General features: G+C 42.0%; 3 protein-coding genes and 1 pseudogene across 20 annotated transcripts in view; 1 reads left to right on the forward strand and 3 right to left on the reverse strand.

The window, feature by feature from the left end:
* Positions 1-43662, reverse strand: part of UMAD1 (UBAP1-MVB12-associated (UMA) domain containing 1) — a 292340-nt gene extending 248678 nt beyond the window's left edge. For 7 of the 14 annotated variants that reach the window (XR_011383191.1, XR_011383195.1, XR_011383193.1 and 4 more), the window contains exons 1-2: positions 43238-43662; positions 27499-27610 (exon numbers count right to left, since the gene is read on the reverse strand). Coding sequence is in view for 6 of the 14 variants with exons in the window: in XM_070059804.1 (XP_069915905.1) it covers positions 27499-27610; positions 35757-35786 (142 nt within the window). In the remaining 8 variants the exon portion in view is untranslated. Of the gene's footprint in view, positions 1-27498; positions 27625-32745; positions 32880-35756; positions 35959-43237 lie in introns of all 14 variants that reach the window. The other 7 variants (XM_070059804.1, XM_017344468.3, XM_070059805.1 and 4 more) reach the window with 6 other exon arrangements.
* RPA3 (replication protein A3) lies at positions 42336-46934 on the forward strand. 3 transcript variants are annotated; one of them, XR_011383197.1, is made up of 5 exons: positions 42336-42909; positions 43073-43233; positions 43387-43714; positions 46238-46346; positions 46572-46645. XR_011383197.1 is itself a non-coding variant. In XM_017344472.3 (4 exons), exons 1-4 carry the CDS (start codon positions 43616-43618, stop codon positions 46652-46654), a joined length of 366 nt encoding a protein of 121 aa, XP_017199961.2. In that variant the 5' UTR covers positions 43574-43615; the 3' UTR covers positions 46655-46934. The 3 variants fall into 3 exon arrangements, 1 of the variants encoding a protein (XP_017199961.2); XR_011383196.1 differs by lacking the exon at positions 43073-43233 and having other exon boundaries at positions 42339-42909; XM_017344472.3 differs by lacking the exons at positions 42336-42909; positions 43073-43233 and adding an exon at positions 44664-44738 and having other exon boundaries at positions 43574-43714; positions 46572-46934.
* Positions 46935-67607: 20673 nt separating this feature from the next.
* Positions 67608-103050, reverse strand: MIOS (meiosis regulator for oocyte development). Of its 3 annotated transcripts, none has more exons than XM_051853317.2 (12): positions 102853-103050; positions 101947-102047; positions 94345-95675; positions 93922-94020; positions 85942-86196; positions 83552-83721; positions 79999-80064; positions 78129-78287; positions 74411-74563; positions 72764-72968; positions 68826-68955; positions 67608-68031 (listed from the first exon to the last, which is right to left on the reverse strand). In XM_051853317.2, exons 3-12 carry the CDS (start codon positions 95633-95635, stop codon positions 67935-67937), a joined length of 2625 nt encoding a protein of 874 aa, XP_051709277.2. In that variant the 5' UTR covers positions 95636-95675; positions 101947-102047; positions 102853-103050; the 3' UTR covers positions 67608-67934. The 3 variants fall into 3 exon arrangements, with proteins under 3 accessions (XP_051709277.2, XP_008259920.2, XP_051709278.2); XM_008261698.4 differs by lacking the exon at positions 102853-103050 and adding an exon at positions 102456-102666; XM_051853318.2 differs by lacking the exon at positions 101947-102047 and having other exon boundaries at positions 102853-103022.
* A 12884-nt stretch (positions 103051-115934) lies between these two features.
* LOC100358789 (dihydrolipoyl dehydrogenase, mitochondrial pseudogene) lies at positions 115935-118194 on the reverse strand (annotated as a pseudogene).
* Between the last annotated feature and the right edge of the window lie 3702 nt (positions 118195-121896).

A 121896-nucleotide genomic window follows, 5' to 3' on the forward strand; every position in this document is an offset into this window, starting at 1 on the left:
CCAAAAACGATTTCTGCGGCTTACAAGCCATCCTGTTTATGGAATTTTGTTACAAGAGGCAAACTAAGACACCCTCCAAGGAAGCAGTTACTCATTTGAATGAGCATCTCTAAATACTGGAATGGTTTATAAGTGGGTAAAATATCCCCACATTTACTTCATAAGAAGAAAATACTTCATTACTTTTCACTTCTACTTTACTTCAAGGCTTTATTTTTAAATGTAGTTTTCTGGATATAATCTGATGGCAAATAAATAAAAAACTTATTTCCACTTCAACAAACAGATTTATAACCAAGAGTTCAGTTTAGAGTTCTCACCATGCACATTTATCCGCTCATTCTAACTCCACAAATATTTACTGAACACCTAATAATAGTAAGACATTACATGAGCAGTCAGATTACAAATTCTGACAAGTTGTAGTTCCCCTGCCGTTGTAGAACTAAAACACAAATCTGCCCTAACTCAGTATAGTTTTGGGGCTAAATATGAAAAATCTTGGGGAAGGAAGTAGTCTTTTCTGGTTCTAAACTTAGAACTCAATCCATATCCAAGACGACCTTACAGAATGGAACATCACACGCACAGACCACCCTAGGGATTCACTTCTTTAGCACAGTTTCTACAGTGAAACTTTCCAGTGCTGCTGTTTAGTTCAGTCTGGTGCCACTGTCTTTAAACAGTTTAATGACTTTCCTAATTTAAAGTAAGCAGAAATTAAACAGATCTGTACCTCTAATTCATAAATTGTGATAAAAGTGTAAGGAATCAAGAATATTATAATTTTAACTGCAGGTCCAAGCTTATGAATGAATTAGGCATAAATTTAACTTCCAAATCATCAGTTGAAAAAAAAGAATCTAGGCCAGCGCCGCAGCTCACTAGGCTAATCCTCTGCCTTGCGGCGCCGGCACACCGGGTTCTAGTCCCGGTCGGGGCAGCGGATTCTGTCCCGGTTGCCCCTCTTCCAGGCCAGCTCTCTGCTGTGGCCAGGGAGTACAGTGGAGGATGGCCCAAGTGCTTGGGCCCTGCACCCCATGGGAGACCAGGAGAAGTACCTGACTCCTGCCATCGGATCAGCGCGGTGCACCGGCCACAGCGCGCCAGCTGTGGCGGCCATTGGAGGGTGAACCAACAGCAAAGGAAGACCCTTCTCTCTGTCTCTCTCTCTCACTGTCCACTCTGCCTGTAAAAAAAAAAAAAAAAAAAAAAAAAAAAAAAAAAAAAAAAAAAAAACAAGAAGAAGAAGAAGAAGAATCTAGGAGACCTAAAAATTAACTGTATTACCTTAAGGATTAGTCCAATAGGAAGGAAAAACATAAAGCCACAACAAGAAAGACCTGTCATTCTGTCATTAGTAGAATCGGTGCCCCTTAGGAATCAGGGCACACATATCCACAGGACATTATCATCATCACAATATCTAGTTTCTGGCTCTAAGTCACTTTGAGATGAATTCATTTTAAGACAAGGTCACTACTTATCTTACCATTAAATAACCATCACTAAGGAAGAAACTAGGCAGTAGAAAGCTACAGAAGGAAGGTTGAAAGATTGCTCCCAACACAACTTACAAAACTGAAGTGCTGGTATCCCAAGTACAGGGAGGCCATGCGAAAGCTTAGAAAGAAAAGGACAAGCAGGTTCTCTAACTGTACTCTACCCACAGCAAAAGAAAAAGATCTAAGTCTGCAATCATTAAACCTCAAATACCTTTTGTTAAATCAGGTGCATCTGGTTTGAGAAGTGATTTCTAAGGAAAAAATCAAGTTCTAAAAAGAATACTTAATTAAAGCAACTTTTCACTACCAAACTTAATCAAATGGCTCACCAATGATATGATGGAAAAATGATGGAGAAATGCACTACCATATTATACAGAAGAAAAATAGAAATAGTTCTCTACAGTAATTTATAAAATGAGATTTATTAAAAAAACTGATGAAGTATATAATAACTAATAAATAAAACTGTAACAGAAACTGAGGTATCTGTTTATTATTAGTGCCTGTCAGCACAGAGTTTAACTCATGGGCACTTAATAAGTATCTAAGTAAACACTCATTAAATATTTACTGAATAAGTAACTCACTAGAAATCCATGAATGAGTTACAGAGAGTCTATGGAAATCCTCAAAATTGTAACAGAAATATTGGATCGACAAACACTTGTGTATTTTCATCAGATTCTCATATAGTCCATATCCAAAAAGGATACCACCTGAGTAACAGATGACTTGTTTATCTTTTAGTAGTCCACTGTCAATATTATTGTTCATTACTGAGACACAGCACAGAAATTATCTATTCCTAATTAAAAACAGAATTTTATACTTTAACAATCAAATGAACAGAAGGTCTCATAAGAAATCCCACCGAGGTTACTCCCCATAGTCTTCAAGGAGATGGGTAGAAGGAAGAGCAAAATTTTCTTCCAAAAATACTTTGGTCACATTAAGCACGTGAGTCATTAAGCAACTGAAGAACTGACTTCTATTTCCCAAACTGGAAGATGGGTATCCCTAGTAGAACACACAGCACGTGGGAAAACACATACTGACAAAGGATTTGTGTTTGTTCCTACATAATTTAAAACATTTTATGTGAAAATAACTATAGCTATATTATGCACCAAGTATAAAATCACATGAATTTAAGATAACAACAGCTAGATATGAAAATTTTCCCTGAAGCTAGGTGCCCACCATAATGGCCTATGTGATTCATGGATGTATGGTCTCTCATCACTGAGGAATTTAGATGGAAGTTTTGAGGACAACCATAGAGAGACAACAATAACTTCTCAGATTAGATTTTATCTTAGCCATTTTTTAAGGTTTATGATAGGTACTCATAAGATACCTGTTGTAAGCAAAACAACTTTAAGGACATCCTTTAAGATGAAATACACGGGTCGGCACTGTGGCTCACTTGGCTAATCCTCCGCCTGCGGCGCCGGCACACTGGGTTCTAGTCCCGGTTGGGGCGCCAGATTCTGTCCCCGTTGCTCCTCTTCCAATCCAGCTCTCTGCTGTGGCCCAGGAGGGCAGTGGAGGATGGCCCAAGTGCTCGGGCCCTGCACCCCATGGGAGACCAGGAGAAGCACCTGGCTCCTGGCTTCGGATCAGCATGGTGCACCGGCCGCAGTGGCCATTTGGGGGGGTGAACCGACGGAAAAGGAAGACCTTTCTCTCTATCTCTCTCTCTCACTGTCCACTCTGCCTGTCCAAAAAATAAATAAGAAGGAAGAATCAGATTAAATACTGCATTTTATCTAGCAAAATAGATCATTCTGATAGTAAAGCAAAGAATATTATTAGTTTTTTGGGGAATAATTGCAGAAGTACTGGACAATGTGGGCCAGCGCCATGGCTCACTTGGTTAATCCTCCGCCTGTGGCACTGGCATCCCATATAGGCGCCAGTTCTAGTCCCGGTTGCTCCTCTTCCAGTCCAGCTCTCTGCTGTGCCCCAGGAGGGCAGTAAAGGATGGATCAAGTGCTTGGGCCCCTGTACCCACATGGGAAACCAGGAGGAAGCACCTGGCTACTGGCTTCAGATCGGCACAGCGCTGGCCATAGCGGCCATTTGGGGAGTGAACCAATGGAAGGAAAACCTTTCTCTCTCTCTCTCTGTGTCTAACTATGCCTGCCAAAAAAAAAAAAAAAAAAAAAAAAAGTAGTACTGGACATTGAGGGATCTGGACAAAAAATGAAATAATTATCATTGCTGTAGATGTTACTATTTCCCTTCAAAACATCAAAGGGTCAGGTACACAGTTCATTGAGAAGTGGTATGTGCTCATGATGATTAAAAAGCATTTAATCATAATTAAAAATAATTTAATTAAAATTATTTAATAATTTTTAAAATTTTAATTATTAATTGAATGATTGACTGAGGCAAATAGAGAGCTCCCATCTACTCCCAAAATGCCCAAAATGGCTGCATCAAGAGCTGCAGCACGCAGTTCAAGTGTCCCACATGGATGACTGGAATCCAATTACTTGAACTATCACTGTTATCTCCTAAAAAACAAATGAGCAGGAAGCTGGAATTGAGAAGCCAATGTAGGTATCATATCTAGGTATTCTAATATGGGATGCAGGCTTTTTTAACCAGCATCTTTACTGATAGGTTAAATGCCCACAACCACAAATAATAATTTTTAATAAAAAGAAGAATAAAACAACTGATTTACCCATGCTGAAACGAGCTGATCTACCTCGAAACCATTCCTGCTGACTCTGCGTGTAACATGTACTAAGTTGTGCAGACCTCAGAACAAAAACAGGGTGTTTACTGAGTTCACTAAGCTTAAGTCATAGCTGGTTCTGTGCACACAGTAAAATGCCCAAGAAAAATCAATAAATCAGTGACTAGTCTTACTTTTCTCTTAACAGATTTCAGATGGAATATCTGAAAAAGGCAGATTTAAAAATAAAAATTAAACGGCCAGCGCCGCGGCTCAATAAGCTAATCCTCCGCCTGTGGCACCGGCACCCTGGGTTCTAGTCCCAGATGGGGCGCCGGATTCTGTCCCCGTTGCTCCTCTTCCTGTCTAGCTCTCTGCGGTGGCCCGGGAAAGCAGTGGAGGACGGTCCAGGTGCTTGGGACCTGCACCCGCATGGGAGACCAGAAGAAGCACCTGGCTCCTGGCTTCAGATCAGCGTGATGTGCTGGCCGCAGTGGCCATTGGAGGGTAAACCAACGGCAAAGGAAGACCTTTCTCTCTGTCTCTCTCTCTCACTGTCCACTCTGCCTGTCAAAAAAATAAATAAAAATTAAAATTAAAAAAGTAAGCATCCACATGTGAGTCTGGCCTGACATGGCCCTCCCCAAGGAGGTAATAAGGGTAAAACAGTTGCAAAGGTCCAGTTCACCCTCTACAGCGCTAACCTCTAGCAGCTCCAGAGGCAGAAAATCTTTGCAAAGTGCTTTATTTGGATTGAGCACGTGAGTCATCTGTTCTGTATGAGGGAAAGCTACTGGCAGACAATGAGGAAGGACCCGAGATCACTAACTTTCAGACAGCTGACATCAGTTAACAGCCATGGGGAAATACCCTTCTCCATGACCAAATGGGATCTGAATTTCTCTTACTATACTCATACAATAGGTTATTCTATTCTCAAATTAGGACATTCGGTCAGTTCCAGTGGCTAAGCTCTGTTCCTCTAAGAAGTATTTTTTTCCAGAAGATTAGAATTTTATGTGAATATACATCTTAAGATTCCATGTAGGGTAGGGGCTGGTGCTGTGGCATTGCGGGTAAAGTTGCTACATGCAGTGCCTGCAGTGCCAGCATCCCATATGGATACCGGTTCGAGTCCCAGTTGCTCCTCTTCCAATCCGACTCTCTGCTGTGGACTGGAAAAGCAGTAGAAGATGGCCCAAGTCCTTGGGTCCCTGCACCTGCGTGGGAGACCTGGAACAAACTCTGGGCTCCTGACTTCGGATCGGCAGAGCTCTGGCCATTGCAGCCAATTGGGAAGTGAACCAGTGGATGGGAGACCTCTTTCTCTTTCTCTCTCTCTCTCTCTCTCTCTCTCTCTCTCTCTCTGCCTCTCTTTCCCTCTGTGTAACTCTTTCAAATAAATAAATAAATCTTAAAAAGATTCCATGGGCCGGCGCCGCGGCTCAATAGGCTAATCCTCCGCCTGTGGCACCGGCACACCGGGTTCTAGTCCCGGTCAGGGCGCCAGATTCTGTCCCAGTTGCTTCTCTTCCAGTCCAGCTCTCTGCTGTGGCCAGGGAGGGCAGTGGAGGATGGCCCAAGTGCTTGGGCCCTGCACCCGCATGGGAGATCAGCAGAAGCACCTGGCTCCTGGCTTCGGATCAGCGCGCTGCACCAGCCGCAGCGGCCATTGGGGGGTGAACAAATGGAAGGAAGACCTTTCTCTCTGTCTCTCTCACTGTCCACTCTGCCTGTCAAAAAAAAAAAAAAAGATTCCATGAAGTTATTAAATGATTTTTACCATACTCCACAAATCAGATATTTGGTTTTTGGCTTTTTTAAAAATCTACCTTATAATTCTTATCAATTTTGGTTCTCAAAGAATGAGTTTTCTGTGATCTCAAGTGGAAAACAAAGTAAGACCAGTGACAGTTTATCAGAAACATTGTGCACACATGGTAAGGTTTAAAAGAGACTCATTTAGATAAAAGTCAACTACCCGTGTCAGTGTTTCACACTGTTGCCCTACTAGATCCAACCATGAATGCATAAAATATAATGTGTATAATGCTGCTTAATTTATAATCGATATTCATGATCACAGAAGACAGACATGGAAAAACATAAAAAAAAAAACTAAAGATGACAATTGACAACTAATCTCAGCACACACACATATAAAGGATGATGGATCTTCGTAGAACACAAGTTATTGAGGTCCTTGGTGGGGTGCACATGCCCAGGAGCAATGTTTCTTTATTCAAGGCCATGGCACAAGGGGTCAGATTCTGTCAGTAGAAATTCCACTGCCAGAAATTCAGTGTGTTACAGCCATTAATGCCAAAGAACATGAAAAGCTTTAGTGTTCTTGCTCTGAGACCAAACATTTAGGAAGTTCTATGCCTAAAAGTAATAAGAGCATGGTTGAGAAGCATGTAACAAAAATTAAGTGGACAGAATCATAATAAAAAGCAATTTATGAGGTCTAGAAAAAGATGGACAAAGTTAGCAGATTTTTTCTCTCTTCAAAACCCTCTTATCGATAGAACATAGTCCTTCTGTATTATACCTGTCTAAAGTTGGCTGAGCTTGGGAATTCTGTGTGAGATAAACTGTGGTGGGGAAAATGTTGACTGCAAATAAACAAACTATTGTGTGCTTACCTGGCTGGGAGCATTGGTGCTTTGCTCTCTTAGGAAAACTACATGTTTAATTCCTTCATCAGAAAGCTCAAATATGACTCACAGATAGTGTTCCTCTACAAATATAGAGGAGAACAAATGGCTTTGTTTTTCTTTTAAAAACAAATATAAAGTTTCTGGTGTGTTTGCTAAAAAAAGTCCAACAACTCAGCTGCAACAAAGCATTAAAAAACATTCCAGTTCAACTGACAATAATGGCAAAAAATAGAGATAGCTCAATCTGATTAAGGGAAACAGGCAGGAAGACTACTTAGAAGTAAATGACTTGGAAGGTTTTCTCACGATTTCTACACAGTCCTGCACTGAAACTTCATCCCTTAAATGTCAATCCAGTATGCCCACTTTTTCATGATGCAACTGTGTCTCATCCGGGACTGGGAAGGAGGATATACCACGATGGCCCCAAGAAAGTTGAACTCCACATGAAGGCACCATAAAACTCCCAGAAAGCATCATACACACTAAACCCTGGCCAAACTCCACCCCGTTTGCATATTAAATTATGGCACTAACCCCTGCGCCCTTAAAAGAGACTGTTAGACATGGGAGCAGTCCTTCTGTTCTTTTTAGCTTGTTGCTCTTACTGCTGATACTACTTGGCCCCCTCCCATACTCTCTCCTTCTAGGCAACTCTCTGGCCCACTCATGGTGGGTATCTCTCTGTGTGGGGTTGTTTACACTCACGTGTGAATGTGTATTCACTCTCTCTTTTAAATAAATCCTGCTCTCACTTGTGCACTGTACTTAAGCCTCTGCTTTGAGTTCTTATCTCTGTGGGTACAAGAAATTGGAACACAAGAATTAAAATATATATTCCCAAAATAATTCCTTAGAGACATATTTTTAATAATTGTCATGTAAAAATAACATGTAATTTTAACTTTATTAATTAAACAAGTCAATACAAATATTCACTGTAAAAGCAAAATTATTACATATATCATGGAAACTTAGACTAATATGGTTAGAGTTTAAAAGTTTAGACTCAAAATTTCAGTGAAACATTTGACAAATAATGCAAGAGGCATATTAAACTTCACATTCATATTACTAAAATTGCTAAATTAAAATTAGAATAAAATCATAACAAAATATAAAGCATAAATTTATATAATCAATTAAAAGTTTAAATAAACAATTTTAAAAATATATTGAAGTTTCACTTTAATACTGACCTTAATGGTTAAAGCATACCTCATGATACACTGCAAGTTCTGGTGTCATGAAGGCATTTTGGGAATAAAAAAAAGTCAACATCTAGGAAACCATAAAAGAGAAATCCATATAAAGAGTTGATTAACTGGTTTCCCTAAGACACATTTTTCACCCTTGGAAATACTATAAATTATTCAGCTATTACAGAATGAATGAAAAGTTTAAGGTGAGATTTTCCTATGTTATATAATTATTGACATGAAACTTTTAAGAGAAACTAATAGTATTATATTTACCCAGTAAATGTCTGATGAACTGAGCTGTCTACTGATAGTAAGCAGAACAATGCAGGGGCTAGATTTGTGGCAGAGCAGGTAAAACTGTCACCTGCAATGATGACATCCCATAGGGCACTGGTCCGTGTCCTGGCTGCCCCATTTCCAACCCAACTTCCTGCTAATGTCCTGGGAAAAGTAGTAGAGGATGGCCCCAATTGCTTGGGCCCCTGCTATCCATCTGGGAGACCTGGAGAGAGCTTCTGGCTCCTGGATTTGATCTGGCCCAGTGCTAACCACTGTGGCCATCTGGGAGTGAACCAACATTTGGAAGCTTGCTCTGTCTCTCTCTGTAACTCTGATTTTCAAATAAATAAATACTTATTTATTAAAGAAAAAAAGAAGCATAATATACTTTCAATATTTCTTTCTTTTTTAAGATTTATTTATTTACTTAAAAGTCAGAGCCACACAGACAGAGGGAGAGAGAGAGAGAGAGAGAAAGATCTTCCATCAGCTGGTTCACTCCCCAGATGGCCACAACAGCCAGGATTGGGCAAGGACCAAGCCAGGAGCCAGGAATTTCATCTGGATCTCCCATGTGGATGGCAGGGGAGAGCCATCCTCTGCTGCTTTTTCCAGGCCATATTAGCAGGAAGCTAGATTAGAAGAGTGGAGCAAACACAAACCAGCACCAATATGGGATAACAGCATCAGAGGTGACAGCTTCATGTTCTATGCCATATTACCAGTCCCTGCAATTTCAAAAGTAAAACACACCTCTGCTTTTAGGAGAACTACAGCTTTCATGAGAGAATCAAGCATTCAGGGACAAACAACTTTAGGGCTCCTTTTGACTTTAAGGCTAACAAAGTTATACACGTTCATTATAGACCAAATAAATATAAAGAATCAAAAAGAAACTAAATCATTTACAATCATATGGCTCACAGGTAAATGCATGCTTTTCCTTTCAGAAGTTTTTAGGCACGTAAAATATATCTAACAAAAGGGTTCATGTACACTACATTTTTTTAAAGATTTATTTTTTATTTATTTGAAAGACAGAGTTACAGAGAGAGGTAGAGACAGAGAGAGAGGTCTTCCATCCATTGGTTCACTCCCCAAATGGCCACAATGGCCGGAGCTGTGCCAATCCAAAGCCAGGAGCCAGAAGCTTCTTCCGGGCCTCTCACGTGGGTACAGGGGCCCAAGGACCTGGGCCATATTCTACTGCTTTCCCAGGCCACAGCAGAGAGCTGGATCAGGAGAGGAGCAGCCGGGACTAGAATCGGCACCCATATGGGATGCCTGCGCTTCAGGCCAGGGCTTTAACCTGCTGTGCCACAGCACCAGCCCCACACTGTATTGTTAATTCCCACTAAAAGTGGAATCCCTAAGGCAATCAAAATCTACATTGCAAAAACTTCTCTACCAACTGTCAATTTGCCTTCGAAAAAGCCTGTATGGATATAAATTCTCACTAGCGAGAGACAGGTGTATAAAGGATTCATTCCATTTGCCTATTTTACCCAGGCTTTTACTCAGTATAAGTTCTCTTTTGGGATGTCTTCTAATTCTTATTTCTACCAGCTGGTCCTCGATAGTACAAGATAACAATCACAATTACCTCACCACTGCTACCAGAACCAATTTTTATGTCTATTTCCAACTCACGTCATTTTCTTGGTGGGGACTAACATATCTCTCCATTTGTCCTCCATCACCACCTCCTCTCCTTGCTCACCTGAACACCAGCTTTCCAAAATGAGGAAAGATGGTGTCTCAGCCCATCTGTGCTACTGTAACGGAATACCTGTGGCTCAATATTTATAAAGAACAGAGAGTCATTCCTTACCATTCTGGAGGCTGGGAAGCACCAGTTCAGGGGCTGCAGCTGCTAAGGACCGTCTTGCTGTGTCATCCAACAACAGGACAGGCAAGGTGTGGGCCAGCTCATAGCTTTATCAAGAACCCACTGCCACTCTCCAGATAGCAACACTAATCCCGGACCTAATTACCTCTTACAGGTTCCACCTCTCAACCCTCTGACACTGAGGATTAAGTTCCCAACACAGGAACATGAGGGACAGAATCAAGCCACAGCAGATGGTGATGTGTGTGAGGGAAGTATAATAGGGAACAAAGCACGCTTCTGTCTTTACATACAAAGTCCAAAGGGCTGAGGGGAATAACTGCAAGTTCTCTTTTTAAGAAACGTGTCTTGGGGCCGGCACTGTGGCGCAGTGGGTTAAAGCCCCAGCCTGCAGTGTTCGCATCCCATATGGGCGCTGGTTTGAGTCCTGGCTGCTCCACTTCCATCCAGCTTTCTACTATGGCCTGGGATAGCAGTAGAGGATGGTCCAAGTCCTTAGGCCCCTGCACCCGCATGGGAGACCTGGAAGAAGCTCCTGGCTTCTTCTCTCTCTGTCTCTACCTCTCTCTCTGTCTCTACCTCTCTCTGTAACTCTTTCAAATAAATACATCTTAAAAAAAAAAAAAAAGAAAGAAAGAAAGAAAAGAAATGTGCTTTGGAGCAAATACTGGCACAGTAGGTTAATCCTCCACCTGCAGCACCGGCATCTCATATGGGATCTGTTTTAAGGGATTTGTCATAGGAAGAGGCTCTGGCCAGCAGGTATCTTCAAAGACCAAGCTTTTCATATCATAAGAGGCAACATTCACACTGGGAACTTGAGAGAGAAATTGCCTGGGGGCATCCTGAACTACTAAGAACACTAAAAATCCCACCTTCTGGGCTGGCAATGTGGTGTAGCGGGTAAAACCACCACTTGCAGTGCTGGCATCTTATATGGGTGCCGGTTCAAGTTCCAGCTACTCCACTTCTGATCCAGCTCTCTGCTATGGCCTGGGAGAGCAATGGAAGATGGCCCAAATTCTTGGGCCCCTGCATCCACTTGGGAGACTGGGAAGAAGTTCCTGGCTTCAGATTGGCTCAGTTCTGGCTGTTGTCGCCATTTGAGGAGTGAACCAGTGGATGCAAGACCTTTCTCTCTGTCTCTTCCTCTCACTGTCTGTAATTCTACCTCTCAAATAAATAAATAAAATCTTAAAAAAAAAAAAAGTGCAACATACTGTACATGTGCAGAAGCTTAGCTACTTTCTCTCAGTCTAGCTCCACCCCTAGATTCTAGCAAAATTAAGCTGTAGTTTGCTGTTATGTTTTGACACAGTTTTGATTTTTTTCCTATATATTTTCATGAGTAGTTTTAAAAAAGGTTAGTCAGGGTTAAATTAGAGCTACCAGCCAGACAAAATTTTAGTGAAAGATCTTTTTCATGCTGACTTTTTTGGACAGCTGGTAGACTGGTTCCTGCCATCCTTACAATGAACTCAACCTATCAGAAAACACTATGTTACCATCAGTGCATTCCAACAGAGATCAGAATAAACTGAGGGATTTGTTGGTTCCTTTAAATAAAGTTATCCTTAGAACATAAGGCTTTTTTAAAATTTTTTTTCAGATACAAATACAACTTACTTCCTCATTCAGTGGGTGAGGAATCTATGGCCCAGTAAAACCATCAAAAGTATCTCAGATGGGAAATAAAATAAGCAGTGAAGTTCCCATCTTCCCTTTTGAAACTGAATTTCTTTGCATGAGAAATGTTATGAAATGCCTGGAAATCAAAAATGTTCCTTGTAGAATATTGTGAAATATAAGTATTTTAAATTCTATCATATGCAGTATCATTTCAGACAATGTATTTAGATATGCTAAGTTCCAACTGCTACTAATATTTAATTTATCATAATTTATAGGTTATAAAACAGAGCATAACATCATAACTTAGCTACAAATGTCTACAGAACTAAACAACTATGCAAATAAATATTACTGGTTGTGTTACAACTGTTTTAATAACAATTTGCCCCTTACTCATACATTTTATCTGCCTAATGAGAATGTCTCTAGAATGCAAAAAATGTAAGGACAAACCTGACATTCTATCAGTGTCATTCCACATTGTTCTATTTTGGCAGCCAGCTCCAGGAAGGAGCAAATGGAACACTCAAGAAACACAGGGTGGAGCCACACTGAGCTCTGCGTGCTACAAGGTCCTATAACCTTAGAGACCTAAAAGGCACTGAAAGAAATTGCACTCCTTTAGGGGATGGGAAACGTTTAAATATAGCTGACCTGAGAATATTAAAACATATTTGGGTGCATTAGCATATTTTCATAACAGGTATAAGTCATAATTTAATTTCTGTGGTAATAATGCAACTTTAGCAATAAAAAGATGCCTACAGGCTAGACAGGCTTTTATATTTCACTGTGAAGGGAATGATTTTATTATAATTGGTTTTTACCATAATTTGACATTTTAAATAAGATAACTCTAAATCATCTTTACCTTCCTTTCTCCTTTAGCAAACGAAAGAATTTACATATAATTAGTTTTAAACATTAAAACATAGCTTTAGAATTACAAATTTAAAATGATAAAAGGAAATGCATAAACTCCCATTTTTCCCAGAGTTTCCATGTTTAAAAGAAGTAGTATGATTTCATTCAATGTCTTCAGTGTTTTTAGAAATGGCACATTTCTAAATACGCAACAAAACAAATATGAGGCATGTAGGTGAAATGTTAGTTGAAGCCTACATTATCATTAGCAGGACTGCTAACTTAATAAAATACCTGATCCAGGCTAGTACAAGAATCTCCTGTGTAGCACCCCAAAATTGTGTTAAAACCATAATGTGGAGTCTATATTCTATTAAAGTATATGGGAAAAATTACAAGGTACTGCTCATCAGAGTAAAAACACCTGTGGATAAGCAGCATAGCACTGTGCTAGCAAGTTAAACATGGTTCCTGGTCACTGGACAATAGAGATGGCACTCTTTACCACTTGCTCTAAGCAGTAACATGGTCTCCCTTGGCACAGCAAGAGCCATGATGCTCATCCTATTGGATGACACCATGTATACCTATGTATACCTTTACAAGTGACTCTGACAAACAATTAATTTCATTTAAAATGCAACTCAAGACCATTTCCACACAGTTTTGAGTTTAGGGGAACATAAATACAAACTTCAACATAGGCAATGAATGAAGAATTTCTCTGAGTTATATGTACATCCCATAAAGCATATATCCCATTAAAAATTAGAAGTGACTCTATCATGAAAAGATAATCCAGGGAGATGTGTTACAAGCACTCTTGTTAAAGATCCATCTAGATACTTCAGGTGCAAGCAACAGACACCAAACATAAACATGGCTGAAACCTTAATCAGGGTATTTATTATCTCATCTAACAAGAAGTCAAAGAGACGGCTGCTCCCAGGCTAGTTTAATACATCAGTTCAATTAAATCATCAGGGACCAGACTGCTTCCTCATTTCCCTCTGTCATCTTCAACACAGTACCTCTGTCTTGGTTGGCTCCCCAAAGATGCCAGTGATAGCTGCAATACCATCAGGGGCAAAGGTGGCTGTCTTCTCTAAATCTGTCTCTGACCTTCCTTCCTGTCCAATTAGGCAGAAGTGAGAGGTGCCCACTCCTAAACCATTCTCCAGCAAAGTCGTTGGGCCACCAGAATCATTGGGGTGATTGTATCAGCACTGACCTTCTGGGGCTAGGAGTAAGACTGGCTCTCCTAAAACACATGGTCACCCGGAGGAGGGTGAATTCCTTGAAGTATGCAGAAAGGACAAGGCAGGCCTACTCTAAATACTCATGAGTTTGCATAAATATGGTGATTTTAAACAGTATAACTGAAGTCCAGGTGATAAGTGGTGTAAGTGACACAAAGATTCATTCTCACTAGAAAATTCTTATTAGAAGATTTACCAAATTTTCTAATCCAATATTAAACAATTTAGAAATCATTCCAAGCCTATTAGCAATATTTGAGTGGAAGAACTATTTTTTGAAAGTCATTTTACTTACAATTACGTAAAATACAAAGTAAATAAGAAGACCTTTAGGTGGTTACAGTTTTAATTGGCAAAAGCTACAAAAATAAAAGTTTAAATAACATTACAAAATGACAATATAGGATACTACAAGATACTATGTGATTAAGAAGCAAAAGATGATAGTGATGACCCAAGACTTGGATCCCTGACATTCATGGGAGACCCAGACTGAGTTCCAGACTCCTGGTTTTGGCCTGGCCTGGCCCAGCCCCACTTATTGCAGGCATTTAAAGAGTAAAACAGCAGATGGAAGATTGAGTCATTCTCTCTCTCTTTAAAATAATAAATATATATTAAAACATGGTCCTTAACCTTATTAGGGTCTTAGAACTTTGAGGATCTGATATAATAAAGACTCCTCTTTTCAGAAAAAAAAATGCATACTTAAAATGTTGTGTTTCCAAACCATTCTATACAGCCCCATAAACTCATCATGGGTCAAACGTCCCTAACACAGTGGTGCAACAGGGACAATGACAGGTTATCACAGTTATTAACTGCTTCAAGGGATCCATCAACAGGCCATTTTAAGGGTGACAGTTTGCGTTCAGTGCAGCCAAGTATATCTGCAGCTGGTACATCAGGACACAATGGATGTCAGAAATAATGTTCCATCAGTTTCAAGCTAAGCTATTTGACTTAGAATACAGAAAATTCTCAGGGCAAAGACCCCTTTTAAGTCACTAATATAGTATATTTTATACTTACTAACAACATGACTGATGTGTGGGTGTGTATATAAGTGTGTGTATATATGTATGGCATAAAGGATATATCATTTTTTAAAAAGACTTCCTTATTTACTTGAAAAGCAGTTACAAAGAGGGAGACAAAGACAGAAAGAGATCTTCCATCTACTGGTTTACTTCCCAAATGGCCACAATGGGCAGGGTTGAGCCAAGGCATAAGCAGAAGCCAGGAACTCCATCAGTTTTTCCACATGGGTACAGGGGCCCAAGTACTTGGGCCATCTTCTACTGCTAACCTAGGCACATTAGCAGGGAGCTGGATTAGAAGTGGAACAGCCAGGACTTGAACCAGCACCCATTCGGGATGCTGCCATTACAGGCAACAGCTTAACCTCGTATACCACAATGCTGGCACCAAAGTATGTATCATTTTTGATGGAAATTAATTCTTTTTAAATTTCACTGATATCCACAGCTTGGTGGTAATTCTCAAGTCTTTATAATGTTCTTCTAGTCAATGTCCACTTTAAATACTTCAACTTTTTGTGGGTTTGAGCAGTTTCTAGAAGACCCGATTATACAAAGCATAGTCACCTTCCACTCTGAGATCAGGGAAGCTTTGTGTTTTTCCTCTCCCAAACTCATGTTCACATTTAATTATCATTGTAACAGTTTTAAGAGGTGGGGACTTTACGAGGTGGTTAGATCGTGAAGGTTCCACCTTCATGAATGGATTAATGCCATTGTCACAGGAATGAGTTCATTAATGTGGGTGTAGGTTCTTCATAAAAAACAAGTTCAGGGGCCAGCATTTTGGCTCAAGGGGGTATGCTACCTCTTGCAACAGGTATTCCATATCAGAGCACTGGTTCAAGTCCAAGCTGCTCTATTTCCTACCCAGTTCCCTACTAACCAGCCTGTAAAAGCAGAAAATGGTTCAAGTACTTGGGCCCCTGACACACATGTGGGAGACCCTGGATCAGTCCTGGCCATTGTGGCCAACTGGGGAGTGAAACAGAGAGATCTCCCTCTCCCTTTCAAATAAACTAAATATTAAAAAAAGAAGACAAGTTCTATTCCCTCTTCCTCTTTCTTGCTCTTTCTCTTCATCGTAAGCAATCTAAAGGAATCTAAGGAATCTAGTCTAAAGTGCTTGACAGAATGACTTGCAACATGATGATTCCAGATTATCAGTTTGTTATTGTTGATTCTCTGGCTTATTGTATCAACCTGGTACCTGCATATTTTGTCAGTGATATATTTAACCTATGATGCAATTCGTTTTTTTCATTAAAAATTCTTGATCTTGATGAAATAATAAAAATTATGTTTTTACAAATTGTTAATAAATTTCTAATTTCCAAAAACAAAAGACTACTGCTTTAGACTACTCTGATAGCTCCACCACCTTTCAAGGCTCATTTCTCATCACTGGTCATGACACACCCTCCCTAGACAGCCAAGAACTTTTTAATTGTCCTGACTTTGTATTAGATTCTTCTTACATACCTTACACAGTCTGTCCCAGCACCTGGAAAGGTTTGGCTCCCCACCACACCTTATAAAACAATTATGTAACAATTTCCAAACAGCATGAATAAAAATTCCCTCCATTGCTTATCTGAAAGGCGGACCCCTGGCTTTATCTAAAAGATTATGTCACTAGGTGTAGGTTCAGGTCAAGGGATTCACAGCAACCTTAATAAGCACCAGAGCACATGGGACTGAGAAGGTGCTAATGTTGACTACAGTAAGAAAAGACTATGTCACATTAATTTACCATGCTTTTCTTTTGGCTTGGTTTATCAGATAACACTCCTCCAAGGTAATGCCATAATTCTGTAATGCTATAATGAAGGAAGCAGATGGTTAAATTTCTTGTGTAATTCCAATACATATTACACACTGATGTGTAACCCCAATAATAATTCTTTCTATCATAATATGTTTTGGTTGTGTACAATAGGAAAAAACAGATGCTGAACAAGACAGCGAGTTCAATAAAAAAGAATGCAGTAGTCATTCCTCACTATCTAGAGGGATTGATTCCAGGACTCCAATAAGCACCCACAGCCATGCAAGCCCCTTCCATAAAACAGTACAATGTTTCTCTATTACCTTCCTACATTTTCCTGTGTTGTTAAAATCATCTCTAACTTACTTATTATACAGAATACAATGCAAATACCATGGAAATAGTGGTTACACTGTATTATGTAAGGAATAACATGAAAAAATTCATCTGTACAGTTTAGTACAGATGTAATATTTAAAAACATTGCCTATTTAAGAGACAGAGACAAAGAGAGCTCCCAAATGCCTACAACAACCAGGGCTGGGTCAGGCTGAAGCCAGGAGCCAAAAACTCGATCCAGGTCTCCAGGTGGGAGGCAGAGACCCAACCCCTTGAGCCAATATTTCTCTCTGAGGGTTTGCATTAGCAGGAAACTGCAATCGGGAGTTGGAGCTGGAAATTGAACCCAAGTACTCTGATATGGGATACAAGTAGTTTAATCACTGGACTAAATGTCCTACCAGAAGGCAATTTTTCGCCAATTATTCCCAATCCATAGTTAATTGGCACCTCTGATACTGAACCTACAGGTACGGAGGGTCCACTGTGTTGTTAAGGATGCCAAAAGGACGACATTTAGGTCTTCCCAATCTACTGTCATCACTACTACAAAGTACACTGTTCATACTTCTCCATTTCACTTAAGATTCTCATCCTTGTTTATTATTTTCTTGATGGAATGGAATCAAAATAAACTTTAAATAAAAATATCAAAGCTAATTATCGCAACTTTTCAGTTACATGATCTCCGTTTTGGAAGTAATAGTATTAGCAAAGCAAACACTAGAAGAAACTCCATTTACATAATATGGTGTGCGTACTTACAACATTTTCTCAGGGCAGAACAGAGGCTGCAACACCACTTAGGACACCTGCATCCTATATCAGAGCACCTGGTTTAAGTCCTGGCTCTGCTTCAGATTCCAACTTCTAGGTAATATGAACCTGGGATGTCTTTGGGTCCCTGACACCCATGTGGGAAACAAAAACTGGGTTCTGTGCTCCTGGCTTCGGCCTGGCCTGGCCTTGATTATTTTGGATTATTTGGGGGAATAAACCAGTAGATGGAAGATAGCTTTCTCTCTGCTTTTCAAATAAGATGAAAATAAATAAAAATTTTAAATTAAAAACAAAACTTTCCCCTACCTATAACATACTGAATAAATGTCCTCCAGGAAACAGTACATAGTAAATCAGCCAACTCTCCTCAAATAGCTTTGCTTTCTTTTTTTTTAAGATCTATTTATTTATTTGAAAGTCAGAGTTACAGAGGCAGAGGCCTTCTATCTGCTGGTTCACTCCCCAGAAGGCCGCAACTGCCAGAGCTGTGCCAACTTGAAGCCAAGAACCAGGAGTTTCTTCCTGGCCTCCCATGTGGGTGCAGGGACCCAAGCACTTGGGCCATCTTCCAATACTTTCCCAGGCCAGAGAGCTGGATCGGAAGTCGAACAGCCGGGACTTGAACCGGAGTCCATATGGGATGTCGGCACTGCAGGCGGCAGCTTTACCTGCTATGCCACAGTGCCAGCCTCCCAAATAGCTTTGTAAAAATGTGACTATTGGAGCCAGTGCTGTGGTGCAATGGGTTAAGCCACTGACTCCAATGCCAGCATCCCATATGGGCGCTGGTTCAAGTCCCATCTGTTCCACCTCTGATCTAGCTCCCTGCTAATGTGTCTGGGAAGCAGCATATGATGGCCCAAGTGCTTGGGCCCCTGTACCCACATACAAGAAGCTTCTGGCTTCAGCCTGACCCAGGCCTAGCCACTAAGGCCATTTGGGGAATGAACCAGCATATGGAATCTCTCTCTCCACGCCCCACCCCCTCTATAATCTTGACTTATAAATAAATAAATTAAATCTAAAAAAAGAAAAGTGCTTGAAGGATTTAAAGCAATAAAAAGTACCCCACATGTTTCTTCAAGAATTTACAGGTGTTAACCTACCAAAAAAATTTCACCTACAGGCAATATAGATATACAAGAGTTACAGACCATTCAGAATACACATCTGTATAACAAATTCAACAAAAAGCTTCCCAATTATCTCACTGAATTTTTTTAGAAATCTTATATTTCAAACATATTACTTGTAGAAACAGATTTAATTTCCCAGAATTGTGAAGCTTTCTGCTGTTTACCTCTTTGATATACTGGGGGAAGAGCATTTGCCAGAAATTTTGTGAACTTGCTTCTTTTTTAAAATTTGTTAATTGTTCAACTAAAGTGAAAGAGAAACTTTAGCTTTCTATTTTATGAGGTCTTTTAAAAGTATCTTAACATATTATTTGATGTTTTCTAATTACTAAATTATAGAGAGTGAAGTACAATGCTCCTCTACCTCATGTGCACTCTATTCTGAGGGGGAAAAAAAAAAACACACAAACAAAACAATGAATGAACCAAACCCCAGGTCCAAGTAACCGGAATCTAGGGATGAGCCCTAGCACCAGTGTATTGTCGAAGAGCCCCCTAATACACAGAGGGTTAGGATTTAGGTAGACAGAGACTTTATTTACATTTTTCAACTCAGTCTACTGAGCCTTCGAAAGAAAGAACGGCTTTCTCACAATTAAATGGGCAACACAGAAGGGCTGGTTCTGCTTCTGAGTACAGTCCCACTTCTCCCCAGCCCTACACAATTCTCTCTCTCTCCTCACATTCAAGACGTAACAGAGAGCTGTATAACCCACGTGAGGACAGCCTCACCAGACCTCTGGAAAAACAAAATGCTGCTAGTTTAACAGGTAAACCAGAATTAGGTAACAGTGACATGAAAATTCTGTTAATTCAATCCATGAGATATACAACTCCACATTTCTTAATAGGAAATAAGCAATTTTATTACATAATGAAGTTAATTAAAAAATCGTGGCATTCTTGCTTTAGAATTTAAAGGTCGAGAGTAAAAACACAAAGATTACCAAGTATATTAACTGTAATTTGAATTTTTCTGGATACTACAATACATGAGTAAAGACATAGTAACCGAGAAAATCATTTTATAAATCCATAAACACTCTATTTTTTAAGGATTTGTTCACTTTTATAAAAACTGGGAGAAAAATAGGAAGCACACGCTGAAAGCATATTTAGTTTTTGTCTTGGTTGTTTCAATGAAAACCTTCAGCCCTAGACAGAATCAAAGTGACTTACTGTCCTTCAGCCTGTGGAATATAAATTTTTATTTTACACAGCAGAATTTCCACTTTTAAATAAAGAGATAAAAAGATTACCTAAAAAATTCCCAAATAAAAATGTGATTGCTTAACTGAAGTATGTACACACGGGTTGAATCATTCCAAGAGTGAGGAATTCAGTAGGAGAAATCAAACAATTCACCACGCAACACACACACACACTTTTTAAAATCTCATTTATCAATTTAAATTGAAAAACAAGGTGAAATTAAGTTACATTTTTCAATATCAGTACCTAAAAGATGAAACCCTAGCCACTGAGAACCACTAATCTGGTTCTAAATTCAATGAGTTTTGCAAAATAATTAGCTTAATGGAAACTAGAAGTTCTTGTGCCCTACTTTAAAAAACACCTGCATACTCTGAAAAACATGAATTTCAGTTGTACTGTAACCCAATTCCTTTAATCTCAGTAATTTCATTCTGCCTTCTCCAAGTTAAAGTGAACATCTGGTCAACACTGTTAGTGAATGCTACAACAGGATTCTGAATTATTCCTTTTCGTCCTATATTTCTATTTTTGTTGTTTTTGTTATTTTTCCTTCTTTTGGCTTCAATATAATACACTAATTCATGCCTTTCTTGTAATTTTGGGAGGAATTTTTATGCCAACATCTAGGAGATATCCTTTTTCCTAATTTACAATAACTGTGAGATTGTACACTGCACTAATAAATTTGTAATCAACTTAAAGATAATGTCTTAAAAGTACAATTAAACATGTCATAACAGAAGAAAACCCTGGTAATTACAAATAGTGCCATGCTTGCTGAGTTTTTAAACAGCAGTGTTAAGACATGAAAAATCGCCACCCAGTGATACAAATGAAAACTGCAATTTGTTTTTGTGTAAAATGAGTACCCTGGAGGATTACCTCATTACTGAATGAACAAACAGCTATTACCTTCTTATGTGAATAGAAACTGGCTACAGGGAAAGGATGTTTTTCTTCTAGGTCCCCCCCTTATTTTTATTCAGCCCACTCAACATTTTACAAAGGCTAAAAGCTTCGCAAATCCTAACAGGGAAAAAGCCTTGCCACCCAAATGTGAGCTAATTGCATGCGAACAGCCCAGATATTCCTGTTACCAACAAAAGTGCTTAGGTTCTGGCCAGTTCCTGAATTTCAAGTCCTAATGTGTTGACTTCATCAGCTCGGCAATGCCATCTAATAATTGTGACCTAAAAGCTCTTTGTGTTATGCAGGAAAGCTCGCCTAGAGGAAAAGGTATTCTAAAGTGGAAAATGACTATCCATAGCTTCAACAGCAAAATTTACTCTGGCTTTCTTATAAACAGGTGATGAAGGCCACAAATTTTGTACAGTCCATTTGATAAGAAAGTGTTGCTCCAAAATAATCATGTTTCTAACTCTCAGTCATATCATTTAAAAGTCAATAGGTAAACACACAAAAACCACAAATACATATTTTCCTGAAATGGACCTCCTGCATGGGGCCAAAACCAAAAACTTATATAATTACATGGTCATCAAAATACACGTATGCACATGTGGGGCCATCTTAATAAAAGTATGAAAAGCATTTCAGATTCATCATTTAACCTGCTTGGCATTTTCCAAAATATTTTTAGATAATTTCCTCTGAGACTAAAGTAGATACTATGTATGTCCACACAGAACCATATGGTAAAAACAGCAGCTCCACAGAAAAAAAATCAATTTTTTTAAAAAAATATTTTACCATCTTCGTTTTAAAGACAATCAAATACATTCCTAACAATCTGTCAGGCAGGACCTACCTTTACCACCCAACTCAGGCAGGTGCTTAATTTTCAAGAAAATTTTTTTTAACTAACAAAACAATGTATAACATCTTCAAATCTCAACTTCAAGTATATTACTGTTTTCTGTAATATTTTAAAATATTTTTAAATTATTTAAAATATTAGATAGTGAGAAATTTGGGGAAATCAAAACCACAGCTGAAATTTATGAACAGTAACAGTACACCAACAGTCTCTTATTAAATAAAACAAAAACAAAACCTTGCTTTCTGTTTTTTAAATGGTAGAGAACACAACTAAAATTTATTTTAAAAAACTGATGGGGGGGGCAGTGCTGTGGCGTAGTGGGTAAAGCCACCACCTGCAGTGCTGGATCCCATATGGACACCGGTTCGAGGCCCAGCTGCTCCACTTTCAATCCAGCTCTCTGCTATGGCCTGGGAAAGCAGTAGAGGATGGCCCAAGTGCTTGGGTCCCTGCACCCGTATGCAAGACCCAGATGAAGGTCCAGGCTCCTGGCTTTGAATTGGCACAGCTTCAGCCATTGCAGCCAACTGGGGAGTGAACCAGCAGACAGAAGACCTCTCTCTCTCTCTGCCTCTCTTTCTCTCTCTGTGTAACTCTTTCGAGTAAATAAATAAATCTTGAAAAAAAAAAAACTTATAGGACAGGGATTGTGAAACAGTGAGTGAAACCACTGCTTGGAGGCCCATATCCCATATTAGAGTGCCTATGGATTGAGTCCCACCTCTGTTTCCAATCTTACTTCCTTCTAATGTGTACCCTGAAAGGCAGCAGATAATGACCCAAGTAGCTGGGTTCCTGCCACCCATGTGGAGACCCAGATACAGCTCCAGGCTCCTGGTGTTGGCCTTCCCCAGCGCCAGCTGTCACAGGCACTTGGGAAGTGAATCTGCAGGTGGAAGCTTGCTCACTCGCTCTCTCTCTTGCTCTGCCTTTCCAATAAATAAAAATAAACCAACTTAAAATAGATTGAAAATGATGGTATGACATTAACACAACCGCCACCACACGAATAGGTTAGTAGTTAAAAGGTTAGGCTATGAAGCCAGACTGCCTGAGTTAATTCCACATCTGCTTTGTACTAGCTGGAGGAACCTGAAAAAAAGTTAAGATTTCATCTGTGGAGGTACAATAGAATCACCTCACTCACAGGGCTGTTTGAAGCATTTTACACACAGTAACTCATTTAATCTTTTCAATAACCCCATGGATGGGTACCGATGTCATACTCAGTTGCACAGTAGCTAAGTGACACTCAAGGAGTCTAAATAACCCGCTCAAGGTAGAAACTCCAGTAAACTGATGAGATAAGATGCCAAACCAGGGGACCCAGCCCCTTTATTAGCACTCTGTGGAGAACCAAAAGATCCTGCTGACACCACCAGAACTACTACATCCATAGAATACCTGGTGCACATGGATTTTTCATAGACAACAGTGCAGGAGTGCAGCTTTGCACCTGCAGGAAAATGGGACTAAACAGAGACATGGATCAGAAGACAGAGAAGCTGGGGGACAAGGAGGCCTCACTGACATCTGGGAACCTGTTTGCTTGGATCAGACAAATGAGGCAGAGCAGCAGTTCAACAACAAATTAAATTGTTATCTGGGAGTTACAACAGAATTGACTTCTAACCAAAATGGGGCAACTGCCAGACATATGCACTGAGTACAACAATCTTGCTGAGTCCAAGATGGCCTGGGGAAAACTACCTCAAAACACAGCATGTCAGTCTTCAGGAATATGAGCCATGAGGGCGTAGTTGTAACAGAGGGAGCAGCTGGGACTGAGAACATATTAGAGTAATTAAATCCTGGAAACCCTTATGGAATAGCAAGCTTGGAAGTGTATACGTCTTCTTAGACTAAGTTAAAGACTACCTCTTAAAACCAGAGCTGGCTCTGGGAAAGGAAAGAAAAGCTCACAGCTGCTAAACTTCACCTGGTGAGGCACAGTGCCCTGGAAACTGGGCCCCTTCAGAAGACATGGGCAAGGAAGCATCCAGCCAAGAAACAGGAGGAGATCTTAGGAAGACTAGCACTAGCAGCCTTGTGAGTTGTGAACTGGACTCTGAAACATGACAAAGTTGCTGGCCACAGAGGTATAGACAAGGAAGATCAGTTAAAAAAAAATCTGAGGCCTAGCATTGGAAATTCTAGGAGGGTGCTTGCACAGAAGCATCCAGTTCACACCCTGTGAATGGCTATTTGATAACGAGAAGAGTGATGTCAACTTCTAGTCAGGAGAAAACAGAAAAGAAAGAAAGGTCCCTGTATATATGTTAAGACTACAGAGATGTTTATAAAACGAAGAACACGGATGAGAGACTGGAAAAGCAGGCTTCAATGGAACAAAGTTCTGAGAAACATTTAGTGTGAAACAACCTCAGAGAGGCATAAGGCGCCCCTGAACTTCTCTCTTAGTGAGGGGAGAGGACAGCAACACTGGCAGCTTTCAAGGAACAAGGGGAAGGGCTGACACAGCCAGTTCTGACTTGGAAGACAAAGCACTAATTCCAGACACGGTAAGGAGGAAAGGCCAGAGAAGGTCATTATCCACAGCGCCCCATCTTACCCCATCAGAAGCCTCCCCACAAAAACCACTGTCTCTGGTCAAAGACAAAGTCCCATTATTTTGCCTCAGATTTGCAAGGAATCTGGTCTGAAACAACTAACTCTGACCACAGTACTAAGCCTGTGCCAAGCCATATAAGGCAGATTCAGAACACACAACAGGCCTGCCAGAACTGGGCTGTGGAAAGAATGGAACATTCTATAGTCAAGTTTATTCATGATAAAAACTATTCTGGGCTCCCAAAGATTAAGGTCAAGAAATAAAAAAGGCGGGGGGGGGGTGGGGGGGACGGCAGTGGCGCTGTGGCATAGCGGGTAAGGCCCCTGCATTGTCAGCATCCCATATGGGCACCAGTTCAAGTCCTGGCTGCTCCACTTCTGATCCAGCTCTCTGCTATGGCCTAGGAAAAAAGTAGAAGATGGCCCAAGTCCTTGGGCCCCGGCACCCACCTGGGAGACCCAGAAGAAGCTCCCAGCTCCAGGCTCTGGATCGGTGCAGCTCCGGCTGTTGTGGCCATTTGGGGAGTAAACCAGCAGATGAAAGACCTCTCTCTGTCTCTATCTCTGTCTCTCTCTGCCTCTCTGTAACTCTGCCTTTCAAATAAATAAATCAGTCTTATGGATGGATGGATGGATGGAAGGAAGGAAGGAAGGAAGGAAGGAAGGAAGGAAGGAAGGAAGGAAGGAAGGCAGGCAGGCAGCCAGCCAGTCAGCCAGCCAGCCAGGTGAAACCTCTCTATCTTTGCAACAGATGGGATCCTAAAGTGAAATACTGATAAGGCAGAGACCATACATACTTCCTCTGAATGTGTGGTGCTCAGAGGCACAGGGCAAGCCCTGGCTCTGAGAAGACAGGTGGCTGATGCAGTACATAAGCTGAAAATCCAGGATCACCCTTTAACCCTAAAGAAACCATTCTCCACTTCCCAAGGCATATAGAGCACTTGTCGATGCTGGGGGATCCCAATCTGAATGGCCTAAAATAAAAGTAGAACAAAGACACCAGTATACAGAGAGGGAGATGATGAGAAACACCCCAGGGAGCAAGCCAAATGAGTTAACCCACTCCTCAGAGAAGGAGCTGGAATTTGCTGCAGTGAGTTCTAGGCTAGAAGACGATGAGCCCAAGAGGGCACTGGGTTTTGATTGTGCCACAGCATCTCTGGGTAGAGAATTTCTGGGAAGAACATATGAAGATGCCCAGTCTCTTCTGTGAGGGGAAGACACAATGGAATCAAGGAAATTTTATTTTATTTTCAGAATTCCCCTTAGGCTGAGTACTGTAGTTGGTCAAAAGAAATGTTTATAAAGCCACTAAAATCTTTTAAATTAGAAGGCATTAATTCTATGGTAGAAAAAATAAGTAGTTTTAACAAAAATCTGGTAGATATTATTTAACAAACTTAGATTTAAAAGTCTACTTTATTTAATAAATATTTACTGGATGCCTAATTTAATTTCAGATGCTATTTTAAGAAGCAAGATAGGGGGCCGACACCATGGCTCACTAGGCTAATCCTCCATCTGCGGCTCCGGCACCCCAGGTTCTAGTCCCGGTTGGGGTGCTAGATTCTGTCCCGGTTGTTGCTCCTCTCCAGTCCAGCTCTCTGCTGTGGCCCGGGAGGGCAATGGAGGATGGCCCGAGTGCTTGGGCCCTGCACCCGCATGGGAGACCAGGAGGAAGCACCTGGCTCCTGGCTTTGGATCGGCGCAACACGTTGGCCACAACGCGCCGGCTGTGGCGGCCATTTGTGGGGTGAACCAACAGAAAAAGGAAGACCTTTCTCTCTGTCTCTCTCTCTCTCACTGTCAAACTCTGCCTGTCAAAAAAATTTTTTTAAAAATAAAATAAATTTTAAAAATTTAAAAAAATTTTTTTAAATTAAAAAAAAAATAAAATAAAAAATAAAAAAGAAGCAAGATAGGAACTATCAATAAGACAAAACTTGAATTTATCAGATTCTTAGCTTCAAAGTTAACTGGATGGAAATAAATGGAGGATGGTTAATCCTACAAATTTAATTTTTTAAAAAAATAAATGTATTTATTTATTTATGTATGTATTTGAAAAGCATAGTTACAGAGAGGCAGAGAGTGAGAGAGAGTGAGAGAGAAAAAAACCTCCCATCTGCTGGTTCACTTCCCAAATAGCCAAAATGGCTGGAGCTGGGCTGATCCGAAGCCAGGATCCAGAGTTCTTCCAGGTCTCCCACAAGGGTGCAAGGGTGCAAGGGTGCAAGGCCCCAAGGACTTGGGCCATCTTCCATTGCTTTCCCAGACACACTAACAGGGAGCTGGGAGCTGTAGAAGTAGAGCAGCTGGGACTCAAACCAGCAGCCCTATGGGATGCCATCACTGCAGGCAGCAGATTTACCTGCTACCCCACAGTGCTGGCCCCCAAACCAATGTTTTTTAAAAGCGTGTGACTTGATGACAATTTTCTGCATGACTGATGACTTTTATAATGGCCCTTTTAAAATTATACACACAATTATACACACAAATTAACTCTGGAATTTTTAAGAAGTAACTTAAAATAACACAAAATCATACAATTACCAAATAATTTTCAAAGGAAAAATAATTCTTCTAATTTTGGTTCTGTTTCTTAGAAAGACTCACCTAAGTAAACGGCATTCAGTCTAGTGGTTAACACACCCACATCCCACCTCAGCATACATGGGTCTCATTCCCAGCTCCATCTCTTCAGTCCAGCTTCCAACCAAGGCACACCCTGGGAGGCAGCACCAGTGGCTCCAGTGATTGGGTTCCCATGTCTCAGGTTGGAGACCTGGACTGAGTTCCCAGCTCCAGTTTCAACTCCAGCCCTGCCCAACCTCTACCACTGCAGACATTAACGTAAAAAACGAGTGGATGGACGTTCTGACCGTCTCTCAATGAAGAAACAAAGAAATACAAAGACTCACCTACAAGAACGAATCCATCTGCTTCTTCTGTCTCTGGCACTGGGGGCTTTTTAGATTCTGGAGGCTTTCTGAAGAAGTGAAACATAGCTACTGCTGCTGCCGCTGCCTCCACCTAAAACAAAAACACTAAGCAATGTCAAATTCAGATGAAACTGGAAAGCTCTTACCCTATTTAGTTAAAAGCAAACATAAAGATATCACAAACATTTCTCTTAGAAATCTATTATTGCCAGACTTAAAAAAGCATGAAACTTCTCTGTCTGAGGACAAAGCTAGAAATTAAGGTACCAAGATTCCCATTCTAAAATCCTGTGTGCATTCAAGTCCATCCTTTCCCAGTTTCCAAAGACTTAGAAAATAATCTAAATCAGTAGATAACACCAGACTCTGGAATGATCATTAACCATAAAACAAGCAGGAATGGTGGGTAAAGATTTCATTCAAATGAAAGTCTTCTAGAAACTGGGAGTAACACTGGGATGTGTATAAGTGCCCTGACCTGAGCTACAAAATTCAAGAAGGGTATTATCTCCCACCTACACAAGTGGATGGTGCAAGGAACCTATGCTGACAGAAAACACTCATATCTGGAAGATTTCACTTTTAAAAGAAATAAAAAATGGTGAACAAAAACCTATGCCATGTGAAAAAAGAAAATATTACAGTAAAGAAAGGAAAGAGTCTCATTTCCTTTTTGACAATTTTCAGTACTATTTATTTATTTATTTATTTTGACAGGCAGAGTGGACAGTGAGAAAGAGAGACAGAGAGAGAAAGGTCTTCCTTTGCCATTGGTTCACCCTCCAATGGCCGCCAAGGCCGGCGCACCGCGCTGATCTGATGGCAAGAGCCAGGTACTTATCCTGGTCTCCCATGGGGTGCAGGGCCCAAGCACTTGGGCCATCCTCCACTGCACTCCCTGGCCACAGCAGAGAGCTGGCCTGGAAGAGGGGCAACCGGGACAGAATCCGGTGCCCCAACCGGGACTAGAACCCAGTGTCCCAGTGCCGCAAGGCAGAGGATTAGCCTAGTGAGCCGCGGCGCTGGCTTCAGTACTCTTTAAAATTGCATACAATGAGCAAATTTCATATTTACAAACTGGAAAAATACCAAAACTTATTCCTAAAAATCCATTATTAGCTAGCTGCAACACTTGTTCCTGGCTGTGCTAAGACCTAACCCAGTTTGTATGCCTCCTAATACTCAAATAACGGGAATCTTGGAATTACTTCAATATAAGCAGGAGACAAAGAATTCACCTGCCCAGGACCAGCTCTGTGGCGCAGTAGGTTAATCCTCCGCCTGCGGCACCGGCATCCCATATGGGCACTGGTTCTAGTCCCAGCTGCCCCTCTTCCAATCCAGCTCTCTGCCATGGCCTGGGAAAGCTGTAGAATATGGCCCAGATCTTTGGGTCCCTGCACCCACAGCAGAGACCAGGAAGAAGCACCTGGCTCCTGGCTTCGGATTGGCACAGCTCTGGCCGTTGCGGCCATCTGGGGAGTGGACCAACGGAAGGAAGACTTTCTCTCTGTCTTTCCTTTTCACTGTCTGTAACTCTACCTCTCAAATAAATAAATAAAATCTTAAAAAGAAGAAAAAAAAAGGAATTCACCTGCCCAAGTCAGAGGCTGAGAGAAATGCCTGAACATTACACATTTGAGGGAGAAGGCATATCTGAATAATATGAAGAACTTTTCTTAAAACTCACTAATGAGAAAATAACTCAAAAACTGGGCAAAAGATATGAATAGTCACATCACCAAAAAAGATGTATTAGATGATAAACCACCACATGAAAAAATACTCAGCATCATTAGTGAATCAAGAAATGCAGATTAAAACACCAACAAATATCAGTAAATACCTAATGTTTAAGATTAAAAAGACTGGCTGGCGCCATGGCTCACTAGGCTAATCCTCTGCCTTGCCGCGCCGGCACACCGGTTCTAGTCCTGGTCGGGGCACACTGGGTTCTAGTCCTGGTCGGGGCACCGGATTCTGTGCCGGTTGCCCCTCTTCCAGGCCAGCTCTCTGCTGTGGCCAGGGAGTGCAGTGGAGGATGGCCCAGGTGCTTGGGCTCTGCACCCCATGGGAGACCAGGATAAGTACCTGGCTCCTGCCATCGGATCAGCGCTGTGCGCCGGCCGCAGCGTGCCGGCCGTGGCGGCCACTGGAGGGTGAACCAACGGCAAAGGAAGACCTTTCTCTCTGTCTCTCTCTCTCACTGTCCACTCTGCCTGTCAAAAAAATAAAAATAAAAATAAAAATAAAAATAAAAAAAAAGATTAAAAAGACTTGTCAGGCCAAGTGTTGGAAAATGTGGAGCCACTGGAATTCTTTCACACTGGTGGTAGGAATGTAATTACAGTATAACCACTCTGGAAAACAGTTTGATGGCCTCTTAAACATGAAAACATATACCTACCACAAGATTCAGCTCTTCTACTTTTAGGTATTTGCCTATGAAAAATGAAAGCATATGTCTACACTTGTACACAAATGTCGTAACTGTTTTTGTAATATACAAAACCTGGAAACCACTCAAATGTTTAACAACAGATAAATAAACTGTGCCACATTCACACTACTATTCAACAATGAAAGAGAACAAGGTATTGATATAAGCTACACAGTGCAAAAATTTCAAAAATTTCAGTTGAGTGAAAGAAGCCAGATGAAGAGTTCATACTGTATTGTAGCATTAACATAAACATGTGGAAAATGCCAGCTAATGTATAGTGACAGAAAGCAGATCTGCAGTTGCTTGGGGAGAGGGGAGATAGGAAAGGAGGGAGGTATTACAAAGTACAAGGAAACTTCTAGGGGTGATGGATATGTTCATTATCTTGATTGTGATAGTGGTTTCTGTGGTATAAACATGTTAAAATTAAATAAATTGTATGCTTTCAATATGCATAATTTATTGATGATACCTCAACAAAGCTATGAAAAAAATCATTATTAACATCATATTTAGATGTCTTATAAAACTTTTAGTTAAAAATTATTCAGGAAATTGTCTTAAATGTCTTAAACTTCTCTGTGTGTTACAGATACATGGAGTACAGTCTTTGTATGGAAAACAAAATGCTTCTTTTCTCTATGCATTCACACAAAACTCAGAAATAAAAGGGTATTGTATTCCCTTTTAATGGTATACACAAACTGCATATAAACGGGCTTGCTTGACAGTTGGGCAGAGCAAATCCTATTGCTCTGGAGTGGGGAAATGACAAGGCAAATAATCTATTTTTTTTCTTCCTATTACTCAAAGTCTTCTAAGTAATATTACCCATGACAAAAGGATTAAGGCAACAGGGTTTTCTCAATTTGATTATGCCCTTTCAATTGCAACAGACTACTAGTTAAATGTAAATATATCAAAAGGACTGAAATTCCTCTGTGGCTGATAAACAGCAGCCACATGATACAGAGAGAATCCCTACATACACATTTCCTTTACATTTGTGCCAAAATTCAATAAATTCCAAAAAATTCACAATGCTGAAACATTAAAATCCTGAACAATGTTGAATCTTCCTCCTCTTTTGTATAGTGGGCTGTGAAATGCAGAATCATACAAATTTAGATAACGAGTTCACTAATTTCTCTTGATAAGTATGTAAACAGTGTAAGACAATAAGTTCATGTTTTTGATGGCTTGAATTTTGAGGCAAGAATGTATCACCTTAATCGAAAATGAATCGATGTGAATGGAAGGGGAGAGGGAGTGGGAAAGGGGAGGGTAGTGGGTGGGAGGGACGGTATGGGGGGGAAGCCATTGTAATCCATAAATCGTACTTTGGAAATTTATATTCATTAAATAAAAGTTAAAAAAAAAAAAAAGAATGTATCACCTAAGACAACACAGAATATTCTTTAAAGCTCTCTTTGAAACTCCTCCTCAACTGATGAGATCAGTAAAGAGTTTGACAGTCTGAATATTTCTTGTGAGAGACATAATCTTATTCCTCTTTTAAAATGTATTCTGTAGGCCAGCGCCGCGGCTCACTAGGCTAATCCTCCACCTAGCGGCGCCGGCACACCGGGTTCTAGTCCCGGTCGGGGCGCCGGATTCTGTCCCGGTTGCCCCTCTTCCAGGCCAGCTCTCTGCTGTGGCCAGGGAGTGCAGTGGAGGATGGCCCAAGTGCTTGGGCCCTGCACCCATGGGAGACCAGGAAAAGCACCTGGCTCCTGGCTCCTGCCATCGAATCAGCGCAGTGCGCCGGCCGCAGCGCGCTGGCCGCGGCGGCCATTGGAGGGTGAACCAACGGCAAAGGAAGACCTTTCTCTCTGTCTCTCTCTCTCACTGTCCACTCTGCCTGTCAAAAAAAAAGAAAAAAAATGTATTCTGTAGTATGAGATGACCACGGAGGTTACCCAAACACTCTCCTCATTTTTCAAACTTACATTTGTAGTGTTGTAGACTTTGCTATTAGAGTAATGGGGATATGTACAGATGTCTGAGAGGATAAGCAAAAAAAGAGAACTTTAAACCGATTTTCACCTCACAGAAGAATCTGGAAACCAGTTAACTAAAGCATTAACAAAAATTCTAGTTTGTTATCTTTGAATTATGCTCAGACCCAACAAACAAAAAATCATATGAGACAAAAGAGCAAAAAAACTAAACTTTGGATCTAGCCATTATTCTGTTTAATAAACTCAATTTAGTAGGTTAAGACAAGTTGTTATGTGTTTTTGTTTTTGTTTTTGTTTTTTTTTAACAGAATACTGGGGGGAGCAAAAACAGAAGGCAAAAGATTATGTAAGAACATGATATAAGGTAGGTGATGTTTGATGAACTTTTGCTTTTGTGTGTGTGTGCTGGGTCATGATATGAACACAATTCTTAATATGAGTGGCAGGCAAAGAAGATTCAAAGTCACTGATCATACTTGGGTACTCACAAACTGCCTGAAGTTTTTTTAAAAAAATTATTATACCTTTGAACTTCTTAAGCTGACATCTAAAACCTTCCATTGAAATTATAAAGGATGTAGTTTCTAATATATTATAAATATTTACATGTTGAAACAAAACTGTTAAATCATTCTTTTAAAGATACCCATTGAAATCTAAACACTTTAGGGGCTGGCACTGTGGTATTACAGGTAAAACCACTACTTGTGGTGTCTGCATCCCATATGGGCGCCGGTTCGAGTCCTGGCTGCTCCACTTCCCATCCAGCTCTCTGCTATAGGGAAAGCAGTAGAAGATGGCCCAAGTCATTGGGCCCCGCACCTGCATGGGAGAGCTCCTGGTTCCTGGCTTTGGATCGGTGCAGCTCCAGCCATTGCGGCCAATTGGGGAGTGAACCAGCGGATGAAAGACCTCTCTCTCTCTTTGCCTCTGCTTCTCTCTCTGTGTAACTCTGCCTTTCAAATAAATAAATATTTTAAAAAATACCACTTCTAAATAAAAAAAAAAAAGAAATTTAAACACTTTAATACCCACCATCACCCATCTAAAAAATACATGAGCAAATTCTCTTCTAACAGGAAATCTGACATTGTTCTTTTTTCTCCTTGAACTCCTATTTCTACTTTATTTCCACAGATGTGGAATAGCTCAGAGATGACCACAGAACACACTAGTGTACCTCTTACAATATGTACAGTGGAATTCAAACTGGTGCTGGTAACCTCATTTCTGAGAGAGCCTGTGCTGTAATTTAACATTCCTCACCTTGTCACTTGTTATCTAAATTCAGAGTGATAACATATGCATATAAAACAACCACTAATATTAAAAGTTGTATAATTTAATACACCTTACTTCCTTAATATCACTGTATAGAAGATTTTAGAAAACTGAAAACATTACTATTTTTAGCCAAAACAGAACAGCTAAAATACTTAGAGGGGTGGACATTTAGCCTAGTGGTTAAGATGCTGTCTCTGATGCCCATATTCCATATCATAGTACCTGGGTTTGAGGCCCAGCTCTGACTGCATCTTCCTGCAAATGTGCACCATGGGAGGCAGGAGATGATGGCTCAAGTAGTTGGATTTCTGCCACCCATGTGGAGTTCCTGGCTCCAGATGTTTTGAGCATTTGGAGAATGAACCATTTAACAGAGGAGCTCTGTGCTCACGGAAGCGCTCTCTCTTTCTCTCTCTCTGCCTCCTAAATAAGTAAATAAAATACTCATAAAGCTGGAGGCCTATGAAGGCAAAGGATGATTACAGAGCTCCAGGAAGGGAGGATTCTGGAATCCTGCAAAAACAGCACAGAACTTCTGCGCAGATTCCACGGCAGCCAAGCTGGGAGTTATTTTCTTGATTTACAAATTTGTTTTTCTTGATCCTCATAGCTTACATTCTTTTACTTTATACTAAATTGCAGTCAGGAAAAACTTTGGCAAACATTAAATCCTTAACACACCACAAAGAAAATCATAGGGCAAAAGAGCACTGCAAGAAGAGAGCGATTTACTTGATCATCACCACCACTGAAGAGCTTTAACAGCTGTTTCCCTCCCATGGAGAGCGGCCCAGAGGCTTCATTTGATCCTCTGAACTGCCAGCTTCAGCTAGAGTGTGACACACCAACTCCCAGGAACTGTCTGGAATCACAGCTGTCACTCTAACAGGAAATCCTACTACCACAGAAACATCACACAGTCTGGGATTACTAATGTTCTGCAATACAGTCTCAAGCAGAGTTTCTGCTTTTATCCATATGATGAAGTTGTCTTAGAAGTCACAAGTCTTGAAAATTTTAGAACAAAACCTTCCATCTTCTCAGATGGCATCAAACAACTCTCCTACACAAGTTTGAAAAAAATATGTAACTTCCCAAGTTTCTACTAGAGTGTTATCAGGGAAGATTTCATTTGAGTTTTATTTGTGTTAATGGATTTGAGGACTTTTGCTGGGTTTCTTTTTAATTAATTGCCTATTATTTTCAGAATCAAGAATGGTAGCCTGGAAATCCTAAGAAAGGAGTATTTTCTTGGTCTATCTGATTCTACAATTAGGGGGCAGCAGGGAGAAGGAATCATGTCTTACTTTAAACCAGGGTTTCTTTTTTAAAAAATGTATTTATTTTCATTTTGTTTGAAAGGCAGAGAGACAGGGGCCGGCGTCGCGGCTCACTAGGCTAATCCTCCACCTGCAGCGCCGGCACACCGGGTTCTAGTCCCGGTCGGGGCGCCGGATTCTGTCCCGGTTGCCCCTCTTCCAGGCCAGCTCTCTGCTGTGGCCAGGGAGGGCAGTGGAGGATGGCCCAAGTGCTTGGGCCCTGCACCCCATGGGAGACCAGGAGAAGCACCTGGCTCCTGGCTTCGGATCAGCGCGATGCACCGGCCGCAGCGCGCTGGCCACGGCGGCCACTGGAGGGTGAACCAACAGCAAAGGAAGACCTTTCTCTCTGTCTCTCTCTCTCACTGTCCACTCTGTCAAAAAAAGAAGAAAAAAAAAAAGGCAGAGAGACAGAGGATTTCCATCCACTAGTTCAATCCCCAAATCCACTAGTTACAGCTGCGCCAGGCTGACACCAGGAGCCTGAAACTCAACCCATGTCGCCCACGAGTGGCAAGGACTCAACTCTTGAGCCATCACATTCTGCCTTCCAGAGGGTGCATCAGCAGGAAGCTGAATCAGTGACAAGAGCCAGGACTTTAACTAAGGCACTCCATTATGAGATCCAGGCTAACCAGCTGTTACCAAAACACCCACGATCTTTCCCTGCTTCAATTGTAAAAACCATAGTCCCATCCCCACCCCAAAGGATGCCAGATGTTGACACTGATTGGGATGCCTGCATCTAATACTGAAGCACCTGGATCAAGTCCCAGCTCTTCTACTTCCAATCTAGTTTCCTGTTATTGTGCTCCTTGACCTCCAGGTGAGAGCTCAAGCACGTGGGTCCCTGCCACCCATGTAAAAGATGGGATGGAGTTCCTGGCTCTTGGCTTTAGCTCGATACAGTCCCAGTAGGCATTTGGGGAGTAAACAAGAGGATGGAAGAGCTTTTTATCTCTCCTTCTCCCTCTGTGTAACTCAGCCTTTCAAATAAATAAAATCTTTAAAAAGAATTGCTACCCTCTGAAAATGTAAAAGAAAAAAACAGAACTGCATTTATAATTTGTTATAATTGAAGACAATTTACAGATTTTCTTATCATTCTAACTCTTCTAAGTTACTTACACAATGATAGAATGTGATGTGTTAGAAAAGTTACAAATATAATTTCACATAATGGCTACACACCAACCATTATGGTTTGGGCATAAATATCATTCTACCTACCAGTCTGATAATAATTTCTAACTTGTTCATTCAATGCTGCAATTCAGGAAAGAGAAAGCATCCTGCAAAAGACTCCAGAAATCTCTGACAAAAGGCTTCTCTACACATAATCAACTTAGGTGAGACAAACACATGGAAACAAAGTCCTGAGGGGGCGTGAAGTCATCTGATGTGAGGTCACACCTCTGCATCTCAGGGGAACCTGGAATGATTAAGAAACAAAAGTAAATGCCATTCAGTGTGTCTTTAACTGCTCTTGATATGCTCACTCTAATACTTCAATACACAGCAGGAATCATCATATTCAACTTTCAGGGACTTGGTCCCAAAGCTGTCCACTAGAAATCCTGCATCACTTGGTTTTCATAACTGTATGGTAAAAAGTCTGTACTTCCTCCCCAAACAGTCATCTGTTTACTTTTTAATTCAATAACCATGATATTTTTAAAAGAGATGCATTTATTTACTTATTTAATAAAGGCAGAATGACAGAGAGAGAGAGACAGAGAGACAGAGACAGATCTTCCATTAACTGGATCACTCCCCAAATGGCTGCAACAACTGAGACTGGGCCAGGCCAAAGGGGGGAGCCCAGAACTCCATTTGGGTCTCTTATGTGGATGGCAGAGGCCCAAGCACTTGGGTCATCTTCCGCTGCTTTCTCAGGTGCATTAGCAATGAGCTGGATTAAGAAGCAGAGAAGCTGAGACTCAAAACAGCACTCTAACACAGGATAACAATGCAGATGTCTTCACAGGTGGCTTAGCTTTCTGTGCCACAATGCCAGCCTTAAAACCATGATTTTTTGAGAGCTAAATGTTGCGTAGGCATTATTCTAGGACCTAGAGAAAAAAAGAAACAGGACATTTTTTTCCTCCAAATTCAAAGAACCAACCAATTTACTTGCGCCCTCTCATCCTACTTCTCACAACAACTATGAGCAGAAAGCAAGGTACTAGATCTCATGTAAAACCAGCCCCAGCTACCTAATTTGCTAAGTCCAGTCTGGTCAAGAAGCATTGCTAGCTGTCTACCGACTTGCTTCAGACTCATCTCAAACAGATAAAAAATGCATTTGAACAAATCTCACACCCATTCAGTTAACACTCTTTAACAAACTGGGAAAAGGGGGAAAAACTCTGTAAGCTAATATGTAGAATTCCAAGTTGAGAATGACTTCCAGGAAGGCTCCTTAAAGGGAACTGAATCCAATGGAAGTAAATCTTTCTGGCTGACTACTTCTCTGTTTTCTGGAAGGAGACTTGACAGCTGGAGCTCTAGCACTTATCTTGGCCTATGAGGTAGCCTTACATAGGCAACTAGATACCAATCAAAGACCAGAAAGACAAACAAAAAATGGGTCCCTGAAACCTTCTTTTTTAAAAAGAATTATTTATTTATTTGAAAGGCAGAGTTACAGAGAGAGTGGGAGGAGGAGAGGAGAGAGAGAGAGAGAGAGAGTGAGGGAGAGAGAGAATCTTCCATCTGCTAGTTCACTCTCCAAATGGCCTCAAAGGCCAGGACTGAGCCAGCTCAAAGTCAGGAGCTTGGAACCTCTTCCAGGTCTCCCATGTGAGTGGCAGGGGCCCAAGCACTTGGACCATCCTCCACTGCTTTTGCTGTGCATTAGCAGAGAGCTGGGTCACAAGCAAAGCAGCCAGGACTTGAACTGGTGCTCATATGGGATTGTCAGTGTCTCAGGCAGCTGCCTAACTCACCGCACCACAAAGCCAGTCCCCTTGATAGCTTCCTCAAGTGCTGAATTGCATCTCTGATGCTTGAGAAAAACTGCTGCATATTGAAGATACTTTTAGCTACTCAGCCAAACCCCACTAGAACTGAAATACCATTTCTATTGAAAATGGTGCAGAAGGCTCCAACCTGGGCAAAAGGCAATAAAAACAAGTAAAACACAAAAGAATTGTAAAGAAACAAACTGTAATTATTCACCTATGAATAGAAAAATCAAAAGAATCCTCCACTGCACTCCCTGGCCACAGCAGAGAGCTGGCCTGGAAGAGGGGCACAAAAGAATTGTAAAGAAACAAACTGTAATTATTCACCTATGAATAGAAAAATCAAAAGAATCTTATTGAAAATTATTAGAAATAAGAGCTTTACAGGATGGTATAACTATATTCTAGAATGACCAGCTAAAATATTCATGTTAAAAAATACATTTATAATGGTACCAAACAAGTTATTTAGAAATAAATCTACCCTAAAATTCAAAACTTTTAGGTAGCAAATCATGAAACTTTCTGGAAAGACTGTAAGAAAACTAAATAGCTCAAGCATAGGAGTTGTCATTATAATGTTACTTCTCAGCCGGCACCACAGCTCACTAGGCTAATCCTCCGCCTTGCAGCGCTGGCACACCGGGTTCTAGTCCCGGTCGGGGTGCCGGATTCTGTCCCGGTTGCCCCTCTTCCAGGCCAGCTCTCTGCTGTGGCCAGGGAGTGCAGTGGAGGATGGCCCAAGTGCTTGGGCCCTGCACCCCATGGGAGACCAGGATAAATACCTGGCTCCTGCCATCAGCCGCGGCAGCCACTGGAGGGTGAACCAACAGCAAAGGAAGACCTTTCTCTCTGTCTCTCTCTCTCTCACTGTCCACTCTGCCTGTCAAAAAAATAAAAAAAATAAAAAAATGTTACTTCTCCCAAAATACATGGGATTCAATGCAATTTTGATCAAAATCCCTTCACAGTTTTTCATGGAACTTGACGAGCTAAATTTTATATGGAACAGCAAAGAGACAAGAACAAACAAGATGTTCCCAAGCATATAGTCCCATATGTCCAAAGCTGTCATAATACTACAGAAGAAAATGAGTAATGGCACAGAGACAGTAAAATAGAAATAACAGCCCAGGAAGATTCCATAAACATCTGTAAATTTAAGGTGACACCAAAGGTCAGTACAAAAATGTGATATAATCAATAAATGATAAGACAACAGAAATGGAAACAAAGAAACTGGACATCTATCTAATAACATACATTAAAAACTCAATTCTAGGGGATGACATTGTGATGCAGTGAGTTAAGCTGCTGCCCAGACACCAGCATCCCATACTGGATGTCCCTTCATGTCCTGGCTGCTCCACTCTCTATCCAATTCCCTGTTAATGCACCTGAGAAAGCAGCAGAAGGGTGACCCAAGTGCTTAGGCCTCTAAATCCAGGTGAGAGGCCTGGAAGAAGCTTCTGGCTCCTGGCTTTGGTCCAGTTCAGTCCCCGTCATTGTGGCCATTTGGGGAATGAACCAGCGGATGTAAGATCTCGCTGTCTCTCCCTCTCTCTTTGTGTAACTCTGCCTTTCAAATAAATATTTTTTAAAAAAATTCAATTCTAGATGATGGAATATTAAATATCAAAGGCAAAAATACAAATATTTTAGAATACAGAATACATCTGATGTAAAAAAGATTCTTATATAATTTTTAAAAGTTGGTTTTATTGGGCCGGCGCCGCGGCTCACTAGGCTAATCCTCCACCTTGCGGCGCCAGCACACCGGGTTCTAGTCCCGGTCAGGGCGCTGGATTCTGTCCCAGTTGCCCCTCTTCCAGGCCAGCTCTCTGCTGTGGCCAGGGAGTGCAGTGGAGGATGGCCTAAGTGCTTGGGCCCTGCACCCCATGGGAGACCAGGAGAAGCACCTGGCTCCTGCCATCGGATCAGCGCGGTGCGCCGGCCGCAGCGCGCTGGCTGCGGCGGCCACTGGAGGGTGAACCAACGGCAAAGGAAAACCTTTCTCTCTGTCTCTCTCTCTCTCTCACTGTCCACTCTGCCTGTCAAAAAAAAAAAGAAGTTGGTTTTATTAATTATATTAAGCTTAAGGAAAATATGTGTAACTATATTAAAAGAGTTCTTTCCAGTCCAGAAAAGAAAAGAAAAGAAAAGAAAAGAAAAGAAAAGAAAAGAAAAGAAAAGAAAAGAAAAAGGAAAGGGGAGTGGAGGGAGGGCGGAAAGAGCAGAATATAGGTGCTGTGGTCTGGATTTGGTTAGTACCCTAGGGGTCCACGTGCTAGAGACTTGGTCATCACTGTGGTTGTGTTGAGGTGTTGCAGACTTTTCAGAGGGGGCCTAGTAGAAGGTCTTTGGGTCAATGGAAAAGCTGCACTTGGAGGGGAACATTGGTCTCCAGGAGTGAGTGCCATTTAGAGCAAATTATTATAAAAGCCTGAGTCTGTACCCCACCCCAGTCTCCCTGGCTTCGGAGATGTATGTGACCTCTCTCAGACCACTGCCTCTGCAGTGATATGACTCAGCAGAGAGGGTCCTCGCTACAGCTGCACCAACGCCAGCATCACATCATCGAATCTCCCCAACAGTGAGCTAAATACACCTCTTTTCCTTCTTAAATAGCCTACCTCAGGTATCTTGTTGTAATAAAATGAACACACAGAGAATGCAAATTGAGACCACAACGAAAACCATTTCATATCTATCAGATCAAAAGGGAAAAAAAATCTTTAAAAGTTGCCATGAATGTAGATTACCTGGAACGCTACTATACCCCTGAAGAGAGTACACTGGTTCTACCATTTGGCCAAATCATTTGTCTTTGCTAATAGAGCTGCAGAGCCACATCCCACACTCCAGCAATTCTACTGACCCATGTTTGCACAATGCACCAGCACTGCACACAACAGAAAAGAACAGCAATCAAAAGGTCAAGCAATAATAGAGCAAAGGAGCAAAAAGAATGAATGCCACCTACATTCATCCACATGATTAATCTCAAAAACAAGTAAGAGAAGTCAGAAAATATACAAAGGGTATTCGAAAAGTTCATGGAAAATCTGTACTATGAAAACCACAAATGATTACAAAATCTTTTTGGCACCTAAATAAACATTTCTTTAAATTCCATTTTTCACAAGCTTTGTGATGTGTCCTTATATACCACTCCATTTATGTAAAGGTCAAAGATTGGCCTTTGGGGCTGGTGCTGTGGTTTAGTGGGTAAAGCTGCTGCCTGCAGTACCTGCATCTTATATGGGCACCAGTTCGAGACCTGGCTGTTTCTCTTCCAATCCAGCTCTGTGCTATGGCCTAGGAAGGCAGTAAGATGGCACAATTCCTTGGGCCCCTGCACCTTTTTTAGGAAATCCAGAAGAAGCTCCTGACTCCTGCCTTCAAATGGGCCCAGCTCCAGCTGTGGCGGCCATTTGGGGAATGAACCAGCAGATGGAAGATCTTTGTCTCTGCCTCTGCCTCTCTGTAACTCTCCCTTTCAAACAAACAAATCTTAAAAAAAAAAAAAAATAAAAAAAATTAAAAAAAAAAAGATTGTCCTTTCTATAATGAAACAGCATACCCTTGAGAAACGCCCACATGTGAGGCATGCAGTTGACACAGCAGTTTAGTCACTGTTTGGGACACCATATCAGAGTGCCTGGCTCACGATCTGGCTCCTCCAATTCTAATCCAGCTTCCTGCTAACTGACAACCTGGGAGGCATCAGATAATGGCTCAAGTAATTGGATTCCTGCCAATCACATGGAAGATCCAAACTGAGTCCCTGGCTCCTGGCTTCAGCCTGGCCCAGCCCCGGCTGGTGTGGGTATTTGGGTAGGGTATCTCTGTGTCTCCATTGTCCATTAACTATTTTTTTTTTAATTACAGAAAGGCAAAAGAAACATAAAGAGAAAGGTTCCCACTGGTTCCACTGGCTCCCTCCACAAATGCCCACAACAGCCAGGGCTGGACCAAGCCAAACTTGGGAGCAGGGAACAACCTGGGTCTTCCATGTGGGTGGCAGGACACAATCACTTTCGTCATCAGCTGCTGCCTCTCAGGGTGCACATTAGCAGGAAGCTGGAGCTGGGAGCAGAACTGGAACTTAAACCCAGGTACTCTGACATAGGAAGGTGTCCCAAGGGGCATCTTAACCCCTGTGCAGCCACCCACCCCACCACGAACTATTAAGTACTATTGTATATACTCTTCCCTGCGTAGCATGTATTTTATGATAAATTTTTATTTAAAACAGACTTTTGGATATGTTTTGAATCATCTTTTTGGGGTAGGCACTTGTTTATTAAGATACTGGTTAAAACATCAGCATCTCATATTGTAGTGCCTGGGTTCCCAGCCCCAGCTCCTGACTCCAGGTCCCTGCTAAGGCAGACCCTGAGAGGCAGAGCTGATGGCTCAAGTGATTGGGTTCCTACCGCCCACGCAGGAGACCTTGATTGAGTTCCAGGTCTGCCTAGGTTCTTGGAGGCATTTGGAAACTGAGCCAGTGTAAGGAATGTCTCTCCTTGTGTCTCTCTCTGCCCCTCAAATAAATAAATATAATTTCTTCTTGGTCATCTACCTATTTTAAATAAGTATCTTGGCTTAAAAGTGTTCTTTTAGCCATAATAAAACAATGATGCCTTAAAGGCTGTCTTCATTTATATATTGATATGAGGGACATTCAGATGTACGCTATTGTATTTAATGAACATCAACTGTCTTTCCAAAGCATTGCTAGCATACAAAAAACTTTATGGTCTTATGCAGCAATATAAAATAGACTTGACTTACACCAATACAGCCACCACTTTCCCAAACACTCAGCATCCGTTTAACGAAATCCTTCAGACTTGTTTTAGTAACAGCAAAAATAAAACTAACATAGTAAGCGCTAAATAAACGCTGGGGGACACTCCCTGCCGTTTAATTACGGTACATGAGATTACAATCTGAAATTGCCTCATGAAGTCTCCAAACGATCTCCTCCGGCTAAGGCAAATGCGGGACCGCTCCCGCCTCTGCCGTCCTCACAACCGCAGCAGGCTACAACGCGCTCCGAACCGGCGACGGACGGAGCCTCCCCGAGTGCCCAGGAACACAGGGCTTGCCCCGGCCGCCGGCCCTCAGCTCCCCGCTCCAGGGCGCGGGGCGGTGGACGGCAGGGAGGGACACGCTGCCGCGTTTTCGCGGGAGCCGCGGACCCCAGCGCCCAGGCTGGCGTCGGCTGCGCCCCACCGCGCAACCCCCGCGTTCTGCGGGCAGGGACAGCGCCTCGGCGAGCCGCGCCCCGACCCCGGGGCCCGCAGCCCCCCGGGCTGGCCCCTCGGCCCCGGCCACGCCCGTCACGGCTGACGCCCCGCGGCGAGAGCGGCAACACCGACGCCAGGCCCCGACCCGCACCGGCAGCGCAGGTATGGGGGCGCCTCTCTTCTGACAGGCGGGGAAGCCGGCTGTGAACAGACCCCCTGCCCCTCAGCGCCTGAAAGAGTGACCGCGACCGCTGACAACCCGCTTCCCGCCTCCGGGAGGATGGGGGTCCAGAAAAAACCCCGATCCCCACGTTTCACTTCACAGCTGGCTCGCGCCTCCCACGCCCAAGAGAAAACGGGGGCGGGTGAGGCTAACAGCCGGTGCGGCTGTGGCAGGAGCCGGCGGCCGGGTCCCGCCTCGCTCTGTCCACTCAGTCCGTGGGGAGGAGACAGCCAGCAAGGCTGCGGCGCCTCCTGCGAGGACAGGTACCTGACGCTGGCGCCGCAGTCCCCCGCCGCCCTGGCACCGGAGCCCGACACCCCGCTTCCGGGGTCAAGTCGCCGAGGGGAGGCCGGAGTGCCCGGGAGGGGACCTGCCACGCCCCGCCACGCCCCGCCTCCGCTGCCCTTTCCCCCTAGGATTCGGGCCACTTCCGGAACGCGGCGCGTCACTAAGCAGCCGATCCTCTCTTCCCTGTTCGTCCCGCCCCTTCTCCCGCTTGGCCCGGAGCACGTGATTGCGAAAGCGCTTTCGGCGTGTTTGATTGGCGGAGCTGTCGGGATAGTCTTCGCTGATTGGTGCTGGGGATATGCCCCATAGACGCCCGCGGGGCGCACAGTTTGGATCGTCCGTCGTGTTCCCGCCACCATGGTGGACGTCATGGAGCTGCCCAAGTCGCGCATCAACGCCAGCATGCTCTCTCAGTTCATCGACCGGCCAGTCTGCTTCGTGGGGAGGCTGGAAAAGGTGCGCGGGCTCGCCGCCCTGGGCGCCGGGGCCGATAGCCGGAGGGAGGGACGCCTGACCGCCACGGGTCGGGGACGGAGGGTGGGAAGAGGACCCGGGCGCCTCAGCATCGCTGCTCACGCAGTGGCTTTGTGGCGCGGATGGCTGCTTGCGGCACACTTCTGAGCCCTTGCAGCTGCTTCGTGGCGCCTCGTTAGGGCACGGAATGCGCTGCCTTCCATGCGTCAGCGCCTGTCGCTCCTGTCCCGGTCGTGGTGTTTAAGCAGAGGGAGCCGTAGACAGGACTCCCACGTCCACCTGCCAGGCTGGGCTGGCCCCACCGAGGAGAACCTTGTCCTCGCCCCTTTTCCTGTGAAAATTCCCGGGTTGTCCCTGTGGGGATTCCCTCGGCAGCCGCTGCGCCCCACGAGGGAAGCAGAGGCCGGACAGGCTTGTTTCAGTAGCTCCTTTCCCCCGCACATCCGCGGCCCAGCCGAGGGAGCGGGAAACTGAGTCCGAGCGTGCCCAGGCCTCGCCCCACGCCTGTGGGCCGCTTCGCGGCGGTCTCCCAGGAGGGGAGCCCACCGCGGCCATCGGTCCTCGGGCGTCCACTGCTCCTGTGGGGTAGGAACCTTCCGAACCGGGAGTGCTGGCAGCTGGTCCAGGCCTCCTCTAACTTGTTCCCGGAGTGGGGTTTGCAGATACAGCGAATGGAAATCACGGGACCCACTTGGACGACTAAGTGTTGGTTCTTTATCGGAAATTAGCTGGGGCGTCCCGTGACTAGCTCTGATAAAACAAGGTACTATGTGGAAACGAATAAACCTGGTTCAAGAGTCTGTTTTGTGCTTGCCTAAATTAGGTCAATCTCAAGTTTCATCACTTTTTGTTTTTTTTTTTATTTTATTTTAATGATATTTTAGAGGTTTTGTTTCTGTATAAAGGCCTTTTTTTAATGTTTGTTTTTTAGATTCATCCCAGTGGAAAAATGTTTATTCTTTCAGATGGAGAAGGGAAAACTGGAACTGTTGAGTTGATGGAACCTGTATGTTTAAGTATTAATTCTGTGCATATCATAGTTGCTTTGTCTTGGTTCGGTGCTAATGTTTCTGCTTTTGGAAGTGCTGTATAAAGGATGAGTTTCTAAAACCTCCATAGCTCTAAAATTAAATTCTTACCTTCTTTTCTGATACTTTCCTTTATATTTCTAACTGTTGGTTCTTTGGGCTCCATAACTTTTTAATACATCACTAAATACTGAGTAACAGTTCTCATTCCTTACAATTTTCTTGGCACTTCATGAAGACAAATCCATATACTATTTGGTTAATGTGTGCAGAACATACTTTGTGAAGTTATAGAAGTTTCTGGCTCTTCTTGATGGGTCTTTAACAAGTTACTGCTTGTAGAAATCTGGACACTCAGTAAACTGATTGAGAGAGAGATCTTCCATCCACTGGTTCACTCCCGATGACTGCAACCACCAAGGCTGGGCCATGCCACAGCCAGGAGCCTGGAACTCCTTCTGGGTTTCTCACATGGCTGGTAGGGGTCCTTGGACTTAGGTCATCTGCTGCTTTCCTAGGCACATTAGCAATGAGTTGCATCAAAACTGGAGCAGCCAGGACTCAAACCAGCAGCCATATGGGATGCTGGCGTCACAGGCAATGCCTTAACCCACCATAACATGACACCTGCCGCTGCGTTAGTAAAGTTTAAAATTATTGTTAAAAGGTTTAAGGGGGCCGGCGCCGTGGCTCAATAGGCTAATCCTCCACCTTGCGGCGCCGGCACACCGGGTTCTAGTCCCTGTCGGGGCGCCGGATTCTGTCCCGGTTGCCCCTCTTCCAGGCCAGCTCTCTGCTATGGCCAGGGAGTGCAGTGGAGGATGGCCCAGGTGCTTGGGCCCTGCACCCCATGGGAGACCAGGAAAAGCACCTGGATCCTGGCTCCTGCCATCAGATCAGCGTGGTGCACCGGCTGCAGCGGCGGCCATTGGAGGGTGAACCAACGGCAAAAAGGAAGACCTTTCTCTCTGTCTCTCTCTCTCACTGTCCACTCTGCCTGTCAAAAAAAAAAAAAAAAAAAAAAAAAAAAAAAAAGGTTTAAGGTAGGCCAGCACCGCAGCTCACTAGGCTAATCCTCCGCCTGCAGTGTCAGCACCCCGGGTTCTAGTCCCAGTTGAGGTGCCGGATTCTGTCCCAGTTGCTCCTCTTCCAGTCCAGCTCTCTGCTGTGGCCTGGGAAGGCAGTGGAGGATGGCCCAGGTCCTTGGGCCCTGCACCCGGATGGAGACCAGGAGGAAGCACCTGGCTCCTGGCTTCAGATCAGCGCAGCGCACCGGCCATAGCAGCCACTTGGTGGGTGAACCAACGGAAAAAGGAAGACCTTTTTTCTCTCTCTCTGTCTAACTCTTGCCTGTCAAAAAAAAAAAAAAAAAAAAAAAAAAAAAGGTTTAAGGTATTAATAAACTGAGTAACAGTTTTCCAAATTAATCAACTGAAAATGTGATAACACCAAATTGCTATTTTGTTCTGCATCTTAGCTCGATGAAGAAATCTCTGGAATTGTGGAAGTCGTTGGAAGAGTAACAGCCAAGGCAACCATCATGTGTGCATCTTATGTCCAGTTCAAAGAAGATAACAATCCTTTTGGTAATATAACACATTCTAATATTGAGTGGTTTATGTAATTTGGAGGAAGACAATTTTATTCTTAATTTGATATGTGTTGGTCTAGTCCTATCATGTTTTCAATTTCTATGGGATTTTCTGATCCCAAGGAAAATGAGAGAATAGTTTAATCTGTTTCTAAGTAGTGTTTAAATATGTAGGAAAGAGAAAATTAAATGTTTCCTTAACTGTTTTTTTTTTTTTCAGATCTTGGACTTTACAATGAAGCTGTGAAAATTACCCACGAGTTCCCTCAGTTTTTTCCTTTAGGGGTTACACAACATGATTGATCCTGACTGATTTTCTTAGGATTGCAAGTGAGCTACAGCAAAGAATATTAAAGGAGTCCTCATATGTATGAGGAAGAGATTCTTGTGGTTTCTATTGTTTTCTCTTTAATATTTCATGTACTAAACCTTAGATATACCAGTCTATAGTTTTTGATGGAATTGGTATATTGACAGTTCTCAGCCAAGGAATTGTTTCTCTGGAATATGCTTGGATTAGATGAAAGATCCAAGCAGGTGTGTGAGTTTAGTTTTCTATTTTATTAATAAAAATTAAAATGGAGCATACTGTTGGTCATTTCATTTTTATTCTTACAGTCACATATCCAAATAGACACTTGGAATTTCACATCTGAAAGGTCAGAACTTAGACCTTCCAAATGAAACTCTGGGCTAACTGCGAAGGATTTTCTCACCATCTCTCAAACTATCCCAGGTTAATTATTCTTTGATACTCCACTTAAAAACTGATTTTGATGAATTATAAAAGAAACATAACCTATATCTTCTGGAATTGGTAAAGTATCTCTTTTTCTGGATTTTAAAACTGAGCGTTTAAAAGGATACATAATCTTGTATGAAAGAATTGGTGGAATACTTGATTTTGATTTCTTTCTTTTCAATTGTCATTATCTTTAGATAATGTAGGAACAAAGTAAACCTTCTCGTATAGAATTTCCAACTAGTGATTGAGGCCTTTCACCATCTAACCTCAATCTCAAATTCTGTTCTCCCCTTTGAAGCCACCCTCCAATACCCAGTCCTCCAATAGCCTTTAAACACAGGAGCCTTTGAACTGGCTATCTGCTTGGATTGGCCTGTTTCTTTGACCAATTGAAAACATTCCCTGAATTTCCTGATTTAGGCAGCATTAGTCACTTCATGTTACATACCTTTGTTCATACCTCTCATCACATTTAACTTTCTGAAACTTTTTTTTTTTTTTTTTTTTTTTTTTCAGTTTAAAATCTTCTTGGCATCAGCATTTTGGTTTAGTGAATTAAGCCACCACTTGGATACCCTCACATCACACCATACCAAAGTGCCGATCTGGGTCCTGGCTCCTCCACTTCCAACCCCACTTGTAGCTAATGCATCCTGGGAAGCAGCAGTGTATGGCTTCAGTACTAAGATCCCTGCCATGCACATGGGAGACATCTTTTCAATAATCTTAGGCTGCAGGAAGTTGATACTTCAGACCTCGTGTACAGGCTTCCCCAGAATTCACCCCAGGACTTGACTCAAAATACTTGTTGAATGACTTAATGTGGATTAAATCAGTACCTTAAAAGGACAACTTCAAAAATGTATAGATTCAGGGCCTGGTGTAGGTGCAAGATAGAATACTGTTGGGTTGCCCACGTTCCATGTTGGAGTGCCTGGGTTCCGGTCCCAGCTCTGCTTCTGACTTTACTTCCTGCTAATATGTGCCCTGGGAGGCAGCAGCTGATGGCTAAACCCAAGTAGCTGGGTTCCTGCCACCTATATGGGAGACTCAGATGGGAGTTCTGGCTTTGTCCTGGCCCAGGCCTGGCTGTTGGGGGCATTTGGGCAGTAAGCCAGCAGATGGATACCAGTAATTAAAAGCTAGATAATTGATATTCTCTCTGTTGCTCATCCTTTCAAGTAGATTGGAAAAAAAAAAAACTAATAACATACATAATTTTGCTTTTTATTTAAACTAAAAAATATAAAATTTTCCCACTGTGTCCTAGAGACACTGCCATGGTTTAGTACATAGCTTTCCAGAATTTCGTCTACTTTGACAAACTGTCTGTAGGACCCCTAAACCATGTTTTGCAACATGAATCTTTCCTGACTATGGCATTCTCTTTCATCATCGCAAAACAGCCCACTGTACCAAATGTTCCTCAGTGTATTTAACCATTTCTCTAATTCGCTTCCCCACCCAGAAGAGATGAGGAAGCTGAAAGTAAGAAGCCTCTTTGGTATTTCCCAGTGTCTAACAAAGTACACAGATCAGTCAGTTGAGCCTAGCTTGAGAAGCCGCAAGACCCAGAGGACGGGTAAGGAAGTAACAGTGGCAAGGATGGGAGCTTTGATCTTTAGTGAAGAAGATGTTCAGAAGGTATTTGGAAATGTACAACCTAAAACCTTTAAGGTAGAGTTTAATGGGTCTGCTGTCCCTTATCTGCAATTTTAAAATCTAAAATGGCTTGAAAATCGTAAAACTTTCCCCTAAATTTAGGGCAAAACCTGAAAAGAATAGTTGTGAAGCTGTTTGTAGCCTCTCTTACTTTGTGAAGTACGCATATATTTCACTGCAGAAACATGGGTGTAGAAGACACTCCATGACATACGGTAGGCGTTCCCTGTGACTGCCAAAATCCAAAAATTCTAATTCTAAAGTGTGTTTCAAGTAAGGGTTTATGTTCCTAAATCAAGGGACAGAATGCAGAAAAAAATCACAGAGCCAATGACAAAACCTTGGTGGACCTGTGCCCCTGATGGACTGAGAGTAAATGGGACGAGGAAGAATAATCAAGTGAGAAGAACCAGCAGTGCCCAGCATCTAGTAAGTCCTCCATAAATGCTGACCGGGAGAGAGTATCATGCAAGGCAAGGAAGAAGAGTTTCAATGAGTGGTCAGCGTTGTTCAAAACAAAGAATGCTTGTAAGTAAAGATTCAGGGCAAAATGCTGATATTGTTAATTTATAATATATAGCACACATTTCCAAAAAGGATTAGGTTGCAAAAATATAAAAGGAGACACTGAAAACAGGAGAGAGCAACAAAAATCTAATATAAAAAATATAATTTAGGCATTATATTTAATTCCAAGTTTTTCTGGGAAGCATGGAAAAGAGAGGGACAATCTGCACTTGAATTTCAATAGCCTTAAATCCACTAGAGCAATCCAGTTTTTCCTAATGTTAAAATATCATGCAGCGTATTATGAACTGTAAAATAGTTGTCTTCAGTAGCAATTTTACAAAGATTTTTCAAATGTTCCCTTTTAGTTGTCATCTGATGATGACAAAATTCAACACAACTACAAAGCATCTTCTATGTGATAAGTGCTTTGAATGATCAACTAGTATTACTAAATCTATAGAACTGTTTTTAGAAATATGTACTCATTTTAAAATAATTTTTAAACTGAATCCTCAACTTTGATTTGAAAGGCCGAGAAACAGAGACAGACAGGGAAATCCATGTGCTGAATCACTCACAGGCTGACACCTGGAGACCAAAACTCCCATCTGGGTCTCCCATACAGGTGGCAGGAACCCAGCCACTTTTGTTCAGTCATCACCCGCTGCATCCCAAGGCACACATTAGCAGGAAGTAAGAATCAGAAGCAGAACTGGGACTGGAACCCAGGCACTGCAATATAGAATGTGGCACTCAAACAGTATCCTAATTGTTGCACCCCAGGACCTAAACCTATAGAATTTTGAAGTTGTCCTTTTAAGGTATGAATGTAATCTGCTTTAAGTCATTCAGATATTTTGAGTCAAGTCCTGGATTTACTGCTGGAGAAGGCTTTAAGTGATCTGAAGCATCAGTCTCCTGCAGCCTAACAGAATCTTTAAAGGTGTCTCACTCTTACCAGCTGCTCAATATTGTGATCTGAGGTTTCAGATCCACCGTGGTAACCACCAGATTCTGCAGGTTCTATTTAATGAAACTCCAATCTGGTTTCTTCCCTTATTTAATCCACATGGTATTTGATTCTGATCTGTTGCTGTCAATAATCTTGGTACCAGAGGTTATCTTTCCTAAGGAGATGACGCTAAGTCTACAGTACTAAGAAAACATGTGTTTTCAATTACTTTCTAATACTGAGGTTGGTTTGAGGTAAGCCATTTAGGTTCTTTCCTGACTCCACTTGACCTTCAGCCATGGGGTTTTGAGATGGCTAATTAAGACCAGAGGTGTAGACTATGAGGAATTTATAGTGTAATTAATCTTGATTGCAGAGATTAAAATTATAGTTACATATTAATGAATCTCAGCAGCACAACACTGTTGTGTGGCTTGCCAGTGTTGTGGCTCAGCAGTGGGGACGTCCTTGTCTTTGTTAGAGACTTCCACTGAAATATAGTGGCTGTTGCATATAGAACAGTGCTGTTTCAAACACTGTTTCTTTGGGGTGGCAAAAAAAGAACAACAGTGTGGTATTTAGGACACACAGTTAACTCCAAAGCTTTGGAACAATGAGCAAAGAACAGTGCCATAAATCAGAAGAAAGGACAATATATGTGATCATTTGAGGCAATCCATAGATGACATTGTGATTTAATTAGTCCCCCTTTCTAAGCAACTGTTCATTTTTCACAGGAGTTTGAAATATTATTCCAAAAAATAATCTGATTATTTTGGCTGTGAGAACCCTACATTGCAGAATGTTAGTTGTTTTTTATTTATTTTTATTTTTTAAAGATTTATTTATTTATTTATTTGAAAGGCAGTTACAGAGGCAGCAATAAAAAAAGAAAGAGAGGTCCTCCAATCCGCTGCCACTCCCCAGGTGGCTGCAATGGCCGGAGTTGGGCCAGAGCAGGGCCAATCTGAAGCCAGGAGTCTGGAGCTTCTTCCAGGTCTCCCATGTGGGTGCAAGGGCCCAAGGACTTGGGCCAACTTCCACTGTTTTTCCAGGCTGCAGCTGAGAGCTGGATTGGAAGAACATCCAGGACTCAAACCAGTGTCCATATGGGATGGTGGCACTGCAGGTGGCAGCTTTACCCGCTATGCTACAGCACCGGCCCCAATATTGTTTATTTAACCTGGACTTAAATGAATGGATTCAGTGAAAGATCTTGGTATCTTGGCATCTCAATCTAGCAAGTCATCAGGGAGAAATTCTGCTGTTGAATAATCATTAATTAAAAGCTAGATAATTAATATCATTTTAACCTTAAATAATTATTTAGGATATATTTAGTTTTAGTGTTGACATTTTCATTGATTTAACTTCACCTAATGCACCATGATCATTTAAAGCCAAGTTGTGTTAATTTAGCACAACCATATAGAAAACCAGAAACAGTCCTGATTTCATTGTTTTTCCTTAGCTTCTGAGAGGCTTTAAGTTTTAGGAAAACATTAGGCCCGATGAGTGTATACTTTTTTCAGGGATGCATCCATTCTCCTAAGCGTCAGGGTCCCAGTTCATCCATTATTTCTTCCATATGGCTCAGAAATGCTATGTCTCAGTCGGGCATGTATTTGACCTTCTGTGAGAGTCAGACAGCAGACCAGGGGGTTGCCTCACTTTGGAATCTCCTCAGCACTGACTAAATGTCTTCCAGATGAACATAATGTGGGCCAAGGGAGGAGCAAGGGATTAGAAATCATTGCCTCCAAACCAGGGAGATGTGTACACTTTCTTTTGGAACCTAGTGACCTAAAGGAATTGACCTACTGGGCAGTTTCCTTCACTCTCAACTTCGTCTATTTAAGTCATAAAAGCAGCTCAGATAAGATAGAGTAATTATTTATTATCATTCCATTTGTTTAAAACAACAGTAAAGACAGCTGCAAAGGCTCCTGTCCTCCCCCTGTTTTCTCATCGTAAATTCCTACAAAGTGACTTTGCCAGATGTGCACGTGGGCTACCAGTGGAGGCAGGATGAAGCAGTTCATTACTGTCATTTGTCGCAGGACCACTCACCTGCGAATGTTGGCACCAGTGCCCTGTTTTATCCCTTTTACAGGAAAATAAAAGTAACATTTCTAGAGGAATAAAATAGGCCCCCTATGTTGCTTTTCTTCCTTTATCTGCTATCTTAAACGTTTTTGAAGTACAAATTTCAAGAATACATTTTAGGCAGTACAGGGAAAATACAGAAGTTTACATGTACTCTAAAACTGTATCTATGGTAACTTATTTAAACAAAAAAAAAGGCTCCACTGTTGAATCTTTTGAGTCAAGGTAGACTAAGTTGGCATTTCTTTTCAAGGAAAAATGGACTCTAAAAGGGGAGGGGATAAAAAAAATCTATATTTCATCTACAATTGGTAAAGGACACCAACTATCTACACATCTGTAATTTTTAAAAATAGGATCCAGGGGCCGGCACTGTGGTGTAGTAAGCTAGGCTACCACCTGCCATACCAGCATCCCATATGGGCACTGGTTGTAGCCCTGGGCTGCTCTTCTTCCGATCCAGCTCTCTGCTATAGCCTGGGAAAGCAGTGGAAGATGGCCAAGTGCTTGGGCCCCTATACCCAGCTGGTTCCTGGCTTCAGATCAGCACAGCTCTGGCCATTGCAGCCATTTGGAAAGTGAACCAGTGGATGGAAGACCTATCTCTCGGTCTCTCCCTCTCTCTGTCTCTTAACTCTACCTCTCAAATGAATACATAAAATCTTTTTTTTTTTTTTTTATGGGATCTAGGTAAGTTGTCTGATTCTAAGTGCGGGAATTTGGTGTGATAAAATAAAGTCAGCAATTTGCATCAACAGAACTCTTCAAGGGATTTATCTTTAAGTACATTTTAGAAATGTATCATTTGGATTGATGCATTTGAGCTTCTAAAATTTTTGAGATAAAATCATTAAGTCAATGACATTTAGAAACAGCACTGCTGCCTTCTGTGTCCTCAACAGATTCTAAATTCAGCAACATGTGTCTTGTGATCATAAGATATGGCTACAAATAGCAATAAATGTTGCAAAGCAAATTCCATGGTAGCATAGGAAAACATTTCCCCTGCAGCAGGGGAAGGTGGATTACCTCACCCCTGTGGCCTGCAGGTTACATCATGAAGAGTGCAGGCTTAGAAATGAAAAGGGAACACAAGCGAAAGTAGGAAAATGATTTCATGAAAAATAGATGTTCTTTGTTTAGGGAAAAACATCTGAAGTATTGATGAGAAACTTTAGGCGCAAATATTTCTGTGTTCATATGCTTTGAAACTGTTTCTAAAAAACTAATTTATTCATTTTCATAACTATTCATAAAGATGCAGTCATGCAAGTCAGTTTTATTCATAAAGGGCTTAAAAATATTACTATATTGCAAAATATTTTAACAATAATGTACATTTATATATTACATAATAAATTACATTTGCATATTATATAGTATAACAATATAATTATATACAACTTGGAAATTGGTAATTTCTACTTAGCTGGATTCAGTATGCAGAAAAAATATTACTTCTAGTTCTAACTCACATTTTAGTAGGGGGTAAGAGCATCACACATTCAAACTACTCTGGGATACATATTCCTATCAGTAACCTCCAGGAAGTTGCCACATAGGTGATTATTGCAACAGAGATTCTAAGAACTTGGCCAAGGAACCATTTTGTCTGTGGTAGCTGGTTGCTTTAACTCAGGGTTTCTCAATCTTTTTAAACCTTGACAAATACTAAAACTTTTAAATCCCTCATAAATACTAAAATCTCATGGCTGAGCTTTCCAGCCCAAGATTCTGAAATAACCTCCTCTCAGAATCTTGAAACCAAATGAGAACACTGAGTATCCTATCAGACTTTATTAGAATTTCTTGTTTGCCTACCTCCCCAATATGCTGCAAACTCCATGAGGAAAGAGTAGAGAAACTGGAAGACAGTGGATGGAGATGACAAGAAAACTTTTCCCTTTGTTTCCTTTTAGCCTTCTGGACTAGGAAGCCTTTAACTTTATGTCAACTTGACTGGGCTAGGTGGTGCCCAGACAGCTAATGTATCTTACTATTTTGGGATGTCTGTGTGCATCTTTCTGGAGAAGATAAGCAGTTATGAATCAGTGAACTGAGTAAAGTCCAGCCACTCTCACCTCTGTGGGCAGGCATCATCTAATCCCTCAAGGTCCAGATTATGATGGAGAAGGGTGAGTCTCGTAACTCCTTGAGCCAGGGTACCACCTTCTCCTGCCTTCAGACAACAGAAGTTCCTGCTTCAGGCTTTTGGAGTCCAGGCCCATACCAGCACCTGCCCTCCCCAGATGCTGGAGCTGAGTTACATCTGTGGCTGCTCTTGTTTGCAGGCCTTTAGACTTGGACTTGAGTCCACATACACCACTGACTTTCTTGGTTCTGTTTACCCTAGGAAGTGAGAGTGGCTATTCAGAGCAGCGAAGCATACAGCCTGAAGATCATGGAGCAAAGAACTGCAGACACTGACGTCCACTTCACATTCCTTGTCATTTTTTCCCTTTTTGTTGTGGTAAGATGTACACAAAACTGACCAAATATCAATACCTCCACTATGTATCATCCATTTCCAAACCTCTTGTAAAACAGAAACTACTCATCAAACAGTAGCCTCTCATTCCCTCCCCTCCAGCCCTGGCAATCCCCCTTCTATTTCTGTTTCTGTGACTGACTATTCTAAGTGACTACAAGTGGAACCATAGCGCTTTTCTCATTTTGTAGCTGGTTTACTTCACGTAGCATCGTGTTCTCAAGGTTCACCCACACTGTAGCCTATGTCAGGATTCCCTTCCTTTTTCAGGTTGAATCACATCCCACTGTATGTGCGTACCACGTTTTGCTTATCCATTCATCCATCCAGACACTTGAGTTGCTTCTACATTTTAACTTCTACATAGTGCTGCTATGAACATGGGCATACAAGTATCTCTTCAAAACTTTGCTTATAATCTTTTTGTTGTTGTTGTTGTTGTTGTTGACAGGCAGAGTGGACAGTGAGAGAGAGAGACAGAGAGAAAGGTCTTCCTTTGCCTTTGGTTCACCCTCCAATGGCTGCCACGGCCGGCGCGCTGATCCGAAGGCAGGAGCCAGGTGCTTCTCCTGGTCTCCCATGGGGTGCAGGGCCCAAGCACTTGGGCCATCCTCCACTGCACTCCCTGGCCACAGCAGAGAGCTGGCCTGGAAGAGGGGCAACCGGGACAGAATCCGGCACCCCGACTGGGACTAGAACCCGGTGTGCTGGCGCCGCAAGGTGGAGGATTAGCCTAGCGAGCCGCGGCACCGGCCTTGCTTATAATCCTTTTAAGTATATACCCCGAAGTGGAATTGCTGGACCATATGATAATTGTATTTTTAAGTTTTTGAAGAAACACTATTTTCCACCATGGCTGTACTATAAGCCTGCACTTTTTGTAACAATTGGAAAAAAACAACAACTAGCCTTAAAACTCACTGCAAGTTCATTCAAGACACATAATAGTAACAAAGAAAAATGCATGTGGTCCAGTTCAGTCAAGAAACCAGAGACCTCATTCCAGGTTTACCACCCATTAGATCAGCTCCTTGCATGATCCAGCTTCCTTCCAGTTCCAACAATTTATGATTTAATATCTTATTAATCACTTTCCAAATTAGTGGTTAAGTTAAAAATGGAAAACAGGTGGACATTGGGCAGTTGACAGTAGCCACTCGGAGCACTGTATTGAAAAGGGTTCTGAGAGGAAGGAGGGGATTGATAAGCGTTTGTGTCATGCTGACCAAGGGTGTGGTCATTCAGTCAGCGCTGCTTCAAGCAGAGGTTAGCCTTTTATTTATTTATTTATTTTTTTAAAGATTCATTTATTTATTGGAAAAGCAGTTACAGAGAGGCAAGAGGTCTTCCACCTGCTGGTTCACTCCTCAAATGGCCATAACAGCCGGAGCTGGGTCCATCCAAAGCCAGGAGCCAGGAGCTTCCTCTGGGTTTCCCACATGGGTCCAGGGGCCCTAGAACATGGGCCATCCCCTGCTGCCTTCCCAGGCCACAGCAGGGAGCTGGATCAGAAAGGGAGCAGCTAGGACTCAAACTGGCACCCAAATGGGATGTTGGCACTGCAGGCACCAGTTTTACCCGCTATGCCACAGTGCCGGCCCCAGCCTAACCCCTTTATCTCATGTTAACTGAAGAGTTGGATTTGTCACTGGACAATTTAAACATAAACAGGAAGTCTGCTATTGGAATACATGTTGAATTCTTTTTCCCATGTGTTTTTCTTATCCTAGCATTCTTACTACTGTGACCATTTCCAGTCTACTTTCCAAAATACAAGTCTCCACAATGTACTCAGTCACTGTTGGATAATTCCACCCTCCACTTAGCAGTTTTCAAAGTACTCATTCCTAACTTCTTAAAATGGCCACAAAGACAGGCTGGCATGGCTTAGTGGATAAGGCCGCCTCCTGCGGCACCAGCATCTCATATGGGTGTGTCGGTTCATGTCCAGCTGCTCCACTTCTGACCCAGCTCCCTGCTAATGGCCTGAGAAAGCAGCAGATGACAGCACAACTATCTGGACCCCTGCCACCCACGTGGGAGACCTGGAAGAAAGCCCCAGCTTCGGCCTGTCCAAGTGCTGGTCACTGCCGCCATCTGGGGAGTGAACCAATGGACAGAAGATGTCTCTCTCTCTCCCCTTCTCACTTTCAATTAAATAAATCTTAAAAAAAAAAAAAAAAAAAAAAAACCTAGCCACAAAGAAAAAGATGAAAACTCACAAGACCACCAACAGCCCAACTACTTGACTTTGGAAAGTATGTTAATCTAGTATAAGCAGTTGGATTGAGGAAAAACCCATGATGGCTGCATTTCACTGTGTTATCAGTCTGCCCTGAAAAAAATGCACATACATTTCAGCTCGGTGACTCAGATGAGGGGTGGTTCAGGGAGGTGGCTTAATTCCAAGGTATATTAACCAGTGGTCTGAGCAAATTTGGAGTTCAGGCAGAGAGAGGAAACAATGAGGAAGTAGAGGAACATACTAAAGAGTGGAACACTGCAAGACAAAAGTAGATGAGGAGGCAATTTAAATGCAGATACACTGAGGACAGGCATCTCAGGAGCAGAGTGAGGTGCTAAAATAGAAGTTCCAATTCGATGCCTCACTTCACCGAAACTACAATCTGTCCTTGTACTGTAGGCCTCTGCAGGCTCCTATCATCCGCCATCTGTTTTGGAAAGGCAGCCCGTATCACCCGACATCTATGTGATGTTCTCATTCTCTCATTCTCACATCTGTTCGCTGAAAAAGAAGGGAAGTCTCACTGTGTATGAGCATTCTTTGTCAATCTAGATCCTCTCAACTTCCTTCTTTCTGCATTAATTCCAGACTTTCAAAAAAGTATTTTCTCTTAAGGAGTAATTTGGCAATTCTATGGCACCAAGGCATGCAAGTTGCAGCATTTCATAAATTTGCATTCCACACAATGTGCCAGTGATTAATGTAAAGAATGGAAAGTTTGGAAATCTGAGGGGATTGATTTTGAACAGAACAATCCCTCCACGCTTCCACATTCAACCTCAAGTTCTGCGATGCTGGGTGCTAAGCAAGCAAAACAAAACCACCTTACAGGTGCGACAGTCACTCACAGAGACTATTTGGTTATTTTTAATGCTGTAACTGCTTTTATCTAAATGCTAATCAGTCGTCCTGCCACAACCCTGCAGTGGCAGAATCAATTTCAGTAACAATGCTGATGGTCACAATATGATCCACTGAAGTCTCCACTCCTTGGTGCAAAGGGGGTGGAAATGATAGGCAGCTCATTAATCATTTATCCCAGAGATGAATGTGTTCAGTTGCTGCCAGGGGGCTGTAGGTGAATGCTGCCAGGAATGAGAAATGTCAATTGTCAGGCCTCGTGCATAATGGTGGAGCTGATTTAAGCTTCTTTGAAGATTAAAGTTGTGCCCTTTTCCCCACAGTTCCGTCACATACGCTTGGCAATTTTGTTCCATAAGAACTCATTTTCTCTCTGCTCAGATGTCCTTGCTTGAGATCATATACGCAGCTAGAGTCTTCCCCAGCTATCTGCAGAGTCACAGAGGTCTGCAGAGTGCCACACATTGCGAATGGACTTTAAATGAATAAAGAATAAGTGAAGGAAGCAAACCAAGAGCGGCACTGAATCATTTTTGGCCAATTTTTCCACAATGGATATGTTGTCTCAACAAGGATGATACACATTTTAATTTCCCAGGGCCCCACAGGGAACAGACATAGTCTATATTTCGTGTAACATTTTCTGAAGATAGAAAAACCAATTCAATACAGTACACTCAAAAAACTATTATTCACCAAATTATGTGAACATTCCCAAAAGTGTAGTCACTGTCTAGAGGACGTTAAGAATCTGCCCCAACTTAATTATTTCCAACCTCTGTCTGATTCTTCCAGTGGGAAATACAAAAAGACTTCAAAACGGCTGTAGGAAAATGGAATAAAAAGATGTTTGTTTTCCTGCAAAAGGTTTTTGAAATCTGCACACAGTCTCTTCATGATATGTATTTCCCATGAACGTCTGGAGGCCCCTCAGCATGCTCCCACCTGCAGTTCCCTTTGGAAGCCCACAGCGTCTGAGCGTTCACTGCAAGAATCATACTCAGGTTTCCAAAAATAATTTAATGTATCTCAGAAAACCGTCTGTCTTTACTAAATATCAGTTTGTCCTGAGAGTCTCAACTGATCCTACATTCCATTTTTGAGGACTGGAAGCAAAGGGTCGAAGGTTTAAGATGATAAAACATGCAAGATATACTTCTCACAGATGTATCAAGTTGCTGAATGCTTTTGCTCCATCAACTGTACATCTTCACCTGTCTTGGGAACACTTACGAACCATAAAGATACACACTTAGCACTGTACAAATATTAAAGTATACCTGTTAATGCAGAGTATAAATTTCCAAGTTGACAAGGAAAATCATTTTACTTCGACACAATATGGTAGCACAGGAACTCTGTATCAAATTTCTACCATGAAATAATGTTATATTGCTGCTAAAAAGGAAATTCAGTTCTACCATATGTTTGACAGTGGCAACTTCCTATTTCATTGCTATCAGCAAAATATGTGCCTACAGTATGATCCAAATCCGGGTAAGTATGAATTTTACCATTTGCTATTTCAAACTTAGGTTTTCTTGCACACATATATCTATGTAAGCATGTTTGTTCATGTGTGTAAGTGGTGCTTTCTTAACAAAAGATCTAAGACCAAGAATTTGCATAAATTCTACATAAATGCCTGTTTCAAGTTTATGAGTCATTAATCCCTTCCAATGCTCTTCCAGACTACCCTGTCCTTTTTACTTTATATTTTAAGAACCCAACAAATTAGATTCCAGAATCTGAATTTCCAGTTAAGAAATCATGTTAAGGCAATATGCTTTTCATGAGTTGAATGATGAAAGACTGTGTGTGCTGAATTATTACTATTGCTGCTACTTCTGGCATTATATAAATTAGCCTTTATTCCTGAATTTGCCTTTTTAGCAAAGTATTTTAAGACACTGTACTATTAGATCACTAAGAATATTACATTTTGGAAAATGCCAGACAACTTCTATTTCCTCAAATTATTTCTAATCAGAATATCTTTAAGTCCAAATTTAAAGAATTCAAGAAAAAATTGGGGGGCTTGTAGAAAAACACAAGATGCCAAAATGATCCTTGTGTTACACAAATGATAGCAATTACAAACACGACAAAAGAAATCTGAATGGATTTGATCTGAAGCTATGGTTAAGCCTACCTCTTCTATGACACAGAGCTCCTCCAAGGCAACCAAGGTTCCATCAGTCCTTAAGCATCACGACCCCTAATGTGCGTGCAGCACATGGAGGGCCCCAAATGTGCTCTGGTTTTTTTGGAAGCACGGGCAGGCAGGCATGCTCAGAACTCATTACTTAAACATAAACAGCTTGTTATTATTAGAAATGAGCTCAGTAAAATGCACCTCAGATTGGACTGGAAAATAATTAAATTCTGTACCTAGGGAACAAGTTTCCTGTCACAGGCCTAGAGCCAAAATAGAGAAGTCACAAGACTATAAGAGGAAGATCTAGGAGAAAGATTAATGGTACTTACTATGTACCATGAAACTCAGGAACACCAGAGCTATTCACACTATTTCAAAGGATGGTGAAAAATGACGGAGAAAGAGGAGAGCACCTTTTTGTTATTACCTCTGTTACCAGTGCAGACTACGAATCTAAAAAAAATGCCTTTGGAACAATTAGATCTCAATGCTCATTTCCAGTATCCTTTGTAGCATGTTTATTTACCTTATAGAAATAATCCTAATATTTGTTCCACTATGCCAAGACACCAGATCTGGATAACCTTCATAAAAGCCAGTAACACATGTGTGATAGACATACACGTTTATATACTCATCAATATTTAAAAAAAATTCAACAGATGGATTTCCAAAGTACATTCAGGGGCGGCGCTGTGATGTAGCGGGTATAGCTGCCGCCTGCAGCACCAGCATCCCAGATGGGTGCCGGTTGGAGTCCTGGCTGTTCCACTTCTGATCCAGCTCTCTGCTGTGGCCTTGGAAAGCAGAAGGCGGCCCAAGTCCTTGGGCCCTTGCATCTGCATTGGGAAGACCCGGAGGAAGCTCCTGGCTCCTGGCTTTGGATCAGTGCAGCCAAGTGGGAGTGAACCAGCGGATGAAAGACCTCTCTCTGTCTTTCCTTCTCTAACTCTGACTTTCAAGTACATAAATAAACCTTTAAAAAAAAAAAAAAAGTATGTTCCTCCAAATCCCTTCCTTTAAAGATGACCACTATTAGTTTCAATATTCAGCAGTTTCTCATTGAAACCTTTTTGCTACACATATTTGTTCTCTAATTTGCTTTTTCCCCGAATCTCCCTTGTCAATAAAAATGTCTATACCCTTGAATAGTTTCCTCATATTTCCCTGTAAGTATGCAGCATAACTTTTTCTTACTAGACGTTTGTTTCCAAGTTTTTACTATAAATACTACTGTGAAGAACCTCATCACAGAAATGTGTTTATGCACTTATCCAATCAATCCCTCAGCAAATATTTCCATTATACTATGCTTACCTGTCCTAAAGAAACACACTGACCTACGCTTTTGCAAGCTGTTATTTCAGGATATTCCCTTCACATGTCTTCAAAGAGTTCACAGAGGGGGCCGACATTGTGGTGGAGCAGGTAGAGCCACACCTGCGGTGCTGACATCCCATATGGGCACCAGTTCCTGTGCCAGCTGCTCTACTTCCAATCCAGCTCCCTGCTAGTGGACTGGGAAAGCAGTGGAAGAAGGCCCAGGAAGTGAACCAGAGGATGGAAGATCCTTCTCTAACTCTTTCAAATAAATCAATCTTTATTTTTTTAAATATATATTTATTTACTTGAGAAGTAAAGTTACAGTGAGAGGGACAAAGAGAAAGGTTTTCCATCTGCTGGTTCACTCCCCAAATGGCTGCAACAGTCAGAGCTGAGCAGATCCAAAGCCAGGAGCCAGGAGCTTCTTCTGGGTTTCCCATGCAGGTGCAGGGGCCCAAGCAGCTGGGCCATCTTCTACTGTTTTCCCGGGCCACAGCAGAAAGCCAGATCAGAAGAGGAGCAGCCAGGACTAGAACCAGGGCCCATATGGGAAGTGGCGCCGCAGCCGGAGGATTAACCTACTATACCATAGTGCAGGCCCCCACAAATAAATCTTCAAGAAAAAAAAAAAGTTCATGGGAGTATCACATTGTGAAAAAGCTGTGTATTCCCACCAAAATGTTATCTTCAAAAAAAAAAAAAACTTTTCTTTTTTAATTTGAGGGAGGGAGGGAGAGAAACTTGAGTGCACATGCATTCCTATCAATCCCCTGGGCCTTGGCCTAAACCAGGAGCAGGGAATGCTATCCAGGTCTCCCATGTGGGTGCAGAAAGCATTACTTGAGCCACCACTACTGTCTCCCAGGACCTGCATTAGCAAGAAACTAGAGTCAGGAGGCAGAGCTGGGAGCTGGATTAGGGCACTCCTGTGAGGAAGTGTGTGACTTAACCACTAAGCTAAATGCTTGCTCCAAAATAAAGTTCTCTTTTGATTTTCCACAAACTTTGATTCTTTTTCATCTATGTACACATGTGCACACTACCCTGCTTTCTTTGCAAATAGCATGTTACGGATTTACCATTTGTCAGCCATTCTTATGTATTTCACCTGCACAGGTCTCTGATTGATATTATCTACTGGTTGTGTCTTTTCCTTAGGCATATGAGAATGTTCTTCATGAGCTAAGCGTATTAAATTTGTCACACGTTGTAGTTTATCGGTTTGGCTTTTAGTTCTTTCTGGTACCTCTGTCATACCCAGCTTTACCAACTCGGAAAACAGCAGGCATGTGCTCCTCCCCTTTGCCTCTTCTGCACGGCAATGTGCAGAACCAGTGCCAGCAGCTCCCTTGTCTGTCTATAAGGGGAAGGATTCTATTATTTCTACACCAGGCTTCTTGTGTGACATAAAATAGGGGTGGGATAAAATGGGGGAAAACATTTCCTTTATATGATAAAAACCTTATTTTAAAAATGTTCATTTTCATCTATGTGAAAGGCAGAGACAGACAGGAGGGATTCGGGAGGGAAGAGAGGGGAAGGGAGAGAGATAAAAGGAGGGGGAAGGAGAGAAGAGATAGCGATCTTCCATCAGCTCCTTCACTCCCCAGCCGCCCACACAGCCAGCACTTGGCCAGGATAAAGCCAGGAGCTGGGCAGGGTACCTGACACATAACAGGCACTAAAAGTAACAATTACTATCATTAATGTACTTCTGGACTTGACAGTTTACTTGTAACTCTGTCATGTGATAAAGTGAAATCAATTCATTGAGGAATCTATTAATTCAAAATCTAGGTTAAGTTAGCTTTTAAAAACATTTAGGAAGCTTTCTATCCTTAAACTCTGAGACAAGTACTATTTCATAAAAATTAACATTTTTAAAGTGCCTTTTTGTTTTTAGTGCTTTTTATAAGCAGCCAAGCCAACTACAAAACGTTCAGGCAGCAGGGAAAATACATAGATGAGGAATGGAAGGAAGAGCAGCAGAAAGAGGAGATGCTATCCAGCTAGCCCAACTCTGCCACCATGTAAGTCACAAGATTCAAAACAAGAACCCTGAACTAACACTCGTGTGTCTCTCCCGCCTCTCTGATGCCTCTATCTGAGCAGATGGTAGACATTCACAACAACTCACTAGTGCCCACTCATTCAGTGATGGCTATCCTGTAGAGAGCAAATCTCAGTGTGCTTCCTTAAATCACCACCCCAACATTTTAACTTACATGAAAATCAAGTGTAAGAGGATTGCAGCAAAGAAAGAATTGCAAGAATTCTGGATAACTTCTCCTATAGTTAAATTATGTGAATTTAGATACGAAAACTACCAACTTTTCAAGTCACTGGTCAATTATCCAGATGTGCTGTTTTTATCATCTCTGGGCTCACTCCTACATACTTAATTCCAAGGTAGATACTGGAGAATTATTCCATATAGTAAAAGTAATAATATTCCAAATTACCACATTTTTCTTTTCATAAGACATAGCTACTTTTGTTTACCCCATATTTGGAATATTACTATTCTTGAGACATTTTTATTCCTGAATCAGATTTTTTGTTGAAACTATATTGTAATCACTGTACTAGACATATAAATAACCGATGAAGACAGAGGACTACTAACCACTACCATTTACAGAATACTTACTTAGCATGTGACAGGGGACACTTCCCATTTACTGCATTATGTAATACTTCCAACCACTCTACAAGATAGATATTTCTTTTATTTTTTTTTAAAGATTTATTTTATTTACTTGAAAGACAGAGTTACAGAGAGAGGTAGAGCCAGAGAGAGAGAGAGGTCTTCCCTCCACTGGTTCACTCCCCAAATGACCACAATGGCCAGAGCTGAGCTGATCTGAAGCCAGGAGCCAGGAGCCTCCTCCAGGTCTCCCGTGTGGGTGCAGGAGCCCAAGGACTTGGACCATCTTCTACTGCTTTCCCAGCCCATAGCAGAGAGCTCGACTGGAAGTGGAGCAGCTGGGGCTCTACCAGGTGTCCATATGGGATGCCAGCACTGCAGGTCAGGGCTTTAACACACTGCGCCACAGCGATGGTCCCGACAGGTATTTCTTTTAACTTCCTTTTCATATGAGGAAATAAAATCTCTAAACGATCAAGTCATTTATCCAAGATACTGGGGACAAGATTATAATTTAAGTTTCAAAGAAAATACTTTTACAATCTGCAATAAAATGGGTGGCTGATCTTAAATTTAGTTATCAAATAAAATGCAGAACTATATTCTAGTAATTATGAGATGTGTAATGCTGAAAATGGAAACCTACTTTTTAAAAATACCATTTTAAAAAACAATCATCATTCTTGAAAGTGTACTAAACTAAAAAACAGCCTAAAAATTTTATTTCTAAGTTACAGAAAACTTGCCATTAAAATGAGTACTAATGGGGCTGGCGCTGTGATGCAGTGGGCTAAGCCTTCGCCTACAGCACTGGTATCTCATATGGATGCCAGTTCGAATCCCAGCTGCTCCTCTTCCAATCCAGCTCTCTGCTATGGCGTGGGAAAGCAGTAGAAGATGGCCCAAGTGCTTAGACCCCTGCACCCACATGGGAGACCTTGAAGCAGCTCTGGCTCTTAGCTTTAGACTGGCACAGCTCTGGCCGTTGCGGCCATCTGGGGAGTAAACCAGCGGATGGAAGATATCTCTCTCTCTGTATTTCAGGCTTTCAAATAAATAAATAAATCTTAAAAAAAAGTACTAATATTACTTGATATGATTATTTTTAGAGGTGTCATAGATAATTTCTAAGATTAGACATGCTGATTTCAACCCAGATTTATTCAATCTTTTACACATAAAGCACTTTTAATTGAACTCTTCAATTGAACATTGTTTGGTAAAATATCTTGAATTTATAAACCCAAATATCAGTGACCTGGTAACAAAAAAAGGAAAATAATTTGGGTCTTGTGGGGAGCAATCCGGACTAGACTAAGTTACTCGAATTAGGACTTATTCTATGCATCTGCTCTCCCACAATATGGCGCTGGGAGAGAAGTAAACAGCTTCCGCACAGCTGCCTCCAGTTCAACTAATGAATTGTAGGACTTGCTCCTGATTGGAGGAGAGCAGCGTACTCGGCGTGTGGGCAGCCGAGTTAGGATTGGCGGAGGAGGACTATAAAGGAGGAGAGAGACGGCATGCACCAGGAACATCTATGGGGAACATCTAAGGGAACCCGTGCAGCCCCCGAGAAGGCCGGCTGGCGGTGTGCCGCTCCCCTGCGGAAGTGGGGAATGCGGCCAGGGGGAACTGCCCTTCCACGGAGGTGGAAGGGATAGTAGCCAACCCGGGAAGAACCAGCGGCAATCCCGGGGAGGGCCGAGCAGACGAAAGAACAGCGCAGGGTCCTGTGTTGCTCCTCCACGAAGAGGGGGAGCGACAGGTCTATTTTCATTGTCCACATACACTGGAAGCCAAACATAGTATGTGTCTTATAAACGGAGTGTTTGGGCTTCAAGGAAAACTTCAGGAGGCTGCAGATAGCCACAATCTTAAAAATGTCATCTTATATTATTATGATAATAAATAACAGTATAATTTATATGACTATTATTTCATGCCTTGTGTTATGATTTCCAAAGATTATAAATAATGCATGTGAATTCAATAATTTTGTATTTTATTTTAGTTAAGAAACAACGAAATGCTTCGGATTACTTTGACATTAAAGATACCTATTCACATTCAGGAAACGGTAAATGGGAAAAGAACACTTGAACTGAAGTAGTGAAAAAGGTAAAGTGAATGCTTTAACAAAATGGAATCAGTAAGATTTACTTCAAAGAGGCCTGGAAAAAGTCCCCTTCACAGCAATCTTTGTTTAAAAAAAAATCCACCTGCAATTTTTTCATTTCTTTTTTTTTTTTTTTTTAAAGATTTATTTATTTTTTACTTAAAAGTCAGAGTTACACAGAGAGAGGAGAGGCAGAGAGGGAGAGAGGTCTTTCATCCGATGGTTCACTGGCCACAGTGGCCGGAACAGTGCTGATCCAAAGTCAGCAGCCTGGATCTTCCTCCAGGTCTCCCACGTGGGTGCAGGGGCCCAAGGACTTGGGCCGTCTTCTACTGCTTTCCCAGGCCATAGCAGAGTTGGATTGGAAGTGGAGCAGCCAGGACCAGAACCGGCGCCCATATGGAATGCCAGCGCTTCAGACCAGGGCGTTAACCGCTGTGCCACAGCACCGGCCCTAATCCTTTCATTCTAAAAAAGATTGTCATCTAGGAGAAACGTTTAGAGTAGATAAGCACTACTTAGAAAAGAGTCTTTTGTATCAGACGTCTAAGTAAAAAATAAATTTAATTCACTTTTGTTCAATATTTATGTCACTCCTCAAACTAATCATCTAATGAATTTTAGATTTTACCAGGTAAAATTGCTAACAAGAAGGCTCTTAAAAATTCTTCAGCTTAGGATACTACTTTCTCCAAACTCTATAAAAGTCAGGTTTACTAAGCAACACAGCTGCAACTACAGAACTTCATGCTGGCAGATGGCAGAGAAGTTGTTACAAATCCTTTGTATTTTCTCTTGCAACTATCCAGTTACAAAACCGGAAAATCTAAAAAATAAAGTCCCTGAATTAGCTCCAATACATTTACTTTCACAGACTACATCTAACGTAGCCTCTGAAGTGACCTGTTCCTCCCCGTACCTTGTAGCCCACCTTGCCAAAAAACAGGGTATTAAACAACAGGACGGAGTCTGACAACAGGGCACACTACACAGATTACACTGAATGCTACTCACATATAACCTTGCATAGACTTTATGTTCAGTAAAATGCTCCCAGATGAGAACAGCATGATAAAATAACACGCAGACAAATCTGTGAGAACAAACGAGAGCACTGGAAAAGCGGAAGGTCAAAACCAAGAACGTGTAACAGGTTCCTCTGCAAAGAGCCTGTTCTTTTGAAGAGAAAAGGCTGTAGGATACATTCTTAATTCTGGCTTCCTGGAAGACAACAGCAGTCAGTGCGGAAAGATTTCTTATCTTAAAATCAAAGTCAGGTTGGATCGCTCCAATTCTAAAAGTGAAAATCTACAATTTTAAGTTACCTGAATGGAATCTAAGCATGGATTAGCATAAACTACCTTCTGAACACTGGACTGTTCTTTTTGTCTTAGAAGTGCATAGAGTTTTTTGAAAGATACCCAATTTTTGCTTTGAAGATACAGGTTCAAGGTCTATTCTTTATTATTTCAGAAACTCAGCTTGTACAGTGTTCATAATTTCAACATCCTAAAAAGTGCTTCCAATGTGAACTTTTTCAGCCACTGAAGAGAACTCATGCCCACACTCGGATGTTCACGTCAGCAGCAGTTGTCTCTGTGAAGAACATCAAAATCACTCAAACATCAAATTGCTGATCTGATAGAACGATTTATTTTCCCATTACAGGAAAGTCACGAGTGACTTGTTCTGAGGTATGTGTTTGAGCTGTGAAGGACATCTATTAGAAAGCTCCATGCTTGAAGGTTCTCTTTAGGTGGTAACTTTTTATGGCTGAACAGTCTCTGCCGGTACCAGATTCCCTGTGGTATCCAACTGCATACACTTACACGTGCAGGCAGACACCGGACACTCTGCGTGGTCCCTAAAAAATTAGGTCAAATAACAGTCAAAAATCCAAATGAAACATTCTTATATTTGTTTTTCTATATCATAGGCCTATCTGTAATGCAACTTTTCAAAATGGTATTAGGAAAAATACAGGAATTAAAACCTAGAAGAAAAAAATGCATTAAAAGCATCAAATTAGAAAGAACTGCCAAGTCAGATTTGGGAGAGAAAGTTATTGAAAATTCAATAGCTTTACTTTCTACATATATAGCAAGCTACCTCACTCACATTATAAATGTGATGGGGATGTACCCAGAGGTTAAATGGAAGCCAGTGAGACAAACTGGGGCATGAGTATTACAGCAATGAGGAGCACAGGGTCACTGGCATTGTCTGAAGAGAAAGTTAAGTGCAGCCCTCACTGCATGAGGCGCTAACCGACCTCAAAACTAGTTTGGCTGGAACAGAACTGGTGTAGTGGTTTGAAATATACTCTATCACTTCATTTGTAATTCAATTATACAATAGATTATAGGAATTTAGTCAGTTATAAAAACTATAAACATATACTCTTCCCAAGTAAAAAAGGTAAATAATGCTAAGACTCAAACATTTAACTCATATAAAATATTTAAACTACTTCTTATCTAAGTATTAATTTTATGGTTTATGCTTACACAGGAGATATATATACATAAATATTGTTAAGTAACAGCAAAAAAATAAACTCATCCTTTGGATTTACAATAGATAAGCCTAAACTATCTTAGATTATGCACATTATCTCCTGTAACTCCAAGCCGATGGAAGAAGAAACGCATGGATTACCTGAACCAACTAAGCATGTGTCCAGCATGGCCACCGTGCCTGCAGTTGTGACACCACGTAAACCAGTTGTTAAACTGAGCTAATTTTTTGTCCTTGCTCAAGTCCACTTTTTCATCTGATTTGGATCCTCCTATGGGAAAACAAAGTCACCTTCATTAACTATGTTAAATTTCCTAAAAGCTATTTCTTCTTTTTTTAAAGATTCACTTATTTATTTGAAAGGCAGAATTACAGAGAAGCAGAGACAGAGAGACAAAGAGAGGTCTTCCATCTACTGGTTCATTCCCCAAATGACTGCAATGGCCACAGCTGGCCTGATCTGAAGCCAAAAGCCAACAGCTTATTCCAAGTCTCCCACGCAGGTACAGGGGCCCAAGGACTTGGGCCACCTTCTACTGCTTTCCCCAGCCATAGCAGAGAGCTTTTTTGGAAGTGGAGCAGCTGGGACTCGAACCACTGCCCACATGGAATGCTGGCACTGCACACAGCAGCTTTACCCACTATGTCACAATGCTGGCCCCCCTAAAAGCTATTTCTTGGCCAGCGCCGTGGCTCACTAGGCTAATCCTCCGCCTGCGCACCGGCACCCCGGGTTCTAGTCCCGGTTGGGGCACCAGATTCTGTCCTGGTTGCTCCTCTTCTAGTCCAGCTCTCTGCTGTGGCGCGGGAAGGCAGCAGAGGATGGCCCAGGTCCTTGGGCCCTGCACCCGCATGGGAGACCAGGAGGAAGCACCTAGTTCCTGGCTCCTGATTGGCACGGTGCACCGGCTGTGGCAGCCATTTGTGGGGTGAACCAATGGAAAGAAGACCTTTCTCTCTGTCTCTCTCTCACTAACTTTGCCTGTCAAAAAAAAAAAGTTATTTCTAAAATCATGTTCAAAATATAAATCATGCATATTGAGATATTCATTTTGATGCTAAGATCTAGATTGAAGGAATACTGAATGACCGTTCTACATTTTTTTTAAAAAAGGTTTATTTTTATTTATTTATTTATTTATTTTGACAGGCAGAGTGGACAGTGAGAGAGACAGAGAGAAAGGTCTTCCTTTGCCATTGGTTCACCCTCCAATGGCCGCCATGGCCGGCGCGCTGTGGCCGGCGCACCGCGCTGATCCGATGGCAGGAGCCAGGTACTTCTCCTGGTCTCCCATGGGGTGCAGGGCCCAAGTACTTGGGCCATCCTCCACTGTACTTCCCTGGCCACAGCAGAGAGCTGGCCTGGAAGAGGGGCAACCGGGACAGAATCCGGCGCCCCGACCGGGACTAGAACCCGGTGTGCCGGCCCCCCAAGGCAGAGGATTAGCCTAGTGAGCCACGGCGCCGGCCAAGGTTTATTTATTTATTTGAAGTCAGAGTTAGAGAGAGACAGAGACAGAGACGGAGACAGAGAAAGACCTCCCATCTGCTGGTTCACTCCCCAGATGGCTGCCACAGCCAGGAACTGGGCCAGGCCAAAGCCAGGAGACAGCAGGTTCCTTCAGATCTCCCAGTCCATCTTCTGCTGCTTTTCCCAGGCCATTATTAGCGAGCTGGATGGGAACTGGGGTAGCCAGGACACAAACCAGCACCCATATGGGTAGCCAGCATTGCAGGTGGTAGCTTAATGCGTACGCCGCAATGTTGGGCCATCTCTTACAATTTTTTTTTTTGTAAAGATTTTATTTATTTATTTGAGAGGTAGAGTTACAGACAGAGAAGGAGACACAGAGAGGTCTTCCATCTGCTGGTTCACTCCCCCAGTGGCCACAATGGCTGGAGCTGGGCCAGTCTGAGGTAGGAGCTGTTTCTGGTCTCCTGTGTGGGTTCAGGGGCCCAAGCACTTGGGCCATCTTCTACTGCTTTTCCAGGCCATTAGCAGAGAGCTGGATCAGAAGAAGAGTAGCTGGAACACAAACCAGCACTCATATAGGATGCCAAAACCACAGGCAAAAAAGCTTAACCTACTGTGCCCCAGCACTGGCCCCTCCTACATTGTTAATAGCCAATTAAAAATGGAAAAATATAAATGATCAAAATCCACTAAAAACAATCTGAATCAAAGACTTTAGAGAGAGGTCAGCATTCTGGCGCAGAGGGTTGGGCCGCTGCCCACAATGCTGCATCCATGTCTGAGTACCAGCTGGAGCCCTGGCTGCTCTGCTAATAATCCAGCTCCCTGTTGAAGTGCCCGAAAAAGCAGCAGAGAATGGCTGGAGACAGGGACAGAGTGGGAGAAGGCACGAGTGTGCGCTCCCACCAGCAGGTCCACTCTGCCTCACACCCACAATGGCTGGTGCTAGGAATGCAACAGCACAAAGCCACAAGTTAGGAACTCAATCCAAACAAGGAGCAGGGACCCAAACAGTGGAGCCATGACCTGCTTCCTCCTAGAGGGAGCATCAGCAGGAAGCCAGAGTTGGGAGCGGAGTTGGGAACCGGCTTAAACACAAGGCCAAATACATGCCCGCTCCCCATACCAAATTGTTTTTTATTTATTAGGATCGGGGTCATATGAAAAAGAGGTTGGTATACAAAATAATGCCTAAAATTTAAATCAAAAACTAAAATGCACATTTAAAAACATTACATATTACCTTCATATGTTAAAAAAAAGCATCTAGACTGAAAAATGATACTAGCAAGTCTTTTACAGATGTTTTTATAACAATGAACAAATTGTAGAACAGAATATAAAAAGTGGGAACCAGAAACAATGCCAGCTCAACAGCTTATATTAAAGAGGACTGAAGTAACTCTCAGTGTCACAGAGTTAGAATTATAACTGACACTCTGCCACTCTATCAAGATCTTTATTCATTACACTGGCATGCCAAATACCTGAGAAGTTTTTAATTAAAATTTTTGCCATAGTATCATTTTCAAGTTACGTAAATAACTGGAACACCCCTAGTCTTCTGATACATTATGTTTTATTATCTGCTATTCTCAAAATATTTTCCAAATGTTTACTTAAAATAGTAAAAAAATAAGCAGTATATATAACCGTTCAAATATGTGTATCTATTCACTGGGTAACTGACAAACGTAGCAGAACCTAGAATTCAAGGGACCTGGCTTCCAGGTTAATGACTTCCTCTATGCACCCACAGGTTCTGAAGACGAAATAAGAGGAAATGTCAAAGTGTGTTGAGACTATGAAAAGCTCCTTGGGCATGCAAAGTTGCAAGGTAACAGAACAGGGTAAACAGACTTTTAAATATCAAACTTGGAAGAATTCTAATAGTGGAAATAGCCATAAGAAAGTGCTGTAATTCTAACATTTCAATCAAGATTTAAAAAATGGAATTCTGGGGCTACAACATAAATAATATGAAAAGTCACTATACATTTACTTCATTTTTCAAATTGACCTTCTAATAAATCTTTAACTTCACTGATTACAGGCTGCTATATACGGAGATCTTCCTTTCTGCGGACGATTTTGGAGCACAACTTGTTCATGAGCATCTCCTGGCAGCAGGGCTGACACCCAGAATTAATGCCACTTCTTTTCTTGTCATTTTGGGTTCAAACTCACCTCTTTAGTAGCCACAACCAAAAGCCTACAAATCTTGTAGCAGTAATGGTCAGTCCAACTGCTACCCCTCTAATGGTCCATGGTTCAAGCCCAGCTTCCTTGCCTCAACTGGAAGTACACATCGATCCAGCTCAGAGGCCAAGGCCACCAACTCCACATTTTCACTAGAAACCAGACAATGCCAGCAAGCACCTTCAGCTTTTCTTACAAACTTCAAACACATTAGCATTTGTGAGATCACCTGCAGTATCATGGCTATAGCGTTTACTTTTATAGTTTACAAATTAGAAAGCTCACAAAAGCCCTCAAGTCAGCAGACTGCCTTATCTTAGAAATACAAACTTAACCTACTATACATTTTATCTGCAACATTAACTCAATTGTGCAGGAACAAAGTATATGCAGAATGATGACATACCAGGACAGCTAGAAACAGGTGTTCCCATATTAATGAGGCAAAGTGCACATCGAGGAAGGGGTTTTCGACAGCCGGGGCAACTCGTGACTTTGGATTTTGTTGGTGAGCCACTCACACCGTACTGACTGAAGCCTCTGCCCTGATGAGGCACGGTGGAGCAGCTGTAGGAGATTGACTTGCCACAGAAGTTGCAACTCACAAACACCTGCAGAACAAATGAAAGGAGGAGTAAATGTAGTGAAAATCATATTGCAATAAATAAATGTTGATTCTAAGAAATTCTTTGTATGTCGTCTTTAAAACTGTATATTATATTGTTTAATGATATACCTGCTCATTATAAGTGATTTATTTGCTAAGTCTGACAAGCTCTCATTTAAAAACTCCATTTAGCAGTTACCTTATGTGGGAACTTCCTTTCTGTTAGCTTTGTTTAGTTGTAATCTTCCCAATATCAATGATATCACTGGAAAAACTAGGGAACTTTAGGCTGCAATACTTTAGAGATAAGAAGGACTTTAGAATTCACATTGGGCCATTACAAAATATCCCACTATGATTTCTAAACCAAAACCAAAGCTCAGTGATGTAATCTGGGCAAAATTTTCTTCTAAAGAAAATGCTATGTTCCTAAGACAAAAAGGAGTTACCGATCCTATAATGCTAAATAGCCAAAAACCTGGAGTAACAGCAACAGAAGCCGTTCATTCTGCTTTTACAGTAAACTATTAGTCTCTTAATTCAGAATTCTGGTTGTTTTAACATAAGCACACTGACTTCTCAATTTCCTAAACTAAGCAAACAGCACCATCCAGTGCCCACATTGAGGATAACCTAATATGTAATGTAAACTAAAATTCTGTTATGTCATATGCCTTATGTGACTTCACATTTTTTAAATTAATACTAACATGAAAAAAAGTCCATATATACTGTTAATTGTTTGACCCCTCAATTCCTGCCTTATTGCACGTAAACAGTGCAAAAGAATTAAATACACAGATGGGATTTATAAGATCATATGTAGATTCTGAAAGGGCTTGGAATATATTAACTTCGGGTGACACTAGGATGATTCAGGTTTCTCTAAGATTCTCTGGGCTGGCTGTGGTTTGTTCTACTGCAGCCACCAAGATGATGATTAGAAGTGGCAGAACTAAAGAGCAGGAAGACTGAGGAGAAAGTGCAGTCTAGGACAGATAAAGACACCAATGGAAGGGTTATGGGGCAGAGGCTGTGGCACAGCAGGTTAAACCATGGCCTATAGCACCAACATTCCATACAGGCACCAGATTGAGTCCTGGCTGCTCCATTTCTGACTCAGCTCCCTGCTAATGTGCCTGGGAAGCAGCAAAAGATGGCCCAAGTGCGTGGGCCCTGGTACCCATGTTGCAGATCTGGAAGAAGCTCTGGGCTCCTGGCTTCAGCCTGGCTCAGCCCCAGCCACTGCAGCCATTTGGAGAGTCAACCAGTGGATGGAAGATCTCCCTTCTCTCTCTCCTTTTGTAACTGTGCCTTTCAAATAAATAAATAAATCTTTTAAAAAAAGATATCAATGGGATGTCAATATAGGCAAAAAAATGAGCTAGTAATTAAACTGAACTCTAACATGTTATAGTTTTATTCTCTTCAAAACAACACACTCACCTGTGCTAAAGGCTTGGAACTTGGATCCAACTTACTCCTGTGAATATCAAATTCAGCTCGTTTGTGCCAAAATCTCCATGCATCTAATAAATTTCTGTAATTCTCAATCCAGTACTGAACCCTTTCATCTTTAAGAACATCTAATGGTGAACCCTAAAAGCAAAACATAATTACTTCAATTGTTTCCAATTTCCTGGCTAAGGGAGAGAATTGTGGTAACATCTGAGTATGAGTAACACAGAAGAAAATAGCCCTCTTTTTTTTTTTTTTTTTTTTTTGACAAAAGTTGACTTTCAATGATGATACTGATAAAATAACTGATGGAAACTCATTAATTTACTGTAAGTTCACTTCTACTACTGACACAAATAGTACTACATATATCATACTTTTGGCTTAGGAAGTGCAATTCTGTTTCTGTTAGTTCAAGGAGGCAAGAGCAAACAATTCACCTTCCTGGTGGAATTCAGTAAGTAATAATGTGAATGTCCTTTGCCCCAACAGTGAGAACCTCTGGGTTCACAAACCCTGTATACTACCTAACCCAAACGCGCAACAAAATTGCTCAATCATATTTTAAAACTAATTCTGAGCCTAATCCTTGGTATCTAACAAGGCACTGCAGACTGAGATGCTGCTTTTATATGCACATTTATTCTTGCCTTCAATTAAAACAGACATTTACTGGCTTAAAAATATTAAGAAAAGAGGAAAATTCTAAACAAAATTTTTCCTAGTTCTTTTGCCTATAGGCCACATGGGAAAACAGCAATTTGTGTTATTTAAGTTCACTTTAGAGCTCTTCTCATTAAGAACTTGCAGACAGAAGGCTTTCAGCCCTGAACAGGGTCTCTTCCTTAACTCTGAATGATGGAGAAAGTAGAGATGTCTCACTCCCAGTGACTCCTGGACCATCAATCTAGAGCCCAGCTTTCTCAGCCCAGGACCAGTCAGAGAGGAAAGTGTTTGAGGACTTGGCAAACAACTTACTTACAGGAAAAAGGAACCTGTACTAGCTAATACACATAATCTAGCTCTAGACATACAATCAAAAAAGAAGCATGTCTCTCACCTATTAATTAGGTGGAAATTTCAATTATCACAGTTAAATGTAGCTGATAGACCATGGGAAAAACCCTTATGTGGACAATTTTATTTCTTAAAATAAAAAGATCTACTAGTCCTAAGTATGCTAACCAGGCAAATTTGAGTAATACACTAGCACAGATTCTGTGGTTTAAAAAGAAATATCACAGAAAAATAAGATAACCTCACAGTCCATTCTTTCCCCTTCTATGTCAGTAAGAATAAACTAAGAAAGAATTTAGTCAATTCACATTTCATAAATCTTCTCTAGATCTGCTCTGATTGGCAGAGGAAATAATTCAGAGATTGAATATGACTAAGTCAGAAGGCTTTGGGAAATACCTTGGATTTCTAACAGAATCATAACAAGATTAAAACCAAAAGTGATCAGCAAATAACTAAAGGTCCAAAAGTAATAATAAACATCCTCTGAAAAAGTTTAAAGAAGCCAGTTCTCAATACTGAACTGTACACACACACACACAATGTTGAATGCCCATATTCAAGGGAAAGAATCACTAGACATATAAAGAAATAGGTAAATGTGGCTCAAAGTTAAACAAAAAGGTGGTGAACCAAAACTAAACCTAAAATATCCCAGATGTTAGAGTTAGCAGACAATGAATTCAATGTAGCTATTTGAAATAACGTTCAAAGACAATGGAAAACAGTATTTTAATTAGTGAGCAGACAGGGAAAGTGAGCTTAGAAATGCAAATTTTAATAAAGTTGAGATTCTGTAATCAAAAAGCACAATCACTGAAATTAAGAATTTCCTGGAAAGTTTATAGCACATAGGAAATTACAGAAGAATCAACAAACTAATCAACAGAAATTATCCAATCTGAAGAACAGAGGCAAACGAAAAAAGATGGCAGGAAAATGAACAGTCTCAGGCAGCTATGGACAGTATCAGATGGCTTAGTATATGTGTAGTAAGAGTCCAAAAAGAAAAATAAATCAAGATTGGGGCAGAAAAACGTGTTAAAATAAATAATGTCTGAAGACGTTTCAAACCTGGTGAAAAACATGAGTGACAGATCCAAGATCAGTGAACTACCAACAGGATGAAAAGAACCAGAGCTGGGCACATCAGAGACACTGCTAAAAACCCAAAGACACAACAGTGAAACAGCCATTTTGCAGCTAAAATGAAAAAGTCAAGAGGATCTGTAACCTGTACTACAAAAAATACCAAAGGAAAATGATACCAAATGAAGCTTTTGATCTATAGGAAGGAAGGACAAGTAAGTGAATAAAAATAAAAGTTCACGTTGTTTTTTCCTCTCACGATTTACATGAATGACAAATGACTATTCAAAGGAAAACCACTTACACTCTAAGTAAGAGTTTATAATATATCTAGAAATAAATTACACAGCAATAGGACAGTGAGTAGAAGGAGCTGCAGTGTTGTAACATTTTTACAAAGCATGGCACATGAAACAAAGCAAAACTCAGCATCAGTGAAGTGTGATTCGTCAGGTGTGAAATGTGAAGCACAAGATGGGTATGTTGACCTAGAGAAACCACTTAAAAAAAGATAATGAAAGGAAGTATTGCTAAGAAGCCAACAGAGGAAATAAAGTGAAATACAGAAATATTCAACTAACCCAAAATAAGCCTGAAAAAGGACAAAAGGAAAAAGGACAGAAACAGGAACAAGTAGCAAGGCAGACTTCATCTTGACCACATCAATGTAAACGGAAGAGAAACACTCAAGTTAAAGGGCAGTGAATATCAGACTGGAGTTTTACAAAGATCTGATTACACACTGTCTAAATTATTTTAAATATATAAATTTTAAAAAGCCATTATACTCTGTAGCCAAATATGTAGAGTTGAATTTAAGACATAATCTCATTTCAGTAAAAAAAAAAAAAAAAATGCTATAGAAGGATCCTTTTCTTCCACAGGCAATGGCTTGACACTTGCAAGGTGACTTTTTGTGGTTTGCAGGCCTGAGTGCATGTCACATGAGTGGGGAGGGGTGTTTAACTGTGCTGACCCACCCAGTGCATAGCACGCCATCGCAGGTTATACAAGGATGGAGGGGGAAAGAAGGCACCACCACCAGGAAAAGGTAAAATAGCTGTAAGGCCACAGGAAGTCTCAGGGAAATATTCCCACTCCCAAGTTTTACTGTATTTCCAACACAAAGTAACGCAGAAGGCAACTATGGTCAGGAGTCTGTTTTGTAAACCTGGACAGTTAAAACAGAAAAACAAACTGCCCAAATCACCCCCTCTGTTAATAAAAAGGGGAAGTGGCAGTTAAGAGAGCTGCGATGTAACTTGCTCTCCGTACTTCCAGGAAGCCTGCAGCTGAGATCATGCAAAGTGGATCTCTGTTGTAGAGGTACAGCTCTGGCATCAACTGGAAAACCACACAGTTGTTCTCGCCTTTCCATCTGAGCTCTTTGCAAACTCAGATGCAGTCAAGACTGGTACTTCCCATGATGGCAATGAGGAGACTTGGGGACAGCAACATAAGGCCCAAGTGTTCAGTAAATCAGCTGATCACATTTAGGCTAAATGCCTACTAAAGATCCTAAGCAAGCAAAACGGCACCTCACCTCCAACTGAGGACGAAAATACACAGTGTCCTTAAGCTGCTTCCAAAATGCACCAACCTGTAACATGCAGTAGCTTGCTGTCTGGACATCTCCAGTTCTGTCGACGTAACTCTCCATTAAATCCACTCCATCTTTAGTTAGGCCTGTAAGCAATATTCCTTCCAAGTTTCCAGCCTCTTTCATTTCATTGGTCAACTTGTCAATGTATCTATTTAACTGGAAAATCCAAAGTGATTTTTCTAAAGCAATGTTTCACTATATGGCTATTTTGCACCTCAAAAACATATACTACATTTAGAAAAATTTCATTACTGTTGAAGAACATTTTAAAACAAAAGTCCCAACTAAAATCTAGACATATCCTCTCCAAGAAGTCTCTATCTATTTTAATGCTGTATCCATATCATTTAAAATACTTAAAGACATTTGGTATATTTTGATAATTATTCTATAAAGAAGTATAGATGGTGTATAATCTTAAACAGAATTGTCCTCATTATTCTGCAAAATTCTTGTTATTTGTCACAGTAGTATATAAAGAATCATAGGATCTGAGTTGGAATTTCAGATCATCAGGAATAACCATTTCAGGTGTGCATTTGGCTTTGCTGTGGCCCATATTGAAGTGCACTGATTCGATATTCCGGCTCCTGATCCAGTCTCCTGCCAATTCAGACTGCATGCTGGTAACAGCTGAATTAATTAGGTCCCTGCCACTCAGGTGGCAAACATGGACTGAATTTCTAGCTTCTGGCTTTATCACCAACCCATTCCTGACCAATGTGGGCATTTGAACAATGAATGTGCAGATGGAGGTTCTGTTTCTTTCTCTATCAGATAAATAAATTTAAAAAATTTTGAAGCCATTTCTTCTAGGTCTTCGCTGACTATTCTACCCTAAACACTAGACAAGATCCCTCTATATTGCCCCATAACTTTATCATTATTATAGTACTTGGCAGATCATTTTTACTATTTTTAAAAATTTACTTATTTAATTTGCAGGGCTTATTGGAGGGAGAGATCTTTCATACGCCTTTCAAATGGTCGCAATGGCCAGGGCTGGGCATAGCCAAAGCCTGGAGTCCAGAATTCCACCCCAAGTACTTGGGCCATCAACCACTCTCTTTCCAGGCACATTAGCAGGAAGCTAGATCAGAAGCAGGACAGCCAGCACTGGAACAAGCACTGGGTCTTGGGATGTCTGCATCACAAGTGGCTTAACCCACTGTGCCACGACGCCAAGCCCATGCTACTAATTTTTTACATGCTTCTGTCTTTCACTAGGTACAAAGCATGGGCAGTCAGTAACAACTATTTTGAAAGTGAAGGGATCTTTCTAAAGCATTACTTAGAGGGGAATATAACATCTTTATGTGTTAATTTTACTCCCCAAAGCAAAAATGAACTACTAAATCAGCGCTATAAGTAAGTAAATTTAGTTATGCAAGACATGTTCACAATGTCTTGATTTAATAAATGCCCTTGCTAGAAACATTTTTACATTAAATCTCACACATACATAATTACAAAGATTGTTTTTTTTCTAATTATTTATTTGAAAGTCAGAGTTACAGAGAGAAGACACAAAGAGATCTTCCATCTGCTGGTTCACTCCTCAGATAGCCACAATGCTCAGGGCTGGGCCAGGCAGGAGCCAGGAGCCAGGAGCCAGGACCTTCTGTCAGGTCTCTCACATAGGTGGCAGGATCCCATACACTTGGGCCATGTTCTGCTGCTTTTCCCTGCCATTAGCAGGGAGCTGGATCAGGAGAGGCTGGGACACCAGCTGGTGCCCATGTGGGACGCTGGCATTGCAGGCAGCAGCTTAATCCATTATACCACAATGCTGAAGATTCATTTCTTAAAATAATGATGTGACAGTAAATATTAATCACTTAAAATGCAGAATTAAATTAGTTCTTACCTGAGTGTCATTAAGGAATTTACAAGCAAATGCCACTCTGTCACGAACTGCAACCTTGTTTTCATACTAGAAAGAGAAAGTAGTTAAATTGCACGTGCTGTAAGTTCTAAACTTTCACAGACCAAATATTTTATAAACCGAAGTTTATTTTCAAATGTATTAAAAAGGTGTTATATGCATTCTGGCAGGGCCACTGACTGTCTAAGACGCCTTTCCTGCTGCCACTCTCGGGGAGTTCAGTGGTAAGGTTGCTGTCCTGGCAATGTAAACACTGACCTCTTAAACTCCGACCAAGTTCAGCTGAAAAATATTCAGTTCAATGTTATAGAATTTCAAAATAAAATATAAACAAAATATACAGTGTATCAAATTTAAGGTATCACGGAATCTTCCTATAACAGAAGCTGATTTTGGGGAAACGAAGGAAATCTTGCTTTGGCAGTTACGTCAATCAACAATTCTAGGAAATCTGTGAACTGCCTGCACCAGTATAGAATTTCAAAGGGCTTAAGGACATGTTTCTAAATACAAAGTGACAAGGCATATATATAAGTATTTATAAATAAATTTTATAAATTTTCAAGATTTATTTATTTGAAAGGTAGAGTTAGAGAGAGAAGCAGAGATAGAGAGCGGGATCTTCCAACCACTGGCTCACTCCCCAAATGGCCTCAATGGCTAGGGCTGTGCCAAGATGATGCCAGGAGCTTCTTCTGGGTCTCCCAAGTAGATGCAGGGACCCAGGGACTTGGGCCATCTTCTGCTGCTTTCTCAGGCATATCAGCAGAGAGCTTGATTGAAGTGGTGCAGTGGGGACTCAAACCAGCACCCATATGGAATACAGGCACTGCAGGCCACAGCTTAACCCGGTGCACTGTAGCATAAACCCCCAAAATGACATGTTTTAAAGTAGGTAGTTTGTGACAAAATTTTTAGAAGCTTTATAACATACTGCAAAATATTTTAAAAAATGATTACTATAAGTACAGAAAAGTAAAATTAATTTTGTGATTACTAAAAATTAATTTGAAAGTGGAAGATCCAATTTCCAAGGAAGCCAGTCTTGAAATACTTTTCACCTTAATGTTTCCTCAATTCTAAAAGACAGTTCTGCCCTAAAGAGAGAACATATTTGCTATAAACTAGATTTAATGCTTAGACTCAATTATATGTGTTACAATTCTAACCTGGAAAAGGTTATCAATACTACCTGTTTTACTTTACAGGTGAGAAAACTAAAACCCCCAAAGGTTAACTGAATGCTTAAACTAACTGGCACAGCAAATACTTGGGGCTTTATCTTCTGATTTCCCTTTCAAGTCAGTACTTTTTACTACTCTGCTGACACTTAACATGTTTTCAAAAAGAACACTGGGACAGATATTTGGCCTGCCTGACGGTTAAGGCACCAGTTGAGACACCCACATCCCTTAGGAAAACACCTGACTTTGACCCCCATCTCCAGCTCCTGATTCCAGCTTCTTGCTCATGGAAACCCTTGGAAGGCAGTGGTAATGGCTCAAAAGCTGAGGTCCTGCCACCCACATGGGAGACCTGGACCAAGTTCCTAGCTTCTGGCTTTGGTATCCCTGACCGTCACAGGTATCTGAGGAGTGCATCAGTGGATGGGAGCTCTCTCTAGTTAGTTGTCTCTCTCCGTCTCTCAAATGCACAAGCAAAATACTTCGTTTAAAAGAGCAACATCAATGGAAATTATTCACACATAAAGTATAACTAAACATGGTACTTGAAACAGCTTGAAAATATGAACTTCCTACTCAGCTATCCCTTTCTTAATAATGCAAATTTAGGTATAAGAAAAGAAGGGTATTTATTATAGGTCATTTCACTCAAACTGTAGAAATTCAGTATTTAAACAATATAATTCTGTCAATTCAAAAGTTAAACAAATCACTCCTTCTAGTCTTCATCATTCTCTTTCACCTCTTGAAAGTATCATTTTGTGTCTAAGTTGCAACATCTTAGTTTTCTGCTTAACAAGGAAGAGTAAAGAAAAATAAAAAAATAGAGCCGGCGCCGTAGCTCAATAGGCTAATCCTCCACCTTGCGGCGCCGGCACACCGGGTTCTAGTCCCGGTTGGGGCGCCGGATTCTGTCCCGGTTGCCCCTCTTCCAGGCCAGCTCTCTGCTATGGCCAGGGAGTGCAGTGGAGGATGGCCCAGGTGCTTGGGCCCTGCACCCCATGGGAGACCAGGAAAAGCACCTGGATCCTGGCTCCTGCCATCGGATCAGCGTGGTGCGCCGGCTGCAGCAGCGGCCATTGGAGGGTGAACCAACGGCAAAAGGAAGACCTTTCTCTCTCTCTCACTGTCCACTCTGCCTGTCAAAAGAAAAAAAAGAAAAAGAAAAAGAAAAATTGTAAAAATTTTTTTTTATTTATTTGACAGGTAAAGTTATAGACAGTGAGAGAGAGAGAGAGAAAGGTCTTCCTTCCATTGGTTCACTCCCCAAATGGCCACTACAGCCAGCACTGAGCCGTTCTGAAGCCAGGAACCAGGTGCTTCTTCCTGGTCTCCCATGCGGGTGCAGAGGCCCAAGCACTTGGGCCATCTTCTACTGCCTTCCTGGGCCACAGCAGAGAGCTGGACTGGAAGAGGAGCAACCGGGACTAGAACCCGGCGTCCTGGCTTCGATCGGCACAGCTCTAACCCTTGCGGCCAACTGGGGAGTGAACTAGCGGATGGAAGATCTATCACTCTCTGTCTCTCCTTCTCTATGTAACTCTGACTTTCAGATAATAAAAAAATAAATAAATCTTTTTTTTTTTTTTAACAGGCAGAGTGGACAGTGAGAGAGAGAGACAGAGAGAAAGGTCTTCCTTTGCCGTTGGTTCACCCTCCAATGGCCGCCGCGGCCGGCGCGCTGCGGCCGGCGCACCGCGCTGATCCGATGGCAGGAGCCAGGAGCCAGGCGTTTATCCTGGTCTCCCATGGGGTGCAGGGCCCAAGCACCTGGGCCATCCTCCACTGCACTCCCTGGCCACAGCAGAGGGCTGGCCTGGAAGAGGGGCAACCGGGACAGAATCCGGCACCCCGACCGGGACTAGAACCCGGTGTGCCGGCGCCGCTAGGCAGAGGATTAGCCTAGTGAGCCGCGGCGCCGGCCAAAATAAATAAATCTTTAAAAAAAATAATATATACTTGGGGCAGGTGTTTAACTTGGTAGTTAGGCATTGTTTACAATACTCATGTCCACTATTAGAGTACTTGGGTTCAATACCTGGCTCCAGCTCCTGATGCCAGCATCCTGAACAGGCACCCTGGAAGGCAACACATGGGAGACCTGGACTGAATTCTCAGCTCATGGTTTCAGCCCAGCCCAGCTTCAGATGTTGTAGTAGGCATTTGGGAAAGATGGGGGCTCTGTCTGCCTCTCAAATAAATAAGTAAACAATATATACTCATATGTATTAATATATAAAGTACTTTGTGCAACAGACATTTGAAAAGTTGATAAAAACTCCAACTGTAATAAATCATTTATTATTTATTTATATTTTAACAAGTATCTTCTGAACCAGAAATTAGCTTACCAAAACTCCATCATAAGATCCTGTTTCACTTGTCAAAAATGCAAACATGACACATAGATATGGGTTGTTTAGCTGTAATCGTAGAGTGCTGCACATTTCTCTCCAAAGGGAGTTCTTTTCATCCGTATAGCCTGATAAAGCCATTGCTACCACATTGAGATTCAGGTCTCCTGCATGTTGAAAACACCTGGGTTAATCTAAGTGATCAAAAGCTCAGTATCTTCTATTTCCTCATTTGTTAAATCACAAGCAAACAAAAATCAGAGGGTGACTTCTAACCCCAGAAAAGTAAGCCCACTAGAATAAGGGTTTTGATTCGGAAAATCTGGTAAGAATCATAAGCAAAAAAATTTTGTATTTGCAAATCCTATACAGGTTAAGTATAAATTTTAAATTCTGTGTCTCACTCCAGGCGGGTTTCTATACAGCATGTTATTCCCTCATACCTACATGAAGAAGAGTGAGACCGCCCTACCTGAATCACTGCTGACTTCATCAACAAGCTCATTTACGCTATTTCAAAGCACTGATACAACTATTACTCTACCTCAGCACTGTAAATTTCAAAATTAATTTATCATTCCTAAATCTATAATGCACATACTTATGTATAAATGTCAATTGCAAAGTACAAAAAGCCAGTATTTCAGCATTCCTGCAATGGTATTATACTTTTCATTTCTCTAGGACAAAATGAATTACATATCCAGCTCTCTACTAATGGCCTGGGAAAACACTTGAAGATGGCCCAAGTTCCTGGGTCCCTTTGCTCACACAGGAGACCCAGAAGAAGCTCCTGGCTTAGGACCAGACCAGCTCTGGCCTTGCAGCCACTTGGTGAATGAACCAGAGGATGGCAGACCTTGCTCTGTGCCTCTCCCTCTCTGTAACTCTGCCTCTCTAGTAAGTAAATTAAATTTTCTAAAAAGGTTAGAATGGGATTGTAGAACTTAAATATATATTCTTCTTTCATTAGCACCTATTTTCTATTATACTCTCGAATGGGGAAGAACTTTGTTAGTGTAAAAGTAAAGGACAAGATGTCAATCTAGGTGAAACACTATTTTGACTTTTACACTGGATGTAAACATACTACATTTCTTTCTTTCTTTCTTTTTTTTTTTTTTTTTTTTTTTGACAGGGCAGAGTGGTCAGTGAGAGAGAGAGACAGAGAGGAAGGTCTTCCTTTTGCCGTTGGTTCACCCTCCAATGGCCGCCGTGGCCGGCGCACTGCGGCCGGCACATCCTGCTGATCCGATGGCAGGACCCAGGTGCTTCTCCTGGTCTCCCATGGGGTGCAGGGCCCGAGGACTTGGGTCATCCTCCACTGCACTCCCGGGCCACAGCAGAGAGCTGGCCTGGAAGAGGGGCAACCGGGACAGAATCCGGCGCCCCGACCGCGACTAGAACCCGGTGTGCCAGCGCTGCAAGGCAGAGGATTAGCCTAGTGAGCCACGGCGCCGGCCAACATACTACACTTCATTTCATGTATTTCCCTATGGTTCAATGTAACTATAATGGTTTCAAAATGAATCAGAAAATAAGTCAGTATTCTGAATATTCAGAAATAATTTGCCAGGTGTATTAATGGGAAGAAAACTTGAAGTTTTGGATTAAGATTTGTTTCTCTGAGGAATCTGGCAAAACACCAGAGTCAAAAAGCTTATCACACTTCTTTTTAACAAATATTAAACAGAAATTATGTTTTAATTACAGACTCAAGTAGTAGTAGCACTTTTATAACTCAAACTATGCTTTTTATTAGAATCCATATTTGTTGAAATAAAAGTATCAGAGCTTCCTAAAGGTCAACCAGTAACCACCCAAAACACAAAGTATAAATTCAAATAAACTTAAATGTGTGCCAAAAATGCTTGCAAATTGAAGTGTCCTAATCTTCAGGCAACCAGTTTTATTAAAAAATGTATAAGAGGGGCTGGCACTGTGGCATAGCAGGTAAAGCCCCAGCCTGTAGCGCTGGCATCTCATATGGGCACTAGTTCGAGTCCCAGCTGTTCCACTTCCCATCCAGCTCTCTACTGTGGCCTAGGAAAGAGTAGAAGATGATAGCCCAAGTCCTTGGGTCCTTGCACCTACATGGGAGACCTGGAAGAAGCTCCTGGCTCCTGGCTTCAGATAGGCCCAGCTCCACCCATTGTGGTCATTTGGGGAGTGAACCAGCAGGTGGAAGACATATAATGCACATCTTTGCTTTTAAATACCTAAATGAAGACATAACTGAAAAGAATGGGCTAATATTTACTGTTAGACATAAAATTGTGCTCTTTCAACCAATATTTACATTAAAATATTAATCAGATATTTGCAAATTAATAGCCTTCTTAACAGAATTCCACACACTGCCAGCATCTTAGAAGACAACCGGATACCTTTTCCTGAGGACGCCCCTTCGTTCAGGATCTGGATTGCTCGCCGAATATCCAGGTTGAATAATGCCACAGCAGCAGCTCTCTCCCACTCCCCTTCTTGTACAAGTGAGTTCAAAAACGGCCCCACATCCACATCTGTTCCCTTCTTTATCCACCCACAAAGCTGTAAAGCCAAGATTCTTTCTTCATTTAAATTCTGAATATCAGTTTGCTTATCCAATCCACTCCAATTGTGTCTGCTGCTCTCCACCACTCCTAAAAACAGAACATATCTGTTATTGTGAAGTAAACTTGGAAAGTAAATTACTTTTAAAAGGAATTATTTCAACAGTATATTTAGAATATGCAGAGGCGGTGTTTGGCTTAGTGACTAAGAAGCCAGGTAAGTGCTGTGTCCCATTATCAGAGTGCCTGGGATTGATTCCCAGCTCCAGTTTCTGATCCCAGTTTCCCAGCAGTGTAGACCCTGGAAGGTAGCAGGGTTTCTGCCACCCATGTCGGAGATGTAGATTAAGCTCCTGGCTTCAGCCCCAGCCCTGACCTTGTCACTGAAGGCATTTGTAGAGACAATCAATGGATGGGGGATCTCTCAAATAATTAAAAAATATATGGATTTAATTTGTTAGCCACAATTTTCTTAGTTCAAATACGAAACATGCCACCAATAAAACATTTTTCCATGTTTCTAAGTACACCAGCTCCTCTGCACAGCAGACATAAGCTGGTGGAGTGGGCGCAGAGGCTCAGAGGCAAAGCTGAGTCACTGCTGCACAGAAGCCTCCCCGATGTCAACCTAAAATCCACACATCCTCATTATCAGTCACTACCTGTGGTTTTATTTCTTTTAGCACTAAACATAAATTCCCATATTCATTAATTTATTTTTCAGTCTTATCTCTTCTCTCACTAGAATACAGGCTCCAAATCCCAAGGTATCCCACTGCTCAGGATCCAAGTAGAAGCTTCTCTATCACTTCTCTCTCCTTCCTCTGTGCAGGGACGTATATACAAAAAAAATGAGATCAGAGACCAAAGTGTTTGGAAAGTTGAAGATAACTGTTAACCTTAAAACACAGTGGGATGGGGCTGGTACTGTGGCACAGAAAGTTAAGCCTCTGCCTGCAGTGCTAGCATGCCGTATGGGCGCCATTTCCAGTTCCAGCTTCTCCACTTGAATCCAGCTCCTTGCTAATGCACCAGAGGAAGGAGCAGAAGATGGCCCATGCACTTGGGCCCCAGCATCCACATGGGAGACCCAGACGAAGCTCCGGGCTTCTGGTGGCTTCCATCTGGCCAACCCCCAGCAGCTGTGGCCATTTGGCAACTGAACCAACAGATGAAAGATCTCTCTCACTTTCTCTCTCTGCCTTTCAAATAAATAAATTAATTAAAAAAAAAAAATACAGTGGGAATCATGTGAAGGGTATTTCTCCCCTCGCTGTATCAGAAAACTTCATATTCTCATTCTTTTCTTACTACAAAGCCATCCTATTCTTGCAGCATTATTTACACTACTATAAATCCTAAAGGTAGTGTAATGTAACTAGGATGAAACCTGGTGGCAAACAAACAAAGATGAAACTTAACAACTCTATTAATTACAACTCAAAACATTCTAGAACGCTTTATCAGCAAAACTGTCATTATTTAACCATCTGTTACTTTAACCACCTGGATTTTCAAAATAAACTCAATTATGAATTAGGCAACATGACTGTCCAATATTACCAACTTCCTTTATTATTTTTGCAAAACTTTACATATGTAACTTAGAGTAATCATACATTTATATAATTATATACAATACTATAATTATATATTTGTAAGTAACTAGATCAACAGTAAATAGATAAGTTTTAAGAATTCTTATTGCAGACATAACTGCGAGAAGGGCTCCATGGCTCCTGCTTCCTGGCAACCACATCCTTGCATAACTCCCTGGGCAGGAGGAATCTGAGATTCTTTTTTTTTTTTTTTGGACAGATAGAGTTAGACAGTGAGAGAGAGACAGAAAGGTCTTCCTTCCGTTGGTTCACCCCCCAAAATGGCCTCTACAGCTGGAGCTACGCCGATCCAAAGCCAGGTGCTTCCTCCTGGTCTCCCACACAGGTGCAGGGGCCCAAGCACTTGGGCCATCCTCCACTGCCTTCCCGGGCCATCGCAGAGAGCTGGACTGGAAGAGGAGCAACCAGGACTAGAACCCGGCACCCATATGGGATGCCAGCACTGCCGGCGGAGGATTAACCAAGTGAGCCACGGCGCCGGCCCCTGAGATTCATTTCTAAACAAGATATTTTTATGTGTGGATTTCATAATCTTTGAACCAAATTAAACTTATCTTTTAATTCTATTCCACTTCTTGCAGTACCCTCTAAGAGCAGAAGTGACTAAGGTCATCACTCAGTTGCCTCCGAGTGAATCAGAGGGAGACATGCAATGCAGGGCTGCCCAGTCAGATGACTCCTAGGGGTTCTGGGTGCAGAGAAGCTGCAGGCTAGAGACCGCCTGCTTATTTTAGTCAGTAAAAGCTGCCAAGTCGCGAAGGTCTACGAGAAAACCACGTGGCAACCACGAGCAGACTCTAGGAACTGAGGGTGGTAAGAAAATGGCTACCTCAGTCCTAAATTCTGCCAACAACCATGTGAACCCAAAAGATGACTCTGAGCTCCAGGGCTGATTTCAGCCTTGTCACACTTTGAGCCGAGGACCGCCTAAGCCACGCCCAGACTGCTGGCCCATGGAAATGATGAAGTAATACACACATGTTACAGTTGTCATTTGCAAGTTACATTATATGAGAAAGTATTTCACGTAAACATTCTGTCTAAATACCTGGAAAGAATAAAGACAGTACATAGCAAAGGTATACTCTCCATCATAGCCACTCCATTCTTTTATATAACCTGTGTGATGATCTGACATTAGGTTATGGGGAGTCTAAAGCAGTACCCATATCAGTACATATCAGCAACTATATCTGATTGCTTTATGAAAAGATGAGTTATTTAGAAAAGTTTATTAATCCAAATAATAGCTAATTATACTTGAAATTTACTTATTTTACTTCTGAAAAGAAATTTTCTAATTTTAATAAGACTTCCCACCCACTGAAAAGAGGAAGTACACTGCTCTATTTGCAACCATAAAAAATCAGCCTTTAGCTTTTTTTATCACTTTTAGCTTATGCAAATAAGTTTTTAAAAACCATGAGAAAACTCTGATTAACGGTAATTAAAAACTCATTTTAGAAATTAAAATATTTGTTCTGAATAACAAATCAAGGTAAAATGTAAATTTCAGCTAAAACAAATTGCAGATGTACGTAAGATATTTATTCTCATAACTCTCCTAAAAATTTTGGGTTCAAAATTGGTATTATTTAATTAATGGTAAAAATAACAATTCAGGGGAACATGTTTGGCATGGTGGTTAAGAGGCCACTTGGGATGCCAGCATCCCAGATAGAAATGCTTTGTTCAGGTCCTGACCCCTCCATGTCTGACCCAGCTTCCTGATAATATGTGCCCCCTGGGGTAGTGGTAATAGCTCAAATACTTGGGTCCACTGCCACCATGTAGGAAACCCAGACTAAGTTCCAGGCTCCTGGGTTAAGCCTGACCCAGCCCTGGCTATTGTGGGCATTTGGAAAATGAACCAGCAGGTGGAAGATCTTTCTCTTTCAAATAAATGAAAATAACTTTTTAAACCACAAACACATTTTAAAAGTTATCTATTAAGATAGGTCAGTAAAAAGCAGAAATTTATTTTTTAAATGATTTCTGACAGTTTAATAATATTCTAATTTTTTTGAGTCTGCATTTTACAAAAATTTTGTCATGAAAGAGACCAATATATATGAACTGAGTTCACAGCTGCGAGATGGAATTGCATGTCAAGCTCATGGATATTATATCCTGCATTTTGCCTGCTCAGAGACCTAACTATGCCACATGAAATTGGGGGTTATCAAATAAGTACTATCATGTTATCCTGGGTTTTTTTAGGGGACATGGGGGGAGGGGGAGACAGGCAGAGAGACAGACATGGCTCCAATTCACTGGTTCACTCCCCAAATGCTGGCAGCGGCCAGGGCTAAAGCCCCAAAGCTGGGATCTGGAAACTGATTCCAGGTCTCCTATGTAGGTGGCAGGAATTCAATCACTTGAGCCATCACCACTGCCTCCCAAGAGACTGCACCAGCAGGAAGCTGGAGTCACGAATCCATGCAGGGACTCAAACCCAGGTACTATGATATGGGACATAGGTGTCTTAAATGCTAGGCTAAATCCCCACTCTTATCATGGATTTTTAATATAACTGTTCTTAACAAAAGTAAATTCTTAAGTAATCTGTGAAGAACCATTAGAGTTATACACACAGACAACACTGTGAACACTACCATACAGAATTACACAAGAGACTCAGAGCGTCTGTTCTGGTCCTGGCTGAATTCAACACAAGCTCTTCCAGTCAACTTGTCTTTCTGATCTCCAGTGGTCTACACTTCCCAAGACCTGACCTACTCCTTTCATGGTCACAACTCCAAATGAGCCACTTTATAACCAACAACATCTAATCTCGTAGAAATCTCAATTCCTCCACATCCCTCAACTCCACAGTGTCATTCGGCACTCATTTTTATTTACCAGTATCGTTCTGTCTTTGTTATCATCTCTATCCAAACTAACCCCAACGGCCAACAAGTGAATCGCTCTATTGTCAACAGTCTTCATGCCTTGCCCCACTCTCCTGGTAGAGCAGTGTTGTCCTGCAGTCAAACTCTGAGGTTTCCCACAACAGCTCTCCCCTTCCTCTCTTCTCCCCGTAACCTCCCTATGCCTCAGCCTCTGGTGGCTGAACCTCTAACAATCTCCATACCCCATTTCTTCCCCTTTCCCTTGGACTAACATGGAAGAGATATGCACCCTACTAGGTGAAGTGGAACCTGTGATCTAGATCCCACTGCCTCCCACTCTTAGACATCTTTTGGCTCCACCCCTTCTCTCTGTATCTTCCAACTTCTTTACAGGCATGGGATTCCTGTCACCAGCATTTACACACTCTTAAATCAATCCCATGTGGAAAATTAAAAAAAAAAAAAATCAACAGAGGCCCTACCTTGACCCAGATTTGTCTCCTACTTTGAGTATCTTTTTTTTTATTTCTTCATATAGTCATCTTGAATTATTTATAACTGACTACTTCATTTCTTCAAACCACTCAAATTTCTACTCCAACTGCAATTTGCCCCCTTCATCCAATTAATCATTAAATCTGTCCCACTCTCCAATTCACCGTATTTCTCCAGTCCATCTACTACTAACCTTGGTAAGGACTCCACCACTTCTTGCCTGATTACTGTAGGCTTCTACCAGGTGTCCCTACTATCAATCCTGATCCCTCCTCCATCTACACACAGAATCTAATTCTGTTACAACTCTTTAAACTTCTCCCTTACTTGATCTCGAAGGTGAAAATCTCCCTACATCCCTAACATGATTCTTCAGTCCTTCTTGAATTGGCCCAATGCTTACTTTTCTAGCCTCCATTCTTTCCTTACTCGCTGCTTCATGCTCTGTTCCACACTAACAGTTCTTCCTCTGGGCTTACCGCATATGCTCTCCCCAGTCTGGACTTTCTTTTTGCCTTTACCTCTTCCAGGGAAGCTCTAATCCTTCCCAACAGATTAGGAATCCTTCCTGTTCTTCTCACACTATAACTGCAAGTTTACTTGCCCATCTTCTGCACTGGATCATTGACTCCCACGAGCAGGGATGACACTTCAATCTCTGTGAGGTGAAGAAATTCATCTAGCTCATTGACAGTTATATCTCCAGATCCCAGGACCATTCCAGGGACACAGTGAGCATGTAATAAGTATTGACTGGGTGAGGGAACTTACTGCATATTGCAATTATAAAATTATTAATTTAGTAATTTATTAATCATTTAATAAATACACAGAGAGTAACTGTCACAGTAAACACTGATATATCATTTGTCACCAAAACAAAAACTTAGCTCTGTGCTCTAATAAATTTATGCACGAGGTTACTGTGGGCAAAATCATTCAATATGTTTACTATATGCTGAATACTAAACACACAATTTTAAAAAAAGGTTTTGCCAGGTAAAATACAGAAATGAAACCTTGGAGTGCCATTTTGGACAGCAATTTCTAACTTTCTGCCTTTGGGTAGTAGAAATAAAAACAAATAAGCCAAACAAAACGAAAAGCTGAAAATGTAGCAATGAGGAAATCCTTCATCAGGAAACCTTTGGCTACTCTGACCTAAGGACAGAATACTCAGCTTGCTTCTACTGCACCAGAAACACAAGGATAGTCCACACTTTGCCTCTTGCTTGTCCTCTCAGGGAGTTTAGCATTTCTCTAAAATGTATCAAATTGCAACAAACACAATAACCAACTTCAGAATTACGGAGAATAAGATCTGATTTTAAACAGCTAAAATACTATAAATTCTACACACTTGGTGTTTAAAGTTTCACAGCAGTAGTTGTAAAATCATGAACCATGTTTATTGAGGTTGATTTATGGGGTAATTCAGGGTATTCGCCCTTTTACCTATATTAATAAAAATGGCAGTTTCTAATTAAACTCATTCATTTTACTACTTATAATAAAGGTTACCCCCCCCCCCCCTTTTTTGGTGGAGGGCTAAAGAGAACACCAAAATGAAGTAGATAAGAAGTCTACAGCCGGCGCTGCGGCTCACTAGGCTAATCCTCCGCCTTGCTGCACTGGCACACCGGGTTCTAGTCTCAGTTGGGGCACCGGATTCTGTCCTGGTTGCCCCTCTTCCAGGCCAGCTCTCTGCTGTGGCCAGGGAGTGCAGTGGAGGATGGCCCAAGTGCTTGGGCCCTGCACCCCATGGGAGACCAGGAGAAGCACCTGGCTCCTGCCATCGGATCAGCGCAGTGCGCGGCCGCAGCCATTGGAGGGTGAACCAACGGCAAAGGAAGACCTTTCTCTCTGTCTCTCTCTCACTGTCCACTCTGCCTGTCAAAAAATAAAAAATAAATAAATAAATAAAAATAAGTCTATTACACCTTTCAGCAATGTAGACCAAAGTCATTTGAAAATCCTTTAAGAAAGCCACACTGTAAGAACATAACAGTTCAACTCAGCTGCTTCATTTACTCCAAGAAGTGTATTTTGTATTATCTGTAGATCTGTGTGATCGATGTAAGTCCTGTTCAAAAAAAAAAAAAAAAAAACCCAGTTGCATTTACAACTTCTACTGTCCCTTGACTAAATAATGAGAACTATGTTTTAGCATCTTGACTTGGGCCTAAATTTACCACCAAAAGCTAGAGATCAAACCTTGGTTGAGGAGACAATTATAATAAAATGCATAATTAAATCCTAATAAAAAGAGTAACACCTACTGTTTAAAGCAATCAGTGAAAATGTAACTTAAGGGTTTCCATCATTTTAATTTTGTTCTTAAAGATCATTAATTACTTTCTTACATTAATGTATCATTAATTCATTCATTCACTCATTCATCAGAGACTATTTCAGGGATGGCTCCTTCAGGTTAGTCAAGCTACATGTCACAGCTACAGTCCTTGCAATTAAATGGCTAAAAGTATTTGGGCAGCAAATACTCCTTCAACTGGAGATCTTTTTGTTTTTGAAAAGCAAAATGCTGTGATAAAATACTAATTAACAATCAGCATCCTATAAATCATTTAGTGTAAAACCACTAAAAGTGAGTCTTCAAGAAACAGTACTGAATAAATGAACTGACCAAACATTAATGTCACTTCAATCAAGACTCCCTCCCAAAAGGTATTTAGGTATGAATACAATAGCATTTAACTCAAAATTTCACTAAGATAATAACCAGAAAACCAAAAAGAAAAAGGGATATTTATGTACCAAATGATTAGGGACAAAATAAAAAATATGAAAGTTAGAAACACATTGGAAAAAACAAAATGGGATTTTCTTACCCAAAGATGATTTTACAATTGACTTTATTCCTGCATAAACCAATGATCCTTTGTTGCCTGGAGATTTCTGATCCATATCTTCCGTATATTGTTTCATAAGTATTTAAATGCATAGGAAATTCTAAGTGATGAAGTTTTAGACAATATTTCAAAGCTAAACATATTTTGATTTGGAGCCAATTCATAATAGGCGTCAGGGCAATGAGAGCACTCCTACTCTACTGTATACTTCTCTTCCTCCTACACAAACTACAAAGCAGTTATTTCAAGTTCAAGAGTTTTTGAATCATTTTACTTTGTAACTTAGTATTATGTAACTTGTACTTAGATATAAAACATTCAGTGTATTTATAACTGACCTTTCAGCAAACTTCAGGGACATCTCTATCTGATTAACCAGACACAATCAAATACAAAGGATATAGTGCAGAGTATACCAGAGTGACTTGAGCTGTGCATCTTCATTTCCAGCTAAAATGTGATTTCTCCACACCTGCTCTGTATCAAGTCCGTACCTCGATAAAGCCCGAAGGCGCATCTTTGTTGCTATATCTTTTTCTAAAGAATTATCATTTTCTTCTTCAGTGCATTCATACAAATGACGGCCACAAGCCCACATTAAAGACGTAACTGGACTCCAGGCAAGTGATATTCTTTCAAAAACAGTGAAGTCAGACATTGTTCTGTTGGGAGTTACAACTATCATTCGATTTTGACTTGTTGGATGCCATGCAAAGGAAGCAATGTAGTTGTCACAAGGTTGCACACTTCTTTCAATTATTGTGGGCTCAGTTTCATCTCCAATAGGAGTGGGTGTATGCTGCATATCATATAATCTAATAATATTACTATCTCTTGTTAAAGTGGCAAGCAGACCAGTCCTAGTTGGACACCATGCTACTTTTGTTAAGGGTTTTGGTTGCTCAGTCAAAGTCAAAACTGGCTTCTCAAATTTCCTAAGGTCCCATATTGCAACCTGACCTTCATAGAAGGAAGCAACACGATCATGGAAGTATGGATCCACAGTCACCCCTTGAACTGCTTTCGTATTTACAAACATCTTTTGGCTTGTATTCCGAAGATCAAATATGGCTAGGTTACGATGCATACCAGCCAGGAGAAGTTTCTGGTCTCGTGGAAGCCAACAGAGAGAAAGACAAGCATCATTCTGTCCTAATTCATAAAGTGGCTTTGTTACTAATGTTGTTTCGGTTTCGCCTGCTGAAAGTCTCACTTTTTCCATGGGAACTATGTCAGGCGTATATTTGCTGCAGATATCCCATATCAGCACTGAAAAGTCAGCTCTGTGTTTATCAAGACCAGCAGCAAGCCAGTTACTATCCAGAGGATTCCATGCAAGGGTGTTGCATTGTCGTGCATGCTTTGGAACGAATTCTTTCCCAATCAAATCTTTGAACTTTGAGTTATGATCCTGACCAAGACTTGTAAGGACAACTCGACCATTTGCTTGTCCAACTGCCAGGAGACATTCAGGATCATAATCGAGATACCAGGCAACGCATTTCATGTAAGGTGTATCTGAATTGATGGACAGTAATGTAGCCGCAGAGTCTTCTGATAAACGCAAAGATCCAGCTTTGAGTTCTGAATTCACAGTAGATTCCACATGATAAAGGCTCAGTTCTGAATCACATACAACAAATCTATCAACCTGGTGTGGTGCCCACAGAATGTCAGGTTTGGTACCGCTCATGTTGATGGATGTGCTCACAAAGTCCAGTCAGGCCCATTCACTGAAACAGTTGTAAACAAAAAGTGGTAAGATACCAACAAAGTACAATTTTGAAAAATCAGGAAACTCTCTATACAAATATCCTCTTTGGCAATATATTTGTTATTTCTTCTATCACTATGAATTCAAGACATTTACTTACTAAAAGGGAGAATGAAAAGCCACCACTTCCTCCAATAAAATGAGCTGGTAAGAACCTGAGAACTCCGTTCTGGCCTTATTTCCCATGATCAATTATCTTAATTGCACTGTTACTAGTACTTCCAATTTAACCTCAGGGTTTTAACAACTTCAGCGTGGTGAGCAAATTAATAAGTATCATCAAGCCTTTGAAGGAGGGAGAACTTAAAAGAGCTGTGAACTGTGTTCCTAAGCAATAGTTTAGAGCAGCACTGTCCAAGAGAACTTTCTACAACAACAAAAATCTGCGGTCCATCAGGGTAGTCACCAGCAACAAGTGCCTACTAAGCATGAGAAATGTGACTAGTTCATATGTTATCTAATTATAAAATAAATGGCCACATGTGCCATCATAACGCACAATGCAGATGTAAAGTATAATGTGCTCCTAAGACACAGGTTTCTTCCAACTTTCCATGAAAAGCAGTAGCTTTATATGGCAGAGTGAACTGTTTAAAGAAGTAAGAAACATGATTTCTATCCCAAGCTCTGCTACATACTAGTTCTATTCCTTAAAAAGGAACCACCAATTTATTTTTTTAAGATTTTTTTAATTTATTTATTTTAAAGAGTTACGGAGAGTCAGAGTCGGCGGGGGGGAGGCTCTTTCATCTGCTAGTTCACTCCCCAACTGGCTGCAACAGGTCGGAGCTGTGCCTATCTGAAGCCAGGAGCCAGGAGCTTCTTCCAGGTTTCCCACGCAGGTGCAGGGGCCCAAGGACTTGAGCCATCTTCCACTGGTTTCCCAGGCCAGAGCAGAGAGCTAGATCAGAAGTGGAGCAGCCGGGTCTCAAACCGGTGCCCTTATGGGATGTTGGCGCTGCAGGCAGCAGCTTTACCCATTACACCACAGTGCTGGCCCCAACAATTTCTTTAAAGTGACTCATTTTTAAAATGTGAAAATTGACATTAACCCAATCATAAGGTCTATGGATGGTAGGTATAAAAGCCAATTACATTTTTTCTAAGATATGCTAAAATATATGACTATTAAAAATGCTTGTAGGCTTATGTAGAATTCATCCTATTTACAACCAGTAGTACACACATCATACTTACTAAGAGACTCTTTTGGCTTTTAAGTCTATAAACTTTTGAATATTGTTGAAATGGGCTTTTTGAGAAAATAAATATTCTAGCAGTTGAAGCACAAACTAAAAATACCTATGGTTAAAAATGATGTTTTTGGGGCCAGCACTGTGGCATAGCGGGTAAAGCCGTCGCCTGCAGTGCCGGAATCCCATATGCATCCCGGTTCAAGTCCTGGCCACTCCACTTCTGATCCAGCTCTCTACATTGGCTTGGGAAAGCAGTAGAAGATGGCACAAGTCCTAGGGCCCCTGCACTCGCATGGAGACCCAGAGGAAGCTCCTGGCTCCTGGCTTCAGATCAGTGCAGCTCTGGCCATTGTGGCCAATTGAGGAGTGAACCAGTGAATGGAAGACCTCTTTCTCTCTCTGTGTAACTTTTTTTTTTTTAATTTTTTTTAAATTTTTTGACAGGCAGAGTGGAAAGTGAGAGAGAGAGGGACAGAGAGAAAGGTCTTCCTTTGCCGTTGGTTCACCCTCCAATGGCCGCTGCGGCCGGCGCACCGCGCGGATCCTGGTCTCCCATGGGGTGCAGGGCCCAAGCACTTGGGCCATCCTCCACTGCACTCCCTGGCCGCAGCAGAGAGCTGGCCTGGAAGAGGGGCAACCGGGACAGAATCCGGCGCCCCGACCGGGACTAGAACTCGGTGTGCCGGCGCCGCAAGGCGGAGGATTAGCCTAGTGAGCTGTGGCGCTGGCTTCTGACTTTCAAATAAATAAATAAATCTTAAAAAAAACCCGATGTTTTAATAATAAAGGATGTCTACAAAAACTGAATTTATTAAGAATTTATTTGAGAAGCAGAGAAAGAGACAGAAGTCGCCTACTCTCAGTGAGTCATTTCCCAACTGCCTGCAATAGCCAGGGCTGAGCCAGGTCAAATGTGGGAGTGGGAAATCCAATCTGGGTTCCCACGTGGGTGGCAAGAACCCAAGCACTGTGCCATCACCTGCTGCTTCCCAGGGTGTACATTAGATGAGTGGCACTGTGGCTTGAACTCACGCACTCTGAAATGGGACGTGAGAGTCCCAAGCAGCGTCCCAACTGCTATACCAAGTGCCCATTCCTGTCTACAAACATTTAAATGTCTAACTGATGTGGGCAAGAGGTAATAGTCTAGATTCAAAATGAGTGAACATCTTCATAATAGTCTGAAATCAAAATGAGCAAACATCTTCATTGCAACTGTACAGTTTGTTCTTGGAGGGTGAAGCTTTGGTTCATTCAACTCTATATACCCAGCACACACTCTTTAAAAAAAAATATTTTTTGAGCACTGACTGCGCAAGCATGTTACAAACAACAACAACAACAATTTACTCTCAGGCTAAGGTGTATACAAAACACGAATGAATTTGTTTAGACATGCAACCTATCCCAGGTGATCTCATTATATATATTTGCAAATGCAACAAAATCTAAAACTCTACTGGTCCCAAACATTTTTGAAAAGAAATCATCAACAAGTACCAAATAATTCAGCTCAAACATAGATGTTTTTCTCTTTGATCTTGCAAAAGCTTCAGTCAGGAATTACTAGTCTAGAATTTCAGACTCACATAATTGAATGATTAGGAAATACATTTAAGAATTCTCATACTAGCTTTATTTCCTTCCTAACCTTTCGGATCAGTCAGCCCAGGATCAGTCACTTCATTTATACTCCGACCAGCACCCTCAATTTCCTGGTTGCCTGCCACTTTCTCTTTCCTCAATCCTGGATCAGCCTAATTATATACTATCTCTGTCCTCCACTCAGGCTACCAAGTGCTACTGGACTGAGGCAGTGGCAACGCCCTGAAGACTGACTGTAAGAAAGCAGGGTGTACGACTTAGCTGCTCTGTGTGGCACTGACTCAGTAATTCTTTTATCCCTCTTGCCACTCTGGTCCTTTAGAAATCTACCTGTTTTGATGTCAGAATAATCTTTTTATTTCAACTTTTATGTATTCAGAGTTTATTTATTGAGAGGCAGAGAGAGAAGGGAATCTCCTACCCACTGATTCACTCTTCAAATGCTCCCAACAGTCAGGGCTGGGCGAGGCTAAACCCAAGAGCCAGAAACTCAGTCCTGGACTCCCACATAGGTGGCAGGGACCCAAGTAGTTGAGTCATCACCTGCTGCCTCCCACGAGGTATATCAGCAGAAAGCTGGAATCTGTAGTTGCACGAGGACTCGAACCCAGGCACTCTGATATGGGACGCGGATGTCCTAAGTGGGATTTTACCGGCTGTGCCAAACACCCACCTGGAGAATAATCTTTTTACAACACAAATTTGACCAGATGAGTCAACCCTTGCTTAAAACTTTGTAATGGTTTGCAACTGCTGAGTATGCAGAATTCCGAATCTTCAATACAACCTACAAGACTATAGATGGCTTTGGCCTCTACCTGCTCTGGCCTAATGGCACATCATTCTCCTCCTCGCTAACTACACTGTCCTACTCCATTCCTAGAACAAGCCTACCGCCCCATCACCATACCTTTGCAAATCACGTTCCCTCGGATTGAAGCACTCTTTCCTCATTTCCTTTTTTTATGATTTATTTATTTATTTGAAAGGCAGAGTTACCGTGAGGCAGAGGCAGAGAGAGGCTGGTTCACTCCCCAGATGGCCTAAACGTCCAGAGCTACACCAATCCAAAGCCAGGAGCTCCTTCCGGTCCCCCACACAGGTACAGAGGCCTAAGGACTTGGGCCATGTTCTACTGCTTTCCCAGGCCATAGTAAAGAGCTGGACCAGAAGTGGAGCAGCTGGAACAGGAACCAGTGCCCATATGGGATGCCAGCACTGCAGGCAGCAGCTTTATCCACTATGCCACAGTGCCAGCCCCTTTCCTCATTTCTTAGGCAAGACAAAATCTGCTCAACTTTGGTAGCAACCACTCTCTACACTCTCCCTAGGCAAGACTGGGTTATTTAGACATATAATCTTCACTGAACAGTATCCTCTCATTTTAAATCACCCATCTCTCTCTCCTACCAGAGTGTAAGCTCCTTAAGTGGAGGTAAAATGTCTCTTGTCTCTCTATACCTCTAGCAGTCAGCACAGCGAAAGGCAATCAGTAGGTAGTGAATTAAGCATTTGTTATACTCGTGCATGTGTTGACTATTTCCTCTGACTCTTCTCACAACTGCTATCTCCAGGTCTTACCAATATCTGTATCCTCTACCCTCCACCCTTCCTAGTAGAGGTGAGGTCAAGCCAAGGGCAAGGTATCAACAATCACAACTTGTTCCAGCGACCATGGGCAAGAGCCCCACAGTGAACCATCCTAAGAGAGGATTCATTCTAAATAAGTCATCTTTTATTTACTCTGTAACTATTGATTGGGAAGCTTCCATGTTCTTGGCACTGTTCTAAATGCTTGGAACACAGTAGTGAATGGTGGCAGGTAAGGTCCCTGGCCAAATAACAACTCTGCTTCAGTGATGAAGTTAAATCCAATCTTAATAGTTTAAAATTTCAAGAATGAAGAGGAAGAGGGGCACCTTACATAGCTACTTCGTGTTAAGACAGCAAAGAGGAAACATACTGTCACATAGGCATTTCTACTCACACCTTCACAAACAGAAGCCATCTGTTATTGGAGATAGCCTTCAATACAGCCCATCTTCCTATGGCACTGGGAGGTAAAATAAGCATTTTTAAAATCTACAATCTCGTTCTTTATAAACAAACGGTCTCTGGTAAAAGTTGATGACACATAGAAAAATCATTTTTTTTTTAATTTATGTGAAAGGCAAAATAACAAAGATCAGAGACAGAGAGATCTTCCTTATGCTGCTTCACTCCCCAAATGCCTGAACAGTCATGACAGGGCCAAGCCAAGGCCAAAAGCCCAGAACTCCAATTGCATCTCCCACGTGGGTGGCAGGGACCCAAGTACCCGAGCCATCACCTCCTGCCTCCAAGTATGCACATTAGCAGGAAGCTGGATGGCAAGCGGAGCAGCTGGGACTTGACCAGGGTACTCTGAGATGGGATGCAGGTGTCCCAAGTTTGTAGCTTAACAGCTGTGCCACAACACCTGCCCCAGAAAAATCCATCTTGCAAAATGCAAATGAAAAGTGTTACTATAATTTTAAAAACTCTTGATTTATATGACTATTAATACAGAATCATCAGCATTTCTTCTGGTGCTGAACACTTATAATATTTATATTATTATCTTCAAAATTTGATTCAAGTAAATTACACAGAATCATAGGCCTTCAATTAGAAAAAGATTAGCAAATTATTCCATGTGGGACAAAAGTAAAGACTAGATGTTCTGGTTCTTGTCCAAGGTCTCTTAAACCAGCTGCATAATCTGCTAGACCTGTGCAAGAGAAAAATGCAGGGCTCAGAGGCTGCTGCCTTCAGCAATGGCATCCCATATAGGCACTGGTTCAAGTCCCAACTGCTCCATTTCCAACCTGGCTCACTGCTGATGTGTCTGGCAAAGCAGCAGAAGATGGCCCAAGCACTTGGACTCCTTGAGTCCACATGAGAGATCCGGAAGAAACTCCTGGCTTCAGCCTGACCACTGCAGCCATTTGGGGATTGGACCAGTGGATGGAAGACCTCCCTCTCTGTAACTCTGCCTTTCAGATAAATAAAATAAATCTTAGAAAAGAAACTGCAGGGCTCCCTTTCTTAAAAAACTATTAAACGTGTTGAGAGAGTCAAAAAATGTCAAGCCAGTCAGAGCAGAGCTCTAAACTAAGTGCCAGTCATCCTAAATGCTGGACCCTGGACTCAGAAATCCTCCAGTCACTCACCAGCTCAGACCCTGGCAACTCTCTTAATAGTCCCAGTTCAGAAAACCAAAATAGAACCTATCCTATTTCCATCTCACAAGTCGTGACAACCAAAGGCAATGAGCTCCTTGCATCGCAAAGATGGATCACTACTAGCCTCTTAAAGAGCCCAGGAAGCTAATGTTTTCAAACCCTGGAGTCGAACAACTGAGTCCAAGGGGAGGGTTTGCAGTCCTCAGCCCTTCTGTTAGATCCTCACCTTCAAGTTTAACGAGTGCTCACTTCCCACCGATGCTTTCTCAGCCAAGGAAAGCCATGCTGACTTCGCGCTCAGCACCAGAACTCCACGACAGCACTGTCCTACAAAACACGCGTGAAACCAGACGCTGTAAACTCTGCAGAAGCACGGGGTCAGAACAGAGGAATTAAATAACCCAAGGATCAAAGCCAGGGTCCTTTCAACACAGAAACAATGCAAAAAAAAAAAAAAAAATCATTAATGTGAGTTAAAAAAAAAAAAAAACTGGCATCAAGCCTTGGAGAGCCTACGGGTCCTTAACACTTAACAGCCCATCTCCAGTCCATGCGTGCCCTCCCACAGCACTAAGCGTACAAAGGATCCGAGCACAGGCTTTCGGCCGGGGCAACTTTCGACAGTGCCCGCAGCCACCGCCTCCTAGAGACGCCCTGCACGGCTCCCGGGCTGTCTTAAGAAAATGTCCTCACACAGCAGGCTGCTGCTAAGCGACTGGGCAGAGCTCAGGGCACCTGAGGCGCCTCTGTCCATCCTCAGGCTCCCGTCGCAAAGCAGCGGCGGCGGCCGGGGAAAGGCCCTTTAGGAAGTACTTCACAGGGACCAGTGGAACCGGGCGTGTTGCTATTCCGGGTGAACCAGGAACCTGACGCCACTCCCACGCTCCAGGCTCGCCGCCTGACCTCCCGATCGCGCCGGGGACGCGGCGGAAGCTGCGCCGTGGCCCCCGCGCGCCCTCCGGCCGCCCGCGGCCCCCGCCCAGGCCCCGCCGGCCGCCCAGCGCGGCCATCGTCCCCGCGCCAGGAAGGCGAGGCCCACGCGAGGCTCGGAGGACGCCCTGGGCCCGCCCCTGGCCGGGCCTGACCACCCGGCTCTCACGCGCCCCGAGGCGCCAGGGCCGCACTCACTGACCTGAGGTGGTGGCGCGGCCGCCGCAGAGCCGCTTCCGGCCAGGACACCGCCCCTCTCGCCGCGGGTGCCGGGACGCGGGCAAGATGTCCGGGCAAGATGGCGGGCGGGCGGGCCGGGGCCCAAGACCCCACAGCCGCGTCTCCGGGGCCGCGCGGCCGCGCCTCGGCCTCCGAAGGGGAGCTCCCCGCCCGCGAGCCCCGCCCTGCCCTTGCCGGAGCCGCCCCGCCCCTGGGCGTGGCCGCTGCCCGAGAGGCCCCGCCCTCCGCCCCAGCGCCCCGGCGCGCCCCGGCGCGCCCCGGGGACGCCTTGCAGGGTACTTTGTTCCCAGGCTCCTGTGGCTGTCAGACAGGTGCATTGGCACACTTCAGCCCCGTCGGCCCTTTCTTTCCCCATTAAAAAATATACTCTAGGGCTGGCGTTGTAGCGACGCCAGCACCCCATATGGACGGTTTCATGTCGGGGCTGCTCCACTTCCCTTCCAGCTCCCTGCTAATGCGCCTGGGAAAAGCAGCATGATGGCCCAGGTGTTTGCCCCCTGCACCTGCGTGGGAGACCCGGATGAAGATAGTGGCCCCAACCTGGCCCAGCACTGGCCTTTACGGCCCCCTGGGAAGTGAACCAATGGGTGGAAGACCTCTCTGTGTCTCTCCCTCTCTGTGTAACTTTTTCTTAAAAAAAAAAAAGAATCTTTTAAAAAATTCTTACTCTGGGCATTGTAATAGAAAAATCTCAGGTATTTGGCTCATTTACTCAGGGCACAAACTTGTGTGAACATCTTTGGGCACACAATCCCGTGCTGGAATGTGGGGAGCCAGAAGCAAAGCGTCATGGTCTGGGCAGGAAACTGAGCCCAAGCGCGACCTAAGGGCTGCACCAGTAAAGCTGAGGCGAGGAGGATGAGCCTGGGGCTAGCCAGGCAGGGGAACAGAGCACAGTGAGTTGGCAGGAATTAGCCTGTTGCTGCTGAGAAGAGCAAATGCTAAGTCCCTCAGGAGGCCAGGCTGTGGGTGCATGGACGGGGGAAGTGGGGAGAAGTTAAGACAGACACCGCGTGGGAAAGATGCCGGGAGCCATCTCTGAGATGGATGGGCTTTTTCCTAAAGGCAGTAGTGGAGTCATTGATGAGACCAGGACAGCTTGATAGGCGACCATGTGTGTGAAGGGGAGAGAGGATTCTGGGTTTCTGAGCCCTGAAGCTAAGTGGACGGGGCTGACACAGGTGTCTCAAAGTCTTTGATTGTCTGTTGGTAGAAACAACAGGATGAGCCATGTCCTGATGGTCTTCGGAGCAAAAGCATCGGGTAAGTGTTACGTGCAGCGCTGTCTTGCTGGAGCAGGGAGAGCGGCGCGGCAGAATCCCTCGCTTCAGATGCTACTTCGCCGATCTTCTGTGGTTTTGGCCATGACCCCAAATAGCCACACACAACCTCAGAGCCATAGAAGCCCCTCCCTCAGCCACTCCTGGTACGAGACAGGCAAAGTCAATATTTTCCCTGAATGTTACTCCACAAAGAAAATTTAAAGTCTTAGGTAGGGATTCACACAGCCTCCTGCCTTTTCCTCCTTCCCTGTACCACCTTCTTCATTCACTCTTTTCTTTTTTCACTTTGTTCAAAAGGCAGACGGGAAAAAGATTTTTAAGATTTATTCATTTCATTTGAAAGGCAAATTACACAGAGATATCAGTCTTTCATCCACTGGTCTCCCCAAATGGCTGCAATGGCCGGAGTTGGGCAGCCAGGAGTCAGGAGCTTCTTTCGGGCCTCCCACATGGGTGCAGGGGCCCAAGGATTTGGGCCATCCTCCATTGCAGGCATGTTATCAGGGAGCTGGATCAGAGGTGGAGCAGCCGGGACTTGAAATGGCGCCCAGATGAGATGCTGCTGTCGTTAGCAGCAGTTTAACCCGCTACGCCACAGCGCTGGCCTCCACTCTGGTTCTTAACTTCTGGCTGACATAGAGGAACAGGACAGACCCAACGTGTTTCTCCTCTTCTGAGATCAGGCACCATTGATTTTCTCCTCTCCTATGTTGTGGTTGTGGTGGAATGAGAAGGCCATGCCAAGATGACCGTTGGCGAGTGTCAGTTACTCAGGAATGGCTTTAAAGCCCACCTGGCAAGGGAGCCTGCCTGGCAACAGGCTGTGATTGGTTAGGGCATAAACCGCCCCTTGACCAGATTGGCTGCCTTGGCTATATAAGCTGTTGTACCAACTGAAATAAATGAGTCTGAGGGCTGCTCACTTCTGGCCCGCTTTCACCCGACTCCCGGGGTCTTTGTGGTGACTCCATGCCTCTTGCCCCCACCATGCTCCTCCTCTCAGAATGAATCAATCTCAACACTATGTGTCCCTTAAAATGGAAGCTGTTTGCCATTTACTACCTCGTCTCTCTTCCTTGCTGTCTGGTAAGTTGAAAAAAATAATCTAGACCAGAAATGGAAGCTCTGTATTAGAAGGTGAAGTTGCTCCATTAGCCTAAGTCCTAGTTTAATTGATAAGCAACAATACAAGTACTACAGTATAAGAAAATATGATTGTTAAAACAATTTTTAAAGAATATCTTAAAATTTAGATGTTCTGAGCATGCACATTGTTTCATTTCTCCGACTCTCATGATTAATCCATGCTCACATGGCATATTTGTTTGTGTACTAGGATGTTCAGAATAGGATTTGCATCTGTAGTTTTGGCTACAATCCCTATAGATTGGAGTAGAATACTAGGCAGTGAATATCCCCACATTCCAAAGTGAGATGAAAGAGTTCATAACCGGAGGACCAAACCCACCTGAACTCGGAATGAACTCGGAATGGAAGGGTCTGGAAGAGATTTCTCTGGAGAAACTAACTTCCTAATCTGCACTCCTCATCCCCTAGGAGAGGTTGGGTTGTCTTGTTCTCTGCACAGAGTTTTGCCTGTGCATCTCAGAACACGGGGTGGTGGATATGAGGGTGGGTTGCTGGCACAGCTGCCTGGAAGCTCTGAGAATGGTGCTTGGCTGGAAGGTTTGGAGGCTGAGAGGGGAGAGCTGCCTCTGCTGGAATCGGCCTCTGCTCACAGAGTATGTTGGGACAGAAGATGCACAAGACAGAACCACAAGCCTAGAGGAGTCACTAGGACTTTGTGGCAGAAGTGAAGGACGCTATAGGTGTTCCACTGGGAGCAAGTTGGCGTGAGGTAGAGGTTGTGTTCAAGGACACCAGGCAGAGAAGAGGCCTTGCATTAGAGGCTGGCACTAAGAGAACTTCACCTGAGAGATCCCCAGAGAAACTGTCTCCAAGGATTACCCACGCGCTCTGCAGCGAGAAGAGGCCCTGTGAACACCTTTCAGAATAGAGCAAGGCTGTAGCCAGTTAGCTAGATCTTCCCTGCCCTTCCACCGGGGACGGCCCCAGAGTGCTGTTCAGGAGTTTGGGGGAGGCAAAGAGGCACAGATGGAGCCATGAGAAAGCTGCCCCGGCAGCAAGCCTTGGCTTGGGGGAGGAGCAGCTTCGAGCTCAGAGCTTTGGTGGCTGTGTGGCACAGACATTTTCATTAATTGTGATGAGATTGTTTTTATGGCTAAATGGGAGAGAAATGCCACTCTGTGTCAAACACTGACCCAAACAGTACTGACCTCCAGGTGACAGGGAAAATCTTGCCTCCCCAAATAGAAAGAGCTGTGGGGAAGGGGAGAATAAATGTTTTAAGCTGTGTTGTTTGGAGCCTTGAGTTTTCAGTGCAATGGTAACATTCAACAGTGATCAGGATAAGCAAACAACTTTACACAACTTTTAGTAACATAATACAAATTATAACATAAATACACACATAAAATGTTTACACAGAGATGTTAAATGCATCAACAGTGTGATGTGGGGGCTGGCGCCGTGGTGCAGTGGGTTAATCCTCCACCTGCAGCGCTGGTGCCCTCGCTGCTCCTCTTCCGATCCAGCTCTCTGCTGTGGCCTGGGAAAGCAGTGGAGGATGGCCCAGGTACTTGGGTCTCTGCACCCGAGTGGGAGACCGGGAGGCTTCGGATCTGTGTCCATCTGGGGACTGAACCAGCAGATGGAAGACCTTTCTCTGTCTCTCCCTCTCACTGTCTGTAACTCTACCTCTCAAATAAATAACATCTTAAAAAAAAAGTGTGATGTTATAAGTGACTGAGGTGTATGGTTCTGCAGGTTGGCTATGAAATACCTCCAGGGAGGCCAAGTGTATTGCTGTTACTCTGACGGGTGTCAGTCATCAGGAGTCTCGAGGAAGAGGCTCTTGTCTAAAGGGAATGATGCTGTATCGTGAGGAGCATTCACACGTGATCTGTATATCAAGCAAATGCTGAGACTGCTAACAAAATTATCATGGTGATGGGCTGGCGCCGTGGCTCACTTGGTTAATCCTCCACCTGTGGTGCCGGGTTCTAGTTCCGGCTGCTCCTCTTCCAGTCCAGCTCTCTGCTATGGCTGGGGAGGGCAGTGGAGGATGGCCCAAGTGCTTGGGTCCCTGCACCCACATGGGCGACCAGGGAGAAGCACCTGGCTCCTGGCTTCGGATCGGTGCAGTGCTGGCTGTGGTGGCCATTAGAGGAGTGAACCAGTGGAAGGAAGACCTTTCTCTCTGTCTCTCTCTCACTGCCTAACTCTACCTGTCAAATAAAAAGAAAATATGGTGATGTTTATAAAGTGAATCAAAATAATCTATCCAGAAAAAACTTAGCTTTTGTTAAAAAAAAGCATCTCTGTAACTGTTTATTGAGGGTTTAAGAGTTAAAATTCTAGTTTATATTTTTTACACATGTTAGCCAAGGAAATAGTTATCTATCATATTTGCTTCCTCATAAGTTTGCCAAAAATAAGGTTATTGGGTATAAAATGAAGAATCTCAAGGGCTTGAATTTAACTGGAAAAAACTTTAAAATAGGAAGCTATTTATCTCCTGTGAGAAAGATTGAACTTTTTTATTTTTTGCTTCTATTCTCAGGAAAAAGCTAAGGTCATGTTTTGAAAATGAAATTATCTTTTTGGGGCACCTTAGTTTTGGTGTGTGAATTCTGATACTCCCATATCTAGGTCTCCAAACAGAAGTATACTTCTCTGATTAAAGACTGAAAGCATTCTCTGTTTATATAGAAATCATTCCTTATACCCGTGCTTATAAATGTTAAATTACAGTAAATACATGTCTTATTGCCCAAGATTTTTTTCTTTCTTGAAACTTCAATGTAAATGTTTGGGAAATAATATTTCATAGCCTATAAAGGATGTCAGCATATGGGCGGTTCCCTTTGACATTATTGGGTACAAGTAAAACCTGCGCTGACTATTAAGTAGAATTGGATAAGATTAGTCATTCTCATAAAAACATTGACTCCAGAAGTTTTTTAGTGGTTGAATTCATATTGATGTATCTACCAGCTCATTAAAATTCTAGTGACTGAAACTATTTCTTTTAACCTGAGTTGTTTTTTTTTTTTCATTTTCACTTAGTGGAGAACATATGAAAAATGAAATAAAATGTATGTATGATACACATATGTACAGGGAGATAGATGTTAAGGGTGATAATTACAACATTCCTCCTCTGGGTTTGGAGCTAATTAAAAAATTTAAATAGCACTCAGAGACGGGGAGATCAAACTGCCAACATTATAATCAGTCAGTGTGGCTCGGACCTGAGACCTGCACCAGGCTTCCTGACCCCCGTCCCTGTGTCTACACCTTAAACTTTCACACCACAGCTTCACAGCTGCAAACGCTGCTCCTCACGTCTGATACCATTGGGTCCCAAACAGTAAATAAGAGGAGGTCACGCCTGTGTAGTTTGTTGGTGGTGGTGGTGGTGGTTTTTGTTTTGTTTTGTTTTGAGAAACAGAGCTACAGACCAAGACAGGGAGAGACAGAAGGAGAGGTTTTCTATCCACTGGTTCACTCCACAAATGGCCACAACGGCCGTAGCTGGGCAGATTGGAAGCCAGGAGCCAGGAGCTTCTTCCTGGTCTCCCATGTGGGTACGTGGGCCCAAGCACTTGGGCCATCTTCCACTACTTTCCCAGGCCACACCAGAGAGCTGGATCAGAAGTGGAGCACCTAGAACTGGAACTGGTGCCCCATGGGATGCCGGTGCCACAGGCGGAGGCTTAACCTGCTCACCACAAAGCTGGCCCCAGTGTGTACTCCTTTCGATACATTTCCTCCACCAGTTCAAGAACCTATGGATGTTAGAGTGTCTCCCCTACCATTAGGGTAACCTTAAGTCCTCCTCCACGGAGGATTGGAATGGGGGCAGAGAGACACTAGCAGAAATATCACAGGAAAATCAAAGCAAGGGCACAGGTTTTACATGACATACTTGGTGGAACTTTGCCAGTTTAAGTAATCAAAATCTTTGGAAAGGTAAACTTTAGCAGACACAGGCTGCACAATAGTTTCAGTTATTCCTCAAATATTATTGACGAATGACTGTGTGCACATCATACGGGTGTTATAAGAGGAGTGAAAAACACAAAAGTGATGCCTTTAACTTAGTGGGAGAGAATATTTTATGATATCAAATACTTCCATCTTGGTACAAAATACTAAGTATTGTTAGGTGAATGATAACATAAACACTGGGGGAATTCAGTCAGGAGTTATCTCTAATTAAAACTCCCTTATTAAATTTTAATTTAAAGAGCAAGACAGAGGCTGGCACCACGGCTCACTAGGCTAATCCTCCGCCTACGGCGCCGGCACTCCGGGTTCTAGTCCCAGTTGGGGCGCCAGATTCTGTCCCCATTGCTCCTCTTCTAGTCCAGCTCTCTGCTGTGGCCTGGGGAGACAGTGGAGGATGGCCCTGCACCCGCATGGGAGACCAGGAGGAAGAACCTGGCTCCTGGCTTTGGATCAGCGCAGCGCACCAGCTGTAGCGGCCATCTGGGGGATGAACCAATGGAAAAGGAAGACCTTTCTCTTTGTCTCTGTCTCTGTCTCTGTCTCACTATCTAACTCTGCCTGTCAAAAAAAAAAAAAAAAAAAAAAAAAGTAGGAAGGATTGCTTCCAGGTCACTCGTTCTGGCCAAAGGAATATATACGAAAACATATCTAAATATATCTAAATAGATATGTATCTAAATAGACTAGAGAGGGCCGGTGCCGTGGCTCACTAGGCTAATCCTCTGCCTAGCGGCGCTGGCACACCAGGTTCTAGTCCTGGTCGGGGCGCCGGATTATGTCCCGGTTGCTCCTCTTCCAGGCCAGCTCTCTGCTGTGGCCAGGGAGTGCAGTGGAGGATGGCCCAGGTGCTTGGGCCCTGCACCCCATGGGAGACCAGGATAAGCACCTGACTCCTGCCATCAGAGCAGCGCGGTCGGCCGCAGCAGCCATTGGAGGGTGAACCAACTGCAAAGGAAGACCTTTCTCTCTGTCTCTCTCTCTCACTGTCCACTCTGCCTGTCAAAAAAAAAAAAAAAAAATAGACTAGAGAGTAGTGATCCCATGCTATCTTGAAATGGCTGTAATAGGGGTATTTGCATAACAAAAATTTGCTACAAATTAGAGATTAAATTATTGTTTTTTCAATTGTCTAAATAGTTATGGAAAAATTATTAGTACAGATTAAAATTTAAATTATGTTGTATCTGTAACAACTGAATAACAAAAAGTTGAGGAACTATTCCAGTATTTGAAAATTAATATCTTATTCTGCTGTGAACCTTCTTATATCATTGACAGACAAATGAAGTTTCAACATGTACATCTTTTGCTCTGTTAATTTTTTAAAAAACTTATTGAAATACAGACTTCATACCAAGAAAATTAACGTAAATGTACAGATAAATTAGAACTTTATCACCTGATCACACTAATAACCAACAACCAAATCAAGAAAAAAGTATTGTTAAAACCCCAACAGTCCTCACTATTCCCTCCTTTCATTTACTTTTGATGTGTGTAGTAAGGGTGTATTGTGAGGGCCTACGCTGTGGTGCAGTGGGTTAAAGCCCTGTCCTGAAGCGCTGGCATCCCATATGGGTGCCAGTTCTATTCCCAGCTTCTTCCCTTTTGATCCAGCTTTCTGCTATGGCCTGGGAAAGCAGTAGAAGATGGCCCATGTGCTTGGGCCCCTGGACTCATGTGGAAGACCCAGAAGAAGCTCCTGGCTTCAGATCGGCTCAGCTCCGGCCGTTGTGGCCATCTGGGGAGTGAACCAGTGGATGGAAGACCTCTCTGTCTCTACCTCTTTCTGTAACTTTTTCAAATAAATAAAATAAATCTTTGAAAAAGAGTGTATTGTCATTTATATGGTTGACGAGGCCAAGGCAACTTCAGCTGGCTGAGAAGGTCACAGCAGAAGGTCTGTCTCAGCAAGGCATGAGAAGGACAGCTGCGGTCCTCTTGGTGGTTTTAGGTTTGATGGGAACTACAAGCTGGAGCTTGCTGGTGGTCCTGCTAATGATTGCTGTATTCCTAATTTTACGGAAGAGCACTTAGTCTCATAACCTCCAAAATGTCCATTGCCTTGTAGAATTTTAATCAAGAGAATGTTAGTGTAGAAGAAAGAGTTAATGCCTTATGCAAGGTTGAGCTGTTTGTAGAAAAGAATTAAAAGGCAACAGGCTCTCTGGTATATACTTCCCATTAGAATAAAGATAGATGTTAATAAAGCTTTAATTCACTATATGCTATAAATACTACAATGGTTAGGATATCAAAACTGTAGAATAGATCTAAGTAAACCTTTAAATAAGTGCAATAAAGAAATTAAAGAATTACAGAAAAAATTGCAAAGAGGGGATACATTTTAAAAAGGGTCTGCTTTGAACTTGGGGCTTCTAATAAAGATTACATTAGGAAGGTACTATTCTAGCCTATGTAGCCAATTTCTGCATAGTTCAGCACTGGAGGCCTTGGCTTGTGTGGGCAGCCTGTTATCTTGCACCTGTCTGTGATTGTTACCCATGTTCTAAATATGCCCTTGAAAATCAAAAAAAAAATTGTAATTAAAAAAAATGGACAACAGGCTTTTCATTGTAAGAAGAAAAAGTCATTATGTGGCTTATAATATAAAAATAAAGTCTGGTGCCTGAGAGCCAGAGCCCTGCCGTCAGCCTTGCTGTGAGTGTCTCTCATTTCTTCGACACCTCTCACACCTTGGGGCCCCTGGACTGGCTGGAGCTGGTCTCCGGCATATGGTGTGATTCATTGAAGTACTGTTTACTTATAACTATATACTAAATGATAAGACATCCACACGATTTTTATAGTCTATATATTAGCTACCACAAATAAATGACAATGTGGTATTTGTCTTTTGGGGTCTGGCTTATTTCATTGAGCATAATCTCCAATTGCATCCATTTTGTTGAAATGTCAGGATTCATTCTTTTTTTAAGATTTATTTATTTATTTGAAAGGCAGATTTACAGAGGGAGGGAGAGGCAGAGGAAGAGCTATCTCTTATCCACTGGTTCACTCCCCAAACAGCAGCAATACCCAGGGCTGGGCCAGGCCAAATCCAGTAGCCAGGAGCTTCATCCAGACCTTCCATGTGGGTGAGAACACTTGGGCTATCTCCTACTGCTTTTCTCAGGTCATTAGCAGGAAGCTGGATCGGAAGTGGAGCAGTCCGGACACACCCACATGGGTTGCTGGCTTCACAGGCCATGGCTTTACCTGCTGCACCCCAACACTGGCCACTAGATGTCATTCTTTTTTATGGCAGAGTAATAATCAATAATTTTCTTTATCCTTTGGATATATCCCCAGGAGTGTGGTAGATCTATTTTTAGTTTTCTGAGGTATCTCTATACTCTTTTCCATATTGGTTGTAGCAGTCTATATTCCCATTAATAGTGTGTTATGTACCATTTTCTCCACATCCTCACTGGTACTTGTTATTTAATTTTTAGATGATAGCTGTTCTAAGTGTGGTGAAGTGTTACCTCATTTTTTTTTTTTTTATATTTCCCTGATAGCTAGTGACCCTGAGCTTTTTTCATGTGTCTGTTGGACATTTGTGTTTCATTCTTTGTACAAGGCCGGTTCATATCCTTTACCCATTTCTTCACTGGATTGTTTGTTTCATTGTTGTTGAGTTTCTTGAGCTCCTTATATTCTGGTTATTAATCTTTTAGCATCTGCATGGTTTGTGAATATTTTCCCCATCCTGTTGGTTTCCTCTTCACTTGGACAATTATTTAGTTTGCTATGCAGAAGCTTCTTAGCTTGATGTAACCTCAGTTGTCTATTTTTACTTTCATTGCCTGTGCTTCTAGAGTTTTATCCAAGAAGTCTTTTTCAAGGCCAATGTTTTTCAGCATTTCCCCTGTGTTTTCCTCTACTAACTTGAAGGTTTCAGGTCTTAAGTTTAGATCCTTCATCCATTGTGAGGTGATTTTTATACAGGGTTGAAGATAGATGTTGGTCTTGTTTCAGTCTTCTGCAGGTGGAAATCCAATTCCCTGAAAACCATTTGTCTTTTCTCCAGGAAATGATTTTAGCTCGTTTGTCAAAGATATTTGGTTATAGATGCATGGATTGATTTCCTGCGGTTTCTATCCTGTTCCATTGGTCTGCATGTCTGTTTTTGTTCCTGTACCAATATCAGGCTGTTTTGAGTACAACATCCCTGTGGTATGTCTTGAAACTGGCATTGTGATGCTTCCCATTTCGTTTTTATTATTTGTGATTGCTTTGCCTATTCAGGGTCTTTTGTGTTTCCATTTGAATTTTAGGATTTTTTTCCCTACATCTTTGAAGAATGCCCTTGGTATTTTGAATGGATTGCACTGAGTCTGTAAATTGCTTTGAGGCATATGAGTAGGGTGGACATTTTCCATGATTATGGAATATATTTCCATGTTCATATTGTCTTCTATTTACTTCACTGATGTTTTATAATTTTTATTGTAAGGAACTTTCACATCCTTGGTTTATGCCAATATATTTAATTTTTTGTAGCTATTGTGAACGGTACTGATCTTATAAGTTCTTTATCAGCCAGAGCATTATTGATGTATAAGAATGCTACTGATTTTTGTGTGTTAATTTTATATCTTGCAATATATAACTTTGGGGAGTGAACCAGCAGATGGAAGACTTCTCTGTCTCTCTCTGCCTCTGCCTATCTGTAACTCTACCTTTCAAGTAAATAAATACTTTTTTTAAAAAGTGAAAGAGGGATAATTTGAATTCCTCTTTGTTTCAATTTGTATCCCTGTAATTTCTTTTTCTTGCCTAATGGTTCCAGCTAAAACTTTAAGAACTATATTAAATGATGGTGGTAAGAAAGGGCATCCTTGTCTGGTCCTGGGTCTTAGTAGAAATGCTTCCAGCTTTCCTCACCCCCATATGATGCTAGCTGTGGTCTTGTCATACATTGCCTTGATTGTGTTGAGATACCTTCCTCCTATACCCAATTTTTAAGGTTTTAAGGTTTTTTTTTTTTATCATGAAATGATGTTGTATTTTACCAAATGCTTTCTCTGCATGTATTGAGGTAGTCATACGGTTTTCATCCTTCATTTTGTTGATGAAATGTATCATGGTTAATGATTTGTGTATATGAACCATCCTTGCATCCCTGGAATAAGTTCCACTTTGGGTGTATGATCTTTTTAACACATTGTTGGATTCAAGTAGTATTTTGTTGAGTATTTTTGCATCCATGTTCATCAGAGATATTGGTCCATAGTTCTTTTTGTTGTTGTAGCTTCCTCTGGTTTTGGAACTGAGGTAACACTGGCCTTCACAGAAAGTTTGGAAGGGTTCCCTCCCTTTCAATTGTTTTGAATAGTTGAAGAAGAATTGGAATTGGTTCTTTAAAAATTTGATCTAATTCAGCAGTGAAACCATCCAGTCCTGGGCTTTTTTGTAGGGAAGCTCTTTATTACTGATTCAATTGCAGTCTTATTTATTGATGTATTCAGGTTTTCTATATTGTGTCTCAGTTTTGGTAAAATTGTTAAAATTTTGGTGTCCAGAAACATAGCCATTTCTTCTCCATTTTGTAATTTATTGAATATAGCTTTTTTTGTAGAAATTCCCAGTTATTTTTTGTATATTTTATTTTTTTAAAAAGATTTATTTTATTTGAAAGGCAGAGTTACAGAGAGGGAGAGATAGAGGATCTTCCATCTGCAAGGAGCTTCTTTCTAGTCTCTCACATGGGTAAGGGGCCCAAGCATTTAGGCTGTCTTCCACTGCTTTTCCCAGCTAAATTATCAGGGAGCTGAATCAAAAGTGGAGCAGTCAGGAATTGAACTAGGGCCAACCTGGGATGCTGGCACCACAGGCTGTGCCTTAGCTCACTAAGCCACAGCGCCAGTCCCTATTCTTTATATTTCTGTGATATCGGTTGTAGCATATCTTTTTTCATCTCTGATTTTATTAACATGGGTTTTCTCCTCTTTTTTGGTTAGCTGGGCCAATGCCTTATCGATTTTATTTTTCAAAAAACAAGTTCTTCATTTCTCTGCTCTTTGGATAGTTGTTTTATTTCTATTTTGTTTATTTCTTCATGGGTTTTTGTTTTTTGGCCATTCTGTGTTTACATTGACATCACAGGCTCAAGCCTTGACCAGGTACTGCCGCAGAGGGTATGGCTGCTCCTTCGGCTGTTGCTTCTTGGTTTTCAGTTTTCATGCTTGCTGAGCCCGCGGTGCACGGCATGTGCCTTCTTAGGCTGCAAGTCCAGGGCTGGAACTTCTTGCCCTTGTTAACTTTCCTGATGTTTTCCTTCTGGGTCTGGTGACTGACAGCGAGAACACGGGGGATGGATCTGCAGATCCTGGAACGCCTGTTGCTTTGGCATCACGCAGCGGAGGCAGCTCCACGTGCCTGCTGAGTAGCTCCTCTCCTTGCCGGAAGGCCCGGGTCTCTGATCGTGGCCACAGCTGCTCAAGCCCCACCACCGTGATGCTAGGAGAGAGAGAGAGAGCATTTCTTATTAATTTTTATCATTTCTTTCCTCCTACTAGCTTTGAGTTTGGTTTGTTCTTGTTTCTCCAGGTCCTTAAGATGCATTGTTAGATTATCTATTTGATACCTTTCCAATTTTTTGATGTAGGCATTTATTGCTATAAACTTTACTCTTAACACTGCTCTTGCTCTATCCCATAAGTTTTTTTTTGAATATTTAAGACATGTTTATTGTTATCTTTATTCCCCACTGTAACACATTTAAGTCTCCATTTAATATGTTTTGTAAACAGACCCCTTTATTTCTGTAACTGAATAACTATCTTTCAGACTTGTAGACCTCAATGGAACCTTAAAAATTCTACATTTAAACTGCAACAATTTAAGGGTTAAACAAGACAAGTGAGAGACAGTCACTTTTTATTTACATCGGTTCAGTTTATACATATTTGAATCTTATTCTAATGACTAATCTGTTTCCAATATGAAAACCAAATTTAAAATAACTTGATCACCTTGCTTCAACACATGCCATATTCCAGCTCCATCCATGTAAAACTGAATTCAATTTCACTGCACCAGAGATAAAAACTATTTATCACAAGTTCAGTGAAGCTGAACCTTACAAACAGCATGAAAATATAGGTTGATGGGAATCTTCCAGGATGCTACTATTATAAGTAGCTTTTGTCCTGCATATTAATGCACTGAAACAAAATATTAAATTTATTTAAAATATAGATAGGAGATTATCCCATTCTGCCCAAACCTATTAAATACCTTCCAAAAGTCTCATAGTTGAGTCCTAGATATCCTTGCACTTGGGAGCATATTCTGTTCAGAAATGTGACCTCTATAAAAGCTCCCAAGAAATTTCAGAAAAAATATATAATCTTCTAATTTAAAAGTTGATTGATTTGCCAAATGATGCAGCCAGGTTTGCTTCTCTGAAAGCTTCTGATAAGGTGGGATGCGCGCGACAGACTCTAGCTATATTTTCACAGGATGCCCCGTATTCCAAAGCCAGAGCCGCTTCATTCACCATTTCTCCAGCACCTGGTCCTAGAATATGTGCTCCCAGTACTCTGTCTGTCGACTTCTGCCCGAGAATCTTCACCATGCCGTCTGTGTCAGCATTAGTCTTAGCTCTGCTGTTGGCAGCAAACGGGAACTTACCAACTTTGTACTCAATACCCTCTTCCTTCAACTGCTCTTCCGATTTTCCAACCCAAGCCACCTCAGGGTGCGTGTAAATCACGGACGGCACGCAGTTGTAATCAATGTGCACCGCGCCACCAGCCATTCCTTCGACACAGAGGATGCCTTCATCTTCTGCTTTGTGAGCCAGCATCGGGCCAGCAACCACATCACCAATAGCATAGATGTTTGGAATCTTAGTTTGGAATCTGGTATTGACTGGGATTCTGCCTCTGGGATCTAGTTCAATCCCAAGCTCTTCCAGTCCCAAATTCTGAGTAAAGGGTCGTCGCCCAATGCAAACCAAGAGCACGTCGCAAGTGATGACTTCCGCTTTACCACCAGAAGCAGCTTCAATAGACACATCAATTTTGCCATCTGGCTTCTTGGTAGCACCAGTAACCTTTGTATTCAATTTAAATTTAAATCCTTGTTTTTGAAGGATGCGTTGAAAGTTTTTAGATATCTCCATGTCAATTCCAACTCCACCTACATGACCCAAAAATTCAACTGCTGTCACGTCTGCACCAAGTCTTTGCCACACTGAACCCAATTCTACTCCTATTACTCCTGCACCAATAACAACCATCTTTTCTGGAACTTTTTTTTAAAGATAAAGCACCTGTAGATGATACTATTGTATCTTCATCAATCGTGATTCCAGGAAAAGGAGTAACTTCTGATCCTGTAGCTACAAGAATATTCTTTGTGTCGATGACCTGCGTGCTGCCATCAGCTTTTGTAGCAGTGACCTGATTTTTGCCAGTAATCTTTCCATATCCATTGACATGAACAACCTTATTCTGTTTGAATAAATGGGCAATTCCACCTGTTAAAGCTTTAACTGCAGTACTCTTCTGCTCCATCATCTTCTCTAAATTCAAGCGAACTTCAGACATTTCAATTCCCTTACATGCAAAATCTTTTCCATGGGCCATATGGTAATAATGAGAGTTATTCAATAAAGCCTTAGAAGGAATACAGCCCACATTCAAGCATGTCCCTCCAAGCATCTCATTTTTCTCAACGCAGACTGTCTTAAAGCCTAACTGGGCAGCTTTAATAGCAGCAACATATCCTCCAGGACCAGAACCTATCACAGTCACATCAGCATCAATGGATTGATCTGCGTAAGTTCTCAGGGGGCACTACAGAAACTCCCTGTAGGCCATGAGATATTCGATTGAAATGGCCTCTCTTGGCCAAGGAGCAGTACACACAACTCCAGCTCTGCATTTTTCCCCGGTTCTTTCCTTTCCTCCAATGCTTTCCTATCCCATAAGTTTTTGATATGTTGTGTTTTCATTTTCATTCATTTAAAAATTTTAAATTTCCTTTTGGTTTCGTCTATGACCCACTGCTCATTCAGGAGCAGACTCAGTCTCTGTGTGCGTGTCTGTTTCCTTTATTATTAATTTCCAGCTTCATTCCATTGTGGTCAGGAAAGATATATGATTTCAGTTTTTTCAATTTGTTGAGGCTTGTTTTATGGCCTAGCATGTGGTCTATCCTACAGAGAGTTCTATGCACAGATGAAAAAATGCATTTGGTAGCTGGGGGATGAAATGCTCTGCACATCCACTTGGTCTATAGTATAGATTAGTTCTGTTGTTTCATCATTGGTTTTTTGTCTGGGTGATCTGTCCATTGATGAAAGTGGGGTTTTGAAGACACCCATTATTACTGTTATATTCGGGCTTATATCTCCCTTTACATTCTTTAACATTCGTTTTATAAAACTGGGTGCCCTGGAATTGTGTGCGTGTATGTTTACTATAGTCATATATTTTTGTTGTATTGGTTTATTAATCATTATATAACTTTGTCTCTTTTAAGAATTTTTGTCTTACAACCTTTTTTGTCTGACATGAGAATTGCTACTCCTGCTCATTTTGTATTTCCATTTGCATGTAGTATCTCTTTCCAACCTTTCCCTTTCAGTTTGTGTCCATTGGTGAAGTATGCTTTTTATAGGCAACATATAGAGGTGTCTTGCCTTCTTTTTTTTTTTTAAATACATTGAGTGGCCTGTATCTTTTAATTGGAAAATTTAGTCCATTTATGTTCAAGGATATTATTGATAAGTAATTAATTGGTCCTGCCATTTGCCCATAAATATCACTACTGTTTATTTGAATCTCTTTTATTCTTTCGGTAGGAGGTTTTCTACCTTCACCTTCTTTCATTTTGTTGGTTGTCTTTTTCTACTTCTAAGTGTACTACATCCTTAAGTATCATTTGCAAGGCTGGTGAAAATTTCTTTTAATCTTTATTTTGAAAGGTCTTTACATCACTTTCATTTACAAATGAGAGCTTTGCTGGGTAAAATATTCTGTGTTGGTAATTTTTTTTTCTTTTAGGACTTGTGCTATATCTCTCCATTCTCTCCTGGCCTGTACAGTTTCTGTTGAGAAATCTGCCAGTTTGATGGGAATTCCTCCAAAGGTGATCTGGATTTCTTTCTTACAAATTTTAGAATAATTCTCTTTTCTGATCATGCCCATTTGGGGTTCTATGTGGTTTCTGTATTTGGATGTCCATATCTTTATCCAAATTGATGAAATTTTCTGCTATTTCACTGAACAAGTTTTCTAATTCATTCTTTTCTTCTACACCTTCAGGAATTCCTAAGACTGATACAGTTGGTCATTTGACAGTATTCCTTAGGTCTTGAACATTGTTTTAAGTCATTCTACATTTCTTCTTCTATTTTTTGTTTGACTTAGATATGTCTAAAAACTTTTCTTCTAGATCAAATATTCTGTCTTCTGCTTCAGCAAATCCTATTTTTAAAGCTTTTCACTTCATTTCCACTATTTCTTTTTGGTTTTTCTTCAGTATCTATCTCTCCTTCATTTTCATCTATGTCATGTAATGACTTCCTAATTTCATTTAACCATTTCTTGGTATTTTTGAGTAACCTGACAATTATTCATTTGAATTATTTTTCAGTTATTTTGGTAATCTTCCCTGCTTCGTGGTCCAATATTAATGAATCATTGTGTTTCTTTTGGGGAGACATATTGCTGTCCTTGTTCATGTTTTTGTGTGTGTGTGTGTTTCTGCAGTGATTTTGCACATCTGGGAGGAGGTTCGATTTCATTGTGTTTTTTGATTGAAAGCTTTATTTTCTGGAAATGCATCTCTGAGACATGGTGGATTGCCAAAGATTTGTACTTTAGTTCCAGGGATGTGTGCTGTGTGGGGTCAGGGACCTCTGGCTGTCATTTGTGAGTGAAGCAAGAGTCCAGAGTGTGTCTCTTTGGGCATGGTGGAGCTCCTCTGGCTACAGTCAGTGCGGGGAGGATATGTTGGAGCCAGCTAGTGTGTTCACAGTCCCAGACCTTTTGTGTGCCAGAGTCAACCAGCTGATTCACAGCCTAGAGTGAACTCACAGTGCCAAAACATACCACCTGCCCAGGAACATGCACTGTGCAGAGCACTGATCCAGTCTGCAGTCCGTACACAACTCTTCACCCTCCACAGCTCCCCCAGGTGTGGAGAGTTGAATCTGTGCAGTCAGGCCTGGTGCGTGCACAGGAATCCAGCTGTAATCTGCGACCTTCTCAGTTCCGTAGCCTGTGCCCACACCTCCCACGTTCACAGGGTGCAAGCAGTTCACTCTCCACCATGCAAGCTGCCCTATCCTGCCCCTATAGCCTCTGGCATAGGTGAAACTATCCCCTGTCACCCAACTCTGGACACAGTTCAGCAGCAGCTCCACTTCAGCAGATTGAGTGGTGCATTGGCAGGGGGGAGGGGAGCGAGGAAATGGAGCCTCACTTCACAGAGAAAAGTAGTTGCCTCAACCCCCACCAGCTCCCCAGGTGGGACTCTAAGCTAGTGGGGACTGTGGAGTTCTTCCTTTGCCCAAGCTCCAGTGCTGGGAGCTATGGCAACCTCCTCTCCCCTTGCCCTGGGAAGATGGCGCTTCCCAGCGTAGAGCCAACCTCGCACATGCAGAGGTGGTTTGTGGTGATGTGTCTCTTCATGCCCCTTACGGCTCCGCAGAGTTTGTATTGTGTACTGTCCATCTTCCATTGAAGAATTCTCTCGACGCATCCCCAGGAGTGTGCTCTTCCTTTGTTTCCCTGGTATCTTTCTGTAGCTGAGGTCAGTGTAGCCTCTCACTATTCAGTCACCTTGTATTCCATTCTAAGTCATTGTTGGCTCTGTTTCACTTTTATCTTAAAGAAATTGAAAATGTCAATCACCATTCCTGTTGGAACCATAATCACTCATCCCTTGTAACCACAGATTGCAACTGTAGGTTGGCCAAGAATGCAAGAATCTGGTGAAAAGTCAACTGAAAGCATTCTGTAAGAATCAATTTGCTGTATGGAATTTATAATAAAGAATATTGTCTATTTGGTTTTTATTTATTTATTTATTTGACAGGCAGAGTTGGACAGTGAGAGAGAGAGAGAGACAGAGAGGAAAAAGGTCTTCCTTTTTCCATTGGTTCACCCCCCTAGTGGCTGCGCCAATCCGAAGCCAGGATCCAGTTGCTTCCTCCTGGTCTCCCATGGGGGTGCAGGGCCCAAGGACCTGGGCCATCCTCCACTGCCTTCCCAGGCCACAGCAGAGAACTGGACTGGAAGAGGAGCGACCGGGACTAGAACCCCGGGGGCCAGCGCCGCAGGTGGAGGATTAGCCTAGTGAGCCATGGTGCCGGCCTGGTTGTTATTTATAAATTGCATACTACATATCCTTTGCATCAGTATAATCAACTTAGGTGCATTATATTAGATATATAGATATGTGCATGTATATAATTTTTTCCTGAAGGCCAGTTGTTACTTCTCACTGGTTATTGTCTTTTCCTTTTATTTCTTCCACTTTTCTGGGTCTGGAAGCTGCTATGTTCTTCAACTCTTCTTCCTAAATATTAGAATTGTTCACTTCTTTCCATTCCCACAGCTGGGACTTGAGAGCTTTGTCTCTCACTTGTGTTACAGTAATAGTTT

This window comes from Oryctolagus cuniculus, chromosome 16 (assembly GCF_964237555.1).
Source record: "Oryctolagus cuniculus chromosome 16, mOryCun1.1, whole genome shotgun sequence".
Lineage (NCBI taxonomy): Eukaryota > Metazoa > Chordata > Mammalia > Lagomorpha > Leporidae > Oryctolagus > Oryctolagus cuniculus.

Excerpts from the sequence above, each read along its gene's own strand:
- RPA3 (XM_017344472.3), top strand. The coding sequence starts at position 43,616 with ATGGTGGACGTCATGGAGCTGCCCAAGTCGCGCATCAACGCCAGCATG. Across the intron at positions 43,715-44,663 it reads TCGTGGGGAGGCTGGAAAAG|ATTCATCCCAGTGGAAAAAT; the intron begins GTGCGCGGGCTC and ends TTTGTTTTTTAG. Across the intron at positions 46,347-46,571 it reads AGAAGATAACAATCCTTTTG|ATCTTGGACTTTACAATGAA; the intron begins GTAATATAACAC and ends TTTTTTTTTCAG.
- MIOS (XM_051853317.2), bottom strand. The coding sequence starts at position 95,635 with ATGAGCGGTACCAAACCTGACATTCTGTGGGCACCACACCAGGTTGAT. Across the intron at positions 86,197-93,921 it reads AATTGTAAAATCATCTTTGG|GAGTGGTGGAGAGCAGCAGA; the intron begins GTAAGAAAATCC and ends TTCTGTTTTTAG. Across the intron at positions 72,969-74,410 it reads GTTCCAAGCCTTTAGCACAG|GTGTTTGTGAGTTGCAACTT; the intron begins GTGAGTGTGTTG and ends TTTGTTCTGCAG.